General features: G+C 37.1%; 1 protein-coding gene and 1 long non-coding RNA gene across 2 annotated transcripts; one reads left to right on the forward strand and one right to left on the reverse strand.

Annotated features, from left to right (window-relative positions):
• Positions 1 to 44174: 44174 nt before the first annotated feature.
• nompA (no mechanoreceptor potential A) lies at positions 44175 to 115322 on the forward strand. The gene is made up of 21 exons (XM_073988487.1): positions 44175 to 44308; positions 44392 to 44574; positions 44706 to 45053; positions 45255 to 45349; positions 51635 to 51744; positions 51814 to 52023; positions 52137 to 52279; positions 57072 to 57258; positions 57343 to 57455; positions 57533 to 57808; positions 57961 to 59166; positions 59280 to 59766; positions 59828 to 59994; positions 60056 to 60149; positions 60234 to 60458; positions 67922 to 68158; positions 68220 to 68572; positions 68635 to 68690; positions 68888 to 69294; positions 77992 to 78117; positions 114714 to 115322. The coding sequence occupies exons 2-21, from the start codon at positions 44463 to 44465 to the stop codon at positions 114787 to 114789; spliced, it is 5028 nt and encodes a 1675-aa protein (XP_073844588.1). The 5' UTR covers positions 44175 to 44308; positions 44392 to 44462; the 3' UTR covers positions 114790 to 115322.
• On the reverse strand, positions 78384 to 79045 carry LOC141406554 (uncharacterized). Its single transcript, XR_012413430.1, has 2 exons — positions 78824 to 79045; positions 78384 to 78651 (listed from the first exon to the last, which is right to left on the reverse strand). It is a non-coding gene; the product is annotated as an uncharacterized lncRNA (long non-coding RNA).
• Positions 115323 to 124733: the final 9411 nt, after the last annotated feature.

The following is a 124733-nucleotide window of genomic DNA, read 5'->3' on the forward strand; positions in this document are numbered from 1 at the left end:
TACTTTTCGTACACTTATAGGTCGAATTTCCAAAAACACTTTGGTACATCTTTCTAACTCTCTAAAAGGCAAGGATTCCAAGGAAACCTAACTTGAATATTTCCAAAATGTACATTGTACAAATGATTTTTGTTCCCATAGGTTATTAGCTTATGTTACACATTTTTTTTTAGTTTTTGAGTAAAATGATAAACTGTTTTAAATTGTTCAAGAAATATGTAAAGTATTTGGAGGAAGTATTACAGAGAATTATTTAAATACATTGGTATACTTATTGTCCAACATATTTGAAAGTATAAAAATAATGAACACGATAGGCATTTTGAGCAATTTTCCGCATAGTTGTTGTTAAGTTTTAAGGTGTTGTTTAAGCGTTTATTCGTAATTTTAGGCTGACTGCAAGTGTTACTGAGTTCAGAACAAGATGTTTATTTGTATTAGTTGAATGTTTGCTGCATATTACGTCCAATACTTTGGCTTATAAACAACAATTTTTGATAAGAGCAATTCAACAATAAAAGATAAAATCTTTGCTTAACTTTGTGATTTTAAATTTTTGTATATAGTTTCTAACACGTTTTTGTAATGAACTATTTTGAACGTCATAACAATTACAAATTCTGTATTATGTTTGAAATTTGCAAAAAAAAAAAAAAAACAATTATATCAACCATTTTTTATGATATAATTCTGTTCCACCGCAGTGTCGCCCGTTGATATTATTTGAAACTGGTCTCTTTCTCAAATTAGTAAATGCGTATTGTACAAAAAAAGGATTTTTCTGTCGTATTTTTCAGGGTGATTATGAATGTAAACTTTGATGTTGATATTCATAATTGGGCTGTTTATGTTTGGTTCGACCTTTCGAATGATAATAAAATCAAGATTATTGAGGTTAAAGTTTATATTTTATTTATTGCATATTATTTCCAATATTTCGAAATTACATTGAATTGAATTGTATTTTGGGACGTACTTTCAATGGATACACATTTCTAGAAATGTTCCTTTTTCCTTCCTCGGCAAAGGACTTTGTGACGACAAACGAAATCAAACAAGTGAGCAAAGGCTATAGACGGGACGGGGCCCACCATGTGATACCCTACACCACTACCCTGTGCATAAGCTTTTCACTGGTAAGCATTTCTTTTAGGGAATATGATCCGACTACCACCAAACATAATATGCCTCTTTCTCTCTGGGGCCCCCATAAGCAACCAAAATTTCGTGACTATCCGATCAAAATTACGACCTGTAGCGTGATTAAAAGGTTTAGATGGACAGACAGACGGACGGATGGACACACATAGCCAGATCGACTCAGTTCGTCGAGACATTAATTTTGGTATATATAAATATGGGTCTACGACCATTATTTCGATGCGTTACAAACTTTTTGGCCAAAACCAACTTATGACACCCTTCCCACATAGTGGTGTAGGGTATAAAAAACTGGTGGGAAACAGATTCTTCTTCGTCAAAATCTCAACATGTATTAGTCGGCTTTGCGGACAGGAATATACCCTGAGCCTGTGTGAACTGAAAGTTTCATCTACGGAGAGATTGAATAGCGGCTTCATAACCAAAATCCTTTAACCAGAAGCTATGTATCAGGAGATTTTCAGAATTGTGTAGCCATTTGCGGACGTATGAACTTGCCAACAAAATATGGATTTTATCATTGATCACAAGTGTTGCGAAGAAAGTACCTGAAGAAATGGACCGGAACAACATAGTTTATTTTGGAAGTAGATATAACTTTGGGGGTCATTCTTTTTAAAAAATATTGCGCCCTCCAGTCATTTCAGTTCTTCACCAATGTGGTTCATTTTCGAGCTAAAATTAAGTTTGGACAAAATATTACTAAATCCAAAGTTTGGTCCAAATCAGTTGCTCCATTCAAGAAAAATCGCACATACCGCTTTAGCTAAAATTCTCGAAATTTGAGGGGAAATACCAGAAGGAGTAGACCGAAAATCACCATCTTCGAACTTTTTATAAGGCTTGCAGAAATATGCCCATAAACAAAGTTTGGACCAACGTAGTATCCGGTTTGAAAGTTGTTGTGCACACATGGTAGGTGCCGTAGGTGTTCTTTACAGCTTTCGGGCCATTTTTTCTGGAAGTATGGACTTACCCCTGAAAAAACTTGTACTGTAGTAATAGCGGACCCGAGAACGCTTGTTGCAAAAAAGCAAAGCGTTTATTTATTTCATATTTTTACTTATAACTAAATTATTAGCATAAAGGAAGTGAAACTATATTAACTAATTATCCAGAGAGGTCTTAAACTGCGCTTCTCTGAAAATTTTAGAAATACTCTGTGGAAGGATATCGAAAGAGTGGATCGATATTGTCCATATTCGAAGTTGATCGAAATTTGGACAAAATATCACGAAGGCCAAATTTTGCACAGAATCGGTTGATCTGTTCGAGAATTATCGTGTTCTCCAGGCAGCCACCCAGATGGACGAACATAAATAAGTGGACTCCAAATTTTCTGAAACACTTTTCTTCCGATGAGGCACATTTTGACTAAATGCTAAGAGTATAAAAAAGGTAGATTGGGGAAAATTGTGTTTATGGATTTGTATACATGTATAGACCTGGGATTGGCTCCAGAATTTCATTTGAATAGAATTCAAGACTGGTTGCCAGAGTTTTCCTAGTTCCTGATCAACTTATGAGAAGATCCACGATAGGAAACCAGAATTTCTATAAGAGAAGTCCGAGGATTGTCCCGCGATTGGGTGCTAGAATTTCATCATGGATAGACTCACTATTGCTCAGCATTAGTTTTCTATCAAGAAAACCACTAAAAGCCTTCAGAAATTCTTTGCGATAAGATCTACGATTGGACACCAAAATATACTTAGGGAAATAACTACAATTAGTTTCTTTATGACAATAGCAACGATTGACTTTCCGAAATAGATCATATTCTGACACGGCAGCGTGATAAAAGACAAAAAAGAAGACACGTGTCTCGGCGTTTTTTCCCTTATTTATATAACTGCTAAATAAATATACCTGTAAATATAAAAAATACTACTGGATAACGTCATGATATCCGAACGTTCCCTCTGCATAAATCAATTCTCTACTAATCTCATTTTCCTTCCATAAATTACTCAATAAAATTGGAGTGGAAAATTATAGCCGTGATTTTGAACTTTTGTGAAGTAGGAAACAAAGGAAATGTCCTCAATATTCCATGTAAACAAAAAAGTTAAATATTAAGATATTTCTAATGGTTTCCGATTGAATACTCCTTATTTTGGTCTTACCGAAGTGATATCACTGAATTACATAACAACCCAGCAAAAATTTGGATCCGGTAGTCATTACGTAACCCTTTACAAAGTAATGTAAACAAGCTTCTTTTCGCATTACAAGTAATCTGAAAAGTAATGGGTTACTTCTTAAAAAAGTTACAAGGTAAACCTACTTACTTTACTCCTCACTAACTAATGAGGACGGTGGCACAGTGTGTGTGTGTCCGACTATAAATCCTACGGTTGTGTGTTCAACTCTCACTGTCGGCACTCGATTTTTTTAATTAAAAATAACAGTTCGTTGTGCACATGCGCACTGCACATTTAAGTTCTTAAGCAACCCTTAATATTCGTGTGCGTGGCATGGTGTCTTGGGCTAGAAATCAGAGGGTTCGTGGGTTCAGTTCGGGCAGACAACGAAATAAAATAAAGTAAAATAAAAGTAAGAAGTGTGATGAAATTAAAAACAAATTCTCTACATCAACTGTTCTAAAAATAGATTTTTTTTTCACCTTACTTTTCAACATCTAGTGGCCACAGAATAACTAGTTATTCTAGTGGTCATAAAATAACTATAAACTGAGTGCGACATGCCCTTGTAAAAATAATGGGGAAGAAAGGGGGTTTGAGAGTAGGTACGGCTGCCAAAAATCCCTTAAGAAATCCATGATTTTGGGAGTACTTTTTTTGCTGGGAATCACTGTAGTTGTGAGTTATTTGATAAATGATACACCCAAACATATATGCGATGATTAATATATCCATTGTTTTGAACATATATTAACTCTGATATATTGTCAAAAAGACAAGGGACATTGGCCAAGAAGTCTTACGTCATTTTATTTAAAATATAGTAATGAACATTATTTCATCAGTAATATAAGTCTAAAATAAGGTTTACGTCTTTGCTAAATAAGAAATGTTCGCTAACATGAACTTTCAACATTTTGTACCAAATTTAGTACTATTAGTTTTTTCGTACACATAAGTACGAATTTCTATACTTGAATTTCCCATAATCCGACAATAATCATTAATTCAAATTTCATCCATCTTTATCCGTTCAGCCAAGTCCAAATTGACCAAATTTAGTACCATTCGTACACATAAGTACGCATTTTCAAGACTAACCCCATATTTCAATCCCACACTCCAACAGTAATCTTAATTACAAATTCCAGTTTTCCAGCCCTATCCTTTCATCCAAATTGTACCAAATTTCCAAACTTACCGCCATATTTCAATCCTACACTCCAACTGTAATCATAATTCCAAATTTCAGGATTTCAGGTCTATCCGTTCACCCAAATGCAAGATGTACTAAATTTAGTACCACTTAGTACTTTTCGTTCACATACGTACGAATTTCCAAAACCATTTCCCTATATTAACACCACTTCCCAACTTCGATTCACATACCAATTTGAAAGATTTTAGCAACATTCGTTCATAATATACAATTGGTACCAAATTTACTGAAGTTTAGTATGTACTTTTCGTACACTTATAGGTCAAATTTCCAAAAACACGTTGGTACATCTTTCTAACTCTCCATCAGTGACCCTCATTCCAAATGTCGGAATGGAATCTGACAATAACTTTAAGAAATATATTTCTTTCTCAAATATTGTTGGATGAACCCCACTTTTTCTGTTAGTTCGAATCTATTACAATTCTTTCATCCCCCGGAGTCAATCTACGGACTGAGTTTCTGGTTCAACAGCATCTAGCTTATGTCTTAATGTAGAGCGTAATGTGTATTCACATTCCATGTACATATTGCAGCCTTAAAACGTTTTCGGGGTCGTCAACAATAGGGGGAAGAAGTGGTTTATCCTCTTTGGATTTTCATAGTAGAATTTTTTAGCCTTAACTTATGTTTTCATGGCGTTATTGCTTATTTTAGTGGTGTCAACAACTCTCATCGTCGATCCGGAGGTCACAGCCACTCGGCAGACACCAAAACTTTCCCGTCCAAGATCCTTTAAAAGCTAAGAAATTATTTCAACGGTACTCGTTTAAATTGCATGGCTTTTAAATTTTAATAGCATTCGTTTTATACACACCCCACCAATTAATCCCACACCTCTTGCCAACTCGTGGATACTCCCTGTGCATTGAATATGTCAAACAAATCCATCTTCATAACAGATCACTCACAGCATTGCATGACATTCTGCATTCAACTGTCATTTTATGTCAAACAAAGCGGAACTAGACGAAAAGTTAATGGCTAATGGCCGGCCAATGGATGACAACAAACAACTGCAACAAATGATAGAAATAATTTGTAAAGAATTTAGAAGAGAATTAAATGCCAGTGAATTTATTGTTATTAACTAATTGACTGATGGCTGAATGAATACTAAAGACTTGGCTATGTTTTTTGTTATATCTGGTACTGTTACCTTAGTTTTTCATGTTGTAACTGTTAGAGGTCTATGATGCGGAAGTACAAATGTATAGGTTGGGTCAATTACCAGCAATACAAAGAGCTGTAGAGCATTGATTGTTGCAACATAATCGTCAATGTAGACAAGCCAAACCAATTAAAATGAGGTCCAGGCTTAATTTGAGAAATGTAGCTAAACGCATCACAAAGTTGAAATGTGAAGAGCAAGGGATTACAGGAGTGTTCAACAAACAGGTGTATCATCAATTCTACCCAAGGTTAAAAGAATTTATAGTTTTTTTTTATAAATTCTTGTTAGTTGTAATGTTTACCATGCTTTAATAGGTGGTAAGTGAAAGAATGGTCCCATTTTAAGAATTAAACCAAAATAAGGCAAACATTTATCACAAATATTCATGTAAATTGTTCAAGTTATATTTGGTCTGTTCCAGAACTGCAGAATATACAAACTTTTACTATTTTCTTCGATATCATAAAGGTAACATTGTTATCATAGTAAAAATGTGTATATTCTTGCAGGTTATGGAACATATTATTATTAAATAAACCTGTGCTTAATAAAGAGATCTTTAAATATTTTACATTTTCAATGTAAAAATAAAATTTTAATAAAAGAAAAAAAGTACAAACATTTTTATGTTCTACACCCAAAAAAACACTCCCTCACCAAAGACAGGCAAACCTCAACGGTATCCATCGTCAACACTTGTCCATGAATAATTCTAATTCTAAAGCTACAAAACTAAAGCTTTTACTTCAATGTTTTTTTAACAATAACAATTAACAATCATAAAAAAGCAAGCAACAACAAATGCAAAACAATAAAACAACGTACAAAATTCATTCAAATGTAACCAACTTTAACTTTAGCCACAATCCAATGACTTTTTGTTGTTATTATTGTTCTTTTTTTATAGTTTTATGTTCGGTATTTATTAATGGTAGTAGCTCGCCCATTTACTGCCCCCAATAGGCTACCGTAGTGAGATAAAGAGTAAAAGAGCACACGACAAGCATAAAGATCAACGCCGGCAGCAACTGCGACAGATCGCGCACAATGTTGTGCTGCGTCATTTCATATAGCCTGATCAGGTGCCAAATGGGGGACGTTTACAATTGACAATCACTCAACAACGGCAGCTAGCCAAGTCTATGAGAACAGTAATCACCGAACACCAACGATTCAAATAAGTAGTTGTCGTACGATTTGTTTTAGGCTTGTTGTTGAAAATGTTGGGGGATATTTGAAGGGATCGGTTCTGTAATTACAAATTCAAGTTGGAGAATGGAGTAGAAAGAACAAACCGAATGTCAATCGCAAGGGAATTAATTCAACCAATGGCCTATTACCGAATCGGCTGTGAAGCCAGCCCATTTGGCCGGGCCAAACTTTTTATATTACCTGCACCACGCTAACTGTTTTTACATATTTGGATATTTGTCCACTCAATCGGTATAACTTTCACGACAGGCTTGTTCTTGAACCCACATCCTTGCAAAACATATGAAAAAAGTGTTATCACGGAGTGTTAACGTTCAGAGCCAAAACTCGTAAGTTCTAAAGGCTGCGATAAGGGAAGTCATACAGATTGAGTGGACAAATATCAACATATGTAAAAACAAATTGCATTTGAAAGAGAAAAAATTCGATGACAGAGAAGCCATTCCACGGCTGATATGTCCGATGAGCCGCTACCCACGGCGAAACCGGTCACATAATGGTTTTTGTGTGGGTTCGAATCTTCGGCTTTCCTTTTTCAATTGCAAAAAATCATCAATTAATTAAACATAATATTAAAATGATCGCCGCCCTAATAGGCAAAATGTTCAAAGAAATAATTTTTGTCAATTTTTTTCAAATTTCATAGTATTTTTTCAAAAAAAAAAATTGTAGTGGTTTGTGCGTGACCTTTTTTAATTTTTGAATAGAACAAACATAATTGTAGTCATTAATAGGCAAAAGTTTATTCATTCACACTGGCTACAGGAAAACATTTTTGAGAAAAAAAGGTCAAAGAGTCATAGCCCTAGGTACCTTCATAATGGGAACATACCAAAAGATGGACCTATATTGATCATTTCTGTGTGGTGGTTTTCTATTCCAAATACCGAGTAACAGTCACTACAGCATATTTATCCTTTTAAAGACTTCACATAGAGCGGTATCGTAGTACCTTCCAATCTGAAAACCCGCAATTTCTTTTATATGTGGGCTATATTAAAACGAGTTTCTATAGCCACAATTCTCTGTAGGAATGTTTAGTACTCATATCGAGTATCATTCTATAGGGGCTATATCAAAACGTGAACCTATACCGACAATTCTCTGCGGGAATTTTGTATATCCCCAACGAAGACTATATCTGTAGCATAATGTGGCTAAAAATTTAAGAATACCGAAAATCGGGGATATCTTCTATAGGGCCTATATTAAAAAAATGAAAATTATCTGGGGAAAAGTTTCGTAACTTCAGAAAAGACGAAATACAAAATTTCAAACATTTCGGTAAGAAAATGTAGCTAGTCTTCTCATTAATCCATACTACATGTATATATTCCCATACACATTCCCGAAAGGGCCTACTTTTTATCGTCGAGTCCGAACGGCGTGTCTTTCGACACCACTTAAAAGAATATTTACATGGCTTGTATACAAAGGAAATGTTGCCTAAATTACACAGAGGGATATTTTGCCATCGCAGGAAAGTATAATGTTTTTGCCCGGCCTGCGAATAGAACCGTAAATCCTATGAGTGCAAAGCGGCCGTGCTTCCCATTGTACAATGGTGGATAACCCTAAAAATACGGATAATCGGGAGTTGCCGTTCTATTGGGGCTACATCAAAACGTAGACATATACTGACAAATTTTTAGGAGAAAGTTTTTTTGCCTCAAAGAATACTAGATACCAAATTGCAAATATTTCGGTCACAATACCGAAAATCGGGAGTTATCGTTCTGTGGACCTATACTGAAAAAATTCTAGGGGAAATCCCAAAAAAAAAACCAAATACCAAATTTCCGCCATTTCGGTTGTCTACCAGACGGACACCTACAACCAAACCCCCTTTCCCCAGAAATAATGCATTTACCGAATTTTCAGCATTTGTTGACCCTTTCTGTTCGTATTAGAGGTGGGCGATTGTCGTGTTTCGTGGCACTAGAAAACACGACACAGCAAAGCTAAAGGGTTTAGTACTTATAGTCCGGTCAAAATAGACATGCGTATAAGGGGGAAATAGCAAAAATTCCCACAAAGCTGAATTTTGGTGGAGAGCTAGGGTTGGCCATTAGAAGGAACGTCCTAAAAGTCCCCATCGATTTCATGTGTGCAAAACAAGTTATTCGGGGTCAAAGGTCATTTTTGGAGGCATTATTCAGTTTTTTTAATTTTTCTCAAAAACGGTAATACTAAGCAAAAGCTCGCTAAAGTAAAAGTTGTACATTCAATAATTGTCTACAAGATTGGTCTTTATGATTCTTAAAAAAGACTTACCATTTTCGAGATATCTCGATCTAAAGGTCAAATAAAAAATTAGCCGCGTAAGTACATTATGAGGCGAACCGGTTAAAGTAACGGCACTATGTCTTAGATACTTTCGTAAGCTTTCAAACCATATCCACTTTGCAGTAATCGGTTCAGTAGAACCGGGTCTAACCCGGTTTTTAAATTTGGCCTTTCGGGTCTAATAACCGGCGAAGCGGATCCGTAACCGTTGAAAATTATACATTTCCGTAATCAGCGCAACAAACCCTACATTCGGACCAAACTTGAAAAAAATCGGAGAGTTTTCGTTGGGGTCGTTCCCGTTGGGCTTTCGATTATACATGTGGGTTAAATGGGCTATTTTTGCATAAAATGACTCTAACATTGAATAACTCTACTAAACACACTCCGATTTTGTTGGAATTTCTTTTAGAAGATAGCTATAATTTCGCTCTTCAAGAAAATATATATTTTTTGGGGGGACAGACCCGATTACTTCGCTTATTTTAGCCGGTTCGTCTGAATATGTGCATATTTCCCTTATAAGTGCATAAAAATCATGTGTTTTTTAGAACAGCTATATCTCAAGAATGGTTCCTTCTAAGAAAAAAATTATAAGGGCCAAACTTGTAGGTAATTTTTCTGTCTACAATATTTACTTTAGTCACTTTTTGATTAGATCAACCGTTTTCAAAAAATAAATCCGAAATCCGAAAAACCCTTAAATTTTGACCTTTAACCCCGAATAATTTTTTTTGCACACATGGGATCGATGGGGACTTTTAGGACGTTGCTTCTAATGGCAAACCCTAGCTCTCCACCAAAATTCAGCTTTGTGAGAATTTTTGTTATTTCAATGTCTATTTTGACCGGACTATTAGTCGGGTTTTATTTGCTACTATTGTGATATCTTCGTTGTTTGATCACCTACGAGCACTTACTTTACATCACTAGAAAGGTGATATTTTCTGCTTTCATTGTCAGGTTTTGCTTTTGGTATACCCCATATAGAAGCTGAGATATTGGCTTTGGAAAAAAAACGTTGTCTTTTTATCCACGTAAGTTTTTTGCCCTTTCCGACCCCTAAATATTATCCGACCATCACCAAAATCAATAGGCTTCATCCCCTCCGGGATCCCCATCAACATCTAAAATTTCGTGACGATCCGATCGAAATTGCGGCCTGTAGCGTGATTACAAGGTTTAGATGGACAGACGGACGGACTGACGGACGGACACACATAGCCAGATCGACTCAGCTCGTCGAGACATTCATTTTGATATATATAAGTATTGGTCTACGACCATTATTTCGATGCGTTACAAACTTTTTGGCCAAAACCAACTTATAATACCCTCCCCACAATATTAAACGGCAAGCGTTTTATTTGAGAGATTCCATCATGAAAAAATATTTGTTTAGTTTTAAGTGCATTTATAAATAAAACACTGTAACTTAATTTTTTTAATTATTTTTTATTTTTAACTTTTCTGTAACACTGTGCAACATTTTTAAGGTGATCTTGTGCAAACAATTCGAACTGAGGATTTTTTGAAAGTACAGACCAAAACGACAAGAAACCCTAGTTGGGTTTTTTTTGTGTCAGATCCAGCTCGGATTTTATGGCCCCATCTAAACTTGGTTAAATATTGAGTTTTTAAAGAAATTCGGGGCTATATCTCTGAAACCAATGCGAATCTTCTTCTGACCTCTGAAGCAAATTTGTAGATAAGGACAAGAATAAAATATTTGGAGAAATAATGAACTCGAAAAACTATATTTATTGCCTCAAATTTCAAAATATATGCAAAAATTCCACAATTTTTATACATTTCGCACCGTATCTCAAAAACCGTTAATTTTTTCTGAATATTTTCATTTGGAAAAATATTCCCTGGAATGTAATACACAACTCTTCAGAACACGTCATTGTTGTAAAACGCCTCTATGCCGTTGTTTTCAGTACATTTTTCAACGACGATTTAATAAAAATGTCAATAATGTAGTGAAATTCGAAATGCGGTGATAAACTGTTGGTGTGAACTGTGTTTGAAATAAGTGTTGTAAAAGATATGATGCAAAATACCGCTGAAGCAACATGAAGTAAGCTTTTTAGAGTATCAGATTGTTCTAAAGAATTGTTGGGAACTTTATTTGGAAGATTTTTGAAAAAAGGTTACTTGGTTCAACTCCCAATAGTTTAGCCGATACTGATCAGAATTTCAGCAATTATGTAAAATTTTCTTTATTTTATAGATTTTGATGCCCTACATGGAGTTTTTCTTATGTGATTTTTGTAAAAGATATGTTCTAATAGTTTAGGTCTACAATATTGCAAAAGACAGCAAGGCCAAATTTTTATTCGTTTCTGAGATAAAGGCCTGATAATTGCAAAAAAGTGTAGATTTAGCCCAGTTTAGATGAGGCCATAAAATCCGAACTAGATCTGACAGAACAAAACCCTGCTAGGCGTTTTGTAGTCTAAATATGTACTTTCAAAAAATGCATACTAGAAGTTGTTTGCATTTTCAGTGTTGCATAGTGTAATCAAACCTCATAACAAAATTATAGCCAATTTAGGCCGTGTGGTACCGTTATATAAGGGCTATACCAAAACCTGGACTTACGTCCATAATTACTGGTGGGGAAGTTTCTGTACCATTGGGAACTCCAAATGCCAAGTTTCAGCCAATTCGGGTTGAAAATGAAGATAAAATCCTTAAAATACGTGAAATCGGGTGGTACCTCTATATAGAAGCTATACCAAAACCTTGACCTATGTCCAAAATTTTTTGTGAGGAAGCTTCTGTACCATTGAGAACCCCAAATGGCAAATTACATCCAATTCGGCCAAAAATTAAATAGTATCCTTAAAATACTTTAAATCGGGTGGTACCGCCATATGGGGGCTATAGGAAAAAATGGACCCACATTGTTTTTGGTTTCATATTCATATATTTTCATCCAAATTTGAAAAGTGTGCAAAGTTTCAGTTCGATTGGTCAATTGCCAATTGCAACTGTGTTAAGCATGAGTTACTAGATTTAAACTAAATCGGGTGGTACCGCTATATGGGTGTTATAGGAAAAAATAGACCCATATTGGTTTTGGTTTCATATTCATGTATTGTCATCCAAATCTGAAAAGTCTGCAAAGTTTCAGTTCGATTGGTCAACTGCAACTGTGTTAAAAATTAGTTACTAGATTTGAACTAAACGGACACCAAAGCAAGTTAAAAAAACACTGTAAAAACAACTTAAATAGTGAGAATTGTTTTCCAAATAGGGTCACTTTGACCTGATTTTATATCCCCTTACTAAACAAGAAACGTATATATTTGTTCTTAACTACACGCCGTGGGATCCTATAAACAATATTTGACACTATTAAGGGTATGTTAATATAATTTTTTTAATATTTTTGACCAGGTTTTTCAGAATTTTGGCCACTGTGCTTTGGGCAAAACTTTCAAAATATCGAAAATCCTTGAATTGCGTTCTATGGGGACTATATGAAGACCTATACCGATAATTTTCTGGTGAAAAGTTTTATACCCCCAACGAAGACTAACTACCAAATTTCCGATACAGTTCTAGGGTGGCTATACGAAGTCGTGGACCTATACCGAAAAAAGTTCAGGTCGAACGTTTTATACTCCCAACGAAGGCTAAATACCAAGTTTCAGCCATTTCGGTGGTATATTGAGGCTAAAACTTTGAAAATACCGAAAACCGGGAGGTACGTTCTATGGAGGATACATGAAGACGTGGACCTACAAATATCAGGTGAAAAGTTTTATACACCCAATGAAGACTAAATACCAAATTTGAGTCATCTCGGTAAGATAATGAGGCTAAAACCCTCAAAATACGAAAAATCGGGAGGTACCATTCTGTGGAGACAATATCAAAACGAGGACCGATATAGCCCATTTTCAATACCAAACATCCTAGAAGTAATTATAAAGCTCTATCTTAAAAATTTTACCTTGATTTCAGACGGATATGCTGATCAAGAATGTATATACTTTATAGGGTCTCCAACGAATATTTCGAAGTGTTACAAACGGAATGACAAATTGATTTATACACTCCATAGTAGGGTGGAGTGTATAAAAACACATATTTATACCCATGTAATTTCAATAAATATAAAAAGTTTTATGGGCCGAAAGAGGACAATCTCAGACATCATTCTGCGAAAATGAAAGTTTTGGTCCAGTCAAATTTAGTACCTGAGGAATAATAAAGTTCTAGTCCAGTAAAATTTAGTACCTGAGGAATAATAAAATTGCTTACTTCGTGTAAAACTACGGTGATTTATTAAAACAGTTCTTATAGTTTCTGAGAAATAGCTATTTCTTCTTCCAGAATTTTGCAAAACTGGAAAAAATTGGAACAAAATGTCGTCTTTACGAGCACGCCACGCCCATACCTTACAACAATTTGACCTAATGTTTTCATTTCCTTAGTTTGATCATGTTGACAATCGAATCCCATATAGAAATTAACAAGCGGAGACGACAAAAAGTTGGGCTTTTGGTCAGGAAAATCGACTTCCCAGCCAATGTGTGTCGTAAAGGGCACCGCAATGACAACCTGCTGAAAGGAGAAAAGAACTCTTAAACTTAACCATTTCCGAACTTTCGGGAGGTACCCGAAAGAGTGTACCTATATAATCCATATTCGAAACCGATCTAAAGCTGGAAGGAATAATACGACGTCCAAAGTTTGGACCACATCGATTCCTCTATTCAAGAGTTATCCTTCACAACATTTTACAGAAAATGTTTGAACTTGTGAGGGGGAGGAAATACCCTCGTTAGCCTAAAGGCTGAGGGTTTAAATATATAACGACCAATATTTAGGAAACAGTATTTGCAATCTCTTATTTTTCACTTAGTTGCCATACAGACTCTTTCAAGCAATACTGAAATTGTACATTTCCATGATCTTTTACAGCAAGAAAAACTCCCTCATTTTCCACCAAACCAGAACAAATCTATGAACATATTGACCATTTTTATTACCATTATTACGCATTGTATACCAACCAACGATCATGCAGCTCAGCTATCACATTCTGCTGCTACATATTTTACAGACTTAGTAATTGTTGGAAACATTGATGATGGGTGGGTGGGTGCTGCTGTTGGGTGGAGGTGACAATGACAATATGTACGAGTATTAGAGTTGGAGGGCTTTGATTAAATTCTATTTTAGCAGCAGCAAGCGCACCAATATACCCTCGTAGTTTAAAACTGTGCGTGTGAGTATGGTTCCACCATACATTATGGTTGGCATGGAGTGACAGAGTACTGCTGGGTGGTATCTGCTGGTGATCGCCAATGTTTTTATGTAGATGGGGGGGATACTGTCGATGTCCATGGTTAGATGGATGGATGGATGTTGAGCACTTTCAAGCATGCATGATGATGTTGGGTTGATGTTGATGCCAATGTTGGTGGTGATGTTCTTTTCAATTCTTTTGTTGTTGCTGTCGCCGTTATTGTTATTGTTGTCGCGCCATATGTTTGTTGTAGGTTATTGTAGTTTACCTGGAAATGGTAATGGTCATGGAGTTGGTGTTCTGTTATTGTTGTTGATGATGATGTCGTTGGTGGTGGTAGTATTAGTGCAGCAGCTTATTGCCATTGTTTATTGTAGGTTTTTTGTTGTTGTTTAGTTGGCGGCAATAATTTTGATTATGGATTTTCCTCCATTATGTAGATTGGTTCCATTGGAGTTTATTAACATTGTTGATGGACAATAATTTCAGTTCAACGCGAAATTCCCTAACGATCAGTCGAGTTTTACTCCGCCAAAAGTTCGGGTTTTTTTTTATAGAACATTAGCAAAAAGAGAAACTATTAGAAATAATTTGTTAAATAAGTGAAAGGATATACTGTATATCCTGTGATATATAAAATACACTTGACATATAAACAAAGATAAATGAAGTAAATAGCAATATCGTAACACAAAAAGTGAAGAAAATCTAATCAAAAAAAAATCAACAAGTGGAAAACGATTTTATATAATATAAGTGTAAGTGTAAAAATAATATTATAAAGGAGTTAATTAAATTTAAAAATTACATAAAAGTAATCAAATAAAATTGAAATTGAAAATTAAATGCAAATGTGTCTGAATGGATAAAAAATACAACGATGTCTGAAAATGTCTCTAAAATTTTAGAAAATTATAAATGATCTTTTTATCAAAACAAAAGGATTTGAAATTTATCAATACTGTACTAAATAACAAAGATACGACAAGGATAAATTAACAATCGAAGAATAAATATACAATAATTATGAATTTTATTACATTGATAACTTGGTAAAAGTAAAACTGCTAGCATTATTATCGGCTTGGTAAGTATTTAAAACGTTATACAGGCCGATGATTCAAAAGGCATATAATAATATTAGAAATAATGCTAATTAAATAGCAAGATGAAGTAATAAATCCTTACTTACTTAGATGGCTTTTATATAGAGTTTGGGGTCGGGAATTCCCGATTTTTTTTTTGGTCAGTCTAATGGCTCTATATCCTTGGTGCCATTGTGGTGCAATTGTGAAGACTTGTACACAAAAGGTCAACCGTGTAAAAATTCGTTATCAACGGATATGTTCTATGATCAACACTCCCATGAGAAGGACGTCCCATATCGTTCACCTAAAAATAGAATCGGAGAGCAATCTATATCTGTGTGAACATTGCGAAAAGACTTGGTTTTGGGGTCGAAAACGGCAAGGTGCGAAAATGCCCAGCAAAAATTTGGTAGGCACATGTCATTACTTTCTGCATTACCAGGTAATGAGTACTCATTACCCTCCGCATTATCACACAGTACATATATAACAGTTAACACATAACTAGTTATATCCTTACTTACTACTTACTTACTAAGTAATGAGTATGGTGGCACAGAGCTAGTGTGTCCGACTACAAATTCTAGAGTTGTGTGTTCAAAGCTCAGCGTCGGCATGGGTGTTTTTTGTTTACAAAATTACAAAAGCATGTTGATGTACATGGATGAGTTTAACCAACCCTTGCTGTTCGAGCGAGTGGCCTAGTGTGTAGTGTGTTTGACTACAAATCAGAAGTTCGTGTGTTCAAAACTAGCATATATCGAATAAAAAAGAAAAAAACAAAAAATGTGTAGTGTTGAATTTGAATATAATTTCACCTCAATTTTTTTCTAAAAATAGAACTATGCTTTTTAGCTTCTTTTCGACGGCCGGTATGTGGTTAAGTATGTACTTAAAAAACATATTTAAGGAAGTACTTCCGCACTATGACATCCCCATGTAAAAATAATGACTTTTACGGTATATTTGTAAGTAGTTACTACTGCCAAATTTTACTGAATAAAGTCATTACTTAGTAATGACTTTTTTTGCTGGGTGGGTTTAAATAAACATTTCAATAGTTCTCAAACAACTGACTACATTTTTCACTTCTGTCGATTATCTTTAAAACTAACGGGAATTGTCGTTACGTTGACAGATTACATATAAACAAACAATCGGTTTAAAGTATTTTTTTCTTAATAAACACATTGGACACGGTGCTGTTGAAGCAAATTTAAATGGAAGGTGCTTACACCTCGGAAGTTTTTGGGGATTCTGAAACTACAATGTTCATAGATGAGAAAAGTCAAAAAACTGATAAAATCGCTGGAGCGCTTTTTAAATAAATCGCGATTCAAGTTGGTATTTTTAAGGGTTGTTTAGGTTTTCACGATTTTGCTTGGAAACTGCAGATCCTATTGAAATCGGACTAAAAAAAATGTTGTAGCCAAGAAAATTCTGTACAAGATTGACCTTTCTGGTATGTTCGTAGGTTTTACCGTTATTGAGTGAGATATATAAGTTCAAATTGGGTCAATACATTGACTCTATCGCTTCCTTATAAAACAATGTCATACATGGTGCGCCTTAAGTAACTTTAAGTGAAAATCGCGTACACCTGGGAAGTTTTTGCTGATTGTTTGGTATTTTTCTAATAGTTTGCCTTCTCTTGGTTTCTTGTGTTGTTGTATTGTTCGGCTAAAGGCTTTTCAATAAAAAGACTTGATGTTTGATTTTTCAAGTTTTATTTATTTCCGATATTTCGATTAGATTCTCCAATCATCTTCAGGGAACTACAAAAACACTGTGTGTAATTTTTTGAGTCATGTTTTATTAACCATATTCTGACTCCACAGTGTGATAGAACATCAAAAATGAGAAGACACGTGTCTCGCCGTTTATCCCTATCTCATCAACTTTCGCGGTTAGAGGCCTCCAAAGGTTTGATGCTTTGATGTAAAAAGGGTCATTTAGTCAGGACTCTATCTTCCTAATCGTTGGGAAATTTGAATTTATTTCAGAGGCAAAGTTGTAGCTCATGTCTTAAAGAACAAAAATTGTGAACACATATAATGCATCAAGCTTCATCTGCAAGGTCAAAATCGCCATGGTCCAATTTCTTTTAAAATTTTTATCAAGTTTTGTTATACAGCTTTCAAACCGATCAAATTTGAAGCAAACAACTAACTACAAAAATGTACCTCAGATCTCAGTTAACATCTTTCTAGAATATACGAACTCTGTAGAAATGGATCTTAATGGTCAAAATAGCAAAACAATTGCGATTTTTATAATCTTTTCTAGGATTCTGCTCCATAGATATCAAACCGTTCAAAATTCAAGAAAACAATCAACCACAATAGCGTAGCAAAGGCATCAACAAACAACTTTCTGGAATATGCGAAATGTCTATGAACGGTTCTTAATGGTAAAAATAGCAAAAATCTTTTGAAAATATCCAATTTTTATACTTTTTTTCTCCGACTCTGGTCCAAAGACCGCCCAACCGCCCAAAAATTAAGGATACAGTCAACTACAAACATGTACCTTAGATTTCAACAAACAAGTCTCTAGAACAAATGAAGATTCTAGGAACGATTCTTCAAGCTCAAAATTCGATTATTTTAGATCAACAAAATAACAAGCCTTTCAAAATTCTTTGAGTTTTTAACAGTTTGTTATTTCCAAACCTGAGCAGGGGGAATGTTAAAAATAATTTAATTGTTCGTGAATTTCAGCCCTAAGAATCATTTCTAGAATCTTCATGTGTCCTAAAAAGTTGTTTATTGAAATCTTAGGTACATTTTTGTGGTTGACTGTATCTTTAATTTTTGGGTGGTTGCGTGTCTTCGGACCAGAGTCGGAGAAAAAGTATAAAAATTGGATATTTTCAAAAGATTTTTGCTATTTTTACCATTAAGAACCATTCATAGACATTTCGTATGTTCCAGAAAGTTGTTTATTGATATCTTTGCTACACTATTGTGGTTGATTGTTTTCTTGAGTTTTGAACAGAAGCCGAGAAAAGAGGATAAAAATCGAAATTGTTTTGCTATTTTGACCATTAAGATCCGTTTCTACAAAGTTTGTATGTTCTAGAAAGATGCTTATTGAGATCTGAGGTACATTTTTGTAGTTGGTTGATTGCTTCAAATTTGATCGGTTTGATAGCTGTATAACAAAACTTGAGAAAAAATTTTAAAAGAAATTTTACTATGTCGATTTTGACCTTGCAGATGAACTTTGATGGATTATATGTATTCGCAATTTTTGTTCTTTAAGACAAGAGCTACAACTTTGCCTCTGAGATGAATTCAAATTCCCAAACGGTTTCGAAGATATAGTCCTGACTAAATGACCATTTTTACATCAAAGCCTCAAACCTTTAAAGGCCTTTAACAGCGAAAGTTGATGAGATACGAAAAAACGGCGAGACACGTGTCCTCTCTTTTTTGGTCTTCTATCACGCTGCGGTGTCAGAATATGGTTAATAATTTTCGTGTTGCACAGTGTAATTAGACATTACAAACTGTTTTACTGATTTGGTATATAAAACTTACTTAAAGGATGTAAAGAATGTTTTCTGTCCAAAACACTTACTTTAACTAAAGTTTTGCATATGTGTTTTTATTTACTAGGTGCCTGTAACTTTGAGCACAATTGTCAGTATCTGTTTTATAGTTTAGACGTTTGTTTGTGGGTGTGTTGATTATGTGCAACATCTCAAGAGTGAAGCGTTTGTGATAGTTGTTCTCTTGAGCTAGAATTTTGATGTCATCGAAATCAGGGACGTGTCCTGTAAGGGTACAGTGCGCTGCTAGCGCTGTTTTTTCTTCCAATGGTTTGTTCCGTGCTTTTTGGTCTGATTTATGCGAAGATATTCTGGTCTTTAACTTAGTTTTGGTAGTGCCAACATATGTCTTCTGACATATGTTGGACTTGTCGCCCTTACATTTAATGCGATATACTACATTAGACCTATCTTCGTCAGCTACTTTGTTTTTTTAGTTTACTGAATAAATTGTTTAGTGTATTGTGAGATTTAAAAGCCAGTTCATGTGTGGTGTCGTCGTAGATTTTAGAGTATTTTATACGTTCGGAGAAACCCCGTATATACGTCATGGGTTTGTATATCCTTTGGTTTGTATCTCGCGTTTTATTGTTGTCGGTTCTTATTGCACGTTTTATAAGATTATTGATCGTTTCATTAGGAAAGCTATTTTTGCTCAATATCTCTTTGATCCTGTCAATATTTTTGCTGTGGAACTCTTTATCACTTATGTCTAGGGTGATGAGTCTACCAGATGCCGTGGGTTTCTGGTACCAGTCCAATTTTAGTTTGCAACCCTTTTTAATGACTATTGAATCTAAGTAGGGTAGTTGGTTGTCATTTTCAATTTCCATCGCGAACTTTATTTGTGAATTGTAAGAATTGAGGATGGCTAGTGTTTCACTGATGCCATCTCTCTTGATTACTGCAAAAATATCATCAACATATTTGGTAAGGATTTTCGGTTTGTTGTGCATTTTCTCTATCGTGGAGTCTAATAGTTTTTCCATTACAATGTCTGCCAGCACTAGGGATGCAGGCGAACCCATCGTTTTGTTTTGTTTGTATCCTTTATACAAAGCGTCAATATATCCATGAAAAGCTCTTTGGGTATTGATGTGAATGATTTGATAACTTCCCACTTTTCTTCTATAGTGTTCAGAGCTAAATTCACTGGAATGCTGGGGAAGAGCGATACCACATCGAATGATATCAGAATTTCGTCCTAATTAACATGAATGTTTTGCATCTTTTCTTTAAAAGCTTTGGCATCCTTAATATTGTAGATTGAATCCATGGTAATTTGTTTTAAGATGTTGACGACGTATTTGCAAAGACCGATTCCAGGGGAATTTATAGTGGAGCAAATGGGTCTGAGAGGATTTCCTTCCTTATGTATTTTGGGCAACCCGTAAAGCCTTGGTGGCATTGACTGATGCCGACTTTGAAACAGCAATGTTCATAGGTGAGGAAAATCCAAAAACAAGAAAAAATCGTTGGAGAGGTTTTTAAATAAATCGCCATCAAAATTCACATTTTTAGGGTTTTTTTAGGTTTTCACGATTTTGCTTGGAAACCGCAAGTCCTATCGAAATGAGGCTAAAGAAAATGTTGTAGCAGTGAAAATTTCCTACAAGATTGGCTGATTAATATTTTCCTAGGTTTTACCATTTTTGAGATATAGAGGTTCAGATCAAATTTTCCGATTTTTTTCTTAGGTCTTCAGGATTTTGCTTGAAAACTGCAAATCCTATCAAAATGGGAATAAAGAAAATATTGTCGCAGAGAAAATTCTCTACAAGATTGGCATAGTTTTTTTTGATTTTTAGTTTTTTGATTTTTTTTTTCATCCATGAACATTGTAGTTTCAGAATCCGCAAAAACTTCCGAGGTGTAAGCACGTTCCATTTAAATTTGCTTCAAAAAAATTGGGACACGACTAAAATATCTCAAAATTCTAATTTAAAAAATAAAATTATATTTATGAAATTAAAATAGGCTTTGTTCATTCTTCTAGAATAACTCGGCGTACTTCATTTATATAATACTAGAGGACCCGGCGAACTTCGTCTCGCAGTCTGTTAGGTATTGAACTTGATGACTTTTGTTCAGACATATAATACAATTTTTGCTATCACGTTGCAGAGTAAAAATAATTTTTTGTTTTGAACAATTTAGGGCGATTTAGAATCTTTACATTGAGCAATTGTACTTGTCTGAATTGTCAGTCTGTCGGAGAGAAAGAGTATTAAGTGACAGTTAACGGTAAGGAAGGTGCCTAATGTAAATTTTTTACATTTTTTGAGTAAATAATGCATTTCCAGATGTAGATTAAAAATGTTGAAGTAAAGTTATATCATCACGGCCTTGTTCGTTTCACAATTGATGGTTTTCGGAAAGGTTCGGAAGATGGGATCCTTTTTCGTTGAGATAAAATTGTGACAACTTTTAGCGTTTTCAATGAGATAATATAATAATTAACTGAATTTCAACGCGGTATGAGCGATTATTGAATATTATCAATAATCGTAGTCGCTATCTTGGATTTTTCCATTAAACATTTTTGATGAATCGATTAGAAAGTTAGAATCAAAGATATTTTTTAATCGAAAGATATGCAGGTAATGCCGAGATTCAAGTGTTTAATTTGGAACTTTTTCAGAAAAATTAGTCTGATTTGAAAAGATAAGTCCGATCGTTTTGTGATTACCACCTTCATCATTCGTCTAAATTTCTTCCTGACTTTGTGGTGTACAAAAATGGCACTCTTCTCGAGCAAATTCCATGTTATATGCGATCTGCCGAATTCTACATGCAATTGGTGATATAAAATCAAACATTATTAAGATTACTATTACGCTGGGTTGAAAGACGATTTAGAATCTTTGATATAGTTAGAGATATTTTCCAAGTAAATAGAAAATTGAACTTGTATTTAATTTTTGCCCAATTATGCGACTTTATTATTCATCAGATTTTAATTAATGTACTTAATTCAGGTATATGAACTAAATAGTTTTTATTAAAAAAATGGTATCTAGCTAAGAGATGTGTATCACACATCAACCTCTAAGAGACGATCGTTTTGGTAACTGGTTAGGTTTATCGCATCAAACATATTAGATGTGGTTAGACGATTTCTTATATTCGGAAACTCATATTTATAAGGACAGTCTTGCTATTGATTTGCATGCACGATTTAAATTTGTTAAAATTAGTTGAACAGTTGATGCAAATTAATATCACCGTTCGATAGAGTTCATTTATCCGCTTAAAACAAACTCAAGCAATTATTGCTTATATGGGTAGCTATTGGGTCCGGCATTTCATAAAGGGGGTGAGTCCTTTTCGTTGAGATTAAATTATGAATATTTTTCGGAAACTTAATGTATCCATTTGCAATATCGAAATAAATAAACGCTGAGATTTTCAATGGTTTAATTTTATATCGAACATGTGTTTTAACATTAATAACGCGTGAGTGAATTGGTAATATTCAGGATGGGTGGTCGCTATTTTAGATGAAGCAACTTCGACGGTCATTTCTGTTTTGGACGTGTCATCCATGTGCCTTTTAGAATCTTTAGAATCAAAGACTTTGTATAATGAAACATGAGAATTTAAAGTCAAACTTTTGCCTGTAGTGCGATTCTCTAACTCATTTTTGAGTTAACGACAAATGTCGGTAAAATTAAAACGCAAAATTGTGAATGAAAAGCTCAAATAAAAGTTGACAATACTGTTGCTATCGATAGAACTTTACGACTACTTTCTCTTGGTCGCTAACTTACCGAAAAATATTGTTAATTACTGAATGTATAAGCATTTTAATTTTACCGATTTTTGTCGGTAACTCAAAAAATGTGTTACTCCGCTGAAACCACTAATATCCTTTTGGACTAATGTCACCTTTAATTTTCTCTGTTAATTTGAATAAAGAATAGTTTGGATACAGCAGAAAGCAAATTGTTTTTTAATTAATTTATTCAAATAGATTGTAAACAAAAATATCTCCAGAACTTTCAAAAATTGACATAATAGAAGCACAAAAATTTCATTCGCCAAAATATGTCCAAAAATACTCCAAACGCAAAAGCTCGATAAAAATGTGTATAAAATTTGACTTTTTTCAAAAAATTATTTTTGCAATTTTTTCGCAGATTTTCGCGGTTTTTTTAGGTTTTATCCTTTTCTGCCATGAGACCATTCCGAATTGATGCGAATTGTTAAAATCTGTTCAGCCGTTCGTGAGTTATAAGCGTAGTAACTAACATCATTCTTTTTTATATATATAGATATTTTGAAATATTAATGAATATCAGTGTTTTTTGAGCACAAAACGACTGTGGACACGCCACGTTAATGAGTATTTGCACCTTGCGACCAATTTTTTTCATATAAATTTGTAGAATATTTTATTTTGATTTTTGAGCCTTGTTTAGGGACATTTTGTTTTACTTATACCGTTGCTAAGAAGTAACATGTTTTCAATATTTTTCACCTTAAATGCGGTGGGACACAGAAACAAGCCTTTTTGCAATATTCACCCATTTATAAAAGAGGAAAATGTTTGTACGTTTGTTTGTTTGTAATTTATAGACTCGAAAACCACTGAACACATCTTCCTGAAAATTTTAGAGTATATTGCAACAAAATAAAATAGGCTATATTAAATTTTGAAATTCAGCGCCGATCCGGAGATATAGCCTCAGGATCGAAGGTACCTCCAATAAATTTAGATTTTGTATGCAGATGTCTGATGAACGGTTACAGATACAGTCTCCAAATTTGGGGTGTGTGACGGAATTTGGCCTACAAATAAATGTGCCAAAATATATCGAAATGGGCTACAAATAAATGTGCCAAAATATACCGAAATTGGATCAAATTTGGATATAGCTCCCATATATATTTTAGGCCGATTTCATGCATTTGATGCGCCAAATGCGCTATATGTGCCTCATTTCAATGAAATTTGGAATGTGTGACGGAATTTGGCCTACAAATAAACGTGCCAAAATATATCGAAAGCGGTTCAAATTTGGATATAGCTCCCATATAGATTTTCGGCCGATTTCATGTATTTGATGCATCAAACACGCCATATATGCCCGATTTTAATAAAATTTGGAATGTGTAACGGAATTTGGACAACAAACAAATGTGCCGAAATATATCGAGATCGGTTTAAATTTGGATATAGTTCCCATATATATTTTCGTCCGATTTCATGTATTTGATGCACAAAACACCCTATGTATGTCCAATTCCAATGAAATTTGGAATGTGTGATTGAATGTGGTCTACGAATACATTTCCCAAATTATATTGAAATCGTTCCTTTATATTTTATCTTAGTCAGTGTATTGAAGTGAAGCGGGTTCAGCTAGTATTTTATATGAAGGAAGCCTTTGCGAGGATGGTCGTGGTAAGCAGACATTTGATATAATCTCCGAAAATAAGTCCGGGAAAATTGACATACATATACATAGATATTCTTGAACAGCTGCCATATATGATTTATTGATACTTTCAATAAATCATATATGGCAAACTCTACTTTTATACTAAACAGAACATCTTGTTCCATAAGCCGAACTAAGAATAGACTCGGAGTTTGGGCCCTCCCTTGGGGCGCATACCGTCGAGTGGCTCGTATTGATACGAGGGCAGTTCGGAAACTTCTTAGCCTAGCACAAAAAAGCGCGGTATAAACAGACAAAATTTAAGTGTTTTGGAAACTTCCATCTCTGTTATGAACACATGTTAAATTTTGTTTCGATCTGGCAACTCCTTCATATAGAAACAGGTGTTCAAAAATTAGAAATGCGTGCTGTCATTAAATATTTACATAAAAAAGGTTTACCGGGACAAGAAATTCATAATGATATGGTGAATGTGTTAGGTGAAAGTGCTCCTTCATATGCAATAGTAAAAAATGGGGTTGCTGAATTTAAACGTGGCCGTACAAGCATTGAAGATGAACCACGTAGTGGACGTCCAAAAACAGCAACAACAATAGAAATTGTAGCCAAAGTGCATGATATGGTATTAAATGATCGACGAATAAAAGTGCGTGAAATTGCTAATATCATGGGCATCTCAAATGATCGAGTCCATTTAATTTTGCATGAAGAACTACAGATGAAAAAGCTTTCTGCAAGATGGGTGCCGCATTTGTTAACAGTCGATCAAAAACGCATAAGAATGAACATTTCTTAAGCTTGTTTGGATCGTTTTAAGCGAAATAAAATGGATTTTAGGCGTCGTTTCATAACTGTTGATGAGACATGGATCCACCACTATACTCCAGAGACAAAAGAACAATCCGAACAATGGACTGAATCCTCCAGCTTCAGTCCATTGTTCGGATTGTGCCCCAAATTAGGCAAAAACAATTCATTCGGCTGGTAAGGTTATGGCAACGGTTTTTTGGGACTTCAAAGGTTTTTTTTATTGATTGACTATCTGCAAAAGGGTAAAACAATAAATTCAGAGTACTATTGCAACCTTTTGGATCAATTAAATGTACAAATTCGAGAAAAACGTCCTGGCTTACAACACAAAAAAATAATTTTTCATCAAGACAACGCACCAGCGCACAAGAGTGTTTTAACAATGGCTAAAATCAACGAATTAAAGTACGAGTTGCTTGACCACCCACCTTATTCTCCTGATTTAGCTCCCAGTGACTTTTACTTGTTCCCAAATCTAAAAAAAATCCTTGCTGGCAAGCGTTTTACCTCAAATGAAGATGGAATTACAGTTGTAAACCACTATTTTGAAGACCTTGAGGAAAACTATTTTAATCAAGGGATAGAATTGCTAGAAAAGCGTTGGACTAAGTGTATTGAAGTTTCAGGAGATTATATTGAAAAAAAAATATTTTTGAAAAACTAACTATTCTCTTTCATTGATAGGCTAAGAAGTTTCCGAACCGCCCTCGTATACCTTTCGTTGTAGCTCGATACGTTTTGCTATATCGATGTCGGTCGGATGGTACAGCTCGTGGTCCATAAATCTTTTGAAGAATTTTTCTCTAAAACACACCGAGTTCTGCCATATCTGTTTTCGAAAGTACCCATGCTTTAGATCCATACATAAGTACGGGTAGTATCAACGTCTGGTAGACTGTAAGTTTGGTCTGACGAGAGGTGGTTTTGCTTATGAACTGTTAACTTAGACCAAAATAGCATACGTTGGCCAATATTATTCTTCTCTTGATTTCATAACTGATGTTGATAGTTTTATTTATGGTTGTGCCAAGGTAGATAAAGTCATTTACTACCTCAAAATTGTAACTCACTCAATTCACAGTTGGTCCGAGTCTACTGGACATCTTGCGTGTTGATATTATATTTTTTTTAGACTGTCACCTTGTCTGAAACCTCGTTTTGTTTCAAAAGGTTCGGAGAGGTTCTTTCCTATTTTAACAGCTGATATTGTGTTAGATAATGTCATCCTGCATAATCGTATAAGTTTTGCAGTGATACCAAACTCAGACATGGCTTGGAACACCTTTGATAGAATTGGTCTGTCAAAGGCGCCCTCATAGTCGACGAACTGGTGTTATGTGTCGATCTGTCGGTCATGGGTCTTTTCCAGTATTTGGCGCAGTGTCAAGATTTGGTCAATTGTCGATTTACCAGGTCTGAAACCGCATTAGTATGACCCGATTATTTTATTGACCATGGATTTTACACGTTCAAACAGTACGCTCGACAACATTTTGACACCGTCTTGTCTCTTTTCTTGTGTACGGGACATAGGAGGCTGAGGTTTCAATAGTTGGGTATTGTTTCGTCCTGCCAAATTTCGGTAATTAACTGATGCATATTCCTTAACATTTCGCCAACGGTCTTGAGCAGTTCGGCAGGCAGCCCATCAGGTCCTGCTGTTTAATTGTTTCTCAGCGGTTTAATTGCTGTTATGACCTCGGTTTGGTCAACGTCGTGGTTTGCGATTGGTTCAGGTGTGTCTTCATCGCCGCCCATATTCGATACTAAGAGCTTCATGAAATGCTCCTTCCAGATCCTCAGTACGCTATCTGTATCAGTTCCCAGATTCCCTTCATGATCTTTGCTGGAGAATGTGCCTGCACCATACCCTTCAGTCTGGGTTTTACGCTCTGGTAAAATTTTCGGACTTCATTCTGACTCCTGAACATCTCGAGTTTCTCACGCTTACGTTTTTCTTGCTCTCTCTTTTTTCTTCGGAAAATACGCTTTTCGCTCTATCCTCTTCTCCCGATATTTTTCTTTCGCGCTTTGTGTTGCTACTGCTCTGTACGCCGCATTCTTTTCCTCAGTAGCATTACGACACTCCTAATCGTACTATAGATCAGGTATCGGCACTAATACAAACGCTCCCCGAATCGATCGGTTATCTTCCGTCTATCACAACATGATCTGGGGATATCCACGTGCCCCATCTGGGGATATCCACGTGCCCCATCTGGGGATATCCACGTGCCCTTGTGCTATCTGTTGTGTTTGAAGCTTCTCGACATCCAGCTTCCGTCCTATGTTAGATCGTACTTTGCTGCAACATTTACACGAATGCATACCTAGACTGGTACAAGAAAATGGTCCGAATCGATGTACGCTTCTCGAATCGATCAGAAATCTTCCGTCTATCACAACATGATATGGGGATATACACGTGCCCCATCTGGGGATATCCACATGCCCTTGTGTATCTCGTGGTGTTTGAACCTGGTACTGCTCAGTGACATGATTTTTTACCGCTCCAATATCGATCAGTCTCATTCCGTTGTCGGATGTTACCTAATGAAGGCTGAACTTGCCGACCGTGGGACCAAAAATATTTTCCCTCCCAATTTTAGCATTAAAATCTCCTAGAACAATCAAATACCATGGCCAGGGCAAGGGTCATATGCTCCCACTAGGCGCTCGTAGAATATATCCTTGGTCTGTTCATCTTTCCCTTCGGTTGGAGCATGGACGCAGATGAGACTGATTAAAAAACGTTGCTTTTAAACGGATTCTGGCAATTCTCTCATCAACCGGAGTGAAGCTGGAGACGAGATTTTAAGCCTCTTATACAATAAATCCAACATCTAGCTCTTGTTTCGTTTCATGGCAGCTATAATACAGAGCGTAGTCGTTTGTGATTTTTCGTCAGCCCGGTTCTATCGCACTTCCTATAAGACCATAATATCAACATTATACTTACCAAGTACTTCCGCCAGTGCGCAAACTGCACCTGCTCTTTAGAGAGTCGTCAACTTTAGATGTTTTTCTTCTTTTTGTTTTTTTTTCATAGTAGTGGTGACGGGGTATGCTACTAGCCCAAAGCCCAACCCATGTTTTTAACGTTCTTGTTGGTGAACGCGCGGCACATGTTAGCTCACTACCCTTAACGGATGTTAAAATCAGCTCCCCAGGTGAGATGAAAGAAGGACCAAGATAAATCCTGGGCTTTGCTATCTTAAAACCGGTTAGGACCGTTACTTGGTATAATTCATTTCTACGTCACCCGAAGTAATAAATACAGAAACCAATATAATAATGGTCTTGTTTGTTTAAATATCACATCACGATACTTGAGCGTTTATTTTAATTTAAATAAATCATATGAATTAAGGTGGTTAAAAACAATCGATAATATAGACTTATATTAAAATCCAGCCGATTTTCACATTTTTTAGGATTACTTTTTAGCCACCGAAATGAACTGGTAACATTTTTCTCATCGATTGGACAATAATTACGGCTTTGAAAGCAATTTCGTTAAAATTCACCTTTGACCCCATACAAATTACTATAGAAACTTTGGGGTTGTGGTGGTGGGAGTCTATATTGAAAAACATCCCAGCAAAAAAATCATTATCAAATAATGGCCTTTAGCCCTTAGGCTAGAAAGGCTATATACACTTTCATACGGGCAAAATGTGGCTCATCGAAATAATGGTTTTAAAGCCCAAGTATGTTTGGACGAAATGTGTTTCAGACAATTTGGAGTTGATTTAGCAATGTCCGTCCGTCTGTCTGGCTGGCTGGTGCGCACGATAACTCTCGAACGGATGAACCGATTCCGTTCAAATTTTGGCTTTCGTAATATTTTGTCCAAACTTAGTTTAAGTCCGAAGATGAGCTATGAAAATTTGTGGGCATGATGACTATTGAAGGAAACAACAGATTTGGTCCATACTTTGCACATCGTGAAACTTCTACCAGACTTAGATGAGGTTCCAATATGGACTCAATCGGCCCACTCCTTCGGGTACCTCCCACACAAAATTTCGGATAAATTCAGTTTAGGACCTGCTCTCGAATCGATTTGATTTTTGTTGCAACGGCTTGTATTCACTTCCCCCCATACGACGGTACAAGTTTCACCAGGGGCACGTCCATACTTCCTGAGAAAATGGCCGGAAAGGTGCGAAAAGCCCCTATGACACCGTTGTAGTGGTTGGAGCGCAAGATAATTCTCGAACGGATCTGTCGATTCGGTCCAAAATTTGGTCTTCGTAATATTTTATCCAAACATAGTTTAAATTAGAAGATGGGGTATATCGGTCCATTCCTTCAAGTACCTCCCCCACAAAACTTCAAAAATGGTCGGAAAAATTTTGCTCACGATAACTCTTGAAGTGAGTGACCGATGTAATCTATACTCTGCACATCCTAAAATATCTACCAGATATAGATCATGTTCGAATATGGACTATATTTGTCAACTACTTCTGGTACCTCTCACACAAAATTTCGGATAAGTTCACTTTAAGACCTGCTCTCGAATCACTTTGATTTTTGTTGAAGCGATTTGCATACGCTACCTCCATTACGACGGTAAAAGTTTTTTCAGGGGCAAGTCCATATTTCTTGGGAAAACAGGTGTAAAAACCCCTATGTCACCATATGTGGCAGTCGGAGAGCACGATAACTCTCGAACTGTTCAACCGATTTGGTCCAACATTTGGTCTTCGTCATATTATATCCAAACTTACCGGTCCACAACTTTCGGTACATCTCCCCAATATTTAAAAAATGTCACAAAAATGCTAGGGCAGTATCACTTGAATGGGGCAACAAATTTGGTCCAAACTTTGGATCTCCTAATATTTTATCAAAATTTAGTTTAACTTCTAAAATAGCCCATATCGGTACTCCATAAGGGTACCTCCCCCACAAAGGTTCATTATTTGTGTCTTAGTGCAGTTAATTCCTAATCCACAATTTTGTCGGCAAGTTTAAATGTCCAAAAAGGGCCACAAAATTCTGAAGAGACCTTAAATACATTCGATTTGTCCGGAGTCGAAAGTTTCGCTTCACATTGGCTGAGGGTATATATCTGTCGGCAAAGCCGACTGACACTTTTTTACTTGTTGGTAGTTTGTTTTCAATTTCAACAAACTTCTTATTTTTATTTTATTTTGCCCTCCACCATAATATGGAGGGTATAATTAAATTTGTAATTCCGTTTGTAACACATCGAAATATTCATCGGAGACCCTATAAAGTATATATTCTTGATAAGGGTAAAATTCTATGTCGATGTAACCATGTCCGTGTGTCCGTCCGTCTTTTGAAATCAAGACACATTTCGCAATTTCAAAGACATAGAACTGTAAAGACTGGAAAAGATCCATAATGCCAAAATGTTTATGAAATAAAGTATGTAACAACAGGGGTATGTTAATTATAAAAACCCCATTGAAGCGCAATTCGGCTTAAACAAATTGTAGGAAAGCAAAAAGTTGGACTCAGGATTGTATTTCATAGCAGTTTCCAGTTCATTGAATATGAACTTGGCGGTTAAAAACGCCTGAAATGGTTAACTACTTAACAGAATGTTGTTATGATATCGTAACAACAGAGTTTAACTCCATATATTGACAAATGTTAACTATTGAGCACAGTCTATACAGTCGGACACTCAATCTCCAGGACAAAAAACTGGGACGGTCGGTCCACGTTTTAATATAGCCCCCATAGAACCGTACCTCCCGATTTTCGGTATTTTGAAAGTTTTAGTCACAATGACCAACCGAAATTACTGAAATTTGGTGGTTAGTCTTCGGAAGAAGTATGAAACATTTTAACAGAAAATTGTGGGTGCAGGTCCACGTTTTGATATAGCCCCCATAGAACGGTGCCTCCCAATTATCTGTATTTTGAAGTTTTTAGCCTCATTATTACCCCGAAATTGCTGATATTTGGTATATAGTCTTCGCCTTTATGTATAGGTCCACGACTTTATGTAGCCCACATAGGACGGTACCTCCCGATTTTCGGTATTTTGGAGGTTTAAGCCTCATTATAACACCGAAATTGCTGAAAATTGGTGTTAAGTCTTCATTGGGGCTTATAACTTTCCACCAGAAATCTGTCGGTATACGTCCTCGTCTTCATATAGCCCCCATAGAACCGTACCTTCTTCTTTTTCGGTATTTTAAATGTTGAGCCTCAATATCCACCCGAAACTACTGAAATTTGGTGTTCAGTCTTCATAGTTTTTGTGAGTTTATTGAATACATCAAACTCTTGTCTTTAAATAGGAGAATTTTAATTTAAAAACGTTTTATGACAGATTAATCGTCAAAAACGGTCCATTTCGATATATACTTTTATAAAATTGTTTCCCACTCCACTAATTTTGAAATTTGGTTCACATAATCTACATACTAAGCACCACAGACTTAGGTAGCTGTAAACACCATATAATCACTATTTACTTCCAAACAAAATTAAATCCATGTTTATTACATGCAAAGCAACTGTAAACATTTATTTTAGTACGATAAAACACTTTAAATTTTAAAATATTGGAGCATTATTAATTTTAGTAAAATAAGGACAAAACAAGTAAGAAAAGTCTATAGTCGGACGGAGCCGACCATGGGATACCCTATACCACTATCCCTGGACAATCGCTCTACACGGAACTTCTTACCAATGATTGTGAAAATTAAATTATCAAATATCAGAGATGTAATGTATAATACTTATGACCAAAACCAAAAAGTTATCTAGCATGACAAAGACATTTTTGTAGCAGGAAAGGAAAATTTAGTTCAAACTAACTAAAATGTAATGAATGAATGAATGTAATGAACCGCTACGTTACTGAAATTTTTACCAATTTCACACAAAAGTTTCAGTCCATTTAATTCGCTAAGTATTATCTGATCTTCACGCTTATTCTTCATCATAAACTAAAACTTTATTTAAAATTTTGCGGGTTATTATTTTGGCCTACAGAGCCGCTACAAAATTGGTTAAAATTTTGTTTTTGGTCCATTTCATCCCCTGAACATTTCACGATCATCACCAAAAACTAATCATTTCTACTCTGGCCCGAACCCAACCTCCTTAAAAAATTCGTTACAATCGGTCCATAATTGCGGCCTTAAGCTTGTTTACAACTTTTAATGGACGGACACACATCGCTAAATCGCTTTATATCGTCGAGATATGAATATATTAGGCTTTAACTCTGTTATCTGATCATGAACACCAACATAATTGGCATCAATTGAAAGGTCAAGCGTTCCACTTTCAAGTATATCTCACTTGTCTGTAATGTCACTTCCAGGAATTAAGATATAAGCTGTATATTAAAAAGTTCTACAATTTTCACACAAAAGTTTTGGTCCATTTAACCCTCTAAATATTATCCGATCGCTATCTCAAATTGCAAGCTTCTCCTTTGTGATATACTCTTACCTTATTTAAAATTACGCGTTGATCGGACTATTATTTAGACCTACAGAGCCGCTAGAAAATTGGATAAATATTATGTTTTTGGTCCATTTCACCCGCTAAATATTTCACGATCATCACCAATAAGAATAGGTATCTATTCTGATCTGAACCCGACCTCCATACAAAATTTCGTGACGATCGGTCCATAATTGCGGCCTGGAGCGTGTTTACAATTTATAATGGACAGACGGACAGACAGACGGACGGACGGACGGACACACATCTCAAAATCGCTTTATCTCGTCGAGATATGAAGATTGGTATACCACATTGGGGGTCTCCGACGAATATTTCGCGGTGTTACATGAATTTTTACCAAAAGAAACTTATAATACCCTTTTCCACATTGTGGTATAGAGTATAAATACATATTTCCAACAATTATCGGATTTGAACCTTCACATAAACAAATCTACTTGAAAAATCAATACCATGATTCAAATTCCTTCAAATTGAAATGTTTACTATAAATTCTCATCAATAAATTGATTTTGACCATTTTTGGCCACGGTGGTTCACTGTGCGTAGGTGTTCAAACAACGGAAGTATCGCAATATTCGATTATGCATCCAATTTTTCCATTTTTTGTAAAGGTCGCAATTTTGATCGGATCGGCACGAAATTTTGAAAGTTGATGCGGGTTCCACAGAAGAAGAAGCCAATTGGTCGGATAATATTCAGGGTTCGGAATGGGCAAAATACTTATGTTGAGAAAAATTCAACGTTTTATTCTTATGTGAATATTGAGAAGAAGCCTATTGGTTGGATAATATTCAGGGGTCGGAATGGGGAAAATACTTATGTTACGTTTGATTCTTATGCGAATATAATAGGAGCATTCAAGCCTGTCAATGAAAGGAGAAAAAATATCACCTTTACATTAATTCCAAATAGCTAGGAGAAGGTGGTCAAACAAGGGAGATATCACAATAGTCGGTAATGCATCCAATATTTCCATATTTTGTTATCACGCTACAGGTCGCTATTTGGTCGGATCGTCCGGAAATTTTGTTGGCTAATGGGGGTCACAGAGAGGAATGAGCATATTGAGTTTGGTGGTAGTCACATAATATTCCCCAAAATAAATGTTTACCAGTTAAAATCTTATGCATAGGGGTAGTGGTGTAGGGTATCACATCGTCGGACCGTCCCGACTATAGCCTTTGCTCATTTGTTTGTTATAGGAGTTTCTATTACCCCTAGGATGTTTGGTATTGCAAATGGGCTATATCGGTCCACGTTGTGATATAGCCCCCATAGAATGGTACCACGCGATTTTCGATATTTTGAAGGTTTTAGCTTCATCATCACACCATAGTGGCTGAAATTTGGTACTTAGTCTTCTTTTCCGCAGAATTTTGTCGGTAAGGGCCCACGCCTTAATATAGCCCCCATAGAACGGTGTATCCCAGTTTTTCGGTATTTTGAAATTTGTGGCCTCAATATTCCACCGAAATGGCTTAAATTCGAAAGATGTCGTGCGCTCCAGTCACAACACATGGTGGCCGTAGAGGATTTTTACTGCTTTCGTCCTATTTCCACAGGAAGTATGGACTTGTCCCTAAAACAATTTGAACCGCGATAACTTCATCTATGTTTCACAATAAATTAGTTTTTGGTTATGTATATTATATTGAGTTTGGACAATATATTACCGAATCGGTTGCTCCGTTCGAGAGTTATCGTGCGCTCCAGTCAGGTAAACAGACAGACGGACGAACATTTATAAAGCGACTCCAAATTGCTGTTTATGAACTCCTATTACAAATATAACACCTTTATATCAACAAATGACGCCTTTATATAAAACATTGTCGGTAGCCAAACCCATAATTTTAACAATGTGCAACGCTTACATCAATAATTTTTCATATTTTTGTTATGAAAAAACTCGCTTGAGCTCTGAACTCACAACTCTCATTACTTAGTAAAGAGTAACATTTTAATGAAATATCCCATTATTTTTAGAAGGTAGCTAGTTTAAATTATTTTGGGTTCATGTGGCTCCCTAATTTCTGCTGATATATTACCACACGTGTTTTCTTTTCGCCTTTACAGGATTTACCACTGCCAAACCCGTCAGTTTTTACATTTCTATCATTATGTTACCTTTACACTTCCACTTTACCCATTATGGACCATTATTATATGTTTTCTTCTACTATCTGATGGATTTGAAAAAAGCAAAATAAACCAATTTGGAGGCATTAAAAATATATTTTTTACATTGAAAGTTAATGCGAAGAAGCTCCTCTTTGAAATTCAATCATCACTTTTAACTTTAAGTTAACCGGAACGCTATAAATCTGTTCGGTAAATTCAAACTTATCCAAAAGAAGACTTACAATAATGGGGGTATGTTTCTTACGAAAAAGACGTTTCTCCTCCGTCCTGTTCTCCCAATATCTCCCGTCTTCTGCACGTTCCGCATTTTACTACCGAAAGCGTGCATGTCGCTTTATAATCTTCGGTAGCAGCGAAGGCACTTTTGGATTCATTCTAGGAGATAGTGAGGAGATAGTTCCTAAATACGAATTTTGCGGGAAGGTCTTCAACATTACGTATTTTCTTTTTTTAAGTAAGAGTTGTTTACAAACCTGACGCCTCTACAAGTTTTCCCGTTTTTAAGGGCTAAGGGCCAACGAATTTAATTATCAATTATTGCTCTCCACATAGTAAAGTTCAAATTAAAACTATAATTCCAAACTCATTTCAACCACTTGTTCTTAGTGTTAATTATATATGCACCCTAATATAATATTTCGAAAAAAGAAAAAATAGAATCTCCCGCCAGAATGAATCCAGACTTTAGTCACCGCATGCAAACTTAAAACCGCAAATTAAAAACAAGAAACTTGAAAAAAATAAATAATTTAAATAACAATTAAAATGAATATCTAATGGCACAACAATAACAACAAGAGTAACATTAAGCGGAGAGAATAGTTTGTTTTTAAATGGAAATTTGGAACGAAACGAATGCCAATGCCAGGCTTCAAAACTACAAAAATTTCTAAAAATTTAGAATTTGATTTTTGTTGCTGGGATTTTTGAGTAGTTGTAGAACACCAGTCGGGATGAAAGTTAATTTGTGGGGCGATTGAATTTTATTTTGAAATCAACAAAATAGAAACAAAAACAAAGCAACAAATTACTGTTTTAAATAAACGCGACAACAAGAACAACAACAATATTAACAGAAATATTTGGCCAACACCATAAAACCAACAACAATAACAACAGTGAAGTGACAAAGAACCGGAAATAACATCCGGTGTTGAAATCTGATTTTGCGTTTATAATTTGTCACCCCCATCCTCTTGTGGCACCCAACAGGTGTGTTTGTGTGTGCGCGTGGTACAAATAAATTTAAATTAAAACCAAAACTCCAACAAGTGGTACCTTTTTATTTATATTTTGTTTTTGGTCCAACAGGTGACATTTGAAGGTGGAAAATAGTTTTTCTCAATGCGCCGCCTTATATCAAACTAACCAAAAAGCTATGGCAACTAAAAAGTTTGTCACAATTGAATGACCGACCACACTTTACGCATGGCCAGATTTTATGAACTTCATTTAAAATTCCAATTCTGAAAAAAATAAATAACATTAGAATTTTTTTGCTACAACCACCGGCTTGTGGATGAAAACGCCAAACTACAATATTAAGGTCAATTCAATTGAAGCGTTATAATTTTGACCAAAATATCAACAATAAAACATCAATTATTTCTCTCGAATTGACACGCTATTCATAATTAGTAGTGAAGAAAAGAACTGAAAAACTTCATAGATTTGGTTAAAATAAAGATGTGAAGCAATTATTCCATCTCATGCCCTTGAGCACAATCCACATGTGACCAAGAATCATCAAGGTATGGACTGATTTTGAAGAGAACTAAAAATGTGTGTTATATTTAGAAACTTTATAGTTCTAAATATAACATCGAATGGTGATCTAACTGATCAAACAGGTGTTATTTAATATAAGGGAAAGGGAAGTTATATAACACCAATCGTAAAACCTCCAACTGGCAAAACCTCCAAAAACCTCCTCTATAAAATCAAATAAAATATCGGGAACATTGACTCGAGCAAAAGCATCAAAGCAAGTGTAATTTAGGTTCTATTCTGTATGTTAATGTGGAAATGTTCCAATTTCATCGCCCTCTCCTTAACCTAACCTATGCCGGTTGGGCGTCATGTCATGTTGCCAACGTACACATATCCATCAAAATAGTTAACCCGGGCAGATCGTGTTACAGAACTTTGTTAGCGACGATTGATCGATCGAAAAAAACTTACTAGAGATACGAATCGATTTTTCTCGTTCTGTGATAGGCTTTGAGCAGAGATGGTCTGTCAGAAACGGTGACGGTCGGTCAAAAAATACAGCTAAAATTCTCAAAATACCGAAAATCGGAAATTACGGTTATAAGAGGCTTAGCCGTCACCATGCCTGAAACCTCTTTTGGTACTAAACTCTTCGGAGAGGTTCATTCCTATTTTAACTGAGTTAATGTCATCCTACAAAGCCGAATGAGCTTTGCAGGAATACCAAATTCAGACATGGCTTGGAATACTTTTGAACGTATGGGACTGCTTTGTAATCGACAAAAAGGTGGTAAGTGTTGATCTGCATCTCTTGGGTCTTCTCGAGGATTTGCCGCAGGGTAAATATCTGGTCAATGGTGGATTTGCCAGGTCTAAAGTCCCATTAGTATGGCCCAATTATAACATTGACCATAGGCTTTAGTCGTTAGCACAGTATCCCTGACACTATCTTGTAGGCAATCGGGAGAAGACTTATACCCCTATAGTTAGAGCATACATTCTTATCTTCTTCTTTCTTTGGACAGGGCACAGGATGCTCAGGTTCCAATAGTCGGGTACTCGTTCTTCCTGCCAGATGGTGAACAGCTCGGCTGGTAAGCCATCGGCTCCTGCTGCCTTATTATTCTTACATTCAATACCATCTTCTGGCATTGGATCTGTGGTATCTTCGCCGTCTTCGCTACTATCGCATGCCAACAGTTTGGAGAAATGTTCTTTCCATATCCTGAGCACACTATCTATATCAGTTACCAAATTGCATTGCTGCTATCTACAGGAGGATGTTTCACTCTTTGGTAGAACTTTCGGACTCCATTTTCTCTTTTTCCTGCGGAAAAGACGTTTCTCCTCTCTCCCGATACCTCTCTCGTGGGCTACGCGTTGCTACTGATTGTAGAGTAGCCCTATATGCCGCATTTTTCTCTTCGGTAGCAGCACGACACTCCTGGTCATATCATGGATTCCTTGGTGGAGATAGGTGGTATCCAAGTATGGTTTTTGCGGCTGTTTGCATGGAGTGGGCAATATTTTGCCATTGTGCTGAATGCCGAACTGTATTGTTGCGCTCTGTAAAGGCCCATCATAGATGAAAAGGTAAGAAATTGGGCTGAAGCTCAACAATGTGAAGAAAATTGAGGAAATGTATGTTTAGGGGAGTCAACTCGATCGATCTCTTCCCGAAGTCGCTGGAAGGAAAATTGTAGAATGATATTGCAAGCACCTTAGTGAGGAAAATCACATCAAGTCCGATTAACCACTTGTATTTTTATTAAAGTATGCGTGGATGGCTTATCTTGACTTCATATGCCGATAATTTCGAAGATATCAGCACCAAGGCAATCGACGATGCCTATAGACATGCCTAAGCTAAATGGCCTAGAGAATTTACTAATCACCACTTCAGAGATATGCCCAACCCGTCTAATGTTTGGGTAGCAGAAAGTACATTCCGAGACATCATCACTGCTGCAGTCGCTCGTTATATACCTGCTGGTCGAATACTAGAAGTGAGACAAATTTCCCAACAGAGGCGATAAATTAGCAAATCAGTGTAATGAGTTTCGTCGTGCCAACACCAGTTACCCTAGCGTCAAGGAACTAAAACTGAAAATTAACAGGCTGCTTGGTAAGCATACGCGAAAGAAGGGGCTAAATCATCTGGAGAATTGCTACATTGGAGCCGGAATAAGTGAATTTTGGGCAACGGTTAAGACACTTTCCAACCCTGCAAAGAATAATGATAGGAACTCAGCCACGTTTGGCGACGACTGATTCGAAATTATTTATTATAATCGACAGTTCGTCGAGCACCCTAGGAGTGACAGGGCGAAGATCTCTACGTCGCATTAGATCTTTTTCTGCCAAGGAGGAACCACTACAATTTACAACGGATGTTTGCGAATGACATCAAGAACGCTAAATCATCCAAAGCCTTGGGCCCTTATAGAATCTTCACGATAATGCTAAAACATCTGGATGAGACGGGATTTGAGTATCTCACCAATGTTCTCAACATGTCGCTAGCCACCCACTACTGGTCCCACTACTGAAGCCAGGCAAGGATGCCAGTAGAGATAAATTGTACAGACCGATTTCGCTTTTGTCGCCCGTAGCAAGGACAGACTCAGAAATATATATCCAATTGTAGATTGTTATCATGGGCTCCGTAAGCAGCAAAGCGCGACAGAAGCGCTGCATGCCATCTCCACACATATTAGTCGAGGCGCTCGACTTATCAATAGCCCTCGATACTGACAATAACTCCACACTGTTAACTCCTCCGGCCAAGTTTGTTCGATAATCAGTTATATGTATGGACGCCAGTCGTACGTGAAATTCAAGAGCAAGAAGTCCGTTGAGTGGAGTGAAACAGGGAGTTCCCCAAGGTGGATTAGTACCTCCGGATCTGTTTAACCACTACTTCTCCTGTATTCCACCCCCTTAGACAGCATTGAAATCATAATGTATGCGGATTATTGTACGATCTTGGCGACGTGTACCTTCCCTAATGTCATTTATGAAAGGCTGAACTACAATTTGACTGATCTCACCAACTTTTTCCACTCGAGGAATATGCTAATATCCGCCACTAAAACTACAGCCACTCCGTTCACCACATGGACTGGAGATGTGAGCACTGAGTTGACTGACAAGATTCTAGGGGTCACATTCGACAGCATCTTCACGTTGTCCACACATGCCACAGCTATCTGCGAAAAGCTGAGATGTATGAACAAAGTCCTCAAGACCCTAGTCGGCAAAACTTGTGGTGCAGATAAAGCAAACTTGTTGATCACATATGACACGAAAGGTCGGTCTGTGGCAAGCTATGCTATGCGGTGCCAGGTGGTACGCAAATATAAGTGCAACGGGATGGTAAAATATTTAAACCTATCAGAATGACGCCATGAGAACTGCAACAGGAGGAGAACTCATGTCTTCAATGGACCATCTACAAGAGGAGTCAAAGATTCTTCCATTACAGCAACACAAGCAGTACTAGCTTTGTGTTACCGTGAAAGGAATCCTAAACACTGTTTGGTGGATGCGACAAGCTGAGATATAGGAACTCAAGTCCCTAGTCGGCAACACTTGTGGTGCAGATGATGAAAACTTGTTGATCACATATGACGCGAAAGGTCGGTATATGGCAAGCTAAGCTGTGCCAGGTGCTACGTAAATATATGTGCAACGCGATGGAAAAATATTCAAACCTATCAGAATGACGCCATGAGAACTGCAACAGGGTTTCTCCTCATGTCTTCAATGGACCATCTACAAGAGAAGTCAAAGATTCTTCCATTACAGCAACACAAGCAGTACTAGCTTTGTGTTACCGTGAGAGGAATCCTAAACACTGTCTGGTGGATATGATCCCCCTACCAAGGCATGTCAGGAGCGATCTTCATAATCAAGAAAAAGAAGTCCTGCGTTACAAAATCAGAAGTCCTAGATCAACAAGCCTATCATTCACACAGATGCAGTCGAAAATGCTATAAACAATTATCGTGTGAATACTGTCCTCGGAGAACATACCCATCTATCGCATCTCAGGCGCGTCAGGAAAAAATTGTCAAACTTTAAAGGTTTTAGCCTCATTATCACACCTGAAATTTGGTATTTAGTCTTTCTCGGGGCTACAAAACATTCCCCCAGAAATTAATCGGTATCGGTATACGTTATAATGTACCCCCCATAGAACGGTACATCTCAATTTTCGGTATTTTGATGGTTTAAGGTTTATCCCACCGAAACGGGTGAAATTTGGTATGGGACTACAAAACTACAATTTGTCGGTACCAGTCCACGTTTGGATATAGCCCCCATAGAACGGTACCTCCCGGCTTTTGGTATTTTCAAGGTTTTAGCCGAATTATAACTGAACTGAAATTTGATATTTTGTCTTCATTGGGGGTGCAAAACTCTCCACCTAAAACTTGTCGGTATAGGTCCACGCCTTCATATAGCTCCCATAGAACGGTACATCCCGATTTTCGTTACTTTGATAGTCGTGTCCCCAACATCCAACCGAAATGACTGATATTTTGTAGTTAGTCTTCGTTGGGGGTATAAAACGTTCAACTTTAAATTCGTCAGTATAGGTACACGCCTTCATATAGCTCGCATAGAACAATACCTCCCGATTTTCGGTATTTTGAAGGTTGTGGCCACAGCAACCCACCGAAATAGCTGGAATTTGGTATTTAGTCTTCGTCTTTCTGACTGAAATTCGTCGGTATAGATCCACGTTTCAATATAGCCCCCCATAGAACGGTACCTCCCGATTTTCGTAATTCTGAAGGTTGTGACTTCAATATCCCACCGAAGTGACTGAAACTTGGTATTTTGTCTTCGTTAGTGGCATAAAACTTTCCACGTGAAATTTATCGGCATAGGCCCATGCCTTCATATAGTCCACATGAACGGTTCCTCCCGATTTTCGGTATTTTTTTAGAAAATGGCTGAAATTTGGTGGAAGGTTAATTCTGGGGGTTTACAACTTTCCACCTGAAATTTGTCGGTAGATCCATACCTATCGCTTGTTGGTATGATATGACTGAAATTTGGTATTCAGACTTCCACAGGGGTATAAAATATTGCAGAAGAGAATTATCAGTATAACTCCACGTTTTCAAAAAGATATTGTTCCATGTCTTTATAATGCCCCCATAGAACGGGCCCTCCAAATTTTCGGAATTTGGAAGTTTTAGCCACATTATTCAACCGCAATAACTGAAGTTTGTTATTTAGTCTTCGCTTCAACGCTTCATACAGCCTCAAAAAATGGTGATCCCGATGTTCGTTAACTATACTAAGTTAGGTTAGGTTGAAAAGATGGGCGAGTAATCGTCACATGCCCTGGTGGACATACATTTAAGCCAGAAGTAGGCCTGTTGTGCGCTCTAGACTAGGTTTGTTTGAAGAAGGGGACTTTACTGTATTTTATTTAAGGAACTCTGTGCCCTTACCCGTAATTGTTTCAGGACGTCGACAATTACCTGATTAAGATCTGGTATTGTGTCGTTCCCTAAAAACTAGGATCTGATGTTTGCGAAAGCGGGGCATTGGCAGATAAAATGTTCCAGTGTTTAGTCATCTTCTCCGCACGCCCATGCTTTTGTCTGCACAATTAATCTTGTGCAGATGAGCTTGTAAACCCAGGTGACCTGTAAGCCTGCTCAACTCTGCCTTACCCAGCATTAATAGGTTTTTAGTTTTTTCCTCATTTGCATCTTCCCATAGGATTTTTGTGGTCTTCCCTATTTCCTCTTTATTCCATCGGAATAAGTGGGCATTTTTTGCCCAAGTTTTTAACTCTAGACGAGACACGATTTGTGTCTTTGCGTTCTCTAAGTTTACTGTTGCTAATTCCCTTCCATTTTATACCAGAGAATTTGCTGTCTCATTACCTCTATTCCCCGCATTTCCCGGTACCCATATTATAGGCACCGAGCCATGTTGAGAATAGCTATTGATCGAATTTATACAATACAAGACTGTTTGTGATTTTACTGCCTTGGAAGTTATTGATTTGTTGCAGTTTTACTGTCCGTAAGGACGTTTACAGTAGTTGGTCTCGTGTTGGCATTATGCCAGTTCAGACACTCTGTAATCGCTCGGATCTCCGCATGATGGACCGTATTGTGATCCGGCAAACGAAAAGATATTTCGATCTCTGGTTCTTCAATGAAAAGATCCAGTCCCGTTCTCCCACCTAGCATGGAGCCGTCTGTATAACAACAGTTTCCAGTCGGCATTTGTGCTAGAGTTCCGCCGATTCACAAGTCTCTGTCTGGAGTTAATGCCTTAGTTAATCGCTTTAAGTCGTGTAGCTGCGACGGCCGCTTCATACCTTATGTGGATTTCTATTGGGTGTATAGATAGAATAGTTTCTAATGTCCACGTTGGTGTTGTCCACATTGCACCGCTTACGCTTAAACAGCACTTTCGTTGGACTTTCTGTAGTATTTTAATATAACAGTTTTTATCCATAGGTCTAACTACGCTTTTGTATAGACACTGTGTCATCTTAGGATTAAGACCCCACTTGGAGCCTATAGCCCTTCTACAGGTTGACGAACATCTATAAGCTTTGTTAGCTCTCTCTTGAATATGGTATTTCCATTTAAGTTTCCTATTTAGGATTACTCCCAGATATTTAACTTTATTGGAAATACTGATTGTCCTGTTTAGGAAAACTATACTAACTATATGTACTACTCCTGCAATAAAAGGAAGAGTTTAGTACTTTCCTATTCTATTCAATACAGTTCGTGGTGGAGGGTATAAAAAGTTCGGCCCGGCCAAACCTAACGCCGTTCTCACATGTTTAACCTAGTTTGGTTAAATTTGTAATTTGACACAATACTTCCCATATAACAGTACCTCCCGATTTTCGGTATTTTGACTGTTTTAACTACATTATTGGACTGAACTACCCGTCTACATAGGTCCATTTTTGGTATAGCCTCTTATAACGGCACCACACGATTTTATGTATTTCTGGGAATTTTTGTAATTTTTTTGACAAAATGACCTCAAATAGCAGGTTCCCAGTGGTCGAAAAACTTCTACACCAAAAATTGTCAACAAAGTTACATGTTTTGGTCAGCATATTTCCATGCTTTGGTATAGCCCACATATAACGATACCTCCCGATTTATCTGTAATTTGACACTTAAAGTTCCCAGTGGTCACAAAACTTTTCCACCAAACTTTGCTAATACAAATATTCAACCTTGATATCCTACACATTCTCAACATACAATGTTTTATCGACCTTAATCGAATAATATCTCAAAATAATGTGCTGTTCCAATTTTCCTATTATCATAGCAATCAAAATTGGAGCACCTAAACCCACAAAAATTCGTTAAAATTTGCAGCAATTGAACAGGAATTTTTTCTTAGCAAACCTTTTTTATTTTTCATCTATAATTTGATAACCTATAAAACGAAAAAGACAATTATTTATTTATCGTAAATTGATTTCATTGCAGCAGAAGTAGTAGCATCGGAATTGATTGCTCGAATTGAAGAAAACTAAAACGAGAACTGCGATTACCAAAAAAACACACAAATCATGTTTCTGCGATAACCACCAGGAGACAGACCAAGAAAATTTCATATCCAGCAATTCATCTAAAGGCTGGATCAAAAGTAAGGCATACAACAACGACAAAACAACTGCTGATTTGAAATTCAATAACCTTTCTTTTTTTCCAACATTTGAAAAATTCCAGATAAGAAACAGATAGAACAAGCAGAAGGAGAAATAGACGAAGACGAAATAAACCACATTACACAACACACAATGTTGATGTTGATGACGATGACGCTAACACTGACCATGAAACCAAAAACGAAACCCAGCATAATTCTATTAGTCGTATCCATCTTTAGTTTAAGCTTCCAAGAGATTTATGGTGAGTAATGGCAATGTGCAGTGATGCATTTATCATTGATGGTTATACCCCGCTGCAGTGATTCCTTCTCCTCCTCAAAAGAAAAAAATGATGATGTATTAATAATAATGTTGTTGTTGTTATTATTGCAGCACAAACCACTTGCAAGAATGGCCTGGGACGTGTTCTCTACGAACGCCTGCCAAATCAACAGCTACAAGGGTACGATGATGATGTGGTACGCGACACGGCACCGCCTTTTCGCGTTCTAGAAAAATGTCAGGATTTATGTTTGCGTGATCGTACTGGCACCAATAATTTGGTGCGTACCTGCACCAGTTTCGATTTCCAACCGGGCAGTCGAATAACAGCATTTGGTGGCAACATGGAATACGAAGAATCGTTGTGCTATTTGACATCCGAACAGGCTGGACCAGAAGGTATTGGCAGTTTAATGTTGGTGCCGAACAGTGTGCATTTCAATGAGATTTGTTTGACATGTAAGTAGTAGCAGGGCACGAAGCTGAAAACCGCAGTTTAATTTTAGTAATTCTACAACACGAAACGCTTCTAAGCCAGGAGAAGAGTTTGCATTTGCAAGTGTTGTTTGTTTTTATAATTCCGCTATTTTATTTTCTTCTCTCATTTTATGTGGCATTCTTGGTTTCTGTGTGTGTGTGCGTGCTTCATTTAAAATACAGCCAGCCGTCCCGAGCGTGAATGTCCCAGTCGCCGTTATGTTTTTGAACGTCATCCTCGAAAAAAACTTAAATTGCCTATATCGGACATTAAAGAGGTATGTATTATGTATGACCAAATGGCCATTGTGGCAATGACGACGACGACCAGGTTCATCTTGGGAAATTATCTTTGATGGGTAATCTACACCTATGATGAATGTTTTAATGTTGCATGTTTTTTGTTTTTGTGTGATATTTTGAAATTGATAATCGGTTTGGCGTTAGATTGATATATAACCATAGCCAGGACAGGCGTAGATAATCATACACGAATCTACAAGTCAATAGATTTTTTCGGATTATGGTTTGTTTAATGATTTAATTTATAAAAGCTTGGTGATAGATTTATGTCAACTTGGTGTCAGAGAATATGCGAATATTTCGGAAAGATGTGTTCCCAATAGTCTGAGAATTGTTGGCCGATGGTAGCAAATAACAACAAGTAAAAAACGTCAACTTCGACTGGACGAAGTTTTTATACCCACCACCATAAAATCTTCTGAACAAAAATGGAATAAATAGGTGAAGAAGTTTTTCGACCACGGATACTACCACGTCAGAAACTGTATCTTGAAATATCTTCAATTAAACGGTACCTTTGTTTGGGGACTGTAAAGTGTGGATCTATGTTAACAATTGGTGGAAAAGTTTTTTGACCACTGGGGACCTTAAATGTCAAATTACAGATAGTTAGGTCAATAAATGCAGCTAAATTCCTCACAATCAGGAGGTATGTTGACAATTTTGGTGTAAATGTTCTGCGATCGCTGGGAATCTCTAATGTCAACATACCGCTATTTTGACAAAAAAATTAGCAAAAATTCGCAATATACCAAAAATTGTGAAGTTCCGTTATATGGGAGCTCTACCAAAACATGGACATAACAGTTTTTAGTGAAGAAGTTTTTTGACGTAGGGATGAAAGACACCGAGGAAAGGTCCTGACCGGCTTTAACATGAAAAAGCCCTGGATTTATCTTGGTCGCTCTTTCATCTCAAGTGGACACTGACCTCTCCGAGGTGTCACCTAGGGAACTGCCTTTAACACCCGTTAAAGGTAGTAAACTAACATGTGCCGTGCGTTAACCCATAAGAACGTTAAAAACTTGGGTTTGGGCGTCGGGCTAGTAACCATCCCTTAGAAAAACAAACCCCTCTAAAGTTGACGACCCCCGCAAACGTTTTAAGGACCATGATCCGAGAATGTGCACCTGGAATGTTCGCACTCTTTATAGAGAAGGTGCAGTTTACGCATTGGCAGTGACGCACTGTATTATAGCTTCCATGGCATAAAGCATGAGTTTGGTTGCGGATTTGTAGATGGTCAGAGGTTAAAACATCTGGCCTCCAGCTTCACCCCAGTGAATGAAAGACTTGCTACAATACGGATAAAAGCAAATTTCATTAACATTAGCTTTATCTACGCTCATGCTCCAACCGAAGACAAGAACGAACAGACAAATGATATATTCTACTAGCGCTTAGAAGAAACATATGGCCGTTGTCTTGACCATGACGTTAAAATTATTCTAGGCGATTTTAATGACAAAATTGGAAAGGAGAATATCTTAGGAGCAACAGTCGGGAAATTCAGTCTCCATAGTGAAGCATCTAACAATGGAATTAGGCTGATAGACTTCGCACCGGCAAAAAACATGGCAGTTAGCAGTATCAGATTTAAGCATCTCGATATTCATAAGGGCACCTGGCTGTCGCCATATCAAAGAACAAGAAATCAAATTGATCACGTTGTGATAGATGGAAGCCGAGCTGTTCAAACCCGGAGGCGACAGGATGATAAGGTGTATGCATCAGCTAGTTAGCACCGCCTGGTGGTCAACGTGGTCAACGAAATAATTTGACCATACCAATGCGGCTTTAGACCTGGAAAGTCCACCATTGACCAGATATATACTCTGCGGCAAATTCTGGAGAAGACCCAAGAGATGCAGGTCTACACCTAACACCTTTTTGTCGATTATAAAGCAGCCTTCGGTTTCAGACAAGGAGACAGCCTTTCGTGTGGTCTCTTCAACATTCTGCTGGAAAAGGTTTGCGAAAGGCAAACGTTAAAAGAAATGGCACAATCTACACCAATAGCCACATGTTACTTGCTTATGCTGATGATATAGACATCATAGGACGATCAGTAAAAGAAGTAACTGATACCTTTGTGAAGATCGAAAGAGAATCTGCTAAAGTGGGTGTGGCGGTAAAAGGCGAGAAGACCAAGTTGATGGTGTCGACGCGCAATGCGTCCATTGAGCTCGGACCAACTGTTGAAGTTGTTTCCTATAATTTTGAGGTAGTAAAAGACTTCGTCTACCTCGGCACCACCGTAAACACAACAAACAACATCAGTTGTGAAATAAAAAGAAGAATTATATTGGCTAACAGATGCTACAAAATACCCCTCAGTAATGTTGGCGACATTTACTGAGTATTTCAGCCATGTAAAACTTCTCTACAAGTGATGTCTTAAGACACGCCGTTCGGACTCGGCGATAAACTGTAGGTCCCATATCATTGAGCTAATATAAATCTGGGTGCACTCATTGATATGAGAGAAGTCTCCCTTGTCCCATCTGGGATGTTTGTGGAACAATTATAACAGATGCCACATCATTTAAAAACAAAGCCACATCTTGTCAAACAAAAGTAACACTTTACAAACACTGATAGTACCCGTGCTGATGTATAGCACCGAAGCATGGGTACTTGCACAAGCGGACAAGGCAGTGCTTGGTGTGTTGGAGAGATAAATTCCTCGAAAGATCTACGGACCAATCTGCGTTGACGGTGAATACCGTTGATGAACCACGAGCTGTATCTGCTATACAACGACATCCATATAGATAAACGTATCGAGATGCAACGACTGTGTTGGCTAGGCCATATCAAAAATACTCAAAAATACCGAAGAATCCTGATCTTTCGTGATGGAGAAAAACACCTCGGTTTGTCACATCCGCATCAATCACAATCAAACTTCGGTGGGATGCAATAGATTCCGGAAGGGGTGCATCTCAGGGGTTCCTTTGACTCGACCATGTGAGAGACTACGACAGGAACTATGTTGCTGCATCATTCTCAAACACCACCAGTCCCGAGAATGCATGCTTTTTTCAATTTAATTGCAATGGACTCCGAGCTGAGATCGAGGAAATGTGCTCTGAAATAATATCACGGTCGCGGCGGAGCAGTAAACCAAGCTCAACAACAGCGTTGTGTTGGTTACAATGTTCTGAGGAAGGATCCCAGCAGAAGTGGAGGTGGGGGATTGGCTTCCCATTGCACCAGTCTGTTCAATACAGACCTATCTCGCTTCATTCTGGCTCTAATGCCACGTACATGTAATGTATGGGGGTAGCAGTAAGGTGTGGAACTCGCAATTTAGCGCTGCTTAAAGTTTACATCCCGCCGATAAATAGCTGTACTCCAGGTTATAGGCCCAATAGTAGACCGCTGTTGGAAGGTCATAACCGACAGTTCTTGCGGACTTTTAGGCTCATCATGAGGTGTGGCATTCGATGATCGGAAATGACCAGAGGGGTATAGTACTGGCTAAGCAGATTGCAGATTTTTGCACGTTCAATGAGGACGCTCCTACCAGAATTAGCGGAGAGTGTCACAATTCGCAGATATAACCCTCATGTCAGCTGGTCTGACAAATGACGTCACCTGGCAACCCGTCGTCTTTTTTAGGTCAGACCATCTCCACATAATTTTCTCCTTCAGCAGATCGCCCGAATGCATCACCTCTGAACGCCGCTCTTTCATCAATCATGGGAAAGCTATTTGATCTAGACTTCGCTTTATTTGATCAGAGAGTTCGCTTATCACCGTTTCAGAGATCTGCCTAAGCCTTCTGATTTTCGGGTAGCAGAGAAGACGTCACTGACTGCTGAAGCCAAACCAACCAATCCCAGAACTGGGGTTACTGACACTGGAAATTAATAGGTTGATCGGTGAGCATAAGCGAAACAAGTGGCTAAATCATCTGAAGAGTTGTAAAATTGGAACTGGAATAAATGAATTGTAGTCACTCTCAAACCCGTGAAAGAAAAAAGATGGGTCCTCAATCACGCAATTTATTTTAATCGACAGTTTGTCGAGCACCCCGGGAATGACAGGGCGAACAGAATAGTACTACACCGCATTAGATCTCTTTCTGCCGAAGAGGAACCTCCACAATTCACAATGGATGATGTTTCGAATGCCATCAGGAACGCTAAATCCTAACCGAGAACCGGGAGTCGAGTATTTCACCAAAATTCTCAAACTACCGCTAGCCACCAAGTTCCAAAATATGGAAAATGGGCAGGGTGGTCCCGCTACTAAAGCCAGGCAAGGGTGAATCGTACAGATCGATTTCGCCCGTTCCAAAAACAAGTCAGGCTTGCCGATCATTAGCATGGGTTCCATAAGCAACACAGCACGACAACGGCGCTGCTACCCATATTAGTCGAGGACTCAACCAGAGCAAACCGTGCGATAGGACAGTGTCGGTGGCGCTCAACATATCAAAAGCCTTTGATACTGTTAAGAAAAAACTCTGTTTAAGGATATTTAGCGGCCAAATTTGAAATGTTGGATAATCAGGTATATTTGTGGCCGCCAGTCGTACGTGGAATTCAGACGGCATTGATATCAAAACGTATGCGGATGATTGTACGATCATGATATCAATTGTGAAAGGATGAACTCCTATTTGACTGATTTTATCAGCTTTTACCACGCGGGGAATATACAAATATCCGCTACTAAATTTACGGTCATTCTCTTCACCACATAGGCGGCAGAGGTTAGCACTGAGTTGAATGTAATTGTCGATGGTAACAGAAGTCCGACCACCAACTCCACCAAGATTCTAGTGGACAGCACTGTTCTTTTCGTCCGCGCATGTGGCAGCTGAGAAGTATGAAGAGGGTCTCAAGTCAAGTGCTGCCGGCTTGCACTAAAGAAATCATATAACGCGATAAGTCGATGTGTGGTAAGATATGGGATACCAGTATAGTTCGCGAGTATAAGTGCAAGGCAATGGAAAAATATTCAAACCTGTTTGAATCTACATGCGGAGACAAAGATTCTTCCAGTACGACAACACAGTGGCATGCTTTCGTTGCAGTGCTTGCTCGGGTGTTATCGTAAAAGCCATCCTAATCACCATATGGTGGATAGGACCTCCCACCCTGGCATGTCAGGAGGGATCTTCATGATCTAGAAAAAGAACAGTTAGATCAGCGAGTCTATCAAGCAGGATGCTATTAAAATCACCAACTATAGTGTGAATGCGGTCCTCGGAGACATACCTGAGTAGTTTTGGCTCAACTGCGCTCGGGATGGTCTAAATTCCTATAAGACATGGATTGAGGATACCGTGGAAAACATCAGGCCCGTACGACACACTATTCACTATTCAACAGCCCTGCCAAATCTATTCAACTAATTCCAGTGGCTTTGTGGTTAGACCCAAAGACAGATGAAGCAGAAAATGAACTTGAAACATATCACATGCTGTTACAACAACAACAACCTTGTGTAAACCCCTGCTTCACTCTACGGATAATGCCGTTATTTTACAAACGACTTGTGCTAAACCTATTGTTGATATCGAATGCCTCGATAAGTGAAGAGCCACCATGACTACAACACGGCTTGGTCCGGTTCAGGCTTTGACAGAAATGTGATGTGGCATGTAATGCTGTTTTTATTATTCATGTTAATGTTGGTAACGTTTACCGCTTCCCCATTTCCAATGCCTAGAGTTAGTGTTGCTAGGAACTGAATTGAAATACAAAGCTTGGAGATTCAGGATAACGTTCAAGACACATGATAATTTGGAGAAGAATGCCTTATTTTCATGTATCTGTCACCAGATCTCCTATTTTTACTTTGTAGGAGTAGAGATCATATCAAACTTCAAAAGATAGCTCAAATGCACCACCATATATTTCGTGCAACGGAAAATATTAAAGAGGAATTTAGTTGTGGTCTATAATCTATACTGTTTATGCAACTTGCGACTTGTTATTCCAGCTTTAGAAATGCAAATCACCGTTACTTCTTTCCATATATAGGTATGAACGAAGAAGTTTTTGAAATAGCGTTCTAATGGCATATGCATGCAATCAAGGTCTACACCAGGTTTCTGTCAAAAAAACATTACATATTGTGATTTGAAATTCAACGAAACTCAAATACGACTATGATTATTTTCAAAACTAATCTTATTTTCCGAAAGAAGTTCTTAAATCATTTTAGAACTTTCAGCCAAACGAAGAGTCTCCCCTCACCAGTCTACACTAAAACTTAACATGCCATTTTTCTTTGACATTTAGATAACCGCTGCCAACCGTTCCGATTGTGAAGATAAATGTCTCAATGAATTTTCATTTGTCTGCCGTTCGGCAAATTTTGATTCAACCATGAGATCTTGTACGCTTAGTCGGTAAGTTTAAGACAAAAAGCCAGGCAAAAACGTAGAATATGAACGTTTAAATTTCAAATTTTGCATTAGATTCACCCGTCGTACCCATCCCGAACTATTGGAGGATGATCCCAACTCAGATTATTTGGAAAATACTTGTCTAAATGCCGAGCGTCGTTGTGATGGTTTGGCCGTTTTTGTCAAAGAAGAAAATAAACGTTTGGGTGGTCCATTCGAAGTGGATATCTTCAATAATATGACTTTGGAAGAATGCCAAACGATGTGTTTGAGAGCTGAAAAGTAAGTACATATTCCACAGTCCATACATTTTGACAGCTGTTAAGAGAGAAAATGTTACACGAATTAATCGCCACTCACCATCCATTATTATTATTGTTACTATTTCCTTGCAGATACTTTTGCCGTTCGGTTGAATTCGATGATCAGACCAAACAATGTATTCTCTCCGAAGAGGATTCCATATCACAAAAAGATGATATCAGCATTAGCTCAAGTCCCACCCATCATTTCTATGATTTAGTTTGTTTGGATAATCGTAAGTAGACTTGCACTCATACATATAATTTACAAAGATATGATAGGAGGACATTACACAATCATTCAGAATTTGAGATTACTGTTCAAAAAAGCAAAATAATAAATTACGAGATACGCCATTTCTCCTCGAGTACTTTCTGTAAATTACAAAGCAACTTTGAATTTGTCTAAGGGTGAAAGTCTAATATTCTGATTAGACTGCGACCATAAGGCCACTTTCACTTTGGCCGTTATGAACTCCTTATCAACGGTTGTTGTTGTAAAAGTGTTTTTTATTATATGTTTGTAAGTTCATTCTAAGTACTGCAACGAAAGCATGCCATTGAGTTGCTGCACTGCAAGAATCGTTGCCACCTAATGTAGATAGTCCATTGAAGACATCATGAGGCACTCTGTTGCAATTCTCAGGGCGGCATTCTGACATGTTTTAATTTTTTTCCACCACGTTCCTGCTGCCGGCTATGGGCATGAGGATATTGTTCCTACACCTCAGCTTTTCGCAGATTGCTGCGGCAAGCGCGGACGGCGAGAAAGTGCTGTCGAATGTGAACTTAAAGCGTTGGTGTAGTTTGTGGTCGGAATTCCAATACCATCGACGATGACATTCAACTCTCTTCTCACCTGCGCCGTTTATGTGTTGAACAGAGTGGCCGTAAATTTAGTTACGGATATGCGCATATTACTCGCGTGGAAGAAGGCGGTAAGATCAGTCAAATAGGAGTTCAGTCTTTCACATAAGACATCAGGGAAGATACCTGACGCCAAGATCGTACAATCCTCTGTATACGTTGCGATCTCAATGTCGTCTGGAGGCGGTGGAATACAGGAGAGGTAGAGGTTAAGCAGATATCACCCAACCTTGGAAAAGCCCCTGTTTCACACTAGGAGGCCTGAACTTCTTGTTCCTGAAATTCACGTACGATTGGCATCCTCACATATAATTGATTATCCAACGTTTCAAACTTGGTCGGAGAGATGTCTGCTCCATGTCCTCAAACAGTACTCGACAGTATCCAAGGCTTTTGATAAGTCAAATGCAGCCATCACTGTTCTGTCACATGGCTTTCTCTGGTTAAATCCTCGACTAATTTGTATGGAGATGGTGTGCAGCGCTGTTGTTGTGCTTACGGAATGCATGCTGATGATGGGTAACTGGATAGCGGTTCCTGACGGCAAAAGCGAATCGGTCTGTATGATTCACCTTTTCTGGCATCCTTGCCTGGCTTCAGTGGCGGGATCAACCTGCCCATTTTTCAGACTTTGGGAACGATGTGGGTGGCCAGCGACAGGTTGAGAACTTTAGTGAGATACTCCACTCCCGGAACATCCAGCTGTTTCAGCTTTACCATCAGGGCCCAACTCTTTGGATGATTTAGCGTTCCTGGTGACATTCGTAACACCATCCATTGTGAACTGTGGTGATTCCTCTTCGGCAGGCACACCTCTTCGGATCAGTCAGCGTAAGAAAGTGACTTAACTGTAGCCCACAATACATTTATTCCGGCTCCAATGTTGCAGCTCTTCAGATGATTTAGTCAATTGTTCCGTTTATGCTCACCGACCAACCTGTTAACCTCCAGTGTCAGCTCATTAACTCTGGGGTTGGCACGACGAAGCTCATCACACTCACGTTTGATTTCACTTGGGGTATTCATCCAGCAGGCATATGACCAGCGGTTGCAGCAATGACGATGTATCAGCACTTCCTTTCTGCTAACCGAACATCAGAAGGATTGGGCAGCATCTCTGAAACGGTGATTAGTGAACCGTCTGAAACTCGGCCAATTAGCCGAGTGATTGATGAAAGTGTAGCGTTCAGAGGTAATGAAATCGGGCGGTCTGATGATGTAGACAATTATGGGGAGATGGTCTGATCCAAGAAAAACGACGGGTTGCCAGGTGACGTTATTTGTCAGACCTGGTGATTTTTATGTCTGACGAACTTTAAAAACGTTGAGTATGCGGAACGTAAAGTATCTATCTGCTCAGCCAGCACTACACCTCTCTGATCGTTTCCGACCACTCATGGTGAGCATTAAGTCCCCCCAAAACCAGGTGGTAAAGACCTTCCAAAAGCGCGTTAATTTAACCTGAAGTTCAGCTATTTATCACCGGGTGTATACATTGATCAACTCTACTTGGGCAGTTCCACAACTGATTGCTACCGGCACATATTAGAGCCAGGCTCAAGCGATATAGGTTTGTTTTGAACAGACTGCTGAAATAGGAAAGTTAATCTTAGAGCTTAGATTCCTGAGCCGTCGCGAACATTATATTCTTCCAAGTCATAAAATCCTCTGCTTGCTTGATTTTACTTCGGAGTCCATTGCAATTGCAAAGAGGATGCATTTTCAGTGATTGGAACAGCAACAGTCCGTATTCTTGTGACGCTGACGACGACTCTCTGGGGCTGTGTTCATGCAGCATGCAACAACATAGTTCCTGTCGTAGTCCCTCACATGGATGAGTCCGGAGAAAATTCTGAAATTCACCTACTCCCAGCATATATTGTATCTCGCCGAAGTTTTAGTGTGTTGTATGCGGATGTGACAAACCAAGCACATACATATGGTCATGGGTTTTCCTCCGTCCCTGAACGGACCAAAAGAATCCGGAGTAGGCATTCTGGGATATGTTGCTCCCAACACAGAAAAACGATACAAATACAAACATATATACACTGCGGTGGAGGCCGCTGGCCGGAACACGGGTGTTGTGTGGTTTCAGGTCAATCCGTTGTCAAAGAATCCACCGCCGTGGAATTGTGAGGTGTTTAGTGCCTCAAAAAGATGAAATCGGGCGAAAATGTATATAAGAGCCTGAACCGTATCAATATAAGTTGACCTAAAAATGCGACAAAGTACCTGAAATCGGGCGGTACCGCTATATAGGGGGTATACAACAACGTGGGCCAATGTTCACAATTTTTGATAGAGAAGTTTTTAACCACCTTTAATCATATATGCTGGGTGCCACCGTGGTGCAATTGTATGCACACCCGCCTTGCACGCTGAAGGTCATGTGTTCGATTCCCCGGCCAGGCAACATCAAACACTTTTCAACGGTGGCAAAATACCCCTCAGTAAAGTTGGCGACATTTCCTGAGCATTTCAGCTATGTAAAAGTTCTCGGACTCGGCGATAAACAGTATGTCCATATGATTGAGCTAATATGATTCGCGGTGCACTCATTGATATGAGAGAAGTCTCCCTTGTCCCTTCTGGGATGCTTGTGGAACAATTATAATTATAATCATATATTCTAAAACCCTTAAAATACCGAAAAACGGGTGGTACTGTTATGTGAGGGCTATACCTAAACATGGACCTACATAGACTTTTTTTGGTGGAGTTGTGTTGTGACCCCTAAGGACCTTAAATGTCAAATTACAGCATGTTCGGTTAAAAATTGTATCTTAAACCATCAAAATATCGAAAATCTGCATGTACCGTTATATGGGGGCTATACCTAAACATGAAGAACCCTAAATGTCAAATTACAGCTAGTTCGGTTAAAAATTGTAGCTAAAATCCTCAAAATACCGAAAATCGGGAGGTACGGTTATACGGGGGCTATACCTAAACATTGATCTACATTGATAGTTTTTGGTGGAGTCGTTTTGTGACCCCTAGGAACCTTAAATGTCAAATTACAGCTAGTTCGGTTAAAAAAATGTAGCTAAACCCCTCAAAATATCGAAAATGTGGAGGTACCGTTATATGGGGGCTATACCTAATCATGAACCTATATTGACAGTTTTTGTGAAATATTGCTGTGACCCCTAAAGACCTTAAATGTCAAATTACAGCTAGTTCGGTTAAAAATTGTAGCTACAACCCTCAAAATACCGAAAATCGGGATGTACCGTTATATGAGGGCTATACCTAAACATGGACCTTTGTTGAAAGTTTTTGGTTAAGTAGTTTTGTGACCCTGAAGAACCCTAAATGTCAAATTACAGCTAGTTCGGTTAAAAATTATAGCTAAAATCCTCAAAATACCGAAAATCGGGAGGTACCGTTATATGGGCGCTATATCTAAAGATGAACCTTTGTTAACAGTTTTTGGTGGAGTAGTGTTGTGACCCCTAAGAACCCTAAATGTCAAATTACAGCTAGTTCGGTTAAAAATTGTAACTAAAACCCTCAAAATACCGAAAATCGTAAGTTACGGTCATACGAGGGCTATAGCTAAACATTGATCTATATTGACAGTTTTTGGTGGAGTAGTGTTGTTTCCCCTAAGGACCTTTAATGTTAAATTACAGATTAAAAAATTATCGGTTAAAAAGTGTAAATAAAACCCTGAAAATACCGAAAATGGAGAGGTACGGTCATACGGGGCTATAGCTAAACATTGACCTATATTGACAGTTTATGATGGAGCTGTATTGTGACCCCTAAGGACCTTAAATGTCAAATTACAGCTAGTTCGGTTAAAAACTCTAGCTAAAACCCTCAAAATAACGAAAATAGGTACGATTATACGGGAGCTATAGCTCAATTTTTGCGGACGCTAGAGTGATTACAACATACAGACAGACGGACATGACTAGATCGACTCAGAATTTTATCCTGATCAAGAATATGTATATACTATATAGGGTCGTAAATGATTATTACAATGCGTTGCGAACGGCAAATCAAACTAAATATATTCTCCATACTATGGTGGAGTGTATAAAAACTATGTATGCCCCACATTTTCCAGCTTATGTGCCATAATTCGTTTTCCTCTATGCTCCTCCTGATGCTTACTTGTCTACATAACTCTTTGTTTTCGCCATTTAGAACGTGCCACCGATTATCCGGATAATTCCGTGACATCACATCTCTTTTCGGGTGGACGTAGACCGGATACAGCATTTCAACGTTATCGCAATTCACGTTTAGGTGGAGAATTTCATTCGGAGATAACTGGACGTTCGTTAAGCGAATGTCTGGATGAGTGTTTGCGTCAGACAAGTTTCCAATGCAGGTAACACTCAAACACCATTACATAATTGGCACTTGATGGCTCATCTTGAATCCCATCTCTGTCGTGGTCTTCCTCTTTTTTCAGATCTGCTGTGTACAGTGATCGTTTTCGTACATGTCGCCTAAGTCGTTACAATCAGAAGGATGGCATGCGTATTATTTATGATGCCGATTATGATTATTATGAGAATTTAATGCGTAAGTTGTTGATGTTTGTGTTCGTGTTCCCTAACCTAATATTTATATGGACGTGTGTGTATAATCTCAATTTGTAGTTAATGTGGTTGGAGGTAATGGCGATAGCGATGGTCATTCAGGTTCTGGAAGCTCGGGGTTGGGAGGACATCGTCCCTCTGACCGTCCTGGTGTAGACAACTCTTGGCGCAATCCCAATAAAGATGACGATCGTTATGGCAGTGGCAATCGTTATGGTCAAAGTGGTGGTGCTGGAGCTGGCGGTGGTAGTAGACTGCCAGGCGATACTGCTGGTGGTGATTATGGACGCCCACCCTATGATCGTTATCCTGGAGAACCAGGTGGCCTTGATTATGGTAAGCACTGTTGTTGTAGATTTTTCCTGTTCTTTTTTGCTAAACCAACTAATTTTTCTTAATCCACAAATTCGGAATTATTTTCTCACCACTTTCATCCTAACCTCACTAAAACAAAACTCAACCCCAATGTTAACTCACTAACCACTCAGACCGTTATCCGGGTTCTAGACCTGGTGCCAGTGGTCCAGGTGGTGTTAGACCTGGTGGTCCAGGTGGCCGTTTCCCCGATGATTATGATGATCGTGACCGCAACAGAGATCGTGACCGTTATCCAATTGGTGGTAGCGGCACTGGAGGCTATTATGATGATGATCGTTACCCCTTGGATGCTGATCGTAATCGTTTGCCAGGAGATCGTGATCGTTTACCAGGAGATCGTGATCGTTTACCAGGAGATCGGGATCGCTTGCCAATAGATCGGGATCGCTTGCCCATAGATCGTGATCGTTTACCAGTTGATCGTGACCGCAATCGTTTGCCTGGTGATCGGGATAGGGACAGGGATCGTTTACCCGCTGATCGTGATCGTTATCCTGATGATCCAGAACGCTATCCCGAAGACCGTGACCGTGCACGTGATCCCTATGCAGCTAACCGTGATCGTTATCCCGGTGATCGTGATAGATATCCCTTGACGGATAGAGATAGACCTTATATGAATCGTTATCCTGGTCCCGGACGTTATCCTTATGATGAGCAAATACCACCACCGCCCAAAGATAGATATGCTGGTCGTTATCCTGAGTCAGATCGTTATGGTGATCGTTATCCTGAATCGGATAGATACATACCCAGAGATCGTTATACACCCATACGCCGACCACTGGGTGGGCGTTATCCCTTGATTGAGGACAATACTTTACAGCCGGATATGCCCCACACGAGGCCCTATCCACCAGATGATGATGTGGCCTTTAGACCATACTTACCTGGACAACGTTATCCCGAAGATCGTTACGCCAGCCGTTATCCTTCACGATATCCTCCCATGAGAGAACCAATTGGTGGTTATACAGGACGTGATGATCCAGAAGGTATTTTCCCTGATCGTCGTTTTAGACCCTCCTCATATGATTCTCGTTATCCCGATGATTTGAGGCCTGGTTCGGGTGGACGATATGGGCCAGATGCCCGTTACCCAGGAGAAGATATTGTTCACGGTGCCCGAAGACCTGAACCAGATTCGGCAAAACGTTATCCACCAGCACCGCTAGTACCTCCTGTTGGAGGTGGTAAATATCCACCTGCAACTTCACCCAATCGATTCCCGGTAGGTAATGATCGCTATCCGGTAGACATTTACAAATATGGCAATCGTTATGAAAGCAGTTCTGGGGCTGGTGGATATAGATCAGGTAAGGCGTCAGGGGTTTTTGTACTAAACCATTAATTTACTAATGCGGCTTAACCCCTCTTAAGTAAAGAGGCTAAACCTTGAGAAACTAAATTTTTCCCCAATTTATCATAGGCTACAATCGCCCACCTCCTCCACCACCGTACTATGACATGGAATATGAGGACCGTTATGGTGATCGTTATGGTCCCTATGATCGTGATTTTGATAGACCAGCAGGTCGCCGTCCTATAGCCAATACCGGTGGTTATGCCTATGATATGCCATATAATCGACCCTATCATGGAGCCGGTGGAGCTGGAGGACCGGGTGCCGGGTCCTTAACACCATTGCCCAATGATCATCCCATACCTGGAGCTTTGCCACCGCCAATAGCCCCTGCTTCTTATGGTGGTGGACCTGGTGGTCCTGGAGGACCAGCCGGTATACCAAGGCCACCAATAACACGCTGTGAAGAAAGTGATAATTTCAAGCAAGTTGCGGCACGTCATAAAATGCGTAGACATTTTATAAGGCGGGCCCTGATCGTACCCTCTCTCATACAATGTGAAAGGGAATGTGTGGAGACAAGGGATTTTATGTGCCGCAGTTTTAATTATCGGTAAGTGGCAATAGGGTGTTTGGAAAAGAATTTTGTTAAGGGATTATAAAAATGTTTACAGGGATACGGCGGTAAGCAACTATGAGGAACGTGACATACCCAATTGCGAGCTGAGTGACAGAGATTCCAGGGAATTAGATGTCCACGATCCCAACTTGTTCGATGCAGCCAATTATGATTTCTATGAACGAAGCAGTGCCGGAAGAAGCGATGGAGAGTGTATGGATGGTAGGCAAAGTAGAATTTCAAGAGGTAGAACAAATGATTAAAATTCGAATTTCCTTTGCAGTTACCCAAACCTGTAATGAAGAAGGCATGGAGTTTACCATACGAACACCAGAAGGTTTTGTGGGACGCATCTATACCTATGGCTATTATGATCGGTAGACACAAAAGCTTCACTTTTTAGAAAAACTAATCCTTCTCATTTAAATTGCCTTTCTTCGTCATTTTGTTTATCATTACAGCTGCTTCTTCCGTGGCAATGGTGGTACCGTCAACGTTTTACGCATTAGCGGACCCCAAGGTTATCCCGACTGTGGCACCCAACGTTATGGTGATACCCTTACCAATATCGTTGTTGTCCAATTCTCAGATAATGTCCAAACTAGCCGTGACAAACGTTACAATCTGACTTGTGTTTTCCGTGGCCCTGGTGAAGCTGTTGTTACTTCAGGTTATATTGGAGCTGGGTATGTTAACGCCTTGCCAAAATGTGTAGAACTTTGTTAATGAAGCAGTGTTGGATGTTTTATTTTTTGTTTTAGTTTTGGTTTTATTTTGCATGAAAATAAAATTTATTTGTTGTTATTAGAGAAGTTGGGGGGCGTAGGATTTTCTCTAGTGTTAAATATTAACAAACTTTTATCCGACAAAAGGATTATTTTATTCTACGATGTGTAAAAAAATAAGGTGGATTATTTTATCCTACAACGTGGATAATGTTATCCAACAATATGAATAATGTTATCCATACATAATAATGTAACTCGCCTTCGTAAATAATCGTATCCACCATCAGGTTTATTGTTATCAACAAACGTAGATACTATTATCCACCATTATGGATAATATGACTAATATGGATAATATTATCCCCAATAATCGTGGATAATGTTATCCAAAATCGTGGAAAATTTTATCCACAATCATGAATAATATTATTCATCAACATGGATAATGTTACCCACCATTGTGGATATTGTAATCTAACATCGTGGATAATTTTATTCACTACCGTGAATAATTTTATCGACCATCGTGGATAATCTTATCCACCATAGTAAACATATTATTCAACAACGTGGATAATCTTATCCACCATCGTAAAAAATTTTATTCGGCTACATGCATTATCTTGTCCCCCATCGGGATAATGTTTTCCACGATCAGGGATAATATAATTAATGTTTTCCATTGTGGAAAATCTTTTCCACCATCTTCTATAATCACGTCCATCATAGTGAATAATGTTATCCACCATTGTGGATAATTTTATCCATCATCGTGAATAATCTTATCCACCATCCTCCACAGTCTTATCCATATAATCGTATCCACCATGGTGGATAATGTTTTACACGACCGGTGATAACATTATTAATATTTTCCATTGTGGATAATCGTATCCACCACCTTGGATAATCACATCCGCCATCGTATAAAATTTAATCGTGGAAAACCTTATCCACCGTCGTTAGTAATATTATCCATAACTGTGGATAATGTTATCCCCCATCATTAGTAATATTATCCATCATTGGGGATAATGTTATCCAAAATCAGGGATAATCTTATCCAACTTTGTGGATAATCGTATCCAACATCACGGATAATCTTATACAGCATCAAGGATAATCTTACCCATCATCGTAGATGATCTTATCCACCATGGTGGTTATCTTATCCACCATGTCCACCGTCAGTAATAATATTATCTACCTTCAACTATAATCTTATCCACCATCAGGAATAATCTTCCCCACCATCATGGATAATGTTATCCACCATTGCGGATAATATCTACCTTCGTGGATAATTTTTTCAACATCGTGGACACTGTTATCCATCGTTGTGGATAATCTTATACTCCTTCAGGGATAATTTTACCACCCTTCGTAGATAATCTTATACACCATCTTGGATAATCTTATACACCATCGCGGATAATCTTATCTAGCATCGTGGATAATCTTGGAGACTCCAGCATTGTGTACAATGGATATTGCTATCCATCAGTGTGGATAATCTTATTTATTCGTCATTAGGGATAATCTTATCCAACTTCGTGGATAATATTATTCACCATTGTGGATAATGTCCACCGTCAGTAATAATGTTATCCACTTTCGTGGATAATTTCGTGAATACTCTTATACTCCATCCTGGGTAATCCTAATCACAATCCTGAATAACCATTCTGGATAATTTTATCCATCATAGTGGATAATCTTATCAACCATCCTGGATAATCTTATCAGTAGTAGTATACACCACTGTGGATAATCTTATCCATCATCGTGGATAATCTTTTCCACCATCGTGAAGATTAACCTGTAAGGAACAATTATTTTCCACTATTTTGTAATCATTTTTTATTCATTATCGTAAAAAATCTGTCTATCTGTCTACTCTGTGTTGTCAAAGCAATTATGCCTAAAGCATACTTTTAGGCGCTAAAAGAAAACGACAAAAGTGATTTTGTTTACCCATAGACTAATTAAGTATAGACAATGAAAGCTAAGTGTAGACAATGAAAGCTTTTAAAATAGATGTCGCTTCGATAAATAGGGGGACAGTCGTTGAAATATAAGAAAAATTACGGATCATTCATAGACAAATAAAAGTATAGACACCAAAAGCTTTCATTTTCTGCTCCTAACAGATCTCGCAAAAATTGATGTTGGGTCTAGTCCAGGGATGGAAAATTAAAAATTTCAAAAAGTACTAAAATTGTACTTTTTGTCTCAAAAGGTACTTTTTTATTATTTAAAAAAAATTTCTTCTTTAAAAAATACAACAACAAAGGCTTATATATATTAAATCTGAAGGATGTTGCAAAATCGTATATATTTTTATACCATACCGGAGTCATTTGTCATTCCGTTTATAACACATCGGAATATTCGTCGGAGATCCTATAATATTCGTCGGAGATCCCATAATGTAAATAACCACGCCTGTCCGTCTGTTGAAATAAAGATACAATGTACAATCGCAATATTTTAATTAAACTCCTAGGATGTTTGGTATTGAAAATGGGCTCTACTGGTTCACGTTTCGATATAGCCCCCATACAACTGTACCTCCAGATTTTCGTTATTTTGAAGGTTTGGGCTATATTAACATACCAAAATTGTAGAAATTTGGTATTTAATTTTCGTTGGGTCTAAAAATTCTCCCCGAAATTTGTCAGTGCTGGTCCACATTCTTATATATTTAAATTATGTATTTTATATTGGATATCGGCCTAAAACATTTCTATAGAGAATTGTGGGAATAAATGAACGCTTTACTATAACCTAGAGCTGGCAAACTATCGATAGTGTCACTATCCTTTTGATCGCTGCCGTAAAGCTTTGTTAATATTGTCAAAAAATGTTTTGGTGGCCGATGTAAACTTTCTTTTACGTCAGTAATCAAAATTATAGTCGGATTATCGATACCGTATTTTTTGGTAGCACTAATTTTGCCCCCTAGAGAAGGTATTGCGATTCTCAGATTTCAAAGTACTACGATACCGCTCGATATGAAACATTTTAAATGATTAGTCTACTGTAGTGACTGTAACTTGGTATTTCGGATTCTCAATGGGTGGAAGAGCGCCACGAAGAAAATGATCAATATAGGTTTCATTTCTAGCAATTTGCATGAATAAAAATTTCAATCTTGGAAGCATAGTGTGAATTTTGCATTTTTATTTCTACGTCAAATTTTTCTAGAAATGGTACTGAATTGGCCGCGGGGGTACTTTGGTACTTTTTATAGTGAAATGGTACTGAAAAATGTACTATTGTACTGAATTTTCCATCCCTGATAAACAATAACAAGAATTTACTATTTGCACTGTGTTGTCTTCATTATATAGATAAATTTTGGGGATACGATTACACTGTGCAACATTTTTAAGGTGATCTTGTGCAAACAATTCGAACTGAGGATTTTTTGAAAGTACAGACCCAAACGACAAGAAACCTTAGATGGGTTTTGTTGTGTCAGATCCAGCTCGTATTTTATGGCCCCATCTAAACATGGTTAAATATTGAGTTTTTAAAGAAATTCGGGGCTATATCTCTGAAACCAACGCGAATCTTCCTATGACCTCTGAATCAAATTTGTAGTTAAGGACAAGAATAAAATATTTGGAGAAATAATGAACTCGAAAAACTTCATTTATTGCCTCCAATTTTGAAATATATGCAAAAATGCCACAATTTTTATACATTTCGCACCGTATCTCTAAAACCGTTAATTTTTTCTGAATATGTTCTTTTGGAAAAATATTCCCTGGGATGTAGTACACAACCCTTCAGAACATGTCATTGTTGTAAAATGCCTCTATCCCGTTGTTTTCAGTACATTTTTAAACGACGATTTAATAAAAATGTCAATAATGTAGTGAAATCCGAAATGCGAGAATAAACTGTTGGTGTGAACTGTGTTTGAAATACGTGTAGTAAAAGATATGATGCAAAATACCGCTGAAACAACATGAAGTAAGCATTTGAGAGTTTCAGAATGTTCTAAAGAATTGTTGAGAACTTTATTTGGAAGATTTTTGCAAAAGGTTACTTGGTTCAACTCCCAATAGTTTAGCCGATATTGACCAGAATTTCAGCAATTATGTAAAATTTTTCTATATTTTATAAATTTTGATGCCCTAGATGGAGTTTTTCTTATGTGGTTTTTTCAAAAGATAAGTTCTACTAGTTTAGAGCTACAATATTGCTAAAGATAGCAAGGCCAAATTCCTATTGGTTTCTGAGATAAAGGCCTGATAAATGCAAAAAAAGTGTAGATTTAGCCCGGTTTAGATGAGACCATAAAATCCGAACTGGATCTGACAGGACAAAACCCTACTAGGGTTTTTGTAGTCTAAATATGTACTTTCAAAAAATCCATACTAGAAGTTGTTTGCATTTTCAGTGTTGCATAGTGTTATCGAACATTGGTGGCGTCGTTTTTTATTGGGATTGCTAATACAATTTTGTTTTTTCAAAATAGTCTGGCATACTAATTTATTAGTGGAAAAAGGTTGGCATTGTTCGCCAAGGGGTAAGGAAGGGAAGACTAGTTTCGATCCACGCCACTGGATTTCATCAGTTCCCTTGTTTCTTGTTTGTGGATATTCTCCACCGAAAATATTTTTCAATAACTTCTTCAACAGGAAACTTTTTATACCCAAACATCAAGCGTCAGCTCGAAGGTGAACAAAGAAAAAATTTCAATGAGAAGTTTTTTTTTTGGCAACCTAACACAACTCCGACGAAATTGTTTGCGAAACAATCCAAACCTTTTTCCCACTGCTATGTGTCGTTGAATTTCGACGAATGCACATAACAAAATTAGTTGGTAGCTTGTCGCAGCCAACCATACAATAGAGTTGTTAAATCTTCTGAACTAGTTCAGTACCATAGTTCGCTTGCGTATGATTTATTTCATGAACACAAAGAGATAATATAACTCATTCGCAGTTCCTTCTTGCAAATGACAGGGGTCCACTGACCTATATTGTGAACTAGGTCGTTCAATTGAACTAGATGTTAACAAATTTACCATACGAACATCCCAGTGTTTCTCAAATCGAACATTGGTGGCGTCGTTTTTTATTGGGATAGCTAATACAATTTTGTTTTTTCAAAATAGTCTGGCATAATCCTATTGTTGTTGTTTTATTTAAAATACGACAATAGCATCTATATACATTGATATAACGAACTAAACAATCTATAGGTCTGTCTGGTTACCCTAAAATTTGTAACAATTTGTACCAATTGTTGCTGGAAGTCGTCTGTTAACACAAAAAAAAACAGCAAAAGAGAGCAATTCGAGAGAGACATTTTGACAGTTCTTTCACTGAGAGTTTGCCAATTCTTGCTGGACAAATTTCTTCTAGCAAATATTTGCAAGTCTTCTTCTTCCTAAAAACAATCAATCACTGTTTTTAATTTTTCGTTGATTTATGTTAGTGAAAATAAAAACAATTTTATTGCGGAAATATCAAGTCCAATTGTATTATTTTTTGTAGAACAAAGTTGCGAGGTGAAAAAATCCATATTTGGGTCATTTTCTTTTTTATTTTTAATAAAATACACATTTTTGCTTCCATTGGTTCCTTCATTGGCCGACAAATTGTTCTGTTTTGGCAAGTCTGCTGATTGCTTGCTGGTTTTTGCTGGGAAGGTGTCTGTTTACTTTTTATAATTTTCTAGCAAAAGAGAATAAAAACTCCTTACTCTCTGAGAAAGTTCTTGCTGGAAAAGTAACCAGACCATAGACCACTGATGGGCAAAAATGCTCTGCCTCACACACAAAAGTGTAAAAAATACATGAGTCTCTCGCAATTTGCCCACCATTGCCATAGACTAATAAAAAGATAGACGAAGGAATGCTCTCACCGAGTATGTTCGAATTGAGTATGCTTACAGAGGTACTCAAAATAAAATCATAGACTAATAAATTCATAGACAAAGAGAGTTGTAGTGTGCTTCTTTTTTGTAGGTGTCGCCGGTATGCACAGTACCTGATCTTTTCACACAATGTTTTGGGGTAAATTACAATATTTTGTTGAATTTGGTTACATGGGGATGTAGATCTGGCCAAAGATTATCCATATTTTGTCTTTTATCAGAATAAATAGTTTAACATCTATAGTAACTTTAAATAAAACTACTAACACCTACTAACGCCATCTACCAATTTTCGAAAATTTCGAAGATAAATGCTGAGAGCAAATAAACGTCTATAAATTTATTAGTCTATGATAAAATGCCAAAAAATACAAGTTAATAAATATTTTGTTCTGGCAAAAGACAACTTGCGGTTAGTTTTTGATGGGAACAATATCCTCAGACAAAAATATCCATAAAAATATTGCCATTTTCCGCAAAAATCGTCTTCGAACTTTTTTGAGTTTTCGTGTTTGAGTAGGTTTACGGCGCAAAATTAAGTATTCCTTCGTCTATCTTTTTATTAGTCTATGATAGAAGCCGCAGACAGTTGTTTACGGGTTGAGTGAAAGCTACTCTCTTTACTCAAACTAAAATTTATAAAAATAAACATTTATGAAGTTATTACATAGACTAATAAAAAGATAGACGAATGAATACTCAATTTTGCGCCGTAAACCTACTCAAACACGAAAACTCAAAAAAGTTCGAAGACGATTTTTGCGGAAAATGGCAATATTTTTATGGATATTTTTGTCTGAGGATATTGTTCCCATCAAAAACTAACCGCAAGTTGTCTTTTGCCAGAACAAAATATTTATTAACTTGTATTTTTGGCATTTTATTTTGAGTACCTCTGTAAGCATACTCAATTCGAACATACTCGGTGAGAGCATTCCTTCGTCTATCTTTTTATTAGTCTATGGTTATTATTCACCGTAAAGGATGTAACCAAAACTTGTAGAATACACGATGAAGTCGAAAAAAATACAAAGATAGTCGCCAAATTGTAGAAAAACGAATAAATTGTTTTCGAAGTTGAGTAGTTTCATTAGTCACAATTAGCTGCGAGTCAAATGACTAGACCCACCATCACTTTGTGCGACATCTGTTAGTAACATAAAATGAAAGCTTTTGGTGTCTATACTTTTATTTGTCTATGCATTAATTAGTCTATGGTTCTAATTGAAGCCATTTTAGTGCTTTTTCTTGTATTGTAGAGTTGCCAACCACTTTTATTCGATTATTAGTGATTTTTTGAATAGAGAACTGCATGATAGTTTTCATTTCTTTCATCTATTAAACAACTAGTAAATTAATTTTAAGTAGATTTTAACTAATCCCCACGTATTTAGCTGCCCACCAAAGCAAACAAAATGGAATTGAAATCGTTTTCTGTTAAACGGAGAAAAACGATCTCAAATTGTCACATTTTGTTGCAACTTAAAACTATTGGATGTTGTATAAAGTCTTTCTGATCCCAACAGTTCCGGTAGTCCAATACCCATTGAATATTTGCCGGCGGAAAATACACTCAGCTCTAAGGTACGTTTGAGTATTTTGTATCAAGGTAGACCAACAACAACTATAGCTGTGGGAGATCCGTTGACATTCCGTTTGGAGGCGTTGGATGGTTACAATCATGCCACCGATATATTTGCCACAAATGTTGTGGCCCGAGATCCATACTCGGGCAGGAGTATACAGCTAATTGATCGATTTGGGTAAGTTTGAGTAATGTCAGTGGTTTTGAAACACTTAAAAATGAAATAAAATAAATTTTAGATGTCCCGTGGATCCTTATGTTTTCCCTGAACTGGATAAATTACGTGATGGCGACACCTTGGAGGCGCGTTTCAATGCTTTCAAAATCCCCGAATCCAACTTTTTGGTATTTGAAGCCACTGTGCGTACTTGCCGCGAAGGTTGTCAACCAGCTTATTGTCCGGGGCCAGCTGGGAGACAAGAACCCTCATTTGGGCGCCGTCGTAGATCCTTGAATGACACGGAAACTTTAACAGAGGAAATAGCAACTAGCACAGAAGATCCATTGGAACCTGTGGCAGAACGTTTGGTAGATGAGCTAAGCGAATTGAATAGTACCACTGTAACCAGTACCCTGGGTGAGGGTAATAAAAGTGAGCTATACATAGCAAGGGGAGACAAGAAATTATCATTTAATTTTTGTTTATTTTTTCAGATAATGCAACAGAAACAGAAAACGAAGAACCCGAACAAGTTAGGGAAATGATAGAGGTAAGGGTTAATCAGAATCGGTCCGTTAAGTTTCTGTAAAGCCTTAGAACCACAACCACATAAAAACTTGGCATCGCTTACACTTTTTTCATGTGGTTGTTATTTTATCTCGTAACGCGTTACGCCTTCTTGGCACTTAAATACTTCGACCTCTCTCCTTCTTTATAACACTTTAAAACTTCGCTTGTTCTTTTCAGGTCTTTGAAAGCCGTGAAGAAATTGAAAACGAATCATATCCACGTAAATTGGTTGCGCCCGTGGAAACAGTTTGCCTTACACCCTCGGAGTATCACGGCTTGATTACTGCCATCATTTTACTTATGATTCTGCTGTTGAGTATCACACTGGTTTCTGGTTTGGCATATCGTCGCTATTGGAAAACAATGTCCAAAAATCGTATAGCTGATCGTCATTCACCCATTCATTCGTTGGGCCACTCATCATCGATACGTACCCACGAACGTTTCAGTGAAATCGGCCATATGCCAAATGGTTCAAGCAGCGGTGGTGGTTCGAATGTCACCACCGGTAATCGTGCAGCAAATGCCTTCCGTTCGAATGTTTCAATGTTTGGCGGTTCTCTACACAAGACATTTGCCACTGGGTGGGTAATTATGGTTTGATATTTTTTATTTCTATTTATATATTTTAATGTGATTAAGTATTAATTATAAGTGAATCGGATGGAGAACGGAACAAATCACAATATCAAACAACTACAAATATGAAGATGACAGGAAAACCACATCTTCTACAAACGGGGACACACGGGGACAATAACTTAAGGCCTCGGCACAATCGGAAGAAACACATTAAAACTTCAAACGAAAAATTGGCAGCACTTACACTTTTTATGTTATTGTTGTAACCCCTACAGGTAAAGTAGTATCGGTGGAAAGAAAATAAGAAAATTTGAAGTTAGTAGATTGGCATCTAGGCATCCACATCCTGCCCTAGAAAGCGAGCCGCCAGGACTGGATGGGACCACGTGTCAGGTCTGTCAGGTTTGCAGGACACGAGAAGAGGTGCCGAGTGATTGGCCGCATTTAGGGCATGTATCTGTTATCTCAGGATTCAGGACGGAGAGATAACTGATGAGGTATCTAGAGATACCAGATCGAAGTTGGGATAATATCGATCAGGTCTCCCTAGGTAGTGTCCTCTCATCCTCATGAATGGGTGGGGGTCGCCCACCTAACACTACACTGCATGTGTAGGTTAATATTTGGTCCCCGACTGCTTTTGTGTGGGCCTGTCTCAGGGCTGTATGAGTGTCATCAGTTGGGTCTAAGGGGATTTGGGGACGGTTAGGGAGTTCTTTGCGGAAGTCAAGTCTGATTGGTTGATCTCTTTCATTGGGGGGTCTGGAGATGCTTGCGTGGTTTGGGTGATCCCGTTTAGTGCATTTAATCGCATGTTGCCTTGTGAGGAGGGTACAGTGAGCTTGCACCGGGAGAAGCTTTGCTTCATGGTGAATGTGATTTTCAGGGGCCTTGGAGTGGCATCCAGTTGCGATGCGCAATGCGGTGTTTAGGACGCTTTGAAGATTTCCCCATTGTGTGTCATTGAGTCCAGGTGACCATATAGGAGCAGCGTAGTCCAAGAGAGGGGCGACCTATGGCCTTGTAGGTGGTTAAGAAGGTCTCTTTATCATTACCCCAGGTACTACCGGCAAGCGCTTTAACAATTTTGTTTCATTTGCCCACTTTTCCCGCTACTACCTCAGCGTATTTTTAGAAGTAAAGTAGATTATCAAATGTTACACCCAGTATTTTGGGGTTTTTGATCGTCGGAATGTCCGCGGATGTGTATATTTAGTTGCGCGTTAACTTCGTTAGTCCACGATGTAAGGCCGGTGGCTGAGGACTTAGGGGCAGATAGTTGCAGATTTCTCCCTTCAAAGATGTCTTTGAGGGAAGGGAGGTAGCCATTTAGGTCTGACTCTAAGTCTGAGATTTTCCTGCCTGTAGACATGACTGTGCAGTCGTCAGCGTAGGAAATTAAATGCAGCCCCTGCTTATTCTTCCTGGCGGGGATGTTTGTCCTCGGAATTCTACATAAGATTGCCTTCCAGCCATGTAGTTTACCAACCATCTCTTTATGTAGTTAGGGAGAGAAGTCTCCATAACGTCCTTCAGAAGTATGGTGTGGTTAACTGTATCGAAGGCATTGGACAGGTCCAGAGCCATTAATATGGTTCTTTTGTGTGGTCTCTTACTGTTTAGTCCTTCCGTAATCCTGGTCGTGACTTCACTGAGGGCTGTTGTAGTGCTTCTTCCGGTTCTGAAGCCATGTTGGTGGTCGGCTAGGTGGAAGTGCTCAGTGAAGTACGGTAGGAGGATGGACTCAAGGATTTTCACGACTGGGGATAGGAGGGTAATGGGTCGGCATGAGTTTCCTAAGTACGCGGGTTTTCCCTGCTTAGGGACTGGGACTATCTTTCCGATCTTCCACATATCGGGGACCTCAAAGGTGCTGAGACAAAGGTTAAAGGTGCGTGCAAGGTAATTTGCACCATGTTGACCAATGTGCTTCAGCATCTTCGTTGCCAAGCCATCCGGACCAATTGCTGTGGAGCTTTTGGCGGCTTTAATTTTTATAAGCACATTATCCGTTGTGATGGTGGCTGGGTCCGAAGTTGACTTTAGGACACGGGAGAATCGGCGTAGCCTTCTTCTTTCGCAGTCAGGTGTTGATGGATGTTCGACAAATTGCCTGCAAAAGGCGGCTGCTGTTTTAGATTGAGTTTTGGGTGTGTTTTCACCAAATGTTATTTTTACGTTGTCGGAACGCCTAGGATTTGAGAGGTTGCGGAACGTATTCCAGAGACGTTTTGTGCCTGGATCCGATTTCTCTAAGTGTTTCCTCCATATTTCTCTCTTGTGGTTGGATACCAGTTTATGTATTTCCTTATTAAGATCATTAACTCTGGCGTCCGACGGGTTGGTTTTTCTAATTGAGTCCCTGAGGTCCGCAAGTTTAGTGGCTTCAGTCGGGAAGTTTGGCCTTATATTTTTAATTCGCCCGGCTGGGATTAGCACGAAGGCCTCAAACGACTGGTCTTAAGAGACTCTAATACCCACCATAAGAGGGATATAGCGCTGGCTGAACAGATTGATAGCTCTACGTTTTACAAGGTCAATGAGGATGGTGCTACCAGAATGCTACAGTTCACCAGATTTAACCATCGTGTCACCTGAACTGACAAATAACTTCACCTGGGTCAGGCCAGCTCCCCATGATTGTCTCCATTAGAAGACCGCCCGACTTCGTCACATCCGAACAGCCCACTTTTATAACTCAGGGAAAGCTAATTATCCTAGCGTAAGAGAGTTAACCAATCAATCACTGCTTCCGAGAACTGTTGAACCCTTTTGATGTTAGATTAGCAAAAAAGACCTTCCGGGATATCATCACTGAGGCAGCTGTTCGCTATATACCCGAAGTGATGCCAAATTTATCAGCAGTCTACCAACGCCACTGGTCCCAGTGTTAGGGTAGCTGTCACTGGAAGTTAAGAGGTTGGTGAGTGAGCATTAGTGCTAAATTATCTGAAGAATTGCAACACTGGAACCGGAATAAGTGAATTGTGGGCAACGTTTAAAGTCACTTTCGAACCTTCGAAGGAAGGAAGACAGAACCTCAGTCACACTTGGCGACATTACACTGACTGATCCGAAGAGGACCGCACGTTATTTCAATCGACAATTTGTCGAGCACTACGGGAGTGACATGGCGAAGAGAAGATTACTACGTCGCATTAGATCTCTGCCTGTCGAAGAGGAACCTCCACACTTCACAATGTATGGGGATACGAATATCATCAGGAACGCTAAATCATGCAAAGCGTTGGGTCCTGATGGTTGCTGATCATCAGCATGGGTTCCGTAAGCAGCACAGCACTACAATAGCGCTGCACGTTATCTCCATACATATTAGTCGAGGTGGTTGGTGGCTCTCGACTTATCAAAAGCCTTTAATACTGTAAAGAACTATACGTTTTTTTGAGGACATCGAGCAGACTACCCTTCGACCAAGTTTTTAAAGTTGGATAAACAATTATGTACATATATGTATGTATGTGAACGTCAGTCGTACGTGAAATTCAGGAACAAGAAGTCGATCGCCGTAAAGTGAAACAAGAAATTCTCCAAAGTAGAGTGACTTCTCCGAAACTGTTTAACCTCTAGCATTCCTTATTCTATCCTCTCGATTAAGTGCCCTAATAACATTTGTGAAAGACTGAAATACTGCTTCTAAAGGTCACATTCGACCGTATGTTCATGCTACAGTTATCTGCGACAAGTCCTGAAGTCCTTAGCCAACAGCTCTTGGCTCCACCTCAAGAAACCTTTTTGTTGTTAAAGCAACCTTGAGACCAATATAACGCAATAGCTCGTTCTGTGATAAGCCATGCAGAGCTAGTATGTTTCGCAAATATGTTTAAGTACAACGCTATGTAACAATATTAAAACCTGTCAAAACGCAGTCCTGAAAACGTTACAAGTGAGAACCTCTACGGAGTTCCCGAAAGTGTGGCGATGTCTCCGGAACTGTTCAAGCTCTACCACTCCTGTATTCCACCCCCTCCAGACGACATTGACATCATTACATAAGCGGATGATGGTACGATATTGGCGTCGGGTACCTTCCCTGATGTCATTTGTGACGTGCAGAACGACAAACTTTCAACTGCCCTTCCACACCTACTCAACTAACTCCAGTACCTTTATGGGTCTAGCCCATCGAAGCAGCCACATTCCTAGAATTGGATAAAGATAGACCCAGAGCCAAATTAAGTAGGAATACGAACTTACAAACATATAATATGCTGTAACAACAACCTCTAGATCAGCACGCTCATCAAGCAGGTTTGAATAGCATTCACGCAGATGCAGATAAACAATTATCGTATGAATGCAGTCTTTGGAGTACATCCCCCATCTATCACAGTTGAATGACGTTAGGAGTCACGACAAAACCAGAGTAGTTTTGGCTCAACTACGATAGAGCTTTATAACTTTGTATAAAAGTTTCTACTTCTCCCAGGATGTTTGGTATTGAACATGGGCTATATTAGTTCACGTTTTGATATAGGCCCCATAGAACGGTACCTCCCGATATTCGGTATTTTAAAGATTGTGGCCTTAATTTCCCACTGAAATGTCTGAAACTTGGTATTTGGCCTTCGTTGGGTGTACAAAACTTTCCACCAAAAATTTGTAGGTATAGGCCCACGTCTTCATATAGCTCCCAATGGAACGATACCCCCGATTTCCGGTATTTTGAAGGCTGTTGCCTCAAGATTCCTACGAAATGGCTGAAATATCGTGTTTAGTTGTTGTTGTTGTAACAGTGTTTGTTATTATGTTTGTATGTTCGTTCTTCTGTTCAATCTAGCTCTGGGTCTTTCTCCACGACGCGGTCGATTTCCGCCCAATAAGAATTTAGGCGACTGCAATATCCCGAGCGTAGTTGAGCCAAAACTATTCTAGTTTGTCGTGGCAGCTGGCGCTCCTCAGCTGCAATAAATGGGGGATGTATTTCGAGGACTTTATTCACAGTATAGTTGCTTAAGCCTTGGTAACTGCATCCGTGTGAATACTATTTAAACCTGCTTGATATGCTTGTTGATCTAGGGGTTATCTCATATCGCTTGACCTCTCCCTCTAGAGCATGGATATCCTTCCTGATCTGCCTGAATGATGGTGATTGGGATGGCTCACACGGTAACATGCAAGCAGGTACTGCAACGAAAGCATCTCATTGTGTTGCTTTACTGGAAGAATCTTTGCCTCCTAATGTAGATGGTCCACTGTATCAAAGGCTTTTGATAAGTCAAGCACCACCATCACTGTTCTGTCGCACGGCCGTCTCTGGTTGAGTCCTTGACAAATATATATGGGCTTCCGTAGTGGGACCACCCTGCCCATTTTCCAGACATCATGAAAAATGAGGGTGGATAGCGACAAGTTGAGAACTTTAGTGAGATACTCCACTCCCGGCTCATCCAGCTGCTTCAGCATTACCATGGAGATTCCATCAGGGCCCAACACTTTGGATGATTTAGCGTTCCTGATGGCATTGCCAACATCATCCATTGTAAACTGTGGTGGTTCCTCCTCGGCAGGAAGAGATCTGATGCGACGTAATACTCTTCTCTTCGCCCTTTCACACTCGGGGTGCTCGACAAACTGTCGATTGAAAGAAGTTGCGCACCTCTTCGGGTCAGTCAACGTAACGTCGCCAAACGTGACTGAGGTCCTATCTTCCCTGCTTATGCTCGTCTCTCACAGATGTCATCAGGATAGGTACCCGACGCCAGGATCGTGCAATCATCCGCATACGTTACGATCTCGATGCCGTCTGGTGAGGGCGGAATACAGGAGAGGTAGAGGTTAAACAGTTCCGGAGATATCACCCCACCTTGGGAACTCCCTGTTTCACTCTACAGGGTTTGGACTTCTTGTTCCTGAATTCCACGTACGACTGGCGTCCTCACATATAATTGACTATCCAACGTTTCATGCTTGGCCGGAGATTTGTCTGCTCAATGTCCTCAAACAGCATGGAGTGCCTGACTGTAACAAAGACTTTTGATAAGTCAAGCCATCATTGTTCTATCGCACGGCCGTCTCTGGTTGAGTCCTTGACAAATATATGTGGTAATGGCGTGCAGCGCAGTTGTCGTGCTGTGCTGCTTACAGAATCCATGCTGATGATCGGCAACTTGATAGCTATTTCTGATACTGGGGAGGATAAAAGCCTCAAGGGTCTTTGCTACGGGCGACAAAAGCGAAATCGGCCTGTACGATTCACTTTTGCTGACATCCTTGCCTGGCTTCCGTAGTGGGACCACCCTGCCCATTTTCCAGACTTCGGGAACAACGAGGGTGGCTAGCGACAAGTTGAGAACTTTAGTGAGATACTCCATACCCGGCTCATCCAGCTGTTTCAGCAATACCATGGATAATTCATCAGGGCCCAACGCTTTGTATGATTTAGCGTTCCTGATGGCATTGGCAACATCCTCCATTGTAAACTGTGGTGGTTCCTCATCGGCAGAAAGAGATCAGATGCGACGTAATACTCTTCTCTTCGCCCTTTCATTCTCGGGGTGTTCGACAAGCTGTCGATTGAAAGAACTTGCGCAGCTCTTCGGGTCAGTCAACGTAACGTCGCCAAACGTGACTGAGGTCCTACCTTCCCCTCTTCCAGGGTTCGAGAGTGACTTAACCGCTGCCCACAATTCACCTATACCGGCTCCAATGTTGCAACTCTTCAGATGATTTGACGTGCAAAACGTAGAGCTTTCAATCTGCTCAGCCAGCGCTGTACCTCTCTGGTCGTTTCCGAGGGCCGAATGCCACATCTTATGATGCTCATTAAAGTCCCCCAGGATCAGACGATTATGACCTTCCAAAAGCGGGCTAATGTTAGGCACGTAATCTGAGATACGGCTATTTCTCGGCGGGATGTATACGTTCAGCAGCTCTATCTTGGCAGTTCCACACCTGACTGCTACCCCCATACATTCCATGTACGGTTCATAAGAGAGAGGCTCAAGCGAGATATGTCTGTATTGGACAGACTGGTGTAATAGGAAAGCTAATCCCCCACCTCCACTTCTGGTGCGATCCTTCCTTAGCACGTTGTAACCATCGCAACGTTGTAAGCTACAGTTGTTGTTGAGCTTAGTTTCTTGCACCCCAGCGACCTTGATATTCCTCCGACTCATGAAATCTACTATTTCCTCGATCTTACCTCGGAATCCATCGCAATTAAATTGCAAAAAGGATGCATTATCCGGGATTGGGACAACAACGGCTGGTGTTAAAGGCTGCATGTGCGGTTGTTGTCGACTGCGGGGGAATCTCATAATCAGACGACGAGGGAGTTTCGTAATCCGATGACGACTCACTGGGGACTGTATTCACACAGCATGCAGCAACATAGTCCCTGTCGTAGTCCCTCATGTGGACAAGTCCAGAGCAACCCCTTAGATGCACCCACTCCTGACATCTATTGCATCTCATCGAAGGCTGGATGTGGGTGAAGATGCGGATGTGACAAACCGAGCACTAATATATTGGTCCTGGGTTTTCCTCCGTCGGGGAAGGCATTCCGGGATATGCTGCTCCCAACACAGAAAAACGAAACAAATACAAACATATGTACACTGGGGAGGCAGCCGCTGGCCAGAACAATGATATTGTGTAGTTCAGGGTCAATCCGGTACAAAGAACCCGCTGTCGTGTTTAGTAGTCTTCGTTAGTGGTATAGAACTTTCCACCAGAAATTTGTGGTTATAGGTGTACATATAGCCCCCATAGAACCGCACTCACGGTGGGTAGAAAACCTCCACACAGAAAATTTTCACTATAGAGTGATTATTATCAGTTGAAATTATCCAAGGAATTAGACTTAACGTAGATGAAGTGCTTAGTAGTTACTAAGTGTTCATATTTACTTCAATATAGTTCGTGGTGGAGGGTAGAAAAAGTTCGACCCGGTCGAACTTAACGTCGTTCTATCATTGACCGAGTATGCATATATGTAGGAGACGCCACGCTTGACACCAAGAATAGAGCGGCAACGAAGGTAGGGGTGGAGAGGTCTATAGCAGGTTCCAAATGAATCGCCTAGTTGGCGAAGCAAACGAAGAAACAGATGTACTTCTTTGAAATGCGACAACCTAAATTCCCATAAAAGTGATTAACCCGGCAAAAGCTATATTGTAAACATTTGGGTGGTTTTAAAAAATCGATGTCTGATTTTTAGGCGTGTTTAGTATCTGTTAGATTGCCAAAATTTGAGCACAATCGGAATATGTTAACACGTGCCACTAGGGCCTCAAAGTTTCCATGGGCTCTATATATAGCTAATATTAAAATCCGAGCCGATTTTCACAATTTTTTTCTAGGATTAGTTTTTTTAGCCACTATAAAGAACTGGTAAAATTTGTCATCGATTGGTCAATAATTGTGGTCTGTATAGCGATTCGATTCCCCTTAGGTCCCATACAAATTTCTATGCAGACCCCAGCGTCAACCCAAGTGTTAACATACTCCGATTTTGCTCAATCTTTGGCAATCTTAAAATCTAAAAAAAAACTAAACATATTAGGGGGGGCTCGCCTAAAAAATCCGACATCGATTTTTCCCTTTGAATTAAAACCATTTTACTAGACATGTCTTAATAACGTATCAACCTTAAGTATGTAGTAATAAGCAGTTTGTGGCGCTCTTTTTACGATCTAATTCTTCTATAAAATAAATTTGTTTTTTATTAATATTTCTAGAAATTTAGCACGAATGTGTCAGATACCGGTAATAAATCCAATGCGTAATGCCAGCCTAGGACCAAATCAATTCGAGGATCCTAGTGAACCCATATACACCGATCCATCGCTGTTTGAACGTTCCAGGTTTGTATGCCATAACAACACAACCACAACAACAGCGGCACAAATCAATGCAATTACACAACAACAAAATGCTCAGCTAAACAAACGAATAGATTTAGCTTAGAACAGAGAATAAAAACATAAGTATGAATGTATGTAGAACAGAAGAGTAAACAAAAAGAAACGACATTTGTGGAGAGCAAAAACCAACCAAAAAAATTCAAAAACAAAAACCCAAAAAAAAATCTATGAATGAAAGAAAGTGAACACCAAAGAAAAAGGTCAGATTTCAAAATAATATAAAAAAAATAATAAATTTTTATTAAAACACATAACAAACACGCATACTGACATACTAACATCTAAGCAAATGCATAACATTCCTCGCTTTGCATTCTAATCGCCTTGGCATGCAGCTATTTTTCTATAATGGACGACAATTGCACATTTTGGCTTTGTCACAGCGTCCATCACGTCCACCCAAAATTTGGCATTGCATGGAACACCAATCGCCCGACTTGTCGCATAAATTGGCCAACACCTGTTGTGTCATCACTATTTTTTTGGTGGAAAATCCATTTCGGGGGTGGTGGGGGAGGTGAAAAGAATAAAACAAAAATTGAAAACCAAGTTTTTGTTATTTTTTTTAAGAAATTCCAAAGTCATTAAATAATAACAAGGAAATTGTATTGTATGTCTCATTGCTATTTTTTATTTATTTACTCACCCCCAACGTAACCAACACTGTCCGGACTGGCAATATTGTACAATTGGAAATTAGCTAACAAACTAATTATGATCAGTAGTTTAGTGATTAATTGCATGTTTTTTATTTTTAATTTTTTTTATAGAACGTAGATATTTTTTAAGCGAAAATAACAACCTTCTTTATCGACTCTTGGAATTAAAATAATTTTAATCTTTGGTTTCGTAGTACTTGCTCATCTTGATCTTGTTCATCATCAACGTTATCAGTTATGACTAAAAAAATTACAGTATTGAATACACAGAACAGTGGGTGGTTTTTTAAAGAAAATGTAGTCAGAGAACAATTTAATATTATAATGAAATTTTAAAATGTTTTCTAGCTAAATTACTTAAAGCGGGTCTATATAAATATTTCTTCTTGCACTTTACGCCACAATGTTGGGAGGGTTGGTTTCAACCCTAAAGTTTAGAAAACATCAAAAAGTAATGGTTGTAAATCCGCCTTTATATACCCTTAGCATTTAACGAGGGTATCTACACTTTTATAGGGCAAAATGTGCATCATCGATATAATGGTTTCAGACATTTGGCGTCGATTTAGCAATGTCCGTCCGTCCGTCTGTCTGTGTGGCTGGCCGGCTGGAGCGTACGATAACTCTCGAACGGATTAACCGACTTGGTCAAATATTTGGCTTTCGTAATATTTTGTCAAAACTAAGTTTAAGTTCGAAGATGGGTCATATCGGTCCACTGCCTCTGGTACCTCCCCCATAAAAGTCAATTTTTTCGCAAAGATTATGCGCACGATAACTCTTAAAGGTACTAACCAATTTTGTTCATACTTTGCACATCGTAATATTTCTACCCGACATAGATCAAGTTTGAATATGGACTATATCGGTCCACTCCCTTGGATACCTTCCACACAAAATTTCGAAAAAGTGCAGTTTAAGACCTCCTCTCGAATCCTTTCAATTTGTATACCCTCCACCATAACATGGAGGGTAAAAATAAATTTGTCATTCCGTTTGTAACACATCGAAAAATTTATCGGAGACCCTATAAAGTATATATATTCTTGATCAGGGCAAAGTTCTAAGTCGATATTACCATGTCCGTCGGTCTGTTGAAATCAAGATGCAGCTCGCAAATTTTAAGATGGAGCTTTGTAATTTGGTGTAGAAGTTTTCATTACTCCTAGGATGTTTGGTATTGCAAATGGGATATATCGGTCCACGTTTTGATATAGCCCTCATAGAACGGTACCTCCCGATTTTCGGTATTTTTAAGGTTTTAGCTTCATTATCCTACCAAAATGGCTGAAATTTGGTACGTAGCCTTCTTTAGGGGTATAAAACTTCCCCCCAGAATTTTGTCGGTATCGGTCCACACCTTCATACAGCCCCCATAGAACGGTACCTCCCGATTTGCGGTATTTTGAAGGTTTCAGCCACATTATCACACCGGAATTGCTGAAATTTAGTACTTAGTCTTCGTTGGGGGTACAAAACCTTCCCCTAGAAATTTGTCGGTATACGTCCACGCCTTCATATAGCGACCATAGAACGTACCTCCCGATTTTCGGTGTTTTGAAGGTTGTGGCCTCAATATTCCTCAGAGATGGCTGAAATTTGGTATTTAGTCTTCGTTGAGGGTACAAAGCTTGCCCCCAGAAACTTGTCGGTATCGGTCCACGTCTTCATGTAGCCCCCATAGAACGGTACCACCCGATTTTCGGTATTTTGAAGGTTTCAGCCACATTATCACACCGGAATTGCTGAAATTTAGTACTTAGTCTTCGTTGGGGGTACAAAACTTTCCCCTAGAAATTTGTCGGTATACGTCCACGACTTCATATAGCGACCATAGAACGTACCTCCAGATTTTCGGTGTTTTGAAAGTTGTGGCCTCAATATTCCTCAGAGATGGCTAAAATTTGGTATTTAGTCTTTGTTGAGGGTACAAAGCTTGCCCCCAGAAACTTGTCGGTATCGGTCCACGTCTTCATGTAGCCCCCATAGAACGGTACCACCCGATTTTCGGTATTTTGAAGGTTTCAGCCACATTATCACACCGGAATTGCTGAAATTTGGTACTTAGTCTTCGTTGGGGTACAAAACTTTCCCCTAGAAATTTGTCCGTATACGTCCACGCATTCATATAGCGACCATAGAACGTACCTCCCGTTTTTCGGTGTTTTGAAAGTTGTGGCCTCAATATTCCTCAGAGATGGCTGAAATTTGGTATTTAGTCTTCGTTGAGGGTACAAAGCTTGCCCCCAGAAACTTATCGGTATAGGTCCACGTCTTCATGTAGCACCCATAGAACGCTACCTCCCGATTTTCGGTATTTTGAAGGTTGTGGCCACAGCAACCCACCGAAATGGCTGAAATTTGGTATTTAGTCTTCGTCTTTCTGACTGAAATTCGTCGGTATAGATCCACGTTTCAATAAAGCCCCCATAGAACGGTACCTCTCGATTTCCATAATTCTGAAGGCTGTGACGTCAATATCCCACCGAAAGGCTGAAGTTTGTTATTTAGTGGTTATAAAATATTCCAGAAGAGAATTATCAGTATAGGTCCGCGGTGAGTCTAAAATCTATCCGCCAGAAATTTTTAGGTATAGATCGACGTTTTGATATAGCCCCTATGGAACGGTGCCCCCGAATTTCGGTATTTTGAAGGTAAGCCACATTGTTTTACCAAACTTGCTGAAATTTGGTATTTAGTCTTCTTCATAAACGAAAGGAAACTCATTGTTGTATTTTACTTCAATACAACTCGTGGTGGAGGATGTAACAAGTTCCGCCTGGGCGAACTTAACGCCGTTCTCACTTGTTGTTGTAACAATTTGTTTTTAGGGGTAAGTCTAAACTTCCTGAGATAACGGACCGAAAGCTGTAAAAACCCGCTATTTCACCACGTGTTGAGGATGGAGCGCGCGCGGTAATTCTCAAACGGATAAACCAATTTAGTCCAAAATTTGGCAGACGTAATAGTTTTCCCAAACATAAATCAAGTTCTAAGATGGGCCTTATCGGCCACTACTTTGGTTGCCTCTCCAAAACTTTTCGCTAAAATGTGCGCAAGATAACTTTCGAAGGCAGTAACCGATTTGGTCCATATGTTGGACATCGTAATAATTCTACGAGACATAGGTTAGGTTAGAATATAGACTATATATGTCAACTCCTTCGGATACCTCGCACACAGGTTAAGACCTCTTCTCGAATCGTTTTGATATTTCTTGCAACAGGTTGCACCCAAGGCCCCCATTAAGATGGTACAAGTTTTTTGGGTGGTAAGTCCACACTTCTTAAGAAAATTACCCGAAAGTTGTAACAAACCCCTACGGCCAGCAAGTGTAGTGGCTGTTGCGAACGACAACTCTCAAACCAAATACTGCGTTAGTCTACAATTTGCATATTGTAATATTTCTTCGAATATTAGATAAAATTCGAAGGTGGTGCTTATAGGTCCTCTTCATCCGGTATCTCCCATGCAAAAGTTTAAAAATATTACCTAAAATGGTACGCGCGATATCTCATAAACTGAGCAACGGATTTGATCCCCACTTTGGATATCGAAATACACTGTGCAACACTGAAAATGCAAACAACTTCTAGTATGGATTTTTTGATCAGATCCAGTTCGGATTTTATGGCCTCATCTAAACCGGGCTAAATCTACACTTTTTGCATTTATCAGGCCTTTATCTCAGAAACGAATAGTAATTTGGCCTTGATGTCTTTAGCAATATTGTAGCCCTAAACTAGTAGAACTTATCTTTTGAAGAAACCACATAAGAAAAACTCCATCTAGGGCTTGAAAATCTATAAAATATAGAAAATTTTACATAATTGCTGAAATCTGGTCAGTATCGGCTAAACTATTGGGAGTTGAACCAAGTAACCATTTGCAAAAATCTTCCAAATAAAGTTCTCAACAATTCTTCAGAACATTCTGAAACTCTAAAATGCTTACTTCATGTTGTTTCAGCGGTATTTTGCATCATATCTTTTACAACACGTATTTTAAACTCAGTTCACACCAACAGTTTATTTTCGCATTTCGGATTTCACTACATTATTGACATGTTTATTAAATCGTCGTTGAAAAATGTACTGAAAACAACCGGATAGAGGCATTTTACAACAATGACATATTCTGAAGAGTTGTGTATTACATTCCAGGGAATATTTTTCCAAAAGAAAATGTTCAGAAAAAATTAACGGTTTTGGAGATACGGTGCGAAATGTATAAAAATTGTGGTATTTTCGCATATATTTTGAAATTTGTGGCAATAAATGTAGTTTTTCGAGTTCATTATTTCTCCAAATAGTGTATCCTTGTCCTTATCTACAAATTTGCTTCAGAGGTCAGAAGAAGATTCGCATTGGTTTCAAAGATATAACCCCGAATTTCTTTAAAAACTCAATATTTAACCATGTTTAGATGGGGCCATAAAATCCGAGCTGGATCTGACACAACAAAACCCAACTAGGGTTTCTTGTCGTTTGGGTCTGTACTTTCAAAAAATCCTCAGTTTGAATTGTTTGCACAAGATCACCTTAAAAATATTGCATAGTGATATTGTCTCCAAACTTAGTTAATGTTCAAAAGTGGGCCCTATCGGTCCATTCCATAGGGTACCACCCACACAAATGATTAATATTTTTGTTTAAGTGTGGTTAATGGTCTGTGCGAGAATCCTTTGGAAATTTTTAACGATAGTAATACTAGTGTCCCTGTTTACAGCGATAATATGTTTTTCACGGGTAAGTCCATGTTTCCTGATATAATGGACCGATATAGTGTATATATGCCAACCTCGACTTGATGAAATAATACGATGTGCAAAGTCTGCAAGAATCATAAACTGCCTGCGAGAATTATCTTTCGGATTTGCCATTTTGGTTGGTGCCGTCAGTATTTCTTGGAGCTTTTATGTCAATATCTCAGAAAGTAAGGACAGGCGCAAAAAAAATTGTATCTTCGTAAAGGGAGCCGTAAAGAAGACCTACTGAAAAAATTTTCAAAACGATCCGAGAGGAGCTCTTAAACTTCATTTTATCCGAATTTTCTGTGGAACGTACCCGAAGGAGTGGACCGATATAGTCCATATTCGAAACCGATCTATATCTGGAAAGAATAATACGATGTGCAAAGTTTGGACCAAATCGATTGCTCCTTTCAAAGTTACCGACAATTGTCGGTAAAATTGTTACCATCGTATTATTTTTTCCAGATATAGATCGGTTTCGAATATGGACTATATCGGTCCACTCGGTATATATTGAATATTTCCATTTCAAAAACAAAAGTTCTCTTTTTTAATTGTGTGAGTGAGCAAATTGACACCCACCGACAGCACGTTGGACCCCAATTGAGCATTGCTGCTGTAGTGGGATTCTCTAACGCATTTTTTATTTACCGATAAAAATCGGTAAATTTAAAAACCATCGGTAGGACTTAGCAGCAACTTTATTTTGCTTGCTAACTTACCGACAAATTTCGTTAATTACCAAAAACATAATCATTTTAATTTTACCGATTTTTGTCGGTGAACAAAAAATGCGTTAGAGAATTCCACAACTGATCTACATTAATTTTGTCATTTGAAAAAAGATGTCGACTGGTCTGGGAATCGAACCCGGGCATTCAGATTGCAAAGCTAACATGGATATCCATATTATAGTTTTAATAACTTTCTGCAGTGTCCAATGAGACACTCACAAAAAGACACTCACTACATTTACCGTTATAAAATCAAACAAGTAAAAAAGTATCAGTCGGCTTTGCCCACAGAGATATACCCTCAGGCTGTGTGGGTATATTTGGCCGTATGCACCGACAAAAGTATGGATAGGATTAAAGTTAAAAAATTTCCGGGGATATCGATAGATAGGGCGTTTTTATCACACTAGCCTGCGAAAAACATAATATTGTTATCGGGGCTTTGGAGTCGAGGTAAAAATTGGCCGACTCCGACTCCAGGTCGCCTTTTTTCACGACTCCGACTCCGACTCCGACTCAGACTCCGGAGTCGACTCCGAAAAAGACAAAATTGCAGTAAAAGGATTTCTGAATATGGGATCCCTCTCGATCTGTTAAAGGATTATTTATAGGTAAATAAATGTTTTTACTCTGTGATTCGTAAACCCAGGATGTGTGTTTTGTATTTGTTGAGATTTCTCTACTTGTCTCCTTCAGTACATGTAAACTGTTTACAGAGAGATATGTATGTATGCCGATATAAGGCAGGGCCTCCCTTGTGCTCTTTATTCACACTCACAACCTATACATTGATGTATTGTGGGGGAGGTACCTGAAGTAGTGGACCGATATGGCTTATCTTCGAACTTAAACTAAGTTTGCGCAAAATATTACAAAGACCAATTTGTGGACCGAATCGGCAGATCCGTTCGAGAGTTATAATACGCTCCAACCACTACACATGGTGTCATAGGGCTTTTTTGTATATTTTAGGCTATTTCCTCAGGAAGTATGGACTTGCCCCTGATGAAACTTGTACCGTCGTATGGGGGGCAGTGAATACTAGTTGCTACAACCAACAATCAAGGCGATTCATGAACAGGTCCTAAACTGAACTTTTCCGCAATTTTGTGTGGGAGGTACTCGAAGGAATGGACCGATTGAGTCCATATTGGAACCTCATCTAAGTCTGATAGAAATTTCACGATGTGCAAACAATGGACAAAATCGGTTACTGCCTTCAAGAGTTATCGTGCGCACAAATTTTCTGAACATTTCCGAACTTTTGTGGGGGAGGTACCGGAAGGTGTGGACCGATATAACCCATCTTCGAAATTAAATTAAGTTTGGACAAAATATTGCGAAAGTCAAATTTTGGACCAAATCGGTTCATCCGTTCGAGAGTTATCGTGCGCACCAGCCAGTCAGACAGACGGACATTGCTAAATCGACTCCAAATTGTCTGAAACACATTTCGTCCAAACATACTTGGGATCTAAAACCATTATTTCGATGAGGCACATTTTGCCCGTATGAAAGTGTATATACCCTCGTTAGCATAAATGCTGAGGGTATAAAAACGAAGTGACCCAAAGAAACCAAAGGTATTTTCGTCTTCCATGGACTCCCACAATACCGAATTTATGCATCAGAACCCCTGCAAATTTTCACTGTAGCACAGTGTTATCAGCCTCATCACGTTATCGGATGTTTCAAACTTAATTTCCAATTTTGACATAAAAAAACGCCTGGAATAAATAATACTCGAATTGTCGCTAGTTAAATCCTATAATATACGAAAATGTAATTGCCGGCAGCCCTTGGTCCGGAACACTGGACCAACTTCAGTACGTTGTGATTTGATTACGAAGTTTATACAAAGATATTCCCCAAACCTGTTCTGGCAACGAAATATTGAGTTCATCAAAGGTTATCGTTTTAGCCTCTCGCTAACCGTAAGCTCATCTAACCAACAATGTCATCTCATGTCATTACCATCGAACTATGTGTTAACCTTAAGTTTTGTAGCCTTCAAACAGGGTTAAATTTTAAACCAATAAAAAACGGTGACGAACCACAACGTAATGACCCACATCGTATTTGGCCAATAAGTCAATGAACAAAAAATATTTATATTACAAAACAAACCTTTCACCACGTAGTAAGTAGTGAAATGTATCAGAAGCCAAGCTTACTTTTTACACATTTTTTGTTTTTGTTTATGACGCACCGCCAACCTTCCAGTCGACGTTGTGGTGGGGTTTTCCAACGAAACACTTGATTTAGATAATCTAATCTTAATTAAGTACATACCAACCATGTGGACTAATACTTTCTTTATTGAATGTCTGGCCAAAACTTAGTCGTTCGCTGGATTAAACAGCACCTCACACCATTTACGCAAATAAGCGTGGGTGTGATACAAAGAAGAATTCGAGTCTCTTGTGAATTTAAAAAAGACTGTTCTTTATTAAATTTGATGATTAGAATATCATTGGACGGGGGGTCGGTCATTCAATGGGGTTTCCAATATTTTCAATTACCACTCAGTCAATACTTGTTTTCCAACATTGATGCCATCACATGGAACGTGCTTAAAATCTTGATCAGCTACAACTGCAACAAAATGCGGAAATCTTAAGCGCATGCTTTGTTGTTGTCTGTAGTGTTGATGATGGAGTATCTTAATGCCAGCAATGATTTATTTAGAGCTACAGCCACAGAAAATTCTCAGAATGCAGTTAATGCTTTAATGTGAATATGGAAAGTGGAGTACAAGGCAGAAAAAAGTTAATCAGGAATTATGGGGGAAATTATTGATGAGATGATATACCTTAGAATAACTTTCTAAGTTCATTTAAGCATGTCCTTTTATATTACTTTATTGTCCAAATAATTAAAATTGGTGACGTACTGAAAGAAAGATGGGAAACAACGGTCCTGATTGTTCCAAATAATTAAAATGAGTGACGTACTGAAAGAAAGATGAGAAACAATGTTCCTGATTGGCTTTACATGATAGTGTCCAGGGCATATATTGGTTCCTCTATCATCCAAATTGTACCCCGTGTTTTATGTTGGGGTATGATCTTTAAATCCCGTTAAAGGTCACGTTCACCCATGGGAACAGTAATTGACGTGGGTTTAGTAAACCATTCCAAGAAAAAAATACACATTTAAAAATATTTCGTTTTCAGAATCAGAGCGATGAATGAACGACCGCCAACAATCCGGATACGAGAGATGCTAGAAAAGTGTCCGTCCTATGCCATTTAACATTTCCATTGAAACGTTTGACATTTTTTAACATAGTTTTTAACGTGTTGAGTTGTTTACAGTGACTTGAAAAAATCAATTTGCCAAAAAAGTGGAATTACCTTGTGAACATGTTCGTGCGATAAGTTTTCACAATTTCCGAAGTGGATTATGGCGGCAAGAGTGCATCGATCAAATTAAATCTTTGTATGTCGATAAAGCACCATCCTATAGCAATTTGAAAAACCGGTTTAATGAATTGAATCGTTGCCGACACTCGCTAAAAACGAAGGTTGTTGTTGTTGTTGTTGTAACAGTGTTTTATTATTATGTTTGTATGTTCGTTATCCTGTTCAATCTGGCTCTGTGTCTATCTCCAGTTCCAGGAAGTTGGCTACTTCGATGGGATGTAACCACAGATCCACTGGAGTCAGATGACTAGACTTGGCGGGGCAGTTGAAAAGGTGCTTAGTATCGTGCGGGCCCATTCCGCATACTGGGCAGATGTATTGCACGTTGCGATCGATTCCCGCCCAATAGGAATTTAGGCGACTGCAATATCCCGAGCGTAATTGAGCCAAAACTACGTGGCAGCTGACGCTCTTCAGCTGCGATAGATGGGGGATGTGCTCCGATGACGCCATTCACACAATAATTGTTTATGGTCTTAGCAACTGTGTTCGTGTGAATGCTGTTCAAACCTACCTGATATGCCTGTTGATCTAGAGGTTCTCTCCTATATTATTGGACCGTCGTCTCTAGAGTATGAATATCCTCCTTGATATACCTGGGTGTATCGGTGGTCAGCAGATGGTGATTGGGATGGCTCTTATGGTAACACCAGAGCAAGTACTGCAACTATGGCATCTCATTATGTTGTAAATGATCCACTGTAGATTTGAGGAGGCACCCTGTTGCTGTTCTCAGGGCGGCGTTCTGACAAATTTGAATCTTATCCCACTGCGTGTCACATAAATTCGGGGACCAAACTGGCGCCGCATAGCTTACCACAGACTGACCTATCGCTATATACGTGGTCAACAAGGTTTCTTTATCTGCACCCCAAGTGCTGCCGGCTAGGGACTTGAGGACCTTGTTTCTACATTTCAGTTTATCACAGATAGCTGTGGCAAGGCGCGGACGACGTGAAAGTGGTGTCGAATGTGACCCCTAGAATTTTGAGGCAGTTTGTGGTCGGAATTCTGCTACCATCGACCCTGATATTCAACTCTCTTCTATACTGCGCCGTCCATGTGGTGAACAGAGTGGACGTCGATTTAGTGGCGGATATCTGCATATTCCTCGTGTGGAAAAAGGTGGTAAGATCGGTTCAGTAGGAGTTCAGTCTCTCACAGATGTCATCAGGGTAGGTACCTGACGCCAGGATCGTACAATCATCCGCATACGTTACGATCTCAATGCCGTCTGGAGGGGGCGGAATACAGGAAAGGTAGAGGTTAAACAGTTCCGGAGATATCAACCCTCCTTGGGGAGCTCCCTGTTTCACTCTACGGGGCTTGGATTTCTTGCTCCTGAACTCAACATACGACTGGCGACCACGCATATAGTTGATTATCCAACGTTTCAGACTTGGCCGGAGGGTTGTCTGCTCGATGTCCTCGAACAGCGTGGAACGAAGGTCGTAAGGATCGCTCTATAACGGCGGTTGTGCCAGAAAAAATTAAGCCGTGCGTCAACGGATAATGCAAGATCGCCATGTTATATACCGTGAAATAGAGGCATACTTGGACATTTATTCCACCAACTAAAATTTGATATTGCATGAACACATGGCACCAAAATGGGTTTTTTCTCGTTGGATCCCGTGTCGATCGATGCAAGAAATTTCGAAAAAAACAAAGATTGTTAAAAGATGGTCCCTGTCGTTTCACATCTTTTCTATGTTTTGAAGAATGCTTGGACCAAATCAGTTAATAACTGCGATATTTTTTCTCATTGTGTCAACCAGCCAGACAGACACGCGAAAATATCTAGATCGACTACATAACATATGCGAGGTCAAAGCCATTATTTCGCTTACGAACACACGCAGAGAAAAAAATATGTTTGATCCAACAATATTCCAAGAGCAAAATATGTATTGTTAATATATTGTTGGATTCCTTATGTAGTATTGTGAATCCAAAAATAGTTTGTGTCAACTGAGCAATATTTCTCTCTTTTCTTCGAAATTTTTTTTCTCTTCTCTCGCTATTCGATGCCGTGTTGAAAAAACAATTTTGGTGAGTTGTGGTGTTTGTATGTCATGCTGCCTTTATCTTTGTTTTTGTGTGTATGTATACCAACAATGAGACTCTTGTTTGTTTTTATTTGTTTCATTCTTCTTTCCTTTTCAAGTTTGTTATGGTGGTGTTTAATTATTCCTTATGTTGTGGTGGTGGCTGCTTGTGGCTTTTTGTTTGTCTTTGTTGTCAGCTAAAGTAGCAAACCATGTATTGTGTTCATCAATGATTGCAATATTATACGCGACATTTATATCCAAGTTATGTGAAAAGTGTATATGAGAAGTATATACACTCAAATCAAAAAATTTAGTATTTGGTTTTCAGGGCTGACAATATGTTTTGTAAAAAATTTAGATTATGATTGCTCGTACAATCGGTATTGTTAACGATTTTTACAATATTGCGGAAATTCGAAAGTTGTTTTTGTTTTCTATGTTCGGAACAAAAGATGGTATTTTTGGATTTGGATTACAATGTTTGTACAAAACAAACACATTTTTGGAACCAAAATAGATATTTTTGTTTCAACAAAACCGAAAAATATTTTTTCTCTGCGTGCATGTTTGGCCGTATGAAAGTGTATTTATCCTCTTTAGCCATAAGCCTGCGGTATAACTAAAAACAGTTCTATAGAATGTGAAGTTACATTTTCGTGGTGTTATTAGAAACTATGTTTAGATCATATAAGTGAACCCCACAAGATCGTAACGATCTGTGATGGTGTGGAAAGCGGAACCACAAAATTGACATCTGGTTGGTTGGATCTCACGTAACCGAGGAATTGGTAACCCCTGATAAACTGGGATCAGTGGTGTGTTATTATGCTCATCATTGGATATTCGCTAACAATGAAATAGAAGTTTTTAAGTGAAGTAACTAATCTCTTGTAAAAACTAGCTTACTCCCGCTTGATCCGAGATAACACTGATAATGGTAATCTGATATGGCATAATTTTTTTATCTGTTTAATATTTTCATTCTAAAAACTATGACATAAAGAACATGGGAAAACTTCTTATTTACAAACATGTAAACATGTGCACATTTATTACGCCATCGGAACGTCACTCGCCGCTTATCAATAATTTACTTTTATTTGAATGAATCGTGAGTTTTTGCTTAGAATAGCAAAAACAAATGTAATCAAGAAGAAACATTAAAAGGTGGACAAATAAATATAAATAGATATATGTAAATATATACATTCATATAAATGTACATATACAATCCATATCACGTGGAGAACTGTACAAAAACAAATTGTAGGCCACCATTTCTTATGGTGAAAATTCAATTCAAACTTTCGACGTGACATAGATCATGATACGAGTAATATGCTTCAAATACATAATACAGAGTATGTATTCATTCGTTACAAATTTACTATAATTTATCCATTTTTTATAACAGTTTTTGCATTAATCACAATGTGAAGTTATGTTAAAAAAACGAAAAAAAAATTTTGCTGAAGTAATCCCATTCATCCCCACAACATGTTCTAGCTAGTGTTATCATTGATTATGTCATACATGTTTGTTGGTTTGTTTGTACCTTAAAAACTTAAAACAGCTGAATGACATATTTTTGACAGTAAATTTTTACGTCATCTGTAGTAGAATTACGCAACTCATTTTTCGAGTTACCGTCAAAAATAGGTATGAATGAAAATTATCAATAAAACTTGACAATACTGTAGCTATCGGTAGGAATAAGCGATAACTGTATTTTGGTTGTTAATTTACCGACAAAATTTGTTAGTTACCGAAATAATAAGCATTTTAATTTTACCGATTCTTGCCCATAACTACAAAAAATGAGTTACAGAATTCCACTACTGCTGAAAGTTGTAAAAAACTATTTCCTACGAACATCTCCTAGTAGACAAGGGAAGACTTGTTTCATATCAATGAGTGCGGTCCGATTCTATTTTTAGCTTATTGATAAGGGACCTCCCTTTCTTTTATTTAGAGTTGGGCAATTAAACCACCTAAATCACTGTCCACGTTCAAAAACGTAAGAGTAACGTCATAGAAACTAACCTGTGATATTAAGCATACACAGTTTCTTCATACAAACGACAGGTGTCCATTGAACTAGATAGTGAACTAGGTCGTTCAATTGGCACAACTCTACTTTTATTGCGGAGTGCAAATATTTGTCATAGGCGAAATACTCGAAAAATCAGATTTGCAGTTAACCAATGGGTTTTCTCACCGCCTAATGTTATGGAGATCGACGCATGAACCTAGTGTGTGCAGTAGAGCTGGCAAAAAATCGATGGCACTATCGATAATATCGATTATTATTTAAAAATTCAATATCGATAGATAGTTTTGCCTATCGATATTATCGGAATAAAATCCCCTAACCTGAAATCCAATGAAATAAATATAAATTTCGCTGCTTTTCGGTTATGTGTGTGTAAGAAAGTAAGTCCGTAGTCACACGTACACACTTTTCGGTAAAATAAAATGTATTTTCTGATTTTTTTATAAATTAAAAGCAGTTGTTTATTCTCCTTTACATTTCTGTGAACTACTTTTGCATAATTTCAAGAAAATCATTGACATTTCCGCCATTTTAATGGCTATGACAACTTAACGATAATATCGATAGCAATCGATATTTTAAAACATTATATCGAAAATATCTAATGTTTGGAATATCGATGGTTTGCCAGCTCTAGTGTGCAGGGCGGGCATACTAACCATTGCACATTCGTGGCCCTGAACGTACTAAAAAGCTATGTAAATTTTCAAACTTCCACTTGGATGTAAAAGTATTAGAACACAAGTGATGATACCTCTAAGTAATAAATTTGATATATGGAATTTTAATATTTATTTGTTTATAAATTCAACACCATTTTCAACTATAATTCTGAAAATACTATTTGAAATTCCATATGAAATTTAATATCATTTCAATTTCAGATTTATTATTTGAAATTCAGATTTTCCACTTCAAAATCATAAATTATATTTGCAATTCGGAACTGGTCAATAAAAATTCAGAAATTCTTTTTGAAATTAAGATAAACGGTAATTAAGCTCGATTCCAACGAGAAATTAATTAAATTAATATTACAAATTATCTTCGCCCTAATAGGCAAAATGTTCAAATAAATAAAATCACCTGAACCAGGCTGGGGTTTGAACCCACGTCCTTGAAAAACACAAAAAAGGGTGTCGACACGGCGTGTTAGCGTTCAGAACTCAATCTCTCTCAATCTCTCAATATCAGCGATAAGCGTTTGTCATTAAAGCACAACTAAATTGTTGTTGAAAGCGCAACCATTGTTGTTGTAAAAAAACAAAAAGTTGCATTTGAAAGAAGAACAAGTAAAAAAGTGTCAGTCGGCTTTGCCGAGACAGATATACCCTCAGCCTATGTGAATTGAAACATTCATCTACGGAAAGTTCGAATGTATTTAGGGTCTTTTCAGAATTTTGTGGCCCTTTTTGGTCATTTCAACTTGCCGAAAAAATATGGATTAGTATTGAAGTTCAAAAGTGTTGTGGAGGAGGTACTTAAAGGAATGGAACGACATAGACCATTATGGAACTTGGACTGGACTTGGCCACGTAAATTTCGCTGTAAACAGGACCACAACGAACAGCATCGGTGTGCATTTCCAAAGGATCTTCGAACAGACTCTAAACTACACTTAGACACAAATGTTGAACTTTAATGGGTGAGGTTCACTAAGGAGAGGAAGTTAACAGGCTGGTCGGCGAGCATAGGCGGAACAAGTGGTAAAATCATCTGAAGAGTTTCAACATTGGAGCCGGTATAGGTGAATTGTGGGCAACGGTTAAGTCACTGTCGAACCCTGCAAGAAGGGAAGATAGGACCTCAGTCACGGTTGGCGGCATTACGTTGACTGACCCGAAGAGGTGCGCAAGTTATTTCAATCCACAGTTTGACGAGCACCCCGAGAGTGACAGGGCGCAGAGAAGAGTATTACGTCGCATCAGATCTCTTCCTGCCGAGGAGGAACTACCACAGTTTACAATGGATGTTGTTGCCAATGTCATCAGGAACGCTAAATCATCCAAAGCGTTGGGCCCTGATGGAATCTCCATGGTAATGCTGAAGCAGCTGGGTGAGCAGGGAGTGGAGTATCTCACTAAAGTTCTCAATTTGTCGCTATCCACCCTCATTGTCCCCAAAGTCTGGAAAATGGGCAGAAGGATGCCAGCAAAAGTGAATCGGACAGGCCGATTTCGCTTTTCTCGCCCGTAGCAAAGACCCTTGAGGCCTTAGTTCTCCCCAGCACGACAACTGCGCTGCACGCCATTACCACATATATTTGTCAAGTACCCAACCATAGACGGCCGTGCGATAGAACAGTGATGGTGGCGCTTGACTTATCAAAAGCCTTTGATACAGTCAGGCACTCCACGCTGTTCGAGGAGATTGAGCAGACAACCCTCCGGCCAAGCTTGAAACGTTGGATAGTCAATTATATGTGTGGACGCCAGTCGTACGTGGAATTCAGGAACAAGAAGTCCAAACCCCGTAGAGTGAAATAGGGAGTTCCCCATGGTGGGATGATATCTCCGGATCTGTTTAACCTTTAACTCTTCTGTATTCCGCCCTCTCCATACCGCATCGAAATTTTAATGTACGCGGTTAATTGCACGATCCTGGCGTCAGATACCTTCCCTGAACTCCTATTTAACCGATCTTACCACCTTTTTCCATTCAAGGAATATGCAGATTTGCGCCACAAAATCAACAGCCACTCTGTTCACAACATGGACAGCGCAGTTTGGAAGAGAATTGAATGTCGTGGTAAACGGTAGCAGAATTCCGACCACAAACTGCCCCAACATTTTAGGGGTCACATTCGGCACTACTTTCACGTCATGCGTGCACGCCACAGCAATCTGCAACAAACTGTGCACAATCTTAGCGAAATACACTTTGCAGTTACAACTTTTCACTTAGCAGAAGAGGACGTTTGTGGAACAGAAATCAAAAAGAGAGCAAAAATGTTTTGCAAGCTTAGCAAACTAAACATATCTTTAGCAACTTATCACTTATCAAAAATAAGGATTATGTGGAACGCAAAAATTTGCGAAAATACACGGTGTGCCTTAACCAAAATTTAAATGGAAGGTGCTTACACCTGGGAAGTTTTTGCAGATTCTGAAACTACAATGCTCATAGATGAGAAATATCAAGAAACAAAAAAATCGCCGGAGGGATTTTCAAATAAATCGTGATTTAAGTTCACATTTTTAGGGGTTCTTTAGGTTTTCACGATTTTTCGTGGAGACCGCGAGTCCTATGTAAATGGGCCGTGAAAATTCTCCACAAAATTGACCTTTATGATATCTTAGTAGGTTTTACCGTTTTTGAGATAAAGAAGTTCAAATTGAGACAATACACTGACTGTATCGCCTCATTATAAAACAATGCCATTACTGCAATTTCCCAAATTAAACTTATATATCTTGAAAATGGTACAAACTAGGAAAAAATAAACATCCAACCTTGTAGAGAATTTTTACAGCTTCAACATTTTCTTTAGTCCCATTTTGATATGACTTGCGGTTTCCAAGCAAAATCTTGAAGACTTAAGATAAAAACCTAAAAATTTGAAGTGAACCTCTATATCTCAAAAATGGTAAAACCTACGAGAAAACCTAACGGTCAGTCTTGTAGAGAATTTTTACAGCTACAATATTTTTTTTTTTTAACTCATTTCGATACGATTTGCGATTTTCAAGCAAAATCGTGAAAACCTAAAAAAGACCTAAAATTGTGAATTTTGATCGCGATTTATTTTAAAATACCTCCGGCGATTTTTTCTGCTTTTTTATTTTTCTTATCTATGTACATTGATGTTTCAGAATCCGTGAAATCTTCCCATGTTTAAGCGGTTTTCATCAAAAGTTAGTTAAGGCGCACTGAGCATTATATTGTTTTATAAGGGAGCGATACAGTCAGTGCATTGTCTCAATTTGAACTTCTATATTTCAAAAACGGTAACACCTACGAAAATATCATAAAGGCCAATCTTGTGGAGAATTTTCACAGCTACAACATTTTCTTTAGGCCCATTTACATATGACTCGCGATCTCCACGAAAAATCGTGAAAACCTAAAGAACCCCTAAAAATGTGAACTTAAATCGCGATTTACTTGAAAATCCCTCCGGCGATTTTTTTTGTTTCTTGATATTTCTCATCTATGAGCATCGTAGTTTCAGAATCTGCAAAAACTTCCCAGGTGTAAGCACCTTTCATTTAAATTTGGTTAAGGCACGCCGTGAATAGTCAAAAATATTGCTAAGTGCAAAATGAAAAGTTGATAAGTTGATTCGTGGAATAGGGCCCTGATCTATGTCTGGGGGAAATATTGCGATGTGCAAAATTTTGACACAATTATCGTGCGCACAATAACTCTCGAACGGAGTAAACGATTTCGTACAAACTTTGCACTGTCTAATATTTCTTCCCAACTTAGTTTCAGCAACATTTTCCTTCCAAAGCAGCTGTAATATGAAATTTCGAATTTCCTGCATTTATTCGAAATGTTCATAATCGTTAATGTTAATATCCTAAAAGTTCCAAAAAGCCCTATATTTCCTGAAAAATGTCACTTAATTACTTACTTACTTAGTTGGCCCATTACAGAACATTTGTTCCATAGACCGAACTAAGAAAAGATCTCCATTCCTCTCTGTTTTTCGCTTGACTTTTTGGAATACCGCGCCTTTTCATTTCTTCATCCACTTGTATGCTCCATCGAAGCTTAGGCCTGCCGATTCAGCGTGCACCGCCATGTGGCATGTATTCATACGCCTTTTTAGCGGGTTCATCATCGCTCATTCTCATGATATGGCCTAGCCAACGCAATCGTTGCATCTCGATACGTTTAACTATATGCATGTCTTTGTATAGCTTATATAGCTCGTGGTTCATACGACGTCGATATTCACCGTCAACGCAAATCGGCCCGTAGATCTTTCGAAGAATTTTCCTCTCAAACACACCAAGCACTGCCTTATCTGCTTGCGCAAGTACCCATGCTTCGGAGCCATACATTAGCACGGGTAGTATCAGCGTTTTGTATAGTGTTATTTTTGTTTGACGAGATGTGTCTTTGTTTTTTAAATTGCTTACTTAGACCATGGTAGCATCTGTTGGCCAATACAATTCTTCTTCTTATTTCACAACTGATGTTGTTTGTTGTGTTTATGGCAGTGCCGAGGTAGACGAAGTCTTTAACTACCTCAAAATTATAGGTACCAACTTCCACGGTTGGTCCGAGCTCTATGGACGCTTTGCGCGTCGACACCATCAATTTGGTCTTTTCGCCGTTTACCGCCAGACCCACTTTCGCAGATTCTGCTTCGACCTTCATAAAGGTATCAGTTACTTCCTTTACTGATCGTCCCATGATGTCTATGTCATCAGCATAGGCAAGTAACATGTGGCTATTGGTGTAAATTGTGCCATTTCTTTTGACATTTGCATCTCGTATTACATTTCCAGCAAAATGTTGAAAAGATCACACTAAAGGCTGTCTCCTTGTCTGAAACCTCTTTTGGTACAAAATTCTTCGGAGAGGTTCTTTCCAATTTTAACTGAGGACCTAGTATCAGTTAATGTCATCTTACAAAGCCGGATGAGCTTTGCGGGGATACCAAATTCAGACATTGCGTGGAATACCTTTGATCGGAGGGGACTGTCGAATGCTGCTTTATAATCGACAAAAAGGTGAAATGTGTCGATCTGCATCTCTTGGGTCTTCTCTAGGTCAATGGTGGACTTGCCAGGTCTAAAGCCACATTGGTATGGTCCAATTATTTCGTTGACCATTGGCTTTAGTCGTTCGCACAATATCCCTGACACTATCTTATAGGCAATAGGGAGAAGACTTATGCCCCTATGGTTTGAGCATACAGTCTTATCTCCTTTCTTGTGGACGGGACATAGGATGTTCAGGTTCCAATCGTCGGGTACGCGTTCTTCCTCCCAGATGGTGCTAACTAGCTGATGCATACACCTTATCAGCGCGTCACCTCCGGTTTTAAACAGCTCGGCTGGTAAGCCATCGGCTCCTGCTGCTTTAATATTCTTCAGCCGGTTGATTGCTGGTTTTACCTCATCTTGGCCGGGCGGTATACATTCTATACCATCTTCTGGAATTGGATCTGTGGTATCATTGTCTTCGTTACTATTGTATACCAGCAGATTGGAGAAATGTTCCTTCCATATCCTGAGCACGCTATCTGTATCTGTTACCAGATTACCTTGCTGGTCTCTACAGGAGGATGTGCCTGTACCAAAGCCATCTGTTTGATGCTTCACTCTTTGGTAGAATTTTCGGACTTCATTCTGGCTCCTGTACATCTCGATTTGTTCACACTCCCGCTTTTCCATTTCTCTCTTTTTCTTGCGGAAAAGACGTTTCTCTTCTCTCCTTTTCTCCCGATATCTCTCTCGTGCGCTACGCATTGCTACTGATTGTAAAGTAGCTCTATATGCCGCATTTTTCTCTTCGGTAGCAGCACGACACTCCTGGTCATACCATGAATTCCTTTGTGGAGGTCTCTGGAATCCAAGTATGGATTTTGCGGCTGTTTGCATGGAGTGGGCAATATGTTGCCATTGTGTTGTTATGTTATCGGGACAAGGAGTGCTCGCGTTAAGCAATTTGGCTAGTTGAGTGGAATATGCTGTGGCTACCTGTTGTGTTTGCAGCCTATCGATGTCCAACTTCCACGTTGTGTCTGTTCGTGCTTTATTTGCAACGTTTAGACGGGTACGTACCTTTGCTGCAACAAGGTAGTGGTCCGAATCAATGTTTGCGCCTCGGAACGATCGTACATCCAACACGCTGGATGAATGTCTTCCATCTATTACAACATGATCAATTTGATTATTTGTTCTTTGATCTGGAGACAGCCAGGTGCCCTTATGAATATCGAGATGATTAAATCTGGTACTGCTAACTACCATGTTTTTTGCAGCTGCAAAGTCTATCAGCCTCATTCCATTGTCTGATGTTTCACTATGTAGACTGAATTTCCCAACTGTTTGTCCAAAGATATTCTCCTTTCCAATTTTGGCATTAAAATCGCCTAGAACAATTTTAATGTCATGGGCAGGACAACGGTCATATGTTTCTTCTAAGCTCTCGTAAAAAATATCAAATAAAGCTGATGTTGAAGAATTTAGCTTTTATTCGAATTGCAGCAAGTCTTTCATTCACTGGGGTGAAGCTGGATACCAGATGTTTTAGTCTCCGACTAACTACGAATCTGAAACCAAACTCATGCTTTACGTCATGGCAGCTATAATACAGTGCGTCTGCGAAGACTGCACCTTCTCTATAAAGAGTGCGAACATTCCAGGCGCAGATTCGCAGATCATGTTCCTTAAAACGTTTGCGGGGTTCGTCAACTTTAGAGGGGTTTGTTTTTCTTTTCTTTCGTTTTTTCATAGTAGGATGTTTTTCTAGGGGAGGGTTACTAACCCGACGCCCAAACCCAAGTTATTAACGTTCTTATGGGTGAACGCGCGGCACATGTTAGCTCACTACCTTTAACGGGTGTTAAAGGCGGTTCCCCAGGTGACACCACGGGGAGGTCAGTGTCCACTTGAGATGAAAGAGGGACCAAGATAAATCCAGGGCTTTGCCATGTTAAAGCCGGTCAAGACCGTTGCTTGGTATCATTCATCCCCTACGTCACTTAATTCCTAAATATATAATTTTTGGGGAAAGAGGAGGCGTAGCTGATGTTCAACATGATCACAGATAAAAGTCACAATTTCTAGCCGAAGGTCTGCCTCATAATGGACACCATGATCGTAGGCTCAAATAAATAATAGCTCTGAATGTGCATTATCAGATGATGTCTATAAAAATATATTGGAATTTTAATAGGCAATCTATTAAAAAATATGCTATAAAAGAAAATATTGAGTTTGTTTCTTTTCCTTATGTCACAGGGTGAGGCTACCTTATGCAATTCCTTTTTTCCCATGTCATCGCCACATTAAAAATGCTTTAGAAGGCCGATTGGTTAGGAAAGCCATTATTTGTTAATGTGTCGTTTGCTGAGAGCACAAATATAACGTAACTTTCCGGTATTGTTTCTTTTTTTTCATGAATAGATCTGCAGTGATTGATTCAAGGCATTTTGTCATATATTTTATACATTTCCGCTTACTTTTTTTGTTTATGGAAAAATTTGATATGAAATTTCCGCTTATTTTAAATAATTGGGGCTTAGAAAATCTCATCTACGTGTAGTTTTATTTCGCCGTAGCAGCATACATATGCATACACTTACACCCTCTTGATGATATATATTGCTAATAGTAGCAAACAATGATAATGATTATCTATTTTCTTCATTAAAAAAAATAAATAAAAAAATATTTAGCCTAAAAACGAGTGAACGTCACTCGCTAATCTATAATTTGTTGATTTGAAAAAGTCGTGATTTTTGGCTTAAATATTCAAAAATAACATTCCGAAAACTGGCCAAAAGCAAAGCAAAACAAAATAACATACTCAGAGATTTACAAGAATATTTTTAAGCAACATTTTTAACACAATCGAAATTCAAACTAATGCTGTTTTCGACGTGACCCATATCATGATATAACACAAAATTGTCATTTATTAGAAATTCATAATGATTCACTTGGTTTTTAGAATTGTAGTTGTAGAATGATGCAAATGTCAAATAATTGAAAGAAAATTTCAACAATAATAACAATTCTAATTTCCGACAGAAATCTAAAATGTTAACAAAAAATTGGGATTTTTCTGTTTGAAAGAAAAAAAATCAATTCAAAGTGGGAAAAATCAGGATTAGCTAATGAAAATAGCCCAAACTTAAGCTCAATACAAGCAAGGTTATTGAACGGCGCTCCAATTCCAATTCTTATCTAATGAATTTTTTCCACAGATTACTCTCATTACCTCATGAATAAATAGTTGTCATTAATTTATTTATTCACAATATTGCACATATACACTTATGTAACGCTTATCAAACAAATTCCTCAGATACGCATGTAAACTTTTCATTCGATTTAATATCAAAATGAACGTTTATTTCTCTTCATAGCTTTTCAATGAATTACTTCACTGGGTGACATTTACTAAACATTAGTATCGAAAGACAGCAGCTCAACGCATTGCGAACACCCGATTTTATTGTTGTTTCTAATCTCTTTTGAACTTCATAGAAATAAACGCAAATTTTAAATTTCCGCATTCATTACGCACGATTATGTTTAACAAGAATATATCTCATGAAGTAATCTTCTCTTTTTTGTGGTTTTGGAACTGGAAAAAAAGAATTAGAAAGAAAGCATTCAAAAATGTATGGCGTGCTTTCACCCAAAAAAATATGCATACGTTCGAACAAAGTCATACTTTAGCATCATAACAAATACATACATATGTACAAACTCAAAACTGCAAAAATGATGAGAAAAACGTTCCGCCAAATTTTAGATAAACAAGTAAAAAAATAATCATTCGGCTTAACCGACAACTAAATAACCAACGTATATGCCTGTACTATAAACAGTAGGGGGAGTGGTGGACCTAAATGCCCTATACACAGATCCGTATTTAAATGATAGTAGTCAAAAATATTTATTTTAAACTAGCAGAACCCGGTCCGTGTTGAGTTTAAATGACAACTTTTTATGGACTTTATGCTTGACAATTCAAAAATAGGTATTTTCACTCCTTAGGTCCATTGTCAAGCCGAGAAGAATTTTAAATTTATCAACAGATTTTGTCTGTAACCTTTCTTTTCTCTTGTGGACTTTGTCGGATTTTTCGCCCATTGATGCTGATTAGGATTTATTACCATCCATGTGCCCTGTATTTATCCTAAAGCGATCTAATTATAAAAGTAAAAAAATGGTTAAGTCTAATTCTCCCGCTTATTGAGACTTATATATTTTAGTTTTTCATGGCTGATGGACCGTTGAATCTGACCATTCAAGGAAATTTGTAAATATATCGTTTTTCTTGATAGAACATTTATTTGCAAGCCGTTGCACTCATAAGTTTAGCCAATGTAGCGAATATAAAACAATACGCCCCCGAAATTCGTCTGCAAATATATAGAATTTTGGACCACGGGACATTCCTGAATATTTTCTGAAAATTGATTGAAATTAGGTTCCGTAGTATTGGAAAAATAATGTGTTGAAAAGCGTGGTTGAAAACTGATGACCACTTTCAAGATATAACATATTTAAAAAATGGATGGTGGACCGGTATTTTGGCTCCAAATATGTACCTAGCACACAACCCGAAACCGATATAACCATAAGTTTGGCTTAGACATATAGCGTTTAAAAGAAAGGTGTGGGGAGGTAATCCACCTCCTCCGAAATTCATAAAATATATGTACATAACAACGACAAACATTAAGCTTTTGCTGCAAATTTGATGGAAATCGGCTAGTAGTATTGGAGATAAACGTATTTAAAAAACAATCCGTAAATTTTTAAACCGATACATGCGTAAGTTTTGCAAATATAGCGCTGAGGTACCTCGTCTCTTGTATTCAATAAAATATGTAGCCTGTTTTCGAGGGCCATCCCTCTGTATATTTTAGGGTTAGGTAATGGAAAGCAATAATCGATTTTTCGACTTTTCGATTTCGTTCATAGACTAAAAATGCGATTTTTCGGTCTGGCGATTATTTCAGTTGTATTAAAACCATGTCACAATTACCAAGGTAGTGGTATCACACCAACTGTTCGAATATGAAGTGTCAAACCCCTTTATAAAAAAATTATTTTTGTTGTAATTTCCCCAACAACATAAAGGAAATTTTGAAATAACATATTACAAATATGTCGATGCCACTACCTGGTCGATATGCCTTGATTAAAACTCAACTTTCGACTTTTTCATAACTGTAGAAAATCGATTATAAGCGAATATTCGTCGATTTTTGAGTTTCCTTTTGAAACTGTAAATCCGCCAAATCGACAATCGATCACAAGATAATCGATTATGCGATTTCCCTCTAGATAAAAGTCGACTACAATTTTTAGACTTTTGACTGCAAAAAGTCGGTTAATCGATTAATCAAAAGCCGACTTACTTATCCCTAGTACATTCCGCGACAATTTCAGTAAAATCGGTTTTTGCAGAAAAAATTTAAATTGAAAATTAAAAAGTGGGCGTGGTAAAATTTTCTTTTCATAAAAACCTGAGTTAGGTTATAACGGCATTTGATTTTTTATTCATAATAAAAAATAATTAAAAAAAATAAGTTTCAGTGTTTTATTTAGAAGTGCACTTAAAACTAGAAAATAATTTGTCGCTTAGCCTCAATAAATATATTCTTACTTATGATGGAATCTATCAAATAAAACGCTTGCCATTTAATTTTGCCACCATTTATAATTTAAATGCAAGCGTTTTATTTGAGAGATTCCATCATAAGAAAGAATATATTTATGCTTGGTTTACATTTACGAAATCCACTCGATTTCAACTGTCAATTCCTTTGCGTATACGTCAAATGAAAACTCATCTGAAATCCATTGGATTTCGTTTGACATTTAATCAAACTTACTATAAGCGACAAATTATTTTCTAGTTTTATGTGCATTTCTAAATAAAACACCATGGTAGAATAAGAAAAGGTAGCAGCAATACACAGCTGACTGAACTGGGTTGTAACGTTAGTGTCAAATTTCATATGACATTTTATACATTTATTTCTATTTCGATGTACATAAGGGACATATATTTTTTGAGAAAAAAAAAAAATATATCATTCGGAAAAAACCATTTCCCAGAAAGACTTCTTCATATCAATGATATGTAACCTACTCCAAATTCGAACGCTTGTAGAGGCGATACAACGTTTGTTAATATGTGAGGTATTTTGTTAAAATTTAAAAAAATAAAGCCCTAATAAACATGTGCTTCTTTGATTTCTAAAACAAAACATTGAAACAGCTTCTCCTTTTTCTATGAATTTCCAGCGACCTCAAACTTTTCTGCAAGAATTCTACTTTCTGTGAGAATTTATGCATTTAGTGGAATGATGTGAAAACATACAAATTGAAAATGTAACGAATTTTCATTCATGTTTTCCAAAATATTCAACCAAATGCGAAAAATTATTAGTTTTTTAAATTCCAATAATTTATAGACATTTCCTTGTTTTGTTTACAAATACAACTGGCAGTAACGTTACAAACAAAAACAAATTCCTTTGTGGTTGTTGTTCGAGTTGTATTTGTTTGTAGTATTTACTTTACCTTATATTTGTTCTACCATTATAAAACACTGTAACTTAATTTTTTTAAAATTATTTTTTATTTTTAACTTTTTAGTAAATACTTTTTTTGACCACTGAGAACAAAATTATGGTCAATATAGGCCGAAAATTTAGATAAAAACTTTAAAATGCCTGAAATCGTGTAGTACCGTTATATAAAGCCTATACCAACACCTGGACTTATGTCCATAATTTTTGGTGCGGAAGTTTCATTAACATTGGGAACTCCAAATGCCAAGTTACGGCCAATTCTGGCTAAAAATGAAGATAAAATCCTCATAAAACTTCAAATCGGGTGGTACCTAGCACTGATCTCTGAAAGACAGCTATACATAAATCTATCACCTTATTATAGTAACCGAATTAAATAAAGCCACTGGGGTTTAAATGTCAATTCCATTGTGTATACGTCAAAAATGCCAAAAACCGAAAAAAAAAGTGTTAAATAAATAGGGTATAGGGGAAGTACGCCGCCCAAATTCAACAAAATATGTAAACTATTTTCACGGGAGGCCATCCCTGTACATTCCCTGACAATTTCAGGAAAATCAGTTCTGTAGTTTTTGTAGATAATATTAAAATTGAAAATTGAAAAAAGTGGGCGTAAAATGTGGTCAAATTTTCTTTGCGTAAAAACCTAGGTTATGAAAAATATTTCAAAAAAAGAATTATCCAAATCGTTCCAGCCTTTCTCAACTAATGCCATTACGTTGGTAACGTCATTTGATTTTTATTTATATAGATTTGACATAGGGCATATCAACCCATAACATTTTAAACTTGCAGTGAAGGGTCACAAATCCAAAATGCATCACACCATAGCTTAGTAGTAAGACTTACGGGGAATATGTTCGTTTGGAATTTCAACATACCCAAGAAAGTCTCTCATCCTGAAAAGGAATTTTCCATCCCCCAGGCCTTAAGTTAGAAGGTCGAAATGTTCTACGAAAAAAATCTGAAGACAAAAATAAGCTAAGACAACAGCGAACAAAGATCTAACGCTAATTTATGATGGCTTTAGAGTCTCCAGTAAAAAATTCATCACGACATAACTGAAAAGTTCGACTCACGGCGGCTCTGCTCTTTGGGGTTATGTATATACGCATCAAGGGCTAACACCCCCAAAAGGAATGTTACACCCCCAAATTTCAGTGTAATTAAAGAACAACAAAATTCAAGATATGTGCAATTTTAAGTTTAAAACGTTGCACCCAGATTTCTAATATTTTGAATGTCTTGGCCACATTATTCAATCTAAATGGTCCCTAATATTAGAAAACCTTCCTGTAAAAATTGTCGAGATGTGTCCACGTCTTGATATTGTCCTCCATAGAACAGAACCGCCCGATTTTCGAAAATTTGTGGGTTTTATATAAGTTGTGTTTCCTTACTTGCCTGAGGTTACCATTTTTATCATTTCTTACTATTTTTAACCTGCAAAGCGTTCCCTAACCCCAAAAAGTGGTAAAACTGGAAGCAATTTTTAGGAGAGAGAGAGAGAACGAAAATGGCTTTCCCTTCTATCACAGACTACCAGACAAATTTCTTCGGGTAAAAAATGGTAGAACTGATTTTTCAAAATTTTTGACGATTATTTGGCAATGATGAAAAAAATTAACAAAAAAAAGTAAAAGGAGAACGCTGACAAAACAAAAAACAAAAAAACAGTGAAATAAAAAAGAAAATTGAATTTATTTGTTTCTTTTTGATTTTGATCTGCCATTTTCCCCTTTACTTTTCTGGTAAAAGTGGTCATCAGAGATCAATTTTGACAGTTTTCTCTTTTACCACTTTTACCATTAAAAAAGTAAAGGAACAAAGCTATAAATTACGCATTCGAAGTGGCCGCGCGTTATAAAGGGAGCTCCAATATACCGTTTTAAAAAGAAAGGGAGCACCAATAGACTGTTTCAAAAAGAAAGGGTGGTTCTATAGATTCATTCTTAAGAAAGGGTGCTTTTATAGACCCATTCTGAAAGAAAGGCCGTTTCCATAGGCCACTCTGAAAGGAAGGGAGCTCCAATAGACCTTTTTTTGAAAGAAAGGGAGCTGCAATATACCGGTTTAGAAAGAAATGGTGCTTCTATAGGTCCTTTCTGAAAGAAATGTTGCTTTTATAGGCCCTTTTTGAAAGAAACGGTGCTTCTATAGGCTCCTTCTGAAAGAAACGGTGCTTCAGTATAATTACCCTGAAAGAAAGGGTGCTTTTATAGACCCGCTCTGAAAAATAGGAGCTTTCATAGACCCATTCTAATAGAAAAGGTGCTTCTATAGACCCTTTTTTAAAAGAAAGATAGCTCCTATAGACCGCTTCTGAAAAAATGTGCTTCAATAGGTTCTTTCTGAAAGAAAGGGTACTTCTATTGGCCCTTCTGAAAGAATAGGTGCTACTGTAGACCCATTCTGAAAGTAAGGGTGCTTCTATAGACCCACCATTAAAAAAGTACCGAAATGATAACTAATTACAAAGTAATGAGTAACACTGGCATGAGTGCTATTGTGCACTTGATCTTGATGTATGTACCACCGTGGTGCAATAGTAAGTACTAGAGTTGTGCCATAGGAACTATATGGAACTATATAGTTCACTTCGCAGTTCCAATGGCCCACATTTTTTCTTTGAACAAACTGCGTATACTTACTATCACACGTTATATTTCATGATGTTACTCATACGCTTTGGAACTAGTACGAGGAACTAGGAACTAGATTACCCAACTCTAGTAAGTACACCCGGATTGCATTCTATATGCCCGGGTTCGATTTCCAAGCCAGGCAGCATATCATACTTAACGGTGGCAATAACTGTCAAAATTCTCTACATGTCTTTAAAAAGAAGTTCCCATATAATTGAGCGATCCATTCCCAGCAAAATTTGATGGAAGGCTTTCTATGCGATAACGTGATTTCATTACATCTTATGCATTGGTTCGAAGGAAGTCGTGAAAAGTCCAATCTTTTCATTAGCATTTGAACCCATGCAAAGAAAGTCGTGAAAGATCTGATCTTTTCATCAGCATTTGAACCCATGCAAAGGAAGTCGTGAAAGATCCGATCTTTTATTTATACGCATTTTTCTAAATATATAAGATTAATTCTTTACAATAGGCTTGATTCAGTCGGAGACTCGAAATCACAACCAACGTTGTTAAAACTCTCGTCGTAATGATAATGTCATTGCCAAGGGTTGGTGAAAATGACATGTCAAAGCATTGACATGACATGCTTTGGATCCAAATATTAATAGTATCTTTTGGGGTCCACGCTCATATAAAATTCACCGATGAAGATGCTAAAAAGATGACGTGCCAGTAGTGGGATTCTCTATCGCATTTTTTGGTTACCGACAAAAATCGGTAATATTAATATGCTTATAGTTTCGGTAATTAACGAAATTTGTCGGTAAGATAGCAACCAAAATAAAGTTGTCGCTAAATCCTACCGACAACAAAAGTGTTTCTAACTTTTATTCATACTTTTCATTCATAATTTTGCCTTTTTATTTTATCGATTTTTGTCGGTAACCAAAAAAAATGCATTAGAGAATCCCACTACAGATCACTTGCTCCCATGATTGAATAGCATCTTTGGCATCGAACATTTCGCTGGGATATTATTCGGGGTTCACTCATTGCTATATATGTATGTACCTTAAAGGATGTTTGTGGGAACATATGTACAGCTGTGTTCAAAATAATAGGAGTGCTTATTAACACCAAGGGAATGGTCGAATAAACATGGTTAAACTTACCCATTTTGGTTTATTTTGAATTTGTTTAACATTGTTGACATCGCAACAGTTAATTCATCAGCAGAAATGTGGTAATCTGTTTTAAATTATTTACTGTTTACACCAACATTATAAATCGCCTTCAAATTTGTTGTTCAAAAAAATAGGAGTGCGGAAGAAAAAGGACAATAAAAATATTTTTAGTTGTGTTTAAGAACAAAAGTGTCTATATTTTAGTTGACAGTAGTGAATCAAATAGATTTTATGAAATTTGATGGCTGTTGGAAAACAAAAGTTCTTTTGGAGGTAGCCTAAAAACAGGTGATTGTCCTTGCAGCGATTTTTTCCATAAATTGAGCACTTATTGGGTAACTCAATGGATTTTGTAGACAGAACTTTAGTGATTAGAGTTTTTTGATGCTCTGACTGTTATCTCGAACAATATATAATGATCGGTATCCTAGAAATTTGTGTATTTTGATCCTTGAGCCAAGTTAAAGCCGGTTTCCGTTACCTCTTTACGTAAGGATCGGTTAAAAAAACGTATCTATAAGGCATTAATATCTCAATCAAGTGATGTTTGAGGTCCTTAGCATCTTAACTGCATGCAGAATTTATTATATGGTTCATTTTTGAAAAATTGGATGATTGGCACATATTAGACATTTTTCAAAACGCTTTGTTGAGAAGGAAACTTTAAAGACAAACTTTTGAAGTTGGCCTAAGATTATTTTTATTAGGTTTTGCATCGTATAATAAAAAGTTTTCTAATGCAAATAACCTAAATGAAGTATTTTTGAGTGAAAAACGTTAGTTTATATTGAAAAATATATTACAGCGTATACCAACCTTATTGCAATCCCAGCCTGCGTATCACTAAATGGTTCAAAGTACATTTCAACCGTTCACGTTTTAAACATTTTTTGAATAGAAGCGAAACTGATTGCATATACAAGGTTAGCATCCTAAGGACTTTTAAATATTATTTGGTTAGGGGAATAAATTCCTTATAGATACGATTTTTTGGACGATCCTTGCCTTAAGGGCTAATGTAAACTGTCCTTAAACTTGGCTCAAGGATCAAAATACACAAATTTATGGGATACCAATCATTATATATTGTTAGAGATAACATCCATAGCATCAAACAAATCTAATCGTTAAAGCTTTTGTCTACAAAATCCATTGAGTTGCCCAAAAAGTGCTCAATTTATGGAAACAATTTCTGCAAGGACAATCGCCTGTTTCTTGGCTACCTCCTAAGGACTTTTGTTTTCAAACAGCAATCAAATCTCATAAAATCTATTGGATTTGCTACTGTTAACTAAAATATTGACAATTTTGATCCTAAACTCAACTAAAGCTATTTTTAACATCCTTTTTCTTCCACACTCCTATTTTTTTGAACAAAAACTTTAAACACGCTAAAGCTATTTTTAACATCCTTTTTCTTCCACACTCATATTTTTCGAACAAAAACTTTAAACACGATTTATAATGTTGGTGTAAACAGTAAATAATTTAAAACAGATTGCCACATTTCTGCTGATGAATTAACTGTTGGGATGTCAACAATGTTAAACAAATTCAAAATAAACCAAAATGGGTAAGTTTAACCATATTTGTTGACAATTTTCTTTTTTTGTATGGGCGCTCCTATTATTTTGAACGCAACTGTATGTATGCCTATTCATCTTCCATGAGAAAACCTATGAAACTTCTATGAGGAGACTTGTTGAAAGAAACTACTAGTCCCCAGCAAAAATCCTCATTACAAACCTCCTTTCCCACCCATTATTTTAACAAGGGCATGTCGCGCGAAATAACTGGTTATTTTGTGACCACTGAAATAAGTAGTCAGAATCTATTTCAGTGGTTACGAAATAACCAGATATTTCGCGCGACATGCCCTTGTTAAAATAATGGGTGGGAAAGGAGGTTTGTAATGAGGATTTTTGCTGGGTCATCATCTATTCAAAATAATTCTTGATGTTCTGATATTTTAAATGAAAAGTTGTAATCCTTATATAAAAGGGCATTGTGGTCTTCAATAAAATTAAAATTAAGAGGAAACTAATTCGTCTACTTCGAGAAAAGATATTTTTGAGTCTGAGTAGTGAAATTGGTCTGGAGTTGGAGTCGGAGTTTAAGCTCAAATAGTTCGACTTCGCAGTCCTGTATAGCAAATTATACTGAAGTTATTTAGAAAATGTATATGAGAATTACGTTGCCGTGCCATAACTCCTAACGGACATAACTCCCAAAACGTTTTTTTTTTTGAGTAATGTCCGCCTTTGTTTGCGGACATAACTCCTTTTGTTGGGAGCTATGTCCGAACCCACTATTTAAGAAAATAAATGGTTTATGTAAAAATATTCAAATACTTTATGTAGCGCCGCAGGCGAAAGTATTCTTGAAAATAATCGATTTTCTTAACAAATATTTTAAAAATTAAAGGAAATACAAAATGTTTGTAAAAATATGCAAATACTTTTGTCGCTTGATTAGAAAAATGATTTTTCTTATTAATCCAAATTAAAATAATTATCATGTGTACAAAATTTCTTCGTCGAATACCGTAATATGGTAAAACTTTTTCGAACTGCTACTGACATAATTTCGGGCATAATTTCGTTTTTAAATAACTTTATGAAATCAGGAGGATTTTGTTGATACTTCGGAATTGGTTGGCACTTAGGCTTTCTCAAATATATAATTCCGCTTACATTCTAACATCTACTCTAAAATTTATGACAATTTTTATAATTATAAATTTCAAAATTAAGCAAAGAAATAATTTTGATATTACGAAAAAAATCATTGGGAGTTACGTCCCACAGTGGTTCAGAATCGTTTTTTCCTGGTCAAAACTCTGTAACTTTTGAACGGATAGAGATATTTTCGTAATTCCTTTGTTCGACAGATAACTTTCAGCTTTCCGACACATTAAAAGCCACCAAATTCGGTATAGCGGTTGCAGAGAAATTCAAGCTCAAGATCAAAAATTTGAGTTTTTTATATTTTGCATCAAAATATGAGTGTTTTTGAGATTTTCATATGTTCTAACTATTTAAAAAATAGTCAAACCCCAATAAACAAGCAATAAAAATACAAAAAATTAAAAAAAAAATGTGGAAAAATTTTTTTAAAAAAATTTGTTTCCAAAATTTAAAAAATACTCCTTGGGTTTCATAAAACTCATATAACTCTTATATAAATTCTTATATTAAAAAATGTAATTTTGTGTGAAAAAGCTATAATTTATATGGGAAACGGCATGAAAACAAGTAAAAAAGTATCAGTCGGCTTTGCCGACAGAGATATACCCTCAGCCTGTGTGGATTGAAATACTTATGTATTTAGGGGGTTTTCAAAATGTTGGGCGAAAGCATGGATAGGATTAAAGCTCAAAAATTTGTGCGGATAACGATAGATAGAGCTTTTCTATTACACTAGCCTACGAAAAACTTAATATCGCTGTAAACAGGGCCACTAGGAAAACCTTCGGTAAAAATATCCAAAGGATCCTCGAACCACACAAAAATGTTGAACATTTGTGTGGGTCGTACCACAAGGATTGGACAGATACGGCCCAAATTTGAACATAAACTAAGTTTCGACAATATTTAGATATCCAAAGTTTGGACCAAATCGGTTGCTACGTCTATGAGAAATCGCGTGTACCATTTTATTTATTTATTTATTTATTTATTTATTTATTTATTTATTTATTTATTTATTTATTTATTTATTTATTTATTTATTTATTTATTTATTTATTTATTTATTTATTTATTTATTTATTTATTTATTTATTTATTTATTTATTTATTTATTTATTTATTTATTTATTTATTTATTTATTTATTTATTTATTTATTTATTTATTTATTTATTTATTTATTTATTTATTTATTTATTTATTTATTTATTTATTTATTTATTTATTTATTTATTTATTTATTTATTTATTTATTTATTTATTTATTTATTTATTTATTTATTTATTTATTTATTTATTTATTTATTTATTTATTTATTTATTTATTTATTTATTTATTTATTTATTTATTTATTTATTTATTTATTTATTTATTTATTTATTTATTTATTTATTTATTTATTTATTTATTTATTTATTTATTTATTTATTTATTTATTTATTTATTTATTTATTTATTTATTTATTTATTTATTTATTTATTTATTTATTTATTTATTTATTTATTTATTTATTTATTTATTTATTTATTTATTTATTTATTTATTTATTTATTTATTTATTTATTTATTTATTTATTTATTTATTTATTTATTTATTTATTTATTTATTTATTTATTTATTTATTTATTTATTTATTTATTTATTTATTTATTTATTTATTTATTTATTTATTTATTTATTTATTTATTTATTTATTTATTTATTTATTTATTTATTTATTTATTTATTTATTTATTTATTTATTTATTTATTTATTTATTTATTTATTTATTTATTTATTTATTTATTTATTTATTTATTTATTTATTTATTTATTTATTTATTTATTTATTTATTTATTTATTTATTTATTTATTTATTTATTTATTTATTTATTTATTTATTTATTTATTTATTTATTTATTTATTTATTTATTTATTTATTTATTTATTTATTTATTTATTTATTTATTTATTTATTTATTTATTTATTTATTTATTTATTTATTTATTTATTTATTTATTTATTTATTTATTTATTTATTTATTTATTTATTTATTTATTTATTTATTTATTTATTTATTTATTTATTTATTTATTTATTTATTTATTTATTTATTTATTTATTTATTTATTTATTTATTTATTTATTTATTTATTTATTTATTTATTTATTTATTTATTTATTTATTTATTTATTTATTTATTTATTTATTTATTTATTTATTTATTTATTTATTTATTTATTTATTTATTTATTTATTTATTTATTTATTTATTTATTTATTTATTTATTTATTTATTTATTTATTTATTTATTTATTTATTTATTTATTTATTTATTTATTTGTGGGGGAGGTACCGGAAGGAGTGGACCTATAAGCACCACCTTCGAATTTCATCTAATATTCGAAGAAATATTACAATATCCAAAGTGTGGACGAACGCAGTATTCGGTTCAAGCCCTCCAGCCACTACATATGGTGCCATAGGGGGTTTTTTACAACTTTCGGGCTGTTTTCTCAAGAAGTATGGACTTGCCCCTGAAAAAAAAAACTTTTACTGCCGTAATTGAGGCAACGAATGCAAGTTGCTTCAACAAAAATCAAAATGATTCGAGAGCAGGTCTTAAAGTGAATTTAACCGAAGGAGTGGACAAATATAGTCCATATTCGAACCTGATATATATCTGGTATATATTTTAGGATGCGTAAAGTATGAATCAAATCGGTTGCTCCCATCAAGAGTTATCATATGGCTTATCTTCGAACTTAAACTAAGTTTGCACAAAATATTACGAAGACCAAATTGTGGACCGAACCGGCAGATCCGTTCGAGAGTTATCTTGCGCTCCAACCACTATACACGGTGTCATAGAGGTTTTTTGTACCTTTCAGGCTATTTTCTCAGGAAGTATGGACTTACCCCTGATGAAACTTATACCGTCGTTTGGGGGCAGTGAATACAAGTTGCTACAACAAAAATCAAAGCAATTCGAGAGTAGGTCCTAAACTGAACTTTTCCCAAATTGTGTGTGGGAGGTACCCGAAGGAGTGGACCGATTGGGTCCATATTGGAACCTCATCTAAGTCTGGTAGAAATTTCACCATGTGCAGAGTTATCGTGCGCACAAATTTTCCGAACATTTCCGAACTTTTGTGGGGTAGGTACCGGAAGGAGTGGACCGATATAACCCATCTTGGAACTTAAACTAAGTTTGGACAAAATATTACGAAAGCCAAATTTTGGACCGAATCGGTTGGTCCGTTAGAGAGTTATCGTGCGCTCCAGCCAGCCAGACAGACGGACGGACATGGCTAAATCAACTCCAAATTGTCTGAAACACATTTCGTCCAAACATACTTGGGGTCTAAAACCATTATTTCGATGAGGCACATTTTGTCCGTATGAAAGTGTATATACCCTCGTTAGCATAAATGCTGAGGGTATAAAAACACACATTGTTACCCATGTAGTTTCAAAAATTTAAAAAAGTGTTAAACGGACGGAACTGCACTTTTACGAAAGTATACATAGGCTGAAAGAGGACACTCTCGGGCATCATTCTGTGAAAACGGAACTTTGTTCCAAGCTGTTCCCTAAAATTTCTTGTCCACTAAACTTGGAATTTCACTAAAATTTAGTACCTGAGGAAAAATGAAATAGCTCACTTCGTGTAAACGTTCGGTAATTTATTAAAACGACTCTTTAGGGCAACAATACTACCTACCTAACAAAAAACAATGAACACAATATCGGTTATAGTTTTTTGTGAAATAGCTGTTTCTTTCTCCAGAAATTTGCAAAAATTACGTATTTTCCAAAATTGCTAAACATTTTTCGTATTTAGAAGCACGCCACGCCCACACCTTCCAATATTTTGATCTAATTTTTGGCTTTTCTTAGTTTCAATATGTTAACTATCGCATCCCATATAGACATTAACAATCGGTGACAACAAAAAATTAGAGTTTTGGCAACGAAATTCGATTTTTGAACCACTGTGCGCCGTTCTTACTTGCTTTTCTTAATCTCTAACATTTCTACTAGGAACCTTGTAATAATTATATCTATTTATAACATACTCACACATACACTAACAGCACATCTAGTACATAATACTATAAAGATATTCGAAGTATATCTAACAATTCCCTGTTCTTTTTTCTTTAGATCCCTGCGCAGTCTCAATGTTGATGGTGGTGAGGGAGGCGACAACAATGACCCCGGACAACATCATCAAGCTTAAATCTATTTCTTTCAATTGTGCATTTCTCCGAAAACCCATGGACTTTTTATTTTTTTTACTTTTTTTAATACGATGAACCAAAAATATACATAAATAATTAACAAAATAATTATAATTATTCTTACTACCCAAAACTCAATAGCATTTATTTTGTAATTTTTCCTTTGATAAAAATGTATTTCGTGTTCATTTTTAGCAATATTATTTGGTAAGCAAAATAAAGAAAAACAAATAAAAAAATATATAAAAAAGGCTCATACAGTTTAAATCTGTGATTGTAATAAACACCAAAACATAATGCATATAATATTTTTGTATTGAAATCACAAAAAAAAAAAAACAAATAAAAAACCAAACTATTATTTTTTATAGAAATAGTAATAAAACAAATTATGCAATACATACCAAAATCTACAATAAAACAAAATACAACAATTTATTAATTGAATAATGTAGAAATATAAGTTTAAGTTTAACAACAATGAACACACTAACAATTTCCCAAATAAATATAAAGAATTATATAATAAAAATGTTTTGTTTTGTTTTTAAATATATTTAAAATGTGAAAATATGAGGAAGTGTTGGAAAAATGTAAAAAATGTAAGTGTAACGACGACAACACGGATATTTTTTTACATTTCCCTTTTCATTGTAGAAAGAATTCCGCACACACACACTTGACAATCTTATTATGATGTTTAAAACATAGTTATAAAACAAGTATTTAACATATTTTACTATTTTTTTTTTGCTACTGTTGTTTTACTATTTTTACGCCGTACGTGTGTATTCGAGAATAACTCCCCCATAGTAAAATAAAAAAAGAAAAATAAAACAGCAAAATACAAACATTGTTTTAGTTTTGCTGAGACAATTTCTGTTGCACTTTTTTCCGCTCATGTGTCTACGAACTCTAGCAGATGACATCGTATGACCTTCAATATATAAATTTCATCTCTTTCCCGCCGACAACGTTCAAAATAAAATTTCATCTCATATAGAGTAACACCAGAAAAATAATTATTACCAAATCTTATCGTAACACCTCACACACGTCATATGCATTGTTTCGGGTTGGTTATTCTTCTACTCGTTGGGTTTCGCATTTTATTTTGTGTCATATTCTTACTTTCAAGCACTTACGGAAGATAAACAAACACACCGCCAGAACATTTTTTGCTTCCGGTTACTTCCGCAAAACTGAAAAGAAATGAAACCAACTGCCGACTGGCCAATTGATTTTCGAAGTGTTATCTCAATTGTGATGATAGTTTGGCCTCAATAAGAGAAAAGTAAAATTGTTCCATGCAGCAGTAGACAGATGGGAGGGAGTATTTGATATTTATGTCCATTTAGTTGGTTATATTAAAATTAGTTCAGACAGAATTTAAATTTACATTCTTTAAAGTACATTTACACTAGCGCCCACTATCATTATTTTGGATCTATCATACATTATACGTCAAAGAGCAGTTTATGTTTATAGACTGTCGAAAAATGTTTGCGTAATAGATTTATTTAATTGCATCACAAATAGAAGCATCGCGCTGCAAAAATGTCACAGACACAATTTTGACTAAGAATAACTATTTTCATTTGAAAAAAAAATATTAAATTAAATCTCTTAATTATCACAGTCGTTTTCCGGAGTCACCAATATTAAATAAATAAAGTTGATTAACTCTGCATATGGCGCCATTTAAGATTTTTTTTTTTTTTTTTTTGGTTGAAAAATCCGTATCTTTTGATCCGACTAAGATAATCCATTAAGTAAATAAACCAGAATATTAAAGATATAACACAATACAACACGAGGAAATATAACCATTACGTGATAGTAGACCAAAAAATATCCATGTCTCACTGCTGAAGTGAGTTCAAGACGAAAATTAATTAAAATGAATTGCTAATTTAAATCTATATTTATTAGGGCGTAAATAGGCGTGGCAAGTTCCGCCCATTTCTACAGGTTTTGAAATATTCGACATCAGATTCCTTGGAATCCTTGCATTTTAGGTATAAAGTGTATTTGGCAATATTACTAACAACAATGCGGGGTATCTTTTTATACCCTCCACCATATGGAGCGTATAATTAAATTTGTCATTCCGTTTGTAACACATCGAAATATTCCTCGGAGACCCTATAAAGTATATATATTATTGATCACCATAAAATTCTATGTCCATTTGACCATGTCCGCCGTCCATCCGTCTGTCTGTTTGTTGAAATCAAGATACAGCTCGCAATTTTAAAGATAGAGAGTCAAAATTTGGTACAGAAGTTTTTATTACTTGCAGGATGGTTGGTATTGAAAATGGGATATATCGGTCCACGTTTTGATATAGCCCCCATAGAACGATACCTCCCGATTTCGGTATTTTTAAGGTTTTTGCTTCATTATCCCACCAAAATGGCTGAAATTTGGTACGTAGTCTTCTTTAGGGGTATAAAACTTTCCCCCAGAATTTGGCCGGTATCGGTCCACACCTTCATATAGTCCCAATAGAACGGCACCTCCCGATTTTCGGTATTTTTAAGGTTTTAGCTTCATTATCCTACCAAAATGGCTGAAATTTTGTACGTAGTCCTCTTTAGGGGTATAAAACTTTCCTCCAGAATTTTGTCGGTATCGGTCCACACCTTCATATAGCCCCCATAGAACGGTACCTCCCGATTTTCGGTATTTTTAAGGTTTTAGCTTCATTATCCTACCAAAATGGGTGAAATTTTGTACGTAGTCTTCTTTAGGGGTACAAAACTTTGCCCCAGAATTTTGTCGATATCGGTCCACACCTTCATATAGCCCCCATATAACGGTACCTCCCGATTTTCGGTATTTTGAAGGTTTTAGCTTCATTATCCTACCAAAATGGATGAAATTTGGTACGTAGTCTTCTTTAGGGCTATAAAACTTTCCCCCAGAATTTTGTCGGTATCGGTTCACACCTTCATATAGCCCCCATAGAACGGTACCTCCCGATTTTCGGTATTTTGAAGGTTTTAGCTTCATTATCACACCGAAATGGCTGAAATTTGGTACTTAGTCTACGTTGGTGGTACAAAACTTTCCCCCAGAACTTTGTCGGTATCGGTCTATGCCTTCATATAGCCCCCATAGAACGGTACCTCCCGATTTTCGGTATTTTGAACGTTGTGGCCTCAATATTCCACCGAAATGGCTGAAATTTGTTATTTAGACTTCGTTGGGGGTACTCAAACTTCCCCTTTAAATTTGTCGGTATAGGTCCACGCCTTCGTATAGCCCCCATGGAAAAGTACCTCCCGATTTTTCGTATTTTGAAGGTTGTGTCTTCAATATTCCACAAAAATTACTGAAATTTGGTATTTAGTCTTTTTTGTATTTATTTATTTATTTATTTATTTATTTATTTATTTATTTATTTATTTGAGTCTAGAGAACATTGTTCCTTACAGACTAAAGAATTGAGTTATAATATTATATACTAAATATTTAAGTATTGTAGAATAATATTTTTAAAATGAGGTTTGGATGCAGTAAATTCCAACAAGTTTTTATTAGGAAATGAATTCAAGTAATTTAAGGCTCTAGTTAAAGGACCGTTTAATGCATAATTTCTTTGGTGTAATCCCACATAGAATGGGTTTCTATGCCTTAAAGATAACCTCCCTGGTACACTAAAAGGTATTTTACATAAAAGTTCCGGGCAGTCAATACCCCCATTTATCAAATCAAAAACAAACATCATTGACTGTAATTCACGTCTCTTTTCTAACGATGACATTCCCAAATGTGCACAATATACTTCATAGGAAGGACGAGGATTCATATAATGTAAGTGAGGCAATGCAAAGCGTATAAATCTTTTTTGAATTCGTTCGATTCTCGCGATGTGAACATTGCAACTTGGATTCCAGATTACAGATCCATATTCCAACTTGGATCTGACAAATGAACAATAAATCGTTTTTAATGTATATGGATCAGAAAATTCCTTAGCGTTGCGTTTGATGAATGCAAGGGTAGAGTATATTTTTGGAATTAAATGGTCTAAATGAGAATTAAAAGATAATTTTGAATCAAACAGAATACCAAGATCCATAACTTCATTCAACTTTTGTAAAGGACAGTTATTTAATTCATATACAGAATGTATAGGATTTCTCAAACGAGAATATGTTACATGGGAACATTTCTCCAAGTTAACTTTTAAATGATTACTTTCGCACCATTTAATAAAATTGTCCAGATCACGCTGCAACCTAATTAAATCTGCAAGCGATTGAATTTTAGAATATATTTTCAAATCGTCCGCATATAAGAGAAAATTAGAATGTTTAAAACATTCACTTATATCATTGATATAAATACTAAAAAGTAGTGGGCTTAGGATACTTCCCTGAGGCACCCCGGATGTTTGTGAATAAGGAGACGAATTATATTTGTCAATACGTACAATGCAAATTCGATTGTGAAGGTACGAAGAAAACCATTTAAGTGCCGTAGAGTGGACACCTAGCGAAGACAATTTCGAAATTAAAATAGAGTGCGAGATTTTATCGAATGCTTTCGACAAATCAGTATATATAGCGTCAACTTGAAAACCAGCTTCCATAACCGCCAAACAATAATCAGTAAAAACCACAAGATTAGAAATAGTAGATTTATTTTTCCGGAAACTATGCTGTTGAGGTATTATCGTAGATTTTGTGCTAAAGTACAGGATATCAAAAATAGCATGCTCGAAAATTTTAGAAATAGTTGTAAGCTTAGATATCGACCTATAATTACAAATTTCATTACGTTTCCCAGATTTGAATATGGGGTTAACATAAGCTAATTTCCAGCGGTTTGCAAAAACTCCATGAGCAAGAGATTGATTAAAAATAGTCAATATGGGATGAATCAACGACTGTGCACAACGCTTGATCAAAACAGAACAAAGCCCATCTGCATCTGGCTTTGCAGAATTTTTAACTTTGGCAATAGCCGATAGTATGTCGTCTCTATTTAGTTGAAAATGTCCCAAATTTAAATTAGATGTTAAATTGCAGTTGAAGCTGCCAATATCCAAACGTTCAAAATTTGATTTAAAGAAATTTGCAAAATAGTTTACAATAACATCGCCTTCATCCGATGAAACATTATCATAAATCATTGACGAAGGGATGTCAGTGCTTTGCCCTTTAGAACGAATAAATGACCAAAACTGATTAGGGTTAGCTTTAATGTTATTTTCAATACTTAGTAAATATTGTTTGTATAAAAACTTGTTGAGAAAAATAAACTCTTTTGAGCAAAATTTATATTGAGCAAGAATGTCACTTGAACCGGTTTTCAAAAACCTTTTATGTAATTTGTTTCTTCTATTTTTCAAAGATTTTAAGCCACTAGTGTACCAAGGATGTTTTATAGATATGTTTTTCTTCAAAGGCACGAATCTATCGCACATATTTAAAACAGTATTAACAAAAGCTTCATAAGAAGAATTAACGCATGTTGGATGGATAATATCAGACCAATTGAAGTTTGCAAAAGCGGAATTTAAAGCATCAAAGTTACAATGATTGAAGTTATATTCTTTAAAATTGTATGAATTTGATTTCTTTATAAACTGTATAGATTCAAGGTCTATAATAATAGCATTATGATGAATTGTAGAGGGAGAAAATGGTATCAAACACTCGTAAATATTATATTTAAAATTAGTGTGAACGAAAATTAAGTCCAATAATTTATTTAATTTGTTAAATATGTGATATAAAACTGTTCGCCAGAAATATGTATGTACAGGTCCACGCTTTCATATTGCCCCATTTCTGACTAAAATTCGTCGGTATAGGTCCACGTTTCGATATAGCCCCCATAGAACGGTACCTCCGGATTTTCGTAATACTGAAGATTGTGACGTCAGTATCCAACCGAAATGGCTGAAATTCGTTATTTCGTCTTCCAAGAGTTATAAAATATTCCAGAAGAGTATTATCAGTATAGGTCCACGTCTTCCTATATCCCCATAGAAGCTTACTTCTTGATTTTCGGTATTTTTTTAGTTTTAGCCACATTCTCTTACCGAAATATAGGAAATTGGTATTTTGTCTTCTTTGAGCCTAAAAACTTTCCGTCAGAAATTTGTCGGTATAGATCGACGTTTTGAAATAGCCCCCATAGAATGGTGCCTCACATTGTTTTACCGAAATTGCTGAAATTTAGTATTAAATCTTCTTCATACACGAAAGGAAAATAATTATTCCATTTTACTTCAATACAACTTGTGGTGGAGGGTATGACAAGTTCGGCCCGGCCGAACTTAACGCTTTTCTTACTTGTTATGAAACAAATTAACCTTCATGCGAGTCACTAAACGGGTCCTTTTGGTCCCTTTTTCAAAAACGTTTAAAAACTACATTGGCTGCCACCGTGGTGCAATGGTATGCACCGCCTTGCACGCAGAAGGTCGTGGGTTCGATTCCTCGGCCAGGCAACATCAAACATTTTTCAACGGTGGCAATATACCCCTCAGTAATGTTGGCGACATTTCCTGAGTATTTCAGCCTTGAAAAACTTCTCCATAAGTGGTGTCTTAAGACACGCCGTTCGGACTCGGCGATAAACAGTAGGTCCCATATCATTGAGCTAAATATGAATCGGGGTGCACTCATTGATATGAGAGAAGTCTCCCTTGTCCCGTATGGGATGTTGTGGAACAATGTTTTTTTTTTTTTTGTTGTTTAAAAACTACATTAAAATGTGATCGTATCAGATCAAAATATTCATTCATTCAAAATTATTTGTCACAAAATTTTACTACAGGTCCCCGAATACACCAAAACTGTAAATCGTACCTAAAAGCCAGGAATTTGCCAAAAGTAAAATCACGTTTTAGGGTTAATGTTGTACTTTATCTGAGTTTATTAAGTTTTGTCCCACAAAACTTCATTCTAGATAGAACACGTCAAAGACAAAAATATTCTACATCAAATTTCAATATAAGTCGCCGAATAAATGAAATATGTATTTACAATATATATCAAGAAAATACATACATCAAATTTGCCAACAAAACACCCAAATATTTTTTGAATAAATTTGTATTGTTCATTTTTCGAATTGATGCATGAAAGTAACATGAAATTTAGTTTTAGACGAAAGGTGTTAAAAGAAGAAATATTCTACTCAAAATTTCATTGTCCTAGAGTCCTAGAACAAACTATATATGTAAGTAAAATACTTTGTTAAGGAAATGACGATACAAAATTAGATATTATAGGTAGAAATTATTTGTTACACTTTTAGACTCTTAATTAAAATGTATTCCATACTGAGCCAAAATCTCCTAAAATACCTCACTTTTTGGGGGTTGTGTCAAAAGAAGACATGTTCCAAATCAAATTTCATTATGAGTCTCTGAACAAAAGAAATTTGTAGCTATAATATTTAACATCACCAGAAGCTTTCGCTTTTTATATATGATTTAGGACCATATTCTACTGTTTTTATTCAAATTTTTATTATTGCGGTCACAAAACAGATTTTATTGATGTTTTTTCATAATAAATTCTTTCAGAAGATTATGTGTGCTCGATCCAAACTGTTTTTGAAATATCTATGGTGAATATGTATAGGGAAAATATGGATAACCCAGATCGGACTTTGAAAAATTACGTATATAAATATTATAAACTAAAATAACGTCATCAGGATAAGTCATAGGTTCCTGTATGCGAAAATGCGGGGATAGTCTACGGCTATTGTCCAGTGAATACTCTAATGGTCCTAAATACTCTAATGATGGCAGCTACTCCTGCTCTGATAAAATTTACTGAATTAACCCTAGGAACTGACATACATGTGTGTATCATGAATGATCCTATCAAATTTAGTTAGGCTAGTTACTTCGATTTCAAGGGTTAATTCAGTCAATTTTATCAGAGCAGAAGTAGCTGCCATCATTAGAGTATTTAGGACCATGCCAAAACCATGGATGTTAGAACTCGTATGTCAGATATATATTCACTGGACAATAGCCGTAGACTATCCCCGCATTTTCACACAAAGACACTTTATGCCTAAAATGCAAGGATTCCAAGGAATCTGATGTCGAATATTTCAAAATCTGTAGAAATGGGTGGAACTTGCCACGCCTATTTAGGTTACTTCCCGGCGTAAAAATGTTATTATAAGACGAAAATTAATTAAAATGAATTGCTAATTTAAATCTATATTTATTTGGGCGAACCAAAAAATTGTGATCTCCTTCCTACTCCCTATTTTTTCCATTTGATCCAAAAATCCTATATATGACATTTTATGGTGATCGATTAACGTTAACCCGTTCCATCCCAGCGTTCTTTGTTTCCATAGTAACTTTTATGGGGCTAAAAGTGCATTTTCACGAAAATTCTATAAAGTCCTCAATTATGTTCTCATTGATGAAAAAATTTTAACAGTTCATTGTTGTGGCTAAAAAATGAATCCTACAAACATTTGTAAAAATTGGATCGGATTTTGATATAGTTTCAGTATGCATATTTAACTGATTTTGGGTATTTTGGGCACAATATAGCTATATTAAAATCCGAGCCGAGTTTCACAAATTTTTGTATGATTCGTTTTTAGCCGCAACAATGAAGTGGTAAAGTTTTTTCATCGATTGGACCAAAATTGCGGTCTTTAGAGAATTTCCGTGAAAATGTAGCTTTTGCCACATACAAATTACTATGGAAACAAAGATTGCCCGTGTGGCTTAGTTATTTTCAACAAATGGAAAACATTTAGTGGGTAAGAGTTCCAAAAATTTTTGTTTCGATCGTCCTACTATTTATATACTAGTGAACAGTGATCCGCGTTGCGAGCCCATTAGTTTTGTATTAATGGGAACTTTTAATCAGAGCTCCGAAATAATTGCGAGTGAAATTCGAGCGAGTTCGAGCGGGAGTACTCGCGCTGGTAGAAAAACAAGTAAGAACGGCGTTAAGTTCGGCCGGGCCGAACTTGTTATACCCTCCACTACAAGTTGTATTGAAGTAAAATAGTCCGGTCAAAATAGACATGCGTATAAGGGGGAAATAGCAAAAATTCCCACAAAGCTGAATTTTGGTGGAGAGCTAGGGTTGGCCATTAGAAGCAACGTCCTAAAAGTCCCCATCGATCACATGTGTGCAAAACAAGTTATTCGGGGTCAAAGGTCATTTTTGGAGACATTATTCTGTTTTTTTTTTTTTAATTTTTCTCAAAAACGGTAATACTTAGCCAAAGCCCGCTAAAGTAAAAGTTGTAGATTCAATAATTGTCTACAAGATTGGTCTTTATGTTTCTTAAAATAGACTTACCATTTTCGAGATATCTAGATCTAAGGGTCAAATAAAAAATTAGCTGCGTAAGCACATTATGAGGCGAACCGGTTAAAGTAACGACAATATGTGTTAGATACTTCCGTAAGCTTTCAAACGATATCCACTTTGCAGTAATCGGTTCAGTAGAACCGGGTCTAGCCCGGCGAACCGGATCCGCAACCGTTGAAAATTATACATTTCCGTAATCAGCGCAACAAACCCTACCTTCGGACAAAACTTGAAAAAAATCGGAGAGTTTTCGTTGGGGTCGTTCCCGTTGGGCTTTCGATTATACATATGGGTTAAATGGGCTAATTTTGCATAAAATGACTCTAACATTGAATAACTCTACTAAACACACTCCGATTTTGTTGGATTTTTTTTAGAAGATAGCTATAATTTCGCTCTTCAAGAAAATATATATTTTTTGGGGGACAGACCCGATTACTTCGCTTATTTTAGCCGGTTCGTCTGAATATGTGCATATTTCCCTTATAAGTGCCATATCTCAAGAATGGTTCCTTCTAAGAAAAAAATTATAAGGGTCAAACTTGTAGATAATTTTTCTGTCTACAATATTTACTTTAGTCACTTTTTGATTAGATCAACCGTTTTCAAAAAAT

The sequence above is a fragment of the Musca autumnalis genome, unplaced genomic scaffold (assembly GCF_047663935.1).
Source record: "Musca autumnalis isolate F117 unplaced genomic scaffold, ASM4766393v1 scaffold_5, whole genome shotgun sequence".
Taxonomy (NCBI): domain Eukaryota; kingdom Metazoa; phylum Arthropoda; class Insecta; order Diptera; family Muscidae; genus Musca; species Musca autumnalis.

Excerpts from the sequence above, each read along its gene's own strand:
- nompA (XM_073988487.1), top strand. The coding sequence starts at position 44,463 with ATGTTGATGTTGATGACGATGACGCTAACACTGACCATGAAACCAAAA. Across the intron at positions 45,054-45,254 it reads CAATGAGATTTGTTTGACAT|CCAGCCGTCCCGAGCGTGAA; the intron begins GTAAGTAGTAGC and ends TTTAAAATACAG. Across the intron at positions 57,259-57,342 it reads CAGACAAGTTTCCAATGCAG|ATCTGCTGTGTACAGTGATC; the intron begins GTAACACTCAAA and ends CTCTTTTTTCAG.